This window comes from Acomys russatus, chromosome 20 (assembly GCF_903995435.1).
Source record: "Acomys russatus chromosome 20, mAcoRus1.1, whole genome shotgun sequence".
Classification (NCBI taxonomy): domain Eukaryota; kingdom Metazoa; phylum Chordata; class Mammalia; order Rodentia; family Muridae; genus Acomys; species Acomys russatus.
Window position 1 is genome coordinate 23,502,560 of NC_067156.1, and position 104,863 is coordinate 23,607,422.

The 104,863-nt window shown below is 44.4% G+C and overlaps 2 protein-coding genes and 1 non-coding gene across 3 annotated transcripts; all 3 read right to left on the reverse strand.

Annotated features, from left to right (window-relative positions):
- Positions 1–9,803: 9,803 nt before the first annotated feature.
- Positions 9,804–37,754, reverse strand: Etf1 (eukaryotic translation termination factor 1). The gene is made up of 11 exons (XM_051163952.1): positions 37,586–37,754; positions 37,321–37,424; positions 19,154–19,329; positions 18,742–18,881; positions 14,885–15,023; positions 14,490–14,680; positions 14,013–14,142; positions 13,281–13,436; positions 12,852–12,916; positions 11,717–11,864; positions 9,804–10,870 (listed from the first exon to the last, which is right to left on the reverse strand). The coding sequence occupies exons 2-11, from the start codon at positions 37,404–37,406 to the stop codon at positions 10,788–10,790; spliced, it is 1,314 nt and encodes a 437-aa protein (XP_051019909.1). The 5' UTR covers positions 37,407–37,424; positions 37,586–37,754; the 3' UTR covers positions 9,804–10,787.
- Positions 37,755–42,185: 4,431 nt separating this feature from the next.
- On the reverse strand, positions 42,186–59,152 carry Hspa9 (heat shock protein family A (Hsp70) member 9). Its single transcript, XM_051163064.1, has 17 exons — positions 58,965–59,152; positions 57,179–57,237; positions 56,884–56,971; positions 55,307–55,488; positions 53,800–53,924; positions 52,299–52,372; positions 52,101–52,207; positions 51,057–51,219; positions 50,513–50,605; positions 48,466–48,675; positions 47,260–47,487; positions 46,202–46,306; positions 45,550–45,667; positions 44,135–44,229; positions 43,437–43,529; positions 43,117–43,257; positions 42,186–42,908 (listed from the first exon to the last, which is right to left on the reverse strand). Exons 1-17 carry the CDS (start codon positions 59,043–59,045, stop codon positions 42,831–42,833), a joined length of 2,040 nt encoding a protein of 679 aa, XP_051019021.1. The 5' UTR covers positions 59,046–59,152; the 3' UTR covers positions 42,186–42,830.
- On the reverse strand, positions 48,050–48,122 carry LOC127204878 (small nucleolar RNA SNORD63). The gene has a single exon (XR_007832563.1). It is a non-coding gene; the product is annotated as a small nucleolar RNA SNORD63 (small nucleolar RNA).
- Positions 59,153–104,863: the final 45,711 nt, after the last annotated feature.

The window sequence follows — 104,863 nt, forward strand, 5'->3', positions numbered from 1 at the left end:
CAGGCCTTGAACTCATAAAAGCTCTGTTGCCCACATTGCCTTGTTTGGTTTGGTTGAGACCAGGCTGACCTCAAACTAAGAGAAACGCCTGCTTGGGATTGAAGGCATGCGCTACCATGCCCAGCTGCCTTTTTGTTTTCGATATAGTTGTGAGGTAGAGCTGTCATGTGGATTTTAAAGATGGAACCGGTGTCTTTGGGAGGAGCAGCCTTAAGTGCTGAGCCATCTCTCCAGTCCCCCCTTTGGTTTTTTTTTGTTTTTTTGAAACAAAATCTCTCCTTGGCCTGGAGCCTATCAAGTATGCTAGACTGGCTGATCACTGAGCCCTATGGGTCTGCTCTGCTTCCCCAGCACCCATGTGTAAGATGCCCTGCCATGCTCAGCATTCTATGCTGATTCTGGGGTTCCAACTCAGATCCTCATACTTGCAAGGCAAACACGTTATTGAACCATAGCCACCTCCCCAGTCCCTCAAAAGTTAGCCAAAGACATATATGGATGTTAATGGCACATTACTCACCATAGCTGAAAACATGCAGCAACCCAGATCCCCTGGGGGAACCAATGATTGTGATACCCACAACACTTTAATACCAGTATTTAGAGTCTTTTCCCATACCAAGCAATTCTCTGCCTCTCCAGACATGAACTGGGTGTCCCACAGTTTAATTCAGTGTTGACAGCTGAAGTTAGTACAGAGCCCATAGCTTAAGGGCTCAGTCCTAACAGATGTGGTGGCACAGGTGCCTGCAATCTCTTGAAGAATGAGACAGGAAGGTCCCAGGCAGGCCAGCCTTGACTATGCTGTGAGTTCCAGGCTACTCTGGGATATAGCATAAGACCATGTCTTTTTGTTTTGAGACAGGATTGTAGGCTCAATTTTCTTAGCAAATATATTTTATTACGAACTTGTTAACCGAGAGTACCTCACTTATAACCCGACTAAGCTAAACAACAGGAAAAGATTAAAGGATACAATAATGAAATCATAAGGATATCAGTTCCAAGGAACAGTTCTCCTGGTGTAATCAGCAGGATTTCTTCTGCTGGCACCTGGAGCAACCAGAACCTGGAACCTCAGCAGGAGCCCGGGGCCCCGAAAGCCTTCCCTTGGGCGGCTCGTCTCTCGAAGTGGAGCGATGAACAGCCAGAACTATCCCCAGTCTCCAAAGGCCCTGGCTCTTGTTTTTGGCTCACATTTATACCTCCTCTCAACATTTGTTCAAGGATGTTTTTCAGCTGCTTAATAACCAATCTCCCCCACATGATGTTTCGACTTCTAAGAGGATAAACACCACCCACTCTCTCACAAGTCTTTTTCTCATCCCCCACTTGTGATCTAAACAAAAAACATGTTTATCTCTCCTTCACAGGATCTCACTATGTACCCTTGGCCATCCTGGAACTATGCAGACCAGGCTGGTCTCAAATTCATAAAGATTTGCCTGCCTCTGCCTCTTGAATGCTGGGACTAAAGGCATGCACCACCACCTGCCTGGATAAGACCAAGTTTTTTTTTTTTTTTTTTTTTTTGTTTTTTTCAAGACAGGGTTTTTTTGTGTAGCTTTGACTGTCCTGGACTCATTTTGTAGTCCAGGCTGGCCTCAAACTCACAGTGATCCACCTGCCTCTGCCTCCCGAGTGCTGGGATTAAAGGCGTGCGCCACCACGCCCGGCTAGACCAAGTTTTTTTTTTTTTTAAATGAAAAAGTAGGCATAATGGTCTACACTATGGGATCCTGGCAGAGGCAGACAGGTCTCTGAGTTCAAAGCCAGCCTGGTGCATATAGCAAGTTCTAGGCCAGGTGGGGCTACATAATGAGACTGGCTCAAAAAATGAATTTCACAGTCACATATTCAAGGAGTGGCTGAAGACTGGATCCCACTCTGTAAACTGAAGTTTGAGGAAGTTCCCTGTTTTGAATCAAGACAGGGCTGACTGCCCTATCCTTGGACTCTGCGGCTGACCCATGCTCATGTGGAGGTCTCAAACGTCAAACGAGGGGTCACTCCACATTCTTAATCCTAGCTCCCAACTCTTCATCTTTAATGCCTCATTAACTGTTTTTGCTGCTGGACAGTGACCACTAAGGGTAAGGCCCAGGCCTTCTGCCCGGCATGACTCACCGATGCGCCTGAGCATTTTGCAAAGGCTCAGTGTGTAGGAAATGCCGGTGAGTGCTTGCTGGGAGGACGGACAAGAATGAGGTCACTCCTGTCTAAGCACAGGGGTGGCAGTGAGGAGTCTGAGTTTCTGAGGCCCTGAGGCTAGAAGTAACACGCTGCTTGTCCTCCAGATCAGAGTTGCAGGAGTGGGGAGGAAACTTGAGGCTACCTGAGCTACAGAGTTGAAATGGGGCAAGGTTAGGGTCCATAGGCCTATGGGGAGGATAGCCCCAGTCCTGGGATCAACCCCAGGGCCTCACAAGCAAGGCAATACTCTACTGTTCCTATCCCAGCCAGTACAACTGCCTGAGGCAGCTGAAGGAAGCAGCTTTCTCTTCCCCAGCTGTCATCCTAGCTCCTTACAGGCTCTGCTCTGTAGGCCCTCCAAGTGGTCTTGTCATTCACATCACCCCCTCCCCAAAGTGCAGACTAAGAACTTGTTCAGTTTGGACAGTCACGTAACAGGCAGATGACCAGGCATCATGTCCTGCTTTCTTTCCTCTTTAAAGGCCTCCTCTGCTCCCAGAGAACAGACTGTCTCCTTTGCCTCTGCCTCCTTCTTGCTTGGAGCCTGTCTCTGAAGCTACTGCTATTCCTGGCCTCACAAGGAATGCTCACTTCCCCCCACCCCCCACAGGGTTTCTCGGTGTAGCCTTGGTTGTTCTGGAACTCACTCTGTAGACCAGGCTGGCCTGGAACTCAGAGCTCTGCCTGCCTCTGGCTCCTGAATGCTTAAAGGTGTACTGTCACCATGCCCAGCTTAGCTTTTCTTTCGACGGGTTGGGGAGGCAAGCAGAATGGGCTATATATCGCCCTGTAGGGTATCTCAGCAGAATGGCAGAGGGTGCTGGAAGCCTGGGGCAGGAGAAGCAACCGAGTCATCCAGCTCAAGCCAAGCTTGACTCACGGGGAAGTGACTTGAGAACACTTTAATAGCTACCTAGTGCTGGCCACCTTTCCCCTCCCAGCTTCCTTTGGTTTCTGGCCACTGACTTGCCCCCTCCTCTCATAATCTGTTTTCTCATCCACAGCAGGACTTGCTAAGGAAAAACACAGTCATCTATTTGCCCAGGCCACAGATACTGGAGTTGTAATGTTGGACACTCATGTTAATTAATTTGCTGTAAAGAGCTCAGCAAGTGATTTATAATGCTGCTCGCCTGTCTTCAGCCATCTTTTCTCTTCAGAAGGGAATAGGAGAAGATCCAAGCCTTGAGTACTAAATGGGATGGTAACATGTGACTCATACACATTAAAAAAAAATAATGTAAAAAAAAATGTTTATGGGTATCTTCCCTGCCCGCATCTGTGCACCCATGTGCAACTCCTGCAAACACACAACAGATCTTCTGGGTACGAACGAGGTCCTTCTGAGGAGCAGCCTGTATTCCTATGGAGCTGTCACTCCTGCCCCAAAACAAACCATCAAAACCAATCTAAGTACTAGGTTACTGTAGTGAAGAGCAAGACTGCCGAGAAAGGGCAGAAGCCTGTTCTGAGGTTGGGCTCCAAACTCTCAGGTAGCTATGCTTTCCCCATCAACTGTTGCTTGTCTAGCTAGCATCAAAGGTACCCAATCAGTTCAAAGCCCAAGACTGACTATCTCCAGGGCACAGGGGTGCAGCTCCTTTCCTGGCCCTGCCCCTTCTCTCTTCCAGGCAAGTCCCCAGATCTCAGACCTAAGCTGACTTAGTGGGATTGACTCGAGATAAACTCAAATTATGAGTCAAAGCTAACTTGCAAAGAATCAAGCCAGTTTAAGAACCTTCTGAGCTGGGTGTGGTGGCACACGCCTGTAATCCCAGCTCTTGGGAGGCAGAGGCAGGTGGATCATTGTGAGTGTGAAGCCAGCCTGGTCTCCAAATAGAGTCCAGGACAGCCAAGGCTACACAGAGAAACCCTGTCTTGAAAAAAACAACAAAAAAAAAAACCCCCTCTGAAGCAGTCAGGACCCAAACATCCTGCTGTGTCATGGCTGCTCACACAGCCCCTACATAGTTTGTTACACGATGCTGCTTTAGTTTGGTTTGAGACTCCTGGGATGGCAGTTCTGTGCCACCATGCCCAGTGTTGCTCCCCCCACCCCATTTCTGAAATTTCAGAATGTCTTTAGTAAGCCTCACTTCTCCCGACAGGGTCTCACTATGTAGGCCTGGCTGTCCTGAAATTCAGACTGGCTTTGAGCTTACAGAGATGCACCTGCTTCTGCCTCCTGGATGCTGGGATCAAAGGCATGCACCACTACTCCTGGATGTTGGGATCAAAGGCATGCACCACTACTCCTGGCTAGAACCTCACCTACTTTAGACCTCTTGATACATCAACATGTACTCCCTAAGAACATTCTCTTACAAAACCATGATTACAAAGCTAGGATTTAACTATGGTAGGCCTTTTATCTATAGTACACCTGAGTGTTAATTGTCCTATAATATAGTTTGAAGAACAGGGACAGGGGTCAGGCAAGAGGACTCAGTGGGAGGGAAACGGAGAGAACCAACTCCCACCGCTTGTCTTCTGATGTCCACATATGCTGTGACATACACCTCTAAAAATGTAAATACAAATGAGATATAAATGGGGGGGGGGGGAACTAGTGGAGGCAAATATGGCATAGTGCATGCACCTGTTGCCCCAGCTGCTTGTGAGGCTGAGCAAGTCACTTGGAGCAGCTGTGGAGGCAGAGGCAGCAGATCTGAGTCTGAGGCCAGCCTGGTCTACAGAGTGAGCTCCAGGATAACCAGGTTATGCAGAGATCCTGTCTCAAAAAGCAAACCAAACCAGCAACAACACTTACTTGAGACCATGAGTTCGTGGACAACTAGGTAGGGCAGGTTAGCAAGATCTTCTTTCCCAAAGGGATGGGGTGGGTAGGAGGTAGCAACATAGCTGAGTAGTAGTGAACACTTAGCACAGAGGGGGTCCTGCATTAACCCCCAAATTAACTAAATAAAGGACGAATGACAAACACTACCATCATTTGAGAACTTCTATTCTCTCGAGACAGGGCCTCTCGTAACGCAGGCTGGCATTACGCACGCTGTGTGGCAGCTGAGAATGGCCTTCAACTCCTTCATCTTCCTGCCTCCATTCCCCAAGTGTGCTCCCCCAAGGTCTGGCTTGAGATGCTGGAGAGACTCAGGGAGTCCTCCCCAAGGTCGTGGGGTCTCTTTTTGTTTATCCTCAACTGTACTGGGGTATAAACTGTGCATTGTGGGAAAGAAGAAATGCTAATGGGTGACTTCCAGACACAGCTCAAGTGGGTGGTCACTTCGAAAAGCTAGCAGCCAGTAAGGCATGCTCACTTAGCCTTACCTGCACCTTTCCCCCTTCTTAACACATGAATGGCCTGCTTTCACAACTTTAGGACCAAACACACTATGTCCTAGATTGCCATGTAATAGCTTAGGAACCTCAACGGAAATACTTCTGAGTTTTTCTAAGGATTATGTAACTTAGTGACTACAGTTATTTTATACATGGTAGTTTGAACTTAGATTTTAGAGGGCAAAAGTATATATAACGAGATCAAACGAGCCTCCTGGGTTCTTCTATGCACACTCAACCCTCCTTCCTTTGGCTGACCGCCCTCCCTATTTCTATAGATTCTGAGGACAAAGCTAGCTGTCACAGACATCTGCTGACACTGGGTTAGAAATCCTGCCTTTTCCAATGAAGCAGGCTTCCTCAACTAGCATCCCTGTAGTTTAGCACCACCTTGTGGCCACCACCATAAAGTCACTCCAGACACTTTATGGGATGAAGGTTGGTGGCCAAGGAATCGCCATAGGCCCAGGCAAGTGCCAGATAATGGATGCATCTCACATACCTTTCTCTATGAAATCCTTAAGCCAGTCATTAAGACAGCGTCTTTCCAGGTAAAGGGCTTGTCTGGAAAACTCGGCATCTTCCTGCCAAGGCTCTGGGACACTGCCACTCAACTACATTTCAGCCCTTTGCTTTGAGGTCGGAGTTCACTAACTTGTCCTGGCTGACTGATTTGCCCAAGCCTCCCAAGCAGCAGGGCTATAGGCAACTACTATACAAGGCTGGTTTCCAGTCAAACACGGGTAGGGATCAGCCTGTCAAATTCTGAGGACACACACTTACAGAAAACCTTGCAAGGGCTGGAGAGATGGTTCAGAGGTTAAGAGCACTGGCTGCTTACTCTTCCAGAGGTAGAGTTCAGTTCCCAGCAATCATGGTGGCTCACAACCACCTATGAGATCTGGTGCCCTCTTCTGGCCTGCAGGCACACATGCAGGGAGAATACTGTACACACAATAAATCTTTAAAAAAAAAAAAGGGGGGGGGGGGGGGGAGACCTTGGAAAGGAACATCTCCGGTGCACCTCTAGTTTTCATTTGGCCACATTACAGCATCCAAACCCTCTGGCCAGTCAGCTCCCACATCACTTGAGGTACACGCCTATCAGGGTGGGACTTTGGCAGATGCGAATCCCAACTGGCACTCACTTAAGTTGGCTACAAGGTAGAAGCTGGCGTGGATCTTAAATTCCACGTTGGCGCTCAGCCTGGGAGTGTCATGGTATGGGAATGGGAGCTGAACAAAACATGGCAAGCACTGCAGGCCCGGACAGGCAGGCACTGTAGCCCACGCATCCTGCACTCTCAACAGCTTGATTACCACCTAGGCATGTTGTAGGAGAAAAACTACCTTTACTGTGCACTATGACTGTCCTTTTCCAGAGGAAGATGGGTTTAATTAATCCAAGAACCTTCTGGGTTGGATGAGAAAAGCACAAGTATGCCGAAAAGGCAGTGATGGGTAAGACCACAGCTGTTGCTGGCCAATTTTCTTTCAAACCTTCAATTAGCAAGCCACATATAACCTGTTTCTTAACTAGACTTCTTAAGCTCTCAAAGAACCTCTATGTCCCAAAACCTTTAAGGAGAAAACCAAAATATTAATGCCAGGCTAATTTCTGCCCTGACATTTTATATGGCTATTTTCCTGCCTTCATATATGTGTGTCTTGTGGGTGCCTGGTACCAGTGGTGGTTAAGAGGGCACCAGATCCCCTAGTACCGTGGTTACAGCCACTGTGAACCTCTACATGGCTGCTGCCAACTACTGTGGGCACTTTGCAACTGCAGCTGGTGCCTTCTTTTGTGACAGGGTGTCTCTGTGTAGTCTTGACTGTCCTGGACTCTCTTTGTAGACCAAGCTGGACTCGAACTCACAGAGATCTGCCTGCCTCTGCCTCCCAGGTGCTGGGATTAAAGGTCTTCTTCCATTTTTTTAATGCAGGGTTTCTCTATGTAGCCCTGGCTGTCCTGGAACTCAAGAGACACACCTGTCTTTTTATCTTCCAAGTGCTGGGATTCAAGGCATGCACCACTATGCCTGGCGTGCAGTCAGTGCCTTTTTTTTTTTTTGGTTGTTGTTTTCTAAACAGTTTACTTTCTTTATTCCTTTCTTTTGTATATAGTGCTCGGCCTGCATGTACACCTGCAAACCAGAAGAAGGCATCAGATCACATTATAGACAGTTGTGAGCCACCATGTGGTTTCTGGGAATTAAACTCAGGACATCTGGAAGAACAGACAGTGCTCTTAACCACTGAACTCTCTCTCCAGGCCCCGCAGTCAGTGCTTTTAACTGCTGAGCCAACTACTTGGCCCCTGGACTGGCTATTCTATTGTTCATTTCTGAGACAGGACCTTGCAATGTAGGCAAAACTTGCCTCAAACTTGCAATGTTCCAACCTTTGCCTCCATGTACCACCACCAACCACATTGGATTCCTTTGATATAGCACTCAAAGGCACGTAGACGGAGGAGTTAACTTAAGAATTGGGACTGAGCCAGGCGTGGTGGTGCACTCGGGCAGGCAGATGTAGGTGGATCACTGTGAGTTCGAGGCCAGCCTGGTCTACAAAGCGAGTCCAGGACAGCCAAGGCTACACAGAGAAACCCTGTCTTGGAAAAACAAAAACAAACAAACAAACAAAAAACCCAAAACAAAACAAAACAAAAACAAAAAAAAAGAAAGAAAGAAAAAAAGAATTGGGACTGATAAAATTTTGGTTGCATTTCAAAAGAGCTGCTAATCAAACTTTCAAACTTTTTAAATGTTTTCTTACCTGTTTAGATGGTGACACCACCTTTCTCTATGGAATATAGGTAGTTTTAAAAATACCTTTAAAAAAAATCCAAAGACAAATGCAAATTTCCTTCTGACATACATGTAAAAAAGCAGCAGCTCCCTGCAGCCCTCCCTGGGATTGCAACCTCAGCTATCTTTCACATAGACACACAGCGAGAATAACTCTAAGGCTGAACATTTATTAGGCACGACTAATCTGACAAACGGAAGAATTTAGTCTCTGTAGTCCAGACTTTTCTAGGAACATTCCTAAAAAATCTCAAGCACACAGCATATATTCTTAAATATGGTTTAATACTCTTCTCCATTTCTGTACATCACAACACCGAGATTCTGCTCTTAGGGTCTCTCTGCAGAGGCTAGGGAGTGCAGGCTACGGCTTCACCCTCTCACTTATGTGTTTGTATGCGCAAGTGTAACACATATCAGTATATATTGATACACACATCAATATATAATGCAATATAGATCACCAAGGAGAACACATTGATTAAAGAAATACAAAAATTTGGCATCATTTCCAAACTTAAATAGTAAAAATAAAAACTACAAAAGGAGCTGCATACCCTAAATGTATCATGTGAAACAACAAGCATATTCAAAAATGTAAATTTACATCCAATTTCTCTGGTCTTGTCATATCACATTAGACCCATTTACAATGGCAAACAAAACCCTAAGGTACTGCAGGGAAGAGTGTGTTCGATTGCTCTTGGTGTCTGCAAACAAACAGCAGAGCCCAAAGCAAAAGCCTGTTCTGGCGGAGCCTCCCTTGTTGGTGAACACCAAAGAATGGACTCTTCTCACTGGGGGTTGAGGCATCAGGTTACGCGACAGACAGTCATTGGACCTCGGAGTACACTGTGAGAACCAGAAGGTTTACATTTAAGACACACTCCCTTCATTCAAGTGAAACAGGATTATTGGAACGATAGGCAGGTCTGCAACCTGGGAACAAGGAGCTGGTTCAGACCAATAAAGCTACAAGTGACTGAGTCAAGTCAGTGAAGAACAGCAGTCAGGCACTAAAGTGTTAAAAGTACCCAATTTGAAACCCAATGCACCCCGCCACCCTGGTATAAGTGTGGGGGTGATACCAGTTGACTTTAAAACCCTTTGGTCCTTCAAAGTCCACTCGGTATACTTTCCCCATTGCTACTACTGGGCACATCCTACACACTTTGTCATTGTCACCACCTTGAGCACACCATGACTTTGCACTTCAACTGGGTTCAAATCCAACTTACAGCCCAGCTGTGAAGCATACGCTTCAAGGTTTCAGGCCACCTTTTGGATCTAACATGGTTTATAGTCCATGGTGCCATAAGCTGTGTCCCACCCCTCCCCACCCCTCCCCCTCCCACTCCCTCCCATACTTTCTCCTCTGAGAGGTGCTTGTAAGTCCCACTTTTGAAACAGATGCTCCAGCCCCACCAGGGGTTTAAGATACATGCACGGTCATACATGTCTTGTCTGTCGTTCCTGTGAAAAATCTTGCAGTTCATTTGAAAAAAAAAAAAAAAATCAAAAATCAAAACATTCACATAATCTCATGCCATCCAACACAAGGAAACACGACCACCTCCCTTTACCAAAAATAGATCCAAGCAAAATCACCTTTGAAAAAAAATTTTTTTGGTTCCACTTAAATTGCTTGTTTTATTTCTCCCAATCCCAATAATAGCACAGAAGCCCCATCGCATCCATCCCAGACTGGTTTCAAGTGCGCTGCAATTACAGGGAGCCTCCGTAATGCTAGTGACACAAAGGGCTCCCAAATGACGGCACAAACGTGCCTCCAAATTGATGGAAGTCAAGAGCACACTGGCCCAATGTTCAGCACTCAGTTTGACTTTGCAATGCAACCTGCACCTTTGAAACCATCTGGGAGTAGGGGCACTGTGAGGGAGTGAAGCTGAAAATGCCTCCTATTAGCTCACCCTTTCCACATTAAACAGAGACCAAGAGAGAAACAGTTCCAATATTTCACCACATATATTTCTTCTTGTGCAGTCTAAGCTGAGAATGCCATGTAAATGGGTCACTGCGAAATGCAGCAATTTAGTTATTCTCCGATCAAAATAAGAAACAAACCAGTGTCATCTCACTTCTACTAACTTTTGAAGGTTGACAGCAGTTAAAGTATTTTGCTTCTATGTATGAAGGTTAAAAAAATCATTTTTTTTTTTCATAAAATACAAGAGCAACCAATTTTACCATCAAGTAAAAGTAAAAACTGGGATTCTTTTAAATTAGTCCAAAGTGGCATTTAGGAACTTAGTTGTAGGCTGCTGCGCTGACACCATGACAAACCAAAGTGTGGGGTTGGGTCTGGTTTTGTTTCACTTTCTTTTCAGTATCCAATGCTCACGGATTAAGTTCTGGAAATGTTCCAATTGTAAGGCAGGGATCTGTTTGGATTCCACCACGGGTATGCTCCTTGGGTTGAATGCTGGAGGGTGAGGCACATTTTGCCGGACCCATGTCGACTACCTAGTAGTCATCAAGGTCAAAAAATTCATCGTCTCCTCCTTGGTATTCCATTCCCTGGAAATCTACTCGGTACCGCAAGATACCTGGAGAAAAAAAGCAGCATAAGCAATGTGGGTTTCTGAAGTAGGAAGGGGTTGCTCCTATAGGAGACACCCATCTTATTACCTCAAGCATGGTAGTTCACAAATATAAATCTGTAGCCAGAAGGCCAAGGCACAAGAACTGCCCAGAGTTGGTGGCCAGTTTGGATGGCACAGCTGAGTCCCAGGCCAGCTTCCCTATACCCCATAAAACCATAAAAGGGAGGGGAGACATGGGAATGATGACCCACATTCCATTCCTGGAACATATATGAAGCAAAGAGAGTGGACTCCTAGCTATCTTTTGACACCTGAATATTTGCTTGAAACCACATTCCCCAAATCAGTACACAGGCCCAGAACCTGTGGGCATTCTTGTGCCCACATAAATACACACAAAATAGTAACAAAACCCCAGAGATTATATATGACTGAAATACCTTATGTACATGCATTGAAAAAAAAAAATCATGTGTAGTGGCACATGCTTTCAGTCCCCGAACTTGGGAGCAGAGGTTAAGAGGATCTGTGTGAGTTCAAGGCCAGCCTGGTCTAGAGGGCAGCCAGGGCCACACAGAACAATCTTGTCTCAACAAAAGCAAAAAAATAAAAATAAAAACCAACCAACCAAAAATACACAGGTGATCTATTATCACACAGACACACAAATACATGCTAATTAGAAAGATTGAAAATAACCAAAAATTGGTACAAACTAAGGGATATGCTACCACCTGTTGTCCCAACCACCTCTTCCAAGGAGACAGCACATTTCACCCAAAGTAAATTATTTCAGGCTAACCAAGAAGAGACCCTGGCAGGAGAGCCTGGTTTGGCTTTGCTACTCACCTCCAATTCCACCAAATCCTTTCACAAACTGTGATCCTTCTTGTGACTTATCTGTGACAATTTCTAGTGTAGCTCCAAATTTTTTGTAGTTGTTAGCAAACCATTCCAAGAGGGGCATGCTCTCAATCAGTTCGTGCTCCTGTCCAGTCTACAGGGCAGTCACGACACAGAAACAACACATTAGGGCACAAGGGGCAGCACATCCTCTCAGGGCCACGTCTGTCATCCTCCTCCTCCTAGCCAGGGACAGTACCATGGACACACAAAACTACGTATATTCAGTGCTTGGTAACATGCCTGAAAACCTAGCTAAGTGCAAAGGAAAAACCGATTAAAAAAAAAGCAAGCAAGCCAGGTGGATCTCTGATTTAAAGGCCAGCCTAATTTACAGAGTGAGTTCCAGGACTCTAGAACTATAGAGAATCTTGCCTCAAATACCCCCATCCCCTGCAAAAAACCCAATAAAGCAAAGAGGTTTCACAGGGCAAGGGCAGTGCTACTCAAATTAAGCCTGTTCTTTCTTTGTTTTCTTAAAGAAACATGTCATTAATAAGTATTCTTTTAAAAAAATCATTTACTTATCTTATCAATCAATCAATCATGTATATATACAATGCTCTGTCTGCATGTACACTTGCAGGCCAGAAGAGGGCACCAGATCTCATAAATGGTTGTGAGCCACCATGTGGTTGCTGGGAATTGAACTCAGGACCTTTGGAAGAGCAGCCAGTGCTCTTAATCTCTGAGCCATCTCTGCAGGCCCTAAATCTGTTATTTCAAGGATAATAATGCTTTCCTGATTTAACTTGTTTTGGAGATAGGGTCTTATGTAGTCCTTGCCGGCCTTGAACCCAGAGTTGCCTCTCCTTCTGAGTGCTAGGATTAAAGGTGTGTAGCAGCACATTCAACCTACTTGACTACTTAAAAAACAAAACAAAAACCAAAAAAACACTCTGTAATAACCGTGACTTTCTCCTCTTTGGAATCAGAGCAGTGTGGCAGTGAGACACTGCTCCCCTTCCATGGATTCTGACTAGAATAGGGCTTTGTTTTCCAAGGCTGATACTGTGTGTTACCAAGGCTTTAACACACATACTTTTTTGTATATTCTCACTGAACAAAAAAGATTACATACCTCTTTGTCTGTGAAGTGAGATTTATCCTTCTCTTGTTCTGGAGTTAAATAGAGAATTTTCTCCTCTGTAGTATTTAAAAAAAAAAAAAAGTGTTAACCAGGTTCTCAAAATGCTGATAGATATTAACTCACTAGGAGAAGATCCAATAAGGACTCCTGGACTAACGCTACTAAACCTTCCCACAAACATCTTAGCACATGAGTATTTGGTACCCCGTTCCTATGAGGAAACGTCAAAGACATTCAAGATACGGCTCCACTTTTGGCAACTTTAACTGCAAACAGTCATTAAATAGCTAGTGTGATGGGGATGGAGATATGACACACGACCATATGCAGGCATAACGCCCTTATAACTGTGCCTGAAACCCAGGCTTTCTAAACAGAGAAATGTAACAGACAGCAACAGTATTTTCTTTTTTTTTTTACCTTCTGTGCCTTGGCAATGAAGAACGTATCTCATTATATCCAGATTTTCATAGACTATAAGAATCTCTACAGCTCCCATCTCCAAAGCCTTTAGTGTATCTTCAACTCCAAAACAGTACTTGCCTGTGTCCTGGCTAATTTCATCAAAATATCGCCCTATGGATTAGAGATATAACAATAAAATATACGATGGCTCTTGATATCCATGAACGTAACCAATTGTGGATCAAACATTTAGAAAAGTAAGCACAGTATGCCCAAGTGCACTATGCCTGTGATGGTAGCATCTGTACTAAACATATACGCTGTGACCTAAATGATAGCATGCAATTATTTATATAATATTTAAAGTGTGCTAGACATTACAAATAATTAAGAGACAATCCAAAGTACACAAAAGGGCGTACATAAGTTATATATGCAAACATTACACCATTTCTTTTTTGTTGTTTTGTTTTTTCCCTGGCTGTCCTAGACTCTCTTTATAGACCAGGCTGGCCTCGAACTCAGAGATCCGCACTCCTCTGCCTCCAAATGCTGGGATTAAAGGCGTGCGCCACCACCTCCCGGCTTACACCATGATTTCTTGATCTAACCCCAGTCAACCTAGTGTGGGGATTACAGGCATGAATATCCAGCCCTTTCTTTTATATCTTTTCAGTGTCTTTATTTCACACACATACCCCAACAAACATTTACAGAATAAGCAAAATCGGAGCATTTCACTGATACCTATTAATTTCTTCTCTTGAATGAACTTCACGTTGGAGAGAACTTCAGTAGACAACTCAATAGCTTGGTTGAATCCGTTTTCACCACCATAGGATATATCAACTAATTTTAAAACTTTTGATTGCAACCTCTGACACAAATAGAAACAGAAACATTAGGACCTCAAATATTTACCCTCTCTCTCTTATAATAATTATTTTGTTATTGGACTCCCCTAGGAGCTGGAGTTATATAGTATTTGTGAGCATCTGATGTGGGTGCTAGGGCCTGTGCATGAGCTGCCTCTTCAGCCAGAGAGACTTTCCCCCTTAAGACAAGGTCTCTCTGTGTGGCCTTGGCAGAGACCCACCGTGCCTGGCACATAGACCTTTTCTTTTAACTTAGGGAATTTATGACTAGGAAGGCAAACACATGCGCACTGTGCCGGGATGGATGTGTCCCACAAGACTCCTGTGATGACACTTCCTTAGCTCTTACCTGATCAAACATGTCAGACTGACTTAGTTCGGTTTTAAAGTCAGCCGATCCAGCTAAAACCAGACCAGCCACATTCACTTTGTCTCCAGAAATAAACAGCTGCACAGCAGTCTCTGCCACTTTCCGAACATAGTTATGTCGCTTTTCCATTCGTAAGCGGGCAAAACGCAAGGCTGACTGACCTCCTCTGCCTTTGACATAAGAGTGGTGGGGAAAAGGCAACTATTAAAAAAGTACAGCATGCCTTAGAAGTAACAGCAAAATAGCCAGTCTAATCAGCACCGTGGTAACTGTTCAGCACAAATTGATGCTTATTTACACAGTGACTACCCTAAGAACAAGTAAAAGGACAACAGCCCTCCTATATATATATATATACATATATATATATGTACCGTGTTTCTTTGGGAGATCCACAGTGAATTTGTGCAGGACTTCTCTGGTGTTTCCTTGGAGTGTGCCAAAAAGAGCACCACTGCCGTCTATTACAATAAAACCAAACTTGCTGTCATCTGAAAGTAATGCTGTGAGAGCCTAAAAAACAAACACAAGCACTACACAGTGAACTCCAACGCTTTGCCAAGGTTGAGACAAAATTCAAAGTGACACACAAACCTTTAACCCACTCTACTTGGTATGAACACCATGTGGGGATGGAGTCATGTTGGAGCAGCTATCATACCTAATGCTTATGGAGAATGGTGGCTTCCATTCTACAAAGGAGGAAGGGGAAATATTTATTGTTTACTGTTACAGACTTAGTTCTGGAGATGAGATGGTGGTGATGGCACACACTGGTCTACACAACGAAAAGCAGCTAGCGATTACCTGGATTTTACCACAATAAAAACAGTAAGAAATTACACAACTCAAAACCTAAACTTGGGCAGGCAGGACGGCTCGACAAGTAAGCTACACCTGGCTCCAGAATCCACGTGGAAGGACAGAATCAACTCCAGAAAGTTGTCCTGACCTCCCCAAGCAAACCAGGGCCTATCTCCTCACTCCACCCCTCTCACATGCAGACACCACAAAACTTGAGGTGGAATCAGTGGCATTTTATATAACTAGCACCTAGGAGGCAGAAACAGGAAGATTTCAAGTTCAAAGCCAACCTGAGCTGCAAACCCGTTCAGCCATTGACCAAACAACTACTGACCAATCAAAATGTCGACAGAAAAATCAGTCTCTATTTTTTCATTTTCATAATTTTATTTAGATATAGTATCTATCTACCTATCTATCTACCTATCTATCTATCTATAGATATAGTATATAGACTGTAACATCCAAATTAAAGATCAGATTTCAAATTTTAGTTCCTGATTTCTCTTCTTCCTCTTCTTTTTTTGTTTTTTAGACAGGGTTTCTCTGTGTAGCCTTGGCTGTCCTGGACTCACTTTGTAGACCAGGCTGGCCTTGAACACAAAGATATCTTCCTGCCTCTGGTTCCCTGAATGTTGGGATTACAGGCCTGGCTGTTCCTGTTTTTTAAAGCGCTCTGAAGCCTACCCTGGGGGGCCTCTTGTACTCTGATCCAGTATTCTGCCAGAGCCAACTCAACTTTGTGTTACTATCGATGACCTCAGCATTACCAGATAGCACTATCAAGGCCAAAATAATTTCATAAGTCAACTCTATAGTAAAGGAAAACCAAAAATATCTAAAAAGATTTTCTAGTTTTGGAATGTTTCATCTGATCCCTACTCTCTTGCACAACAATGATGACACACAGGGACCTGAAACACAAGTATAATTATTATTTTTTTAAAAGGTTTTTTGAGACAGGGTTTCTCTGTGTAACAGCCCTATCTTTCCTAGATTCACTTTGTAGACCAGGCTGGCCTGGAACTCAGAGATTCACCTGCCTCTGCAACCCAAGTGCTGGGATTAAAGGTGTGCACCACCATTAAAGAGTTATTTTTTTTAAAGATCTTTTTATTTATTTTATGTATACAACCACTGTTTTCATGCATGCTAGAAGAAGGAATCAGATCACATTGTAGATGGTTGTGAGCCACCATGTGGTTGCTGGGAATTGAACTCAGGACCTATGGAAGAGCAGCCAGTGTTCTTAAGCTCTGAGCCACCTCTCCAGCCCCCATTAGAATTTTATGGAAGAACGTCTGAGTTGGATCCTATTTCTGTACCCCTGCTTCTCCTGAGAGGTATGTAAACAGCTCTGGGACTCACAGAGACACATTTTCTGTGATGAGGCTTATAGCCTGGAACATCCTTAATTGCCAAATTTTGACCTCTTTAGAACTAAGAAATCATTCATCCCATTTTAACTAAAAAATAAAAAAATTCTTTTTATAAAAATGTCTAGAACACAGGCTACTCCATTAGCATCTATCTTAGACAAATGAGCCTTAGCAGTAAGACAGCTCTATTGTAGATCTGGTGTGCTAACATGCCTCTGTAGTTCTAGCACTTGGGAAGCAGAGGCATCAAGAATGAGCCCAAATGCTGGCCTAAGCCGGCCACCAAGACTCTGTCTTAAGAAAATCAGGCGTGGTGGGATTTACTTTTAACACTCAGGTGAAGCCAGAAGGAACACAAGTTCAAGGCCATCCTTGGCTGTACAACAAGCTTGAGAACATCCTGTCTCAAAATAACCTGAGGCTGTGGAGTAGCTCAGCAGATAGGGTGCTTGCTATGCATAAGGAGCTTCGTTTGTTTGGTTTTTTCCAGACAGGGTTTCTCTGTGTAGCCTTGGCTGTCCTGGACTTGCTTTATAGACCAGGCTGGCCTCGAACTCACAGTGATCCGCCTGCCTCTGCCTCCTGAGTGCTGAAGGACCTTAGTTTGGGTCCCCAGTAACCATGTAAAAAAACTAGGTATGAGAAAATGCTGAGTGCTGGGGATAGTAGAGCCTATACCCTTAGCTCTACTAGTCGTTTTAATGATAACAGGAAGAAAAATAAAAATCAGTTATGCTAATAAGCAAGACAATACAGCGATCAGGTACTTCTTAAATCAGAAAAATCCAAAATCTACTTTCATCAAAGTTGATATAAGCAAACGCGTGGGACAGGATGGCTAGCAGCTCAAAAGGCCAGGACACTAAAGGCGAAGGGAAAAACAAGCTAGATCACCATACAGCTGACCAAGATTCAACTGGAATTGGACTTCCTGTCAAGTTAGCAGAAATCACCCACTGTAAACTGTGGACAAATGTCAGTTCTAATTCCACTGCAGAGGTTTTTCTCTAGGTTGATGAAAGGCAAGAGACTAAAGCAGGAGCCAGCTGTGAATCCCTGAGCGCCTACTGCTGACTGGGTTAGGTCAATCTAATGAGCTCTCTTTTCCACTATCAATGTTCGTCACAGTCACCTCTGTCACTCAGGTTTCCTAAGAACAGGAAAAGAGAACAATCTTCACTAAATGCATTTTATTTGCTTATTTTTCAACAATCTGTGAGCTTAGCACTAAAGGTGCAAAGAATGTGGGCAAGGTCACTGGGGCAGAGAGGTAGTTAATCAATCACCTGCCTCTAATTAGTTACCTAAACCCAACTTACCACTTTCCTCAAACATGAGCAGTAAAATAAATGTACACTATTTTGAAAATAGTCATGATGGCTGGGCGGTGGTGGTGCACACCTTTAATTTCAGCACTTGGTTTCTTTTCTTTTTCTTTCTTTTTTGAGACAGGGTTTCTCTGTGTAATAGCCATGGCTGTCCTAGACTCACTTTGTAGACCATGCTAGCCTTGAACTCCCAGAGATCCACCTGCCTCTGCTTCCCAAGTGCTGGGATTAAAGGTGTGCCCCACCACACCTAGCTAATCCCAGCACTTGGGAGATAGAAGCTGGTCGATCTCTTGAGTTTGCCGTCAGCCTGGTCTATAGAGTGAGTTCCAGGACAGCCAGGACTACATAGAGAAACCCTGTCTCCAAAACCAAATCAATCAAACAAAAAATAGTGATGGAGGATGCCCACAACCCTAACACTTCAAGAGGATCAGGAATACAAAGCAACATGGACCCTGTGGTGTCCAAGCCGCCCTTAACACACTAACACACACACACACACACACACACACACACGAGAAATACTGCAAAAGGTTACAATTGCCTACAGTTTAGAAAACTGACTTCTTAAAAGATTAAATGTGGTTACTATGAGCTACCAATTCTATTTGTACATATATAATCTACAAATGGACACAAGCATGAGTGTTTATAATGGCATTATTCATGAAAGGCAACAGCGGGGCTTCTTTAGCTGAGAATGCTCTGTGCTCTTACCTCTGTATGAAACTTGTTGTCACACAAATACAATGACGTATTAATTGGTTTGAAAGGCTCAAAGTCAATGTTGACTTTCTTTTCCTTTCCTTCTTCTGTTACAATTGTTCCACAGTAAACAACCAGACCATTTGGAGGTACTGCAAAGAACATAAACAATTTCTCTACTTTAATTTTTCCCCACAGCCACAATTTAAATAAACAGAAAACCCTTAAGACTCATTGGCAAAACTCTCACCCTAATTCTAAAACTTCTCTGGGATGCTTCAGTAAGGTGTACTCCTAAGTATAGCAAGCAGCACTTGGTGCCCAGTGGATGACAGTAAAAGCTGAAGGACAGCAATGAGAGCTGGCCACTCCGCAGTAAAGCCTTGGCTGGGGCAGAGTGGACAAAGCAGGGGGGAACGGTTACCTTTGTTATAAAGTTTGAGTCTCTGTTGTACAGATGTGATGGCTCCCAGGACTGAAAGGCGGTTTACTCGTGACTTAATGTTAGATGCAGTTCCAAACTCATCTGCTAACATTTTTGCCACTCGTGAAATCTGGTCTTTGGGAGGAATGATCAGCGATATCATGCTCGTGCCATTGCTGGAAAGAGAGACACACACAAGTTTAAATTCATGTCTACATTGGTGGAATAAGCTAAGGCGAGACAGTCCAGAGATCATAAAAACACATCATCTGAACAATACCAGGAAGGCAGCAGCTGCTCCTGTGCCTCAATGCTGAGATTAGTGTGTGATGAAGGCACTGAGAGAGACAGCCGGGAAATGTCTCATGCCCAAGGATGAACAGAGAAGGTTGTCAGAGGACCAACGAGCTGGAAGGGACAGGAAAGAAGCCTGCTAACAGTGGAGGCTTAAGATTCTGGTGGCTTTTCGTTGGGAGAGGCTATGCCAGGACAATTGCCATAAAGTCCAGACGAAAATCCTCAAATACCAATTCAGTATGCCCAGTTAAAATCAATCTGTATCTTGAGAATATATTTTTTGCTTCTTTTTTTTCCTGAGGTAACGTTTTTCCATGTAGGTCTGGAGCTATATAGAAGACGGCGATCATCCTGTCTCGTGTGTACGTGTGCACGCTCGCACGCACGCGCGCACACACACTTTAAAACAGTAATACATTGAAAGCCTCCAAACAAATTCAAATATCTAGAACCAAAGATGAGACCAAAGTATGATCACGGAAAATACCACCCCTTTAACCTGTACGTCCAAGACACATCAGCAGCAGTTAAGAAACACCTGGTTAAAAATAAAGAGTATTATATTGCCAGGCATGGTACTGCACTTGGGAGTCAGAGGCAGGAGATCTTTGTGAGTTCAAGGCCAGCCTGGTCTACAAAGAGAGTCCAGGACAACCAGGGCTGTTACAGAGAACTGTCTTGAAAAGCCAAAACCAAAACCTGGTGTCAGTATTTCCAGTTGTGTTTTTGGCTAGTGAGCATGAGGCCACAGCTTTAAAGGCTAACACTAAGGAGCAGGGCAGGGCGTGTGTCAGCAGTATAAACCAGTTTTGTAAGCTGAGTTCTGAAGGCTGGTTTACAGTGTGAACACACTCATCTTTAATGACCTGCACGTACAATGCTGCTTAAGATGAAGGTAAAGGCACCTGCCCCGTGTCTGTAATCTTAGCACTAGGGAGATACAAACAGGAGGAGTGCCAGAGCTCATATGTTCAAGTGGAGACCATCTCAAAACACAATGTGTTGAGTGACAAAGGAAAATACCCGATATCAGCCTTGGTTTCCACACACGTGCATACATACAGGAACATACATGTGTGTACTATATACAAAGATAACATATACAATAGTAGAAAAATGTCAGAAAACCATGTGGTAAGATTTCTGTAGATTATGTAGACCGTGAAAACAGCTCAACAACAACAAAGTCAACCCAGACTGGGCAGTGGTAGCTCACAACTTTAGTCCCAGCACTCGGGAGGCAGAGGCAGGCAGTTGGAGGACAGCCTGGTCTATGTATTAAGTTCCACGACAGCCAGGGCTACATGGAGCAAATCCATCTTGAAAAGTCAGAACGAACAACGGACCAAAGCAAAACAAAAGCCAAAAAGCCAACTCAAATTAAAAACCAGCAGACATGTTCAAACAGATGACCTGAGTATGAGGCTACAGAGTCTACATTGTGAATCTCAGGCCCACCTGGGCTACATAGTAAGGCCTTGTCTCAATATAAGTCTTATACAAATAAACAACACCAACAAAAGCTGCAAAGGACACTGGTTAGTAGTAGATGTTTTGCCAAGCAAGTACAAAGTTCTTGGTTCAATCACCAATACAAAAAACCCATAAACAATAAAATTGGGCAAAAGACTTGAATAGACAATTTTGTAAAGACTACAGAAAGCATGCCTAGTGCCTATGGAAGCCAGAAGAAGGCATTAGATCTCCTGACTTGGAGTTACAAACAGTTCTAGGTTGTTATGTGGGTGCTGGGAATTGAACCTGGGTCTTTCAGAAGAACAACCACAGTTTGTTTAAATAAATAATAAATAAATGGTTTCTCTGTGTAGCCTTGGCTGTCCCGGACTTGCTTTGCAAACCAGGCTGGCCTCAGAGAACTCACAGAGATCCGCCTGCCTCATTGTCACAAGTGCTGGGACTAAAGGCGCACACCACTATCACCAGGCCTAAACTATGTTTTAATAATCCAAGCTTCGATTCTTTCTAGTCAAGCCTCTTACAAAGGTGAGTTCAGAAATTTAAGGTTTCCTTAAAAGGCAGGGAAAATTAATCATGGAAACTAGTGAAAGGGAGTTTGTTCCTAAAATATGGTGTGCTGAAGAGAATGGACACATGTTTAACCTGGAGCTAGGCTGGCCCACAGTAGCTGTGTTTTTAATGTAGGTTCTGAGATCTGAACCTGTCCTCACGCAACCACTTTTATGCATAGTGCCATCTCTTCAGTCCAGTCTTAAAACTTTCAAGCAGTACGTTTCAAATTTAGCAACTTGGTAGAAATGTACCAACTAAAAAAATTTCTGGGGCTAGAAAGATGTCTCAGCGGTTAAGAGCACCATCTGCTCTTCCAGAGGTCCTGAGTTCAACTCTTGGCAGCCACATGATGGCTCACAACTATCTACAATAAGATCTGATGCATACAAGTGTACATGAAGATAGAACACTGATATACATTCAACAAATAAATCTTAAAAAATTTTTTTGGCAAGCCATACTTTTGAGCCGGTTTGCTTTTTTGTTTAAAGATTTATTTATTTATTTTATGTATGAGTGCTGTCTCCATGCACACCAGAAAGAGATTCAGATTCCATTAGTGTTCTTAACCACTGAGCTATCTCTCCAGCCCTGTTTGTTAGTTTTTTCAGATAAGAGACAGTGGCTGTGAACTCAGAGACAATTCTCTGCCTCCCATGTTCTGGGATTAGTGAGTGGTTCACCAAGCCATGCCCTACTTCTGAACCTTTTAACAGTGGGTTCCAGGAACAAGATCACATCCTATCACTAAACGTGTTCACTGCTTTATCTTCTTGGAAATGTTAAATGGGTATGAATGTAACGTTGCCTACCGTACTAACAAAATTGCTTAGTGAGTATTTATCATCTTAACTTATTGGTGGAAAGTAAATAGCAGCTTATCTCAAGGTCATTACCCTGCCTGAATACTTCATGCTTAAGCACAGCAAATTCCTATTAAAAAGAGAATGAGAAATAAACCCCTTGCAGCAGGTGGGTGTAGCTCAGTGATAAAGTACTTGTTTGATGTGTGCAAGGCCCTGAGTTAGATTGCCAGACTTGATAAGCTGCTAGCTGCAAAGGCCAAGAAGCCATGAAAGAAGCTACGGCATATTCTCATTCTCACTACCCCCCAATCTCTGAGACAGATCTTACTCTGTATCCTTGGCTGGCCTAGAGCTTACATGTAGACCAAGCTGCACCCAAACTCCTCCCCAGTGTACTATGTTCTGTTTGTCCTTTCCCCGCCTTCTCTGCTGTCACTATATTCCCTTTCCAAAATCAAAAGACCCTAATTGAGAAGACCCGGTGAGAGGACTGGAGAGAAGACTCAGCAGTTAAAGAGTAATGGATGCTCTTCCTGTAGATCCAGAGCTTGATTCCAACTATTCACACAGGGGCCAGTTCCAAGGACTATGAAGCCCTTTCTGGACTCTGAGGGCATCAGGCACTCCAGTGGTGCTCAGACAGACATTTATACACATAAAAGTCAATCAATTAATCAATCAATCAAAAACCACCAATGAATACACAGCACTTGGGAGGGTGGTACATATAAAGAAAGCATTCAAGCGAGGTGTGGTGGCACATGCCTTTAATCCCAGCATTCGGGAGGCAGAGGCAGGTGGATCACTGTGAGTTGGAGGCCAGCTTGGTCTACAAAGCCAGTCCAGGACAGCCAAGGTTACACAGAGAAACCATGTCTCAAAGAAACAAAAACAAAAAACAAAAACAAAAAAAGAAAACACTTACCCTACAAGCTGGAGGACCTGAGTTTCCAATTCCCAGAACCCATGTAAAAAGAAAAACAACACTCCTTTAGCGAGATGGAAAGCAGAGACGAGACTGGAGCATTCCCACAATCTCTATGGCCAGCTACCTGTACAGGAAGCCAAACAACAAAGAAACCCTGTCCAACAAGGTGGAACTATCACACCTGATGACGTCCTCGGACCTACACATGACACATGTACCACACACACAGGAGGAAGGGGACGAGGAAGAAAAAAAAAAATGTCCACAAATTTGAGACCAGCTAATCTACATTCAGAGTTCCAGGCCATCTGGGAACAATGCTAAGACCCTGTCTCAACACAAGAACCAGTGAGATGTCTCAACCCCTGGAAACCACATGACAGAAGGAGAGAACAGTCTGCTCTGACCCCCCCACCCTTCTCCACAAAAATACTGTAGTTTTATAAAAGGACCAGTGAATCATGGCAATGACTCATATACAGGCTTAAAAGCTTACACAGAAAACAAGATACGACAGCACAGTGACTAACAAGGCCCTTCGCCCTCCTCATGCTCACCAGGATACTTTCCATTATCAAAGGGTTTTCTTCAATGATTTACCCAGAGGCTTAGCTTCTGGGAGAGGCAGGGGAAGAAAAACTTGTAAACAGAGTAAATAGACAGAGCAAACACAACTAGGCCAAATTAAAGCAGCAAACAAACTCCAGGAAGGAAAGATTTAGACAGCCAGTAGCTTTCCCTTTCCTCACTCAAGAACTGTTGGCAGGAAAGTTTCTCTACCAAGTCAAAAGGATAGAGCAGGATAGGAGTAACAGTTACTCACCCAAGGGCAGGAAACTGAGCACCATAGGAAAGAGATCTCTAACAAGAAAACTGAAGGCAATCAGCAACTCTTGGGTCGCACTGGATGCAATTTTGATCAACTTTAGGCAGACTTAATACTAACCATCCTTTGACTAGTAATGCTTGTTTTACATAACAAGTTCCAGATCTCATTTCAAAAGCTCACTGTGTACCTTGCTTCATATTGTTTTGGAGCTGGAACCATCTGTTGGTCAGCTGAAGGCAAAGTAGCTCCACAGTGCAAGCCTGAATTCAAGGACAGGAATCCAAGAAGCCTGCATGCTGCATTTACCCTATGCTTGCCCAGTGTGTGTTGGAAATGTAACCTTATCTACACAGGGAGTTTGAGGACAGTCTGGGCCATATGATACTGTTTCAAAAACAAAACAATTTCAGCCTGCTGTATCCTATATTTGTGGCATAGGTTCGATGAAGGTACAAGTCACCGTTTTTTTTTTAAATTTAGTTTTTTGAGACAGGATTTCTCTGTGTTATCTTGGCTGTCTTGATTTTAGACCACGCTGGCCTCGAACTCAGTGATGGAACTCAGTGATGCGCCTGCCTCTGCCTCCTGAATAATGGGATTAAAGGTGTGGGCCACCATGCCCAGCAAAGCACAAGTCACTTAAAGGACCCTGGTAACTTCCCTTAGGTTGGTGTCTATACAGCTAGTTCCAGGCTGGCCTTGAACTAGATTCACCAGCCTTTGCCACCCACTTCAAGGGTTGGGATTAAAGGAGGGCTGAGGGGGCTAGAGAGATGGATCAGTGGCTAAGAGCACGGGGTTCTCTAACAGAGGACCTAGGTTCAATTCCCAGCCCCAGGTGGCAGCTCACAACTGTCTCTAACTCCAGCGCTAGAAGAGCCAACATCCTATACAGACATACATGCAGGAAAAATAGCAATTCACATAAAAATGAAAAAAAAAAAATCATTAAAAAGAAAAACAAACCAAGTTAGGATATTATTTTACCATAATAAAAAATGCCACAATTTCACTTCTCATTTTATTTTAATGATCCTTACCTCACGCCACCATCTATGGGGCAGGTCAAAAGGTAGACAGAACTTTGGTTAGGATACAAAAATCAGAAGGAATTGGTTACTGTTCAAAGGGACTAGAAAATTAGCCAAAGGGCTGGAAATGTAACTTAGTTGGCAGTATGCTGGACCTGCCAGTATACATGATGCACTTGGTTTGGCTAGCACCATATAAACAAGGTATGGCGGCAGAATGATCACTTGTTTAGGGTCAACTCGGAGATACCTAAGTCCTTGTCTACAAAAGAGATGGGAGGAAAAGAATGCAAGGTGGCATGGGTAAAGGCACTTGCTGCCACATCTAATGACCCAAGATCAGATCCTGGAGCTCCCTGGTGGAAGAACAGACCTGACTTCTACAAGCTGTCCTGTAACATACACGTACAGTATACCTAAAGCACTCCCTATGTTGGGTATAGAATAATTCAAGTGCCATAATTTTCCAGTAGTTTGCAAAGATCATCTTAGCATTTTATTACCAAAAGCACTGACTTATGGCGGGCGTGGTAGTGCATGCCTTTAATCCCACACTCTTGAGGCATAGGCAGGTGAATCAGGTAGATCTCTGTAAGTTCAGGACAGCCAAGACTGTTACACAGAGAAACACTGTCTCAAAAAACCTTAAAAAGTACTGAGTATTCAAAGCCCTAAAACAAAAACACACATGGCAATAGCCACACTTACTAGAATAATCCAACAGTACCTACTGGAATATTCCACCAGGAAGAAGCAGAACCTGGAAATTTTTTCTAGTTTTCTCAGAACACTGTAATACAAAGAGATAGCAATCACAACCAGTGTTAGGAACTTACCAGGGAGAGATAAACAAAAAAAATTTCCCTTTTGTGACCGTGCGGAAATATTTTGAAGTAAAGCAAAAGTCACAACTCTCCTCATTGACTGTCTTTTTATTTAATTTATTTATTTAATTTATTTATTTTGGTTTTTCGAGACAGGGTTTCTCTGTGTAGCCTTGGCCATCCTGGACTCACTTTGTAGACCAGGCTGGCCTCGAACTCACAGCGATCCGCCTGCCTCTGCCTCCCACCAAGTGCTGGGATTAAAGGCGTGCGCCACCACGCCTGGCTAACTGTCTTTTTAATACACACTTTTGCTATTGCCTTAACCGTCAATGTTCCAAGGACAAAGAGGGCAGCATAAGAAGAGAACGGGATGCTTTTCCAGAGGACCATGGCCCAGTGTTCCACAGCCTCATGGTGGCTCACAGTAGTTTAACTCCAGTTGCTGGGGGTCTGACATCTGCTTCTGGTCTCTGTAAGTGTACATGTGTACACAGATGTAACACCCATACACTTACAAGAGCAAACATGTTGGCTGGGCTTGCCTTTAATCCCAACATTCAGGAGGCAGAGGCAAACTCTCAGTTTGAGGCTAGCCTGATCTACACAGCGAGCTCCTGGAGAGCCAGGGCTACAGTGAAACTGAGGCTGAAAATAAAAACACAAGGTAGTGTGCACCAGGATTTGGAATTAGAAGAGTGGCAACAGAAGCTGGCAGTCCCTCTAAACTTGGCCGGGATTAGGCAACTACGTATTCTCTGAACTTCATCCATGGAATGACATTAACAGGTTTGTTAAAAAGAGTTAAAAGGGCATGCTAATTACTTATCTTTGCAAAAGCAGTTTTGATAACTCTGATTCCTGGGAATCCAACACTTTCTTTTGACTTTTGAGGGCTCCTGAAGACATGTGCCACACATAAAATAAACTTTTAAAACTCAGGGCCAGGATATAACTTTGTAGTCTGTGCCTGGCATTAACTCCATGTCCAAGCAACAAGAAATGCATCTCACCTACAGCAACCAGTGATTTTGTTGTTGTTGTTGAGACAGGGTTTCTCTGTGTAGCTCTGGCTGTCCTGGACTCACTTTGTGGACCAGGCTGGCCTCGAACTCACAGGGATCTTAACCTCCGCATCACTTCTCTAACCCACTCTTAGTTCTTAAATTCTATTGTGCTAACTTTACTATGTAGGTATATATACAACTGCTCTGCTACTATTTCAGTATTTTGAGGTCAGCATAAACTATTAACATTAAGCTTTTGCACTCAATTTGAGGCTACTTTGCTTTTAATCAAGAATGACTTTTATGGCCTGGAGAGATGGCTCAGTGATTGAGATCAAGCACTACTTTTCCAGAAGACCTGAGTTCAAGTCCCAATGTCCAAATCAGGCAGCTTACAACTCCCTTAACTCCAGGGTCACCTGACTCCTCTTGCTTCTCCAGGCACCTGCGCATACATATGCAACACAATTAAAATAAGTTAATAAATCAAATAACAACAATAAAAACAAAAGAATTTTGGAACCCAAGAATTAGCTCAGTGGAAGAGCACTTGCTTAGCATTCAAGAGCTAGTGGGTTGCCAGGAGTGGTGGCACACGCTTTTAATCCCAGCACTCCGGAGGCAGAGGCAGGCAGATTGCTGTGAGTTCGAGGCCACCCTGGTCTACAAAGTATGTTCAGGTCAGCTAAGGCTACACAGAGAAACCTTATCTTGGGGGGGGTGGGGGGGAAGAGGCAGTAAGTTCAATGTCTGATACTTCAAAAACATTTTACAGTATTTTTCAGACTAGAAGAGGCACCTGCCCATAAGACGCACCCAGTTTTTAGAGCAGTAAAATAAGAAAAACAGTAAAAACAGCAATTGACCATAAGGTGCACCCTAATTCTGGCCCCCCCATTTGGGGGTTGGAGGTTGGAGTGTGTCTTATGGTCTGGAAAAAAATAAGGTAACTAGTTCAGTCCCCAGGACAAAAGAAGAGTGAATCACACAGGCTATGAATGCGATACAATGGGAATAGAGACAGGAGAGCCAGCTGCAAAGCTCTTAAAGCAACACAACATCACAATGACATTTGTAAAACTGCAGTCTCAGCTTTATGCTACCATGCCAAAGATTCCCCACCAGCGACTTCATACAACACTAAAGCCTGGACCAACTTTTCTGCAGAGCCTTGCACATGCTAAACAAACACAGTCATTTTTTTTTTTTTTAATCTCTTTTGAGAAAGGGTCTCATGCGCTCAGGTGGCCTTGAACTTGTGATCCTCCTACCTCAGCTTCCCCACTACTGGGATTACAAGTGTAGCCTTGGCTTCCTTATCACTTGGCTTGCAAAGTAACAAATCTTGGGGAGGAAAAAGGAATGGGCTCTTAACTGCTAAGCCATCTCTCCAACCCCTCAAATTAACTTTTTTTTTTTCAGTGTAGCTTTGGCTGTCTTAGAACTCACAGAGATCTGCCTTCCTCTGCCCCGCCCCCAAAGTTTGTGTCACCAGCCAGGCAGTAACATTTAAAAACAAAACAAAATACCTGCTTTGCTAAGATACTTTGTAACTTTTGTCTAAGTAGTTACATAATTCTTTTTGGATAGTTTCAAATATCTCATCCAAGACTGTAACTTGGACTTGGGTCACTAATGCCTGAAACCACAGAACTTCAGAGGAGGAAGCACAAGGATTTCTAGGGGCTCTGGGCTAGCCTGGGAATGAGACCCTGTTTCATAAAAACAAAACAAAGATTCTAGTCACTTGCCCACACTAACCCCTCAAACATACCGTTAGACCGTACTGAATATGGGGCTGAAAATGGTTTGTGTTATTATTGCAGGGATAGCTGGGCAGGTGAGCCTGAACACAGTAAGGCAGCTCGGAGCATGGCGTGGTGGGCACACTTTTAATCCCAGCAGTCGGGAGGCAGAGGCGAGCTGATCTCTTTAGTTTGAGGCCAGCCTGGTCTACAGAATGAGCTCCAGGACAGCTAAAGCTACAGAGAGAAACCCTGTCTCTAAACAACAAACCTAGGGGGAAAACTGTAACATCAAAAAAAGCAAGACTAGTCTGGACAACAAATAAAACCCCCATCTCAAAACACCAAATATAGGCCAATAGCCCAGGTTATCTGCATGGCATTAATGAATTTCCAGGAACCCAAAAAAGCCAAGTCTACTGAACCTAATAAGAGGGGTTCCAACAAGCATAAAGACAGTAGCCAAGGGTCCAAAGCATGTCAAGCGGCAACGATAAAGCCTGTTATTAGAGGCAGTTTCCCCAAGCTCTTGGTACCTGTGTGGGCAGTCACAATCTCTAACCTGATAGAAAAGAGTGTCAAACTTTCCTACCCCCTTACTCCCTAAGATAGCAGCTGCTAAAGAATGAAGACACCTACAGAATGTATCCTAGGAGAAGATTCTATTCTGAGGTTCCTGGAGGATAGGCTGGACTCAGAAATCGCTGCTGGAAATGATCAACTGGACAGACCTGGTAACAGGCAGCCAAAAATTTCCTTTCCATTCTCCAAGCAGAATCTAACACCATTAAAAACTCCGCTACAGTGGGGTGTGGTGGCAGGTGGATCTCTGTGAGTTTGAGGGCAGCCTGGTCTACAGAGTGAGTTCAGGGCAGCCAGAACTACAAGAGAAACCCTGTCTTGAAAAACAAAAAACCAAAACACTGCTACAAAGCTAATCATTTTAAGTTTTTTCACAAGCAAGTATCTTGCCATAACTGGCATACAAGTACACATTCAACCCTAAGTTCAAAGAAGAAGAATCCTCCTGTGTAAGTATCCAATTGGTCTATGTGCCACGGTAGGGAGAGGACCGCACAAACCCTACTAACACGTGCCTTCCACATACTCTAGCCCTGTACTCTTGCTTACTGAGAAGCGTCTACACTTCTCTGAAAGGATAAGCGTATCTCCTACCACAGTGACATGCGTGTCAAGACTTGAAAGTCTAAAGAGAGACTGTTTGTTAGATCCACAGAACATAGGACACTTGTGCAGAACACTACAGCTGTTGGGACTGCTTCTCAATGAAGACAAGTGGCAGGGTATCTGAGGAAGAGCACCACACCCTATTATGCCGACTGCTCTCATCAACCCGGCTCCTCTTGGCCCACTTTTTTCTGAGTGCAGGTGCATGTGGGGGCCAGAAGCTAAAATGGTTTTACTCAATTGCTCTCTACCGTATTTTTTTGAGGTAGTCTCTGGCTGAACCTGGAGCACAATCAGCAAGACTGGCTGATCAGCAAGGCCCATAGACTATTCTACACTCCTAGTTCTAGGATGACAGGGACAGGCCAGCATACCCAGCATTTATGTGGGTGCTAGGGTCCCTAAGCTTTACTAACTGCACTAGTATTTTACTGAGCTATTTCACTAGTCCCCAAACATTTTTTTTCTTTCAGTGCTCAGAACTGAACTTTGGGCCTGTGTGTGTGCTAGGCTCTACCATTAAATCGTATTCTGAACCCCATCTCCCTTTTCTCATCATTCAGATCTGCTGGTGGCACCTCTTAATAGAATTCTCTCTTAGGTTATTCTTGGTAGGACTGGGTAGGGACTGAACCCAGGATGTTGTACATGCTAGGCAAGTACTCAATCACTGAGTCATAGCACAAGACTGCTTTTTATATTTTATTTTGAGTCAGGGTGTCATTTAGTTGCCCAGGTAGACTTTGAACATGCAACTTCTTGCCTCAGCTTCACAGGCAGCTAAAATTAGACCTAGCTCCTTTAAAATATCTCTAAAGGATCAATGTTTGTGTATATAACAGGAAAACATTAACGTTTGCAGCCAGGAATGGTGGCACATGCTTATAATCCCAGTATTCCAAAAGCTGAGACAGGAGAATAGCCAGTTAGAGGTAAACTTAGGCTACCCAGGGAGACTCTATTAAATACACAGTGCAAAACATTTTAACACTCATTATGTTAAACATATCACCAACAATCCAAGATTTCTATGCAGTTAAATATATAGAGATCAAACCTTAAAGGAATGGCCCTCATAGGTCAAACAGGCCACTTCACATTGCTTTATATTCCTCTCTTCCCCCATTATAAATATTCTACTCCTTGACTCTTGTATTTCTAAGTGAGATGGAATATGACACACAAGACAAAGGGAAGAATAAAAGCCCTCTTTCAGAGCCTGACTCTTCAATGGTTTAGGTAGCTATATGAAAGCCTCCGGGGATAGCTGCCAAGTCTGTGACAAGCAAGAGGTACAAAGTGAGTGCAAGCCTTTCTTACGACCCCCTTAAAACAAACAAACAAACAAACAAAAAAACCACGGAGGGAGGGCTGATTTTGTGGCTTAGTAACAGGGTGACTGCCTAGAACGGACAGGCCTTGGGTTCAATCCTTAGTGGGAAAACCAGTATTTTAAAAAATGACCTGGAATGTCTTAGTGGTAAGAGTGCATGTTTGCAACCCTGAGTTCAATCTCCTTTATTCTTCCTCTCATACGTATTTGTAAATGCAGAGTAGGCAAAACAGAGAGGAAGGGAGGGAGAGCCGGAGAGAGAATGACTGTGAGGCATCAACTTTTAGGATTTTCTTCTTGGAGGGAAATGCTGGAAATAATATACACTAGCGCTGTAACTATATCAAGCTAGATCCCTAACCCAAGGTACCAAGAGTCACAACCAACCCTTGAAGAATATGGAAATTATGCTTTTTTACACTCTTTTTTTGGTAAGTCCATACCACTTTCTGAGTGTGTCTTACTTTCTTCTGAGTAACAGGTTCTCTTAATCTTTATGCTTACACCTTATTAAAATGTCTTTAGGACCCAAATCTAGCTTTATTTTTAAAATACTGAGAAATAAAAGTAGTAACAAAACTTCCTGAAATTCACTAGTTTGAAAATGTTCCTTTTTTGAGGGGAGTAGGAGGAAAATGTGTACAGAACAATCTCTGTAGCTAACTGACCTTGAACTAGAGACCATTCCTCTCTCATTAGCTAGAGTAGTCATAGTGACTCATGCCTATAATCCCTTGGGAGACAGAGGCAGAAAGAGGAAGAGTTCCAGGCCAGCCTAGAAGACAGGACCAGGTGTGGTGGTGCATGCCTTTAATCCCAGCACTTAGGAATCCCAGCCTGGTCTACAAAGGGAGTCCAGGACAGCCAAGGCTACACAAAGAAACCCTGTCTCAGAGGAGGGGGGGAAAAAAAAAAAAAAGGAAAAGGGCTGGAGAGATGGCTCAGCAGTTAACAACACTGGCTGCTCTTTCAGAGGGCCTGGGTTCAATTCCCAGCAATGACAGGGCAGTTGGTAACTGTGTGCAACTCCACTTCTCTCAAATAGACATACATGCAGGCAAAACACCAACATATATAAAATAAATTTTAAAAAAGAAAGAACAAAAAGGTCTAGAAATGATCATGTGCTATAGGTTCCTGATTTGAAACCATCTGCACTTCAACTGACATGGCCCTAAGTCCAGTCTGGGCTACGCACGTGCTTTTCCTCAGAAGCCAAACCTGGGGAATATACCAGGAGTAACCAAAAGCATAAATCATAGTCTGAGTATTAAAGAGGCTTATATATAGGAAAGCACCTAGCTAGTTATCCTCCTAGTACATATAAACTTAATACTCAACTGTTGGCTCCAATTCCTTAATGATTCTACTTTAATAGGGATTTATTAAAGGCATGTACCTCCCTTACAACCTAACTGCCTTAAACAGGAGGGAAATGAGATTAAAGAGAACAAGAATGAAACCTTCTGGGTATCAGCTCCCCGGGGCTAATTCTCAGGAGTCTAGCAGATCATCTATCTGACTGAAGAAGCCACACCATCCGTGGACTGAACCTGGAGGTTGCCACTGAGCTCGCTGCCGCTGCCAAATCCTCCAACTCCACTGGCCATGTGCTTCTCCTCCATCTAAGCCATGATGGCGCGACCTTCTCTTCTCTTGAGGTCTCTCTTCCTAAGAGTCTGTCTTCCCCACCCTGGGAGCCTTAGCCACGCCTATCCTATTTGCCCTGCCCAGTTGTGATAGGCTTTTTATTGGTCAAATAGGTTAGGCTCTTAGGCAAGCAGTAACAATAATTAGCATCAAAACACATCAGACCAACCAACAATTCCCCCTTTCTCTCTAAATAAAAAGGCCATTCTTTTTATATAGTTACAATTATAGAAAATTACAAAAACCAATAGGTAAGACTCAAATGCATAATGTCTAATCAAAAGGTATTTGGCAATCTTGAAGAGATATTATCCTATCTTGGTGAGTCTATAATGTTTTGAACCTAAATCAATTATATCAACCTAAAAGTATCTATCTAGACCTAAAAGTATCTTAACTTCTAAACAACTAAGTTTAAATTTAAAACTAACTATCTGGGCTGGGGGAGACAGAGAATCTTAGGAAGAGAGACCAGAGGGGAGGAGAGGAGGTTGCACCATCATGGGTTAGGTGGAGAAGCACATGGGCAGCATGGATGGATAATTTAGCTCCGACGAACATCAGCACGTATTTGGGATTATGGATGGGAGGTAGCTTGACAGAAATTATTAGCAGCAGATGGCATGGGACTGGGACAGGTATTCACACCTGCCTCACTATGGGAGGTAGTTTAGAGGATTAATATCTGCCCTGCCCCAGGTTAACTAAGGCTATTTTAAAATATAACAGGTGTTTGTGTCTTGATTGATTGAGTTAGAAAATGCCGCCTTAATAATAATAATTATAGGCCTGATAATAAACATTTTTAGGCCATACTGGTATTTTAACCTAAACAAAACAGTTACACTCAAACCAGCTTCAAAACCGGATGTTACAAAACAGGGTTACCAAGCTCTCCCTTTAGTACTTTGGCCTCTGCAGATGCCATTCCACAAACAGTACAGCCTGCTGGGCTCAGAGTAAGTTTTAAGAATGGTCTTGCAGTCTTTAATCCCAGGGGCAGGTGAGACCAGCATGATCTACAGCTGAGTTCCAGGGCTACACAGAGAAACACAGTCTCAAAACAAAACAAAATCAATCAAGCACAAAACCCAAAAAAAGCCTAGTCTTGCAGATTTTGGAAAACACTGGTTCACAGATTAGAATTCACACGTATCTAGATTACTATGCAATTACATGTGTGGAAACCAAAGCGTAGAAGAACCTATCATAGGTCAAATAGGCCTCTGCAGTTTGTTTTATGCTCATTTGCCTCTTATTTTTATACCATGACACTCAAGACAGCAGGTTATCTAAATTCCCAGCCTGAGTTGCTTTGTGTATCAAATGGTGAAATTTATTGTTGTGAATATTAAACATATTAATTTCTCCAAAGCACCTAAGACAAAATGCTCAATAAATTATTTTGTAGTTACCTCATCCTGTCAATGTGTTTTAACGATTGAGTCCATTTTGTGGGTAGTTCTTTTTAAACGACACCACATTTGATTATACTCCAAAAGATAACTACATATTGAGCGAGTGAACTTCAAATTCAAAATTACCTATTCTGGCAAACTTAAAAAAGTAGTGTTTAGATTGGATGTGGTGACAGCATATAGAAGCAGAAACACGCAGATCGCCCTGAGCTGGAAAGGCCACCCTGGGCTATCTGTTGAAATCCAGGCCAGCCAAGGCTACGTAGAGAGAATCTGACTCAAAAAAACAAAACAAAACAAAAAAACACCTAGCCCCAGAACTTGACTTAAGGTAGGAGAAAACCAACTCCACAAAGTCGTCCCTTGACCTCTACACAGAACAGTGCATACATACAAAGATAAAAGAAAGAAAGCTAATGGGATAGAGGGAAGTAGACCCACATCCTGATCCTGCCCACAAGTTCCTCCTCATTTCTGAGACAACTCTAGGTACCCGTCATTACCTTCTGTCCTGTCAGCAGCATCTGACTTCAACACTGGCATACACGGATCCATTTGCTACCCAAGTGTGTCTTGAAAGTTCACAATTATCCTAAGAAAATTCTTGTATTACCCAGGCATAGTAGCTCATGCCTGTGACCCCAGCACCTGGGGGATGGAAGCAGATCAGGAGGCCAAGCCAGCTTCAGCCAGCCACATAATGAGCTGAAGGCCAGCTGGCTTTAAATAAATAATAAAATAAAATCATTAGGAAAACAAAATATTTGGTATAAAACACTATGAAAGTCTAAAGTCTAATACAACTCGGCAATGAAAATTAAATCTTGTTATTTCCCAAGATAAACTGATACATACCGAGAAAGTTCTGAGCCACATACAATAAACTTTCGATTCCCTGACTAACACCAGACAGGATTTAACATTTTCATGGGCTCAAGGTGCAACCAAATCCTGGCAAAGTTAAGCAGAAAGTAGGACAGAATTATAAGCCACACTGTTTAGAGTCCTTGGAGAAGAGTTCGTACCTGTTCCAGACACTGTAATCCTGTCTAAAATATTGTTTAGCATGCTTCAAACTTCAATGAACTTTTTTAAACTGGAAAATAAAGCTTCTAAAGGCTTTTAAGAGAGCCTTAAAACCCTAGCACTTTGGAGGCAGAGACAGGTGGATCAATGTGAGTTGGAGGCCAGCCTGGTCTACAAAGCAAGTTCAGGACAGCCAAGGCTACACAGAGAAAACCCTGTCTCAAAGAGAGAGAGAGAGAGAGAGAGAAAGAGAGAGAGAGAGAGAGAGAGAGAGAGAGAGAGAGAGAGAGAGAGAGAGAGAAAGAGACTTAAAACTTTCACATAGGAACTCTGGAGACACACACACACACACACAGACACTGACTTAAAACTTTCAGGTAGTTAGGAACTCTAGCTAGACTGAGTTTGTTCATCAACCAGGAAAAAGAAATGTACAGAAAGCTTCAAGTAACAACAGAGAACAGCTTACCGAGGAGCCTAATTCTTGGCATCATAATGAACCAGTCACCTCTATAAACATTCCTATATGGTTTTTTACATTGGGATTTCCCCCCACTCTACCACATGATACAAGTTTCCATAAGGAAGCCTTTATATCCTATTAAAAACTTAAAAGACCCTAATCATCATCATCACCACCACCATCATCATCTACTCTCATCTCAAGTTTTCACAATAACTCAAAGGAATGAGCAAACCACCATATAGATTTGATGTCTAATCACAAACAGAAATTAGTGTTCCTCAGTTAAGAATGAAACACCACAGCAAAACCAAACTGCCGTGAAGCCATGGACTGAAGTAGAATTAAGCTTAATCCACCTCAAAAAGTTGAGGCGCTCCGTGTTAAGGTGGTCACTGTATCTCTGTCAATCTATTCCCATCAGTGACAAACGGGCTGAAAAACCGAACATCTCATTTGTGTACAGAAACCGACTTTCCCTGTCCCGTCCAGCTGGAAGAAAGCAACTCTGTTCTAAGAATGCTCTTGACTGCAGGAATATACAATGTTCCACTTTTAGGGTGGGGAGGCTCCAAAGTAGCAAAAAGTTTCTGTAACTTAACTGGGAAAGTAACAAAACTCAGCAATACATGGAAGAAACACCAATACTTCTGGCACACTCTCACACAAAACAAACATATGGCTACTTTCAACCTAGCTTATTCACCCCGGAATGGACACACCTACAACTTCTTATAAAAACTTAACAGGAGACTGAAAGCTCACTTTAAGTCAGCTTTGAATCCCCGCAAGCATTGTTAGTCCATCAGGCAACTTGGAAGGGACAGTCCTGAGAAGTTCCACAGAATAGCCAACACGGACTCTATTACCTGGATTTCTCCTAAACATGCACATAACAGATTTGCTAACAAAATTACCACCACCCCAACCGGCACACGCTGGCATTTTCGGTTTATAGGCGGGTCTTGGAACAGCTAAAACCAGGAAGCCCCAGGATAAATTAGAAAACTTAAGGGAAGTCACCTTCGGAGAGGTCTTAAGACCCAGAGAAATAAAGAGGTGCCAAGAAGACCTCTCTTGGCTAACTCTCTTTTTACACTCCATCAAAACTTCACCCACACCGGACTTTGTAAGTCCAAGTGGGGGAGGCCATTTTAATGAGGCCTGGCTGAGGAACGTGAAGGGAGAGGAAGAGACGAAATCAGGGTAGGGCGTTCGGAAAGGAACGCCAAATACTTTGCCCAACAGCACCCAAGTCGGGTGGCAGCACCGGGGGCCCTCAAAGTGAGAAGCTAGACCTATTGACCCGAGAGGGGTAAAAAAAAAAAGTAGCAGTGACTTTATCCGGAGAGGAGGGTCTAGTGATCTGAGCCGTGGGAGCCAGGCTCCTTACCCCCAAGAGGGGGAAGGACTTCTTTCCTGGCCAGCAGCGCCGACCGTCGCCCTCCAGTCAGAGGCTACTACCCAGAGGTCCAGAAGGCGGGAGTTGGCTAGTGCCAGGTTCTCCTCATCCGGCCATGCGGCGCGGGGGCGGCCATCCTGAGGGGTCCGGGATCCAAGAGGGCACGGGGGGGCCGGACTCGGCGCTCACCCGCGGGCCGCCTCCAAGCTCTTAATGAGCTTCTTGATCTTCCAGATCTCCACGTTCCTATCGGCAGCACTGGGGTCGTCCGCCATCTTCTCGCCTCCTCCTCCCTAGAGCGGCCCGACGGGGCCGGGAGACACCAAGACCACAGAGTTAGCGCCGCCACTGGGGCAGAGCGGCCCCCTTCTTCGCCACCCCCCGAGCTGCCCTCCTCTCCCCGCCCCGCCCGACCGCCGCAATAGGGAGCCGGCCTTTTCTATGCCCGCTTTACCTAAGGGCCCAGTCCTGGGCGGTAGCGGCTGCTCCTCCCCGGCGGCGGCTCCGCGGCGGCGGCGGCGGCTCTGACGTAGGACACCGGCTCCCTCTCTCCAGGCAGCTGCATGTGTTGCAATCCGCTCACATGGGGCCTCTGATCTCACTTCCTCCGCCAGGGGCGGAGTAGAAGGTGGCAGGCGGAAGAGAGGGGGCCAGTGAGACGAGGAGAGGCTGTGCGCGCGCCGCGACTTCCCATTGGCTCTCCGCGCCTCTGCTTACAAGAAGCGATCTGATTGGCTGCCTCTGCGTCCGCGCTGCCTTGTGAGGTATAGGCCGGAGTGGGAGGTACCGTCTTCCTTCCGGCCCGGCTATTCTAGAGGAGGAAGCGAGTGGAATTCGGAGGCTCTCGCGAGCATTTTCTCGGCTTCTACGGGTGAAATGGGGGGTTGCTCTTAAAGGGAGACAGAGTGGTCGTTGTCTTTCGTTCTTCCCCCCCCTTAGTCTGGAGCTCTGCAACGCAAAGTATAGCTTCTTGGACACGTACGTACGTACGTGCGTGCGTGCGGTCAATAGTGTTTGAGAAGCTTGGAGGAAAGGTCTCAACGCGGTTCAGCTTTATCTCTGACGGAGTTTGGTGGCCTGTGTGCATCACGGCTTCGCAAACAAAAGTTCAGAATCCTGACCGCTAGGTAGAGATCAGGGAACTTCGCTGAGGCTGGAGCTGCTCCGAGCGGCGCAGGGGACAAAGGAGGATTCAGTGCTAGCTAGTATGGGTTCATTTGGGACTTGGGACTTCGGGGGTTGAGGGATGCTGGAGTTGCCTGAGGTTGGAGACCCAAGGTACTTTAGAGCATGCGTGTTTTGTTTTTAACTGTTGAGTGTGGAGGTGGGAGAATGTTGAAAGCGTTAGAACTTTTGAGTTAAGCTTTCCATCTGTCCTTCGCTTCACTTGTGTGGGACCTCGGAGCAAGTACTAGATCTTGTTTTAAGTGAACCGAATACATAATGTAACACTGATGGAGTTCACAGTCTAGCTTATAGTCGTTCGTAATTTTTATAGTTTAGTTTGTTTGAGACAGGATCTTTAGGCTGGCCTCAAACTCCAGGCAATAACTCATGGCTCAACCTTCCGATCGATGGGATTACAGGTGTGAACCATTCAACCCAGCTGATTTTTTTGTTTCGTTTCGTTTTACAAGACAGGGTCTCTCTCTGTTAGTCTTGGCTGTCCTGGACTCACTCTGTAGATCAGGCTGGTCTCGAACTCACAGCGATCCACCTGCCTCTACTGGGATTAAAGGCGTGCGCCACCACACCCGCCTGATTTTTATTTTTATATTTTGTATGGTAAAGTAATTGCACGAAGCTGGGCATGGTGGTGCAAATCTTTAATCCCAGCACTCGGGAGGCAGAGGCAGGTGGATCTACAAAGTGAGTTCAGGATAGCCAGGGGCACTGCTACACAGAGAAGCCCTGTCTCGAAAAACCAAAAAACAAACACGGATATTTAAGATGCTCTGAGAGTGTATGACAAGAAATCTAATTCTGTAGTGAGGTGTGGAGAATGAGTACATTTGTCAGAGGGGGCCGGACATCCTTGACGAGCTACAGAAAAGGCAGTGTGCTGCAGTAGTAGCAGAAGAGGTCACTGAGATCTTTTAAGCCGAGCCTAGCATTTGAAAGGTGGATTCTTCTGCAGTATCTGGAAGGACAAGAAGAGACCCAAGTCGAGGGCGGCCCAGGACTAGAGCCAGATGCAGTGGTGCATGCCTATAATCCCGGCACTCGGGGAGCCAGAGTCAGGGAGCTCTCTTTTGATTTCTGAACCAGCCGGGTCTACAAAAGCTAGTTCATGACAGCCACAGCTACACAGAGAAACCCTGTCATGAAAAGCCAAAACAAAGAATCCTCCTAGCCCTTATTCCATGTTTCATCGGGTGTTATTCTGTATCTTTTGTAATATCCTTTAAAGTGGATAAGGTGTTTCCTTGAATTTTGTGAGCCACTCCATTAAGCAAACCCAGTGAGAAGATTCCCCAGTTTGTCAGATGGCCAGGTCTCAACCTGGAACTTTGGATGTTAATGGGCATCCAAAGTTGGGGTAGCCTAGAGACTGCACTGCACTTGTGGGATCTAGTGCTAACTCCAGCTAGTGTCTAGAATGGAAGAAAGCTTAGGCATTTGGCTGCATACGTTGAATGTAAACAGTATGAAATGAAAGCCTCTTTCCTGGGTCTTTTTTTTTTTTTTTTTTTTTTAATTTATGTGCATTTGTGTGAGGGTGTCAGATCTTGGAGTTACAGATAGTTGTGAGCTGCCACGTGGGTGCTGGGAATTGAACCTGGTTCCTTTGGAAGAGCAGGCAGTGCTCTTAACCACTGAGCCATCTCTCCAGCCCCCATCTTTCCTCTATGTGCATTGCCAAAAGCTTTGAACAGTGTGTGCCACCTGATTGCTGTGGGAAAGGGCTGAGTCACATATCAGTAGTGTAAAACTAAAACCTAGACTAATCCAGCAAGATGGTTGTCAGTGAGGTCAGGTTCTTGCTACCAGCACTGAATTCCTTCCCTGGAAATCCACATCATGGAGAGAACTAACTCCCATGCGCTCTTGGGATGGGCCTGTCTCAGCTTTCCCACGTGGCTGAAGTTCACATGAAGGAACAGATTTACAAACTGGCCAAGAAAGGCCTGACCCCCTCCCTGAAAGGTGTGACCCTGCGGGACTCACATGTTGTGGCACAGGCCCACTTTGTGACTAGTAACAAAACCCTGAGAATCAAGTCTAGAGGCCTTGCCCCAGATCTGGTAGGTCTCTACCATTTGATTAAGAAAGCTGTTGCTGTCCACAAGCATCTTGAGAGGAACAAAAGAATAAGGATGCTAAATTCTGCCTGATTCTGATAGAATTCATCTGTTGGCTTGATGCGATAAGACTCCCACAAACTGTAAATACAAGTGGCATCAATTCTGTGTACACAGCAATAGTCACTTTGAAAAAATCAAAAAACAGAAAACAACAAAGGTTTGCTTTCAAAGCCAGGTTTGGGGGCACGCACCTTTAACCTCAGCACTTGGGAGGCAGAGGCAAGTGGGTCACTGACTTTGAGGTCATCCTGGTCTACAAAGAGTCCAGGCCAACCAATGCTACGCATAGAAACCCTGTTTCTAAAAACAAGTGTGGGGGCTGGAGAGATGGCTCAGAGATTAAGAGCACTGTCTGCTCTTCCAAAGGCCCTGAGTTGAATTCCCAGCAACCACATGGTGGCTCACAAGCATCGGTAATGAGACCTGGTGGTGCCCTCTTCTGGTGTGCATGCAGGGAAAGCACTGTGTGTGTCTATATATATATATGAATGAATCTTTAAAAAACAAAAAGTTTGCTTTCCAATGAGCGTCATTCAAAACCTAAAGGCTCAAGCAGAACATAGAAATTGCAGTATTTGTTGGACTGAAACACTTAAGCTGTCTGCAACTAACAGTGATTTGTGAGAAATGAGCTAATTTCTTGCAGCAAGTAGCTGTGTGTCCTGTTATTTCTCTAACTTGGAAACCCTAATATATTATCCCAGTCTCAAAATGTTTTTGAGTTCACATGGGCTTGGTTGTGGCACGCCCCTTTAAGCCCAGCACTCTATATAGTTGAGAGCCTGTCTCAAAAAATAAAGAGGTTTGTATAAAGCTCAACTTGCACCAGTGTAGGTGCTCACAACAGCCTCCCACAGTTCCAGAGCATCAGCAGTCACAATAAGAGGGCTGTGCAAAGTGGTCCTCCTGATACACCAAGGATGGAAAAATGGCAACAGTTTTGGGCACCTGTCACTGAAACCCAACATTACATAACTGTTTTATTATTCCTCCCCCCCACATACCCCCAGACAGGGTCTCTGTTAACCTTGACTGTCCTGGACTCGCTTTGTAGACCAGGCTGGCCTCTTAACTCACAGCAATCTGCCTGCCTCTGCCTCCAAGTGCTGGGATTAAAGGTGTGTGCCACAACAGCTAGCTTCATAACTATTTTCTTTAAACAAATCCTGCTTGTGATTTTGCTCAAGCAAAAACCTTTTTAGATTTTACACCTGTACCTTATTGAGACAGTCTATTTGGCCCTACCTGGCTTCTAACTGCTTCCTGAGTATGCTTCCACATCCAGCACACATGCCAACATTTTTTTTTTCTTTTTCACATGCCAACATTTTATATTAGTCCCTCCACATCTTCAGTTTGTGTATGTAGCCTTGGCTGTCCTAGACTAGCTCTGTAGACCAGGCTGGCTTTGAACTCACATCTGCCTGCCTCTGCCTCCAGACTGCTGGGATTAACAGTGTCCGCCACCACAACTGACTCATATTAAATTTGTTCAACCTTTTAGCCAATGTTAGAAAATCCTGCAAAAAGTCAGAGTCCTGAAGATATCACCATCCACAAAGGAGAACAAGATGCTTTCAGAATTTTATTTTATTTTTGAGACAGGGTTTCTGTGTAGTCCTGGCTATACTAGAACTCCCTCTAGACCAGGCTGGTCTTGAACTTCAGATCTACCTGCCTCTGCCTCCCGAGTGCTGGAATTAAAGGTGTGTGCCACCACCACCCGGCTTAGAATTTTATTTCTTTAAAAAAAAAAAAAAAAAATCCAGACTGGATGGAAAAAACAATCATCAAGGATATAAATGCCAGAGAATGGCTAAGAGGGTAGCCTTAGGCCCATGACAGGCTTCATTACTCTTCTGTATCTCTTTAAGCTATGGATAACAGTTTCCATTGGCCTAGCTTCTGTACCTATATACCATGGCACAGGTAGCTATCTTGAAAGGCCTCAGTTGAAGGAACAAATATACATACACATAAGTCATTCTTTATAGCAGTGCCCTTGGCCAACAAGGATCTACTTAAGAGTCTCAATTAAAGGTCCATGATAGACCGCCTCCATTGCATGTGAAATGGGCTTCCCACCTTGAAAACATGGCCACTTCAGTATAAACCAGATATACCTTAATAACAATTGGTATAGAGCCCTGCCCCAACCCTTTACATGCAGCTGAAAATAACAGGCTAGTGACAGAATAATATGAACCTGCTACTGCTGAATTTATTGCCCACTTAATGAGTTAGCTAATTGTCACTATATTTATTAAGGAAATTATATATATGGAATACTGCAAAAACACAGTAAGAAGACTGCCCCTTTTCTGCTCAGGAAGTTCCTTTACTCCCAAGCTTCATAGTATGTTGTCCTTGTGGCTCCATAATGCACTGCCACTGTTACTGTTTCTCCTCCTTCTGATCTTCTTTCTGTTCCCCAGTGCCAGAACTTCCAGAACCTTCCCGTTCAGATGCCATCTGTTGAGAAAATATTTGAGAATCACTCAAATGTCACATTAGCCACACCATTTTGCTGTGTTCAACATGCCTCCGTCTATCATGCATACCTTGTTCCCTCCCCTACCTTACATACCACTAGTATTCCCTATGCCTTTCCCTGTGACAGTTTATTCCCAATATTCTCACTTCTATACTTAAGCCCAACATACCCCTCCAGCCCTTGTACCTTTTTATATGCCATTTCGAAGAGTTTCAATGATGCCTGCTGAAGGGAAGATGCTGCTTGCCTAATGTTTTCTCCTGTTTCACTGTCCTTTCGAGCAAGGAGTTCTCTCATTTTGGAAATCTCTTCCTTTAGCTTGTTGCACTGGAAAAGGCAAAACCAAAAAAAATTCAAGTTCTTTTTTAGGTTTTCTATCTCAATACATGTTGTGTACTATTCAGATTTCTAAATATTTTTTTGCCTCCCCACTTCCACCTCTTATTCATATTTCTAAGAAACCCAATCACTATCAAACCCAAGGAAAAATTCTCTTGAATTGTTACCTCATCAGCAGGCAACTGATCCTTGAATTCTTCCATCTTGGTTTCTGTGTCATGAATAATTCCTTCAGCCATATTAACTGCTTCAACACGTTCCTTAGAGAAATTATTACTTTAACATAAGTAACTTTGCAATCACCCAGTTTCATTAATTTCTATAACAAGTGAGATAAGAAGTTGCTAGCCAGCGGGTGTGGCGGTGCACACCTTTAATCCCCGCACTCGGGAGGCGGAGGCAGAGGCAGGCGGACCTCTGTGAGTTTGCGACCAGCCTGGTTTATAATATGAGGCCAGGACAGCCAAGGCTACACACAGAAATCCTGTCTTGGAAAAACAAAAACAAAAAAGTTACTAGCCACTCGGCTAACATTAAAGCTAAATGGACCTAAGAATAATGACTGTACAGTCATCAATGAGGAAGTTGAGCTGACTTTTGTGACTTGGGAATTTTGATAGTGGACACTAGAAGAATATTCCAAGGGGCAAGAATATGCCCTTTATCTAGGGTACTAAGGAGGTTGAGAAGTGGGAGGGCTGTCTCAAGTCATCTTGACTACATGGCTTAATCTCACACTAGACAAAAGACATTCTAAACAAATTGTAATTAAGGGAAGGATGGACAGATTAGGAGATGAGAAATCAGAAACTTAAGACTGCCCAACTCTACTCTCAGCTTTAAGGTGTTGAGCAAAAGTAATCACCTTCTTTCTCCGGTCTTCCTCAGCATACTTCTCTGCATTCTTAACCATATTTTCAATATCATCTTTGCTTAATCCACCAGAAGACTGGATTACAACTGTAGTTTAAAAAAGAAGCAGCATCTCTTTAGTTCTCTTTACCACATTGAGAAATAACAGTACATTAGGCACGGTGGTGCACACCTTTAATCTCAGCACTCTGGAAGCAGGCAGATCAGAGTTCAAGGCCAGCATGGCTACAGACTAACACTATTTATGGTAATCTGAATGATTCAAATTATTAACATTAATCAAGTAAATTGCATACAAATATCAAGTGGTCTGTCTCCCAACAACTGAAACTTCAGCAATACACAAGGTCGGGATTGCCTGTTTGCCCCTTCATAATGATATTATTTTAAAAATCAGAGATATGAGGCCAGAGAGATGGCTCAGAGATTAAGAGCACTGACTGCTCTTCCAAAGGTCCTGAGTTCAATTCCCAGCAACCACATGGTGGCTCACAACCATCTAAAATGCGATCTGATGCCCTCTTCTGGTGTACAGGTATACATGAAAGCGAAACACTGTATACTTAAATAAAAAATCTTTAAAAAAACAAAACCCCAAATGCCTGGATATTTTGGCATCTGGGATTTAAAAAAATAAAATAAAATCAGAGATATGTCCCCCATCATTTGGAAGGAAGAGGCAGACAGATCTTAGGGTTTGAGGCCAGCAAGTTCCAGGCCAACCAGGGATACAAAGTGAGAACCTGCCTCAAAACAAAACAAAACAAAAGCCTAGAAATGCATCTCTGCAAGTGTAAGATTTAAAATAAAATAAAGTTATGGCCGACACCCTGGCTCCATGGTTTAAAAGCTCTTGTTCTACTGGGTGTGGTGGCACATGCCTTTAGTCCTAACACTCGGGAGGCAGACTGCTTTCATTTCGAGGCGAGCCTGGACTACAAAGCGAGTCCAGGACAGCCAATCTAACATAGAGAAACCCTGTCTCATAAAACAAAACAAAAAAAGCAGTAGCACTAGTTCCAAATGAGAACCTAGGTTTAAGATTCCCAGCACCCACATGGCAGCTCACAACTGCAGTTCCAGGGAATCTGGTGTCTTCCTGCTCTAACCTCCAAAGGGACCAGACGAGCATGAGGTACAAAAAATGCAAGCAAGGAAACACCCATACACAGAAATTAAAATGTTTAGAGGCAGCTATCACTGATACCTGGAAAAGGGCAGTGTGGTTAACAACCTGCCCTAGGGGAGAAGCAGCATACAAAGGGAGAGGGGATGTATTTCCTAATAATGGCCACCTTACTTTTTTGTTGATGGTAACCAAACCCAGGGCATCACATATGTGAGGAAGGCACTCTCTGCTGGACTAAGGTCCTCAGCCTCAGGAGTCATTATACATTCTATACTTACTCTGCTGCTCTCGCCCTGTTCCTTTATCTTTGGCGGAAACATGCACGATCCCATTGGCATCAATGTCAAATGTAACTTCAATCTGAGGGACTCCACGAGGGGCTGGGGGAATTCCAATCTGGAATAAATATCAAGAGTGAGCTCCTTTCAGTGGAATGTGAGCTCCCATTTCCAAACACTGCTTCCTAAAACAAATGGTATCTTTACTCAATATTGAGTGAAGCTTGAGATTTTAACTGATGATTGTTATAATGCTTCCTAAAATCAACTAGGCTTCAAGGAGTCAATAACCTTGTTGGCAATATGTGTCCAGAGTTTACATAGTAACTGAGGAAACCCCTCTACTGTAGCAATCTTGACCCAAAACAGTAGCTATCAAGTGTTTTTGAGATGAGAACTCATGATACAACTAATTTGAGTTAGCATTACTTCTTAGTTTGAACATTTCCCAGGCTTTTATAAATTTAAAGTTCTAAAAACAAAGCACTTTCAGATAAAAACTGAAACCATGGGGTCAAAATTAACCTATAAAAATTTAATCTCAAAAATAACACAGTATACCTGTATGTCAGCAGTTTAGTGAGGTTAAAATACTGTCATCTTTGCAAGCTGTAAGACCAAAAACCATGATATTCAGACCCAAAATACCCACCAAAGTAAACTGTCCTAACAGTTTGTTGTCCCCAGCCATCTCTCGTTCTCCCTGGCACACTTTAATCTCCACTTGAGTTTGTCCATCAGCAGCGGTAGAAAACACCTGGGGAAGAAAACTTACTTGGTAATATGGCTTTTGGTTTGCAGTGTACGGAAATAGGATAAGACAGGCAATGTGCTCAGTAATTAGACGTCACCACACACTTTCCTTCATATTGCTGCACAAATAGCAAAGCTAGAGTTTCCTAGAAAAACTGGAGACTGAATGAGCTTAGAATAAAACAACTGTGGAGACATTGTCACACTCCATGGCCCAGGCAGTTTTCAAATTCAATTTTCATGCCTCAACTTTAAGTGCTAAGATGGTCCACCAGCCTCAAGAAGTAACTCTTTATGTAAGGCCATGCCCACACATCTCTGCTTGGTAGTTCTCACTGCAGCCTATCATTCACCCTGAAATCAAACTGAGCCCCTTGTCCCTAGCCAGGCCTTCATTTCCTTTTGATAACAGACTACAAGGTCTTTGGTCGCAAATGACAACAGCCTTCTTAGGAAACTGCATTATCTTTACTGTAAGACTTTTCTGGACAGAGGTCTTGAGTCCACTCCTTTCCAGAAGCCAGTTTACCTGCCCTCAGGAAGAGGAACTCTCTCCTGTCTTAACAAAGGGACCAAAAACACCCATTTGGTGAAAAAGTATGACTAAGCCACTCCAAAGCAGCCTCTGAATTCACAAGAAGCCCCGTTCCAGAGACAGACTCCCAGGAGATATCCTGGGGCCATCCTTCTTACAACCTGGGGTCCCCAATGGGGAGTGCTTTTTATACTTTGTCCATTTTCCAGGCCTTTTCTTTATCTCACTTTTTGTCCACTTAGCTCTGATTCCATCTTCTAGACTGAATGCATGAAATGTGAATTAAAACCTAGTTGTCTCTTGGCTGTCTTATGGATTTAGAAACAATGATTTAAACATTAAGTTCATAAAGTGGCTAGAAGCACATCACTCATAGAACTTAAAGCTCCTGTTAAGAGGCAGAGGGAAAGGATAGCTCTTACCTGGCTCTTTTTGGTTGGAATGGTGGTGTTCCTATTAATAAGTTTGGTAAAGACACCTCCCAGAGTCTCAATACCCAGAGAGAGAGGAGTGACATCCAGGAGTAGCACATCTGTGACATCACCAGCCAACACACCTCCCTGAATGGCAGCTCCAATGGCTACAGCCTCATCAGGATTAACAGCTTTACTTGGGGCTCTGCCAAAAAGATCTTGCACAGTCTGCTGAACCTAAGCATCCGGGAGAAAGAACCTGTTAGCCAACACCCAGAGCAAATGCCAGCAAGTATATTCCAATGGATTCTGTTCCAAGAATGCTTCCATGTGTTCATGTTTGACAACTTCAGGTCATTTCATTCACTGTCCACCTAACAATGTATTTCAATTATCTGGCTTCCCAGAGGACATTAATCATTTAAAAGACAAGGCACAAAACAAAAGGCTATAAATATAAAGTACAGTCTACATATTTTACACAATTATTTGAAGACCTTTTTGAAGGAAATAGTAATATGATTCTGTGGCTGAAATAAGGGATAGTTTTCCATCCTATATATTAGAACAAAAGTGCACAGCATCTTGGAGAATTTGTTAACATTAATGTGTCCTCTTAAAGCAGAATCCTAGGTCTACATTTATTCTGAACTCATTTTCGAATATTCAGGTGTTTCAACAGAGAAACAAAACCACACACCTCACACAAAACACTACCAAAAGTAATAAATGCATTATTGACTTGGGCCCAAGACAATTCTATCCAACTACCAAAAAGCAACTGTACCTTCAACAAGTCTGTGCTCAGTTATTACTTCTCTACACATCTGTTTTCAGAATGATGTGTTGATTAATAAAATGCATCACTGCACAAATTTTTGTTGAAGAAACAGAACCCCAAGTACTATACTAGGAAGAAATGGGACTGGCTACCATCAAGGCGTGGCATTGTCTTTATGAGACTGGGTTTAGGATTCTCCCTGCTACTTTCTCTTGTATCTTTTAATTCAAACTAAAAAAACTTTTCAAGGGGGGCAGGTGTCACTCTGTACTCAAAGCCACCACAGCCAACTAAAAGCACGCTTTAGTGAAGCTGGTCTCATCCCCCTTTAATGTAACACTAGTACACAACATAACTAATTTATCCCAAGCATCGATTATGTATTGAGTCATGTGCCCCACCCACCTCCATGAGGAATACCACTGAGTCCATACCTTGGGCATCCTTGTCATGCCACCAACTAGAATCACTTCTCCTATGTCACTCTTGCTGACTTCTGCATCTTGCATGGCTTTCTGGCATGGAGCAATAGTTCTCTTTATTAGATCTGTAACAATGCCTTCAAACTGAGCTCGAGTCAGCTTCATATTCAAATGCTTGGGTCCAGAAGCATCCATTGTAAGATATGGCAAGTTGATATCAGTCTACACAGAAACTACATGTCAGCAGGGAGCCAAATTGGTACTTTGATACTTCAACTGAAATTAAGACCATATCCTAGGACAGAACTTGGAAAGCAAGTGTTCAGCATTATGAACCCTTATTTCCTAAGTAGTAATATATACCACAGAATCTATTTTAATAGGATCTATACATACTATCAATCAAGACTGGGGCAGACACACTGAAAAGCACAGTGGTAGAAAAGATCTTTAAGAACCATATAGTGAGCGAGCCAAGGCTACACAGAGAAAGCCAGTTTCAAAAATCCAAAAGAATGTTTGTTCTTGCAGAGGATCAGAGACTGGTTTCTAGCACCGACACTGGGTAGCCCTAAGGACTGCCTATAGTTCTAGCACCGACACTGGGTAGCCCTAAGGACTGCCTATAGTTCCAGTTCTGGGGAGTCTGGTGCTCTCTTCTAGCTTCTACTGGTATCCTCTCTCCCATCCTCTCTGCGTACATAAAAATAATTTTACATAAAAATCCATGTACATAAAACAAAAACGTTCTCAATCTCGTAATATATCCATGCTAAATTCCTCTGTCTTCTCCCACCCTAAAATCCTCAACTTGCTGTTTGTGGTGATATATGGCTTTAATCTCAGCACTGGGAGGTAAAAAAGAAGGGGGGAGGGGGGCAGGAGAGGAGGAAGGAAGAAGAAAACCAGTATGTTTAGCTTAAAAAAACAAGTGTATCCAGTGTCATTCAAATAGAAACATGATTGTTCTTTGGCTCTAGTATAATAATCTATTAAAAATATTTAGCTGGGGCTGGACAGATGGCTCAGAGGTTAAAAGCACTGACTGTTCTTCCAGAGGTCCTGAGTTCAATTCTCAGCAACCACATGGTGGCTCACAACCATCTATAATGTGATCTAATGTCCTCTTCTGGCATGCAAGTCTACATGCAGGCAGAACATTGTATACATAATAAATAAATCTTAAAAAAAAAAAAAGTTGGGCGGGGAGGTCACGCTTTTAATCCCCAGCACTTGGGAGGCAGAGGCAGGCGGATCACTTTGAGTTCATGGTCAGCCTGGTCTACAATGTGAATCCAGGACAGCCATGGCTACACAGAGAAACCCTGTCTCAAAAAAAAAAAAAAAAAAAAAAAAAAAAAAAAAAAAAAAGGAAGGGGGGGGGGGGGAGGCTTAGCCAGGCATAGTGACACACTTTTAATCTCAGCACTCATGGAGGAAGAGGCAGATGGATCACCAAGTTCGAGGCCAGCCTGGTCTACAGAGGGAAGTCCAGGACTACACAGAGAAACCCTATCTTGGGGGGGAAAAGTTTAGCTCAGGGATGGAGATGGCTCAGTGGTTCAGAGAACTAAGGATTCAGGTTCAATGTCCAACACAGACACGGCAGTTCCAGAGGTTCTGACACCCTGTTCATATCTCCACAGGAACCAAGCACACATGTAGTACAGACACATTCAGGCAAAAGACATTCATCATAAAAATTTACTTCATTCAGGCCGGGCGTGGTGGCGCACGCCTTTAATCCCAGCACTCGGGAGGCAGAGGCAGGTGGATCGCTGTGAGTTTGAGGCCAGCCTGGTCTACAAAGTGAGTCCAGGACAGCCAAGGCTACCCAGAGAAACCCTGTCTCAAAAAAACAAAAAAACAAAACAAACAAACAAAAAAAATTTACTTCATTCGTTAAAAAGAACAGAGCAACATATTGTTCCTTTGCTCCAGGCCAAGTAAATGGAAAACTAAAGAGGCTATACTGACATTATTAAATTAGAATACGCTATTCAAATAAGCTCAGGGTAAACATATCCACCAGAACCACTGGCATTTGTCCACGCCTCACCTGCACAGATGAGGAGAGTTCACATTTAGCCTTCTCAGCAGCTTCCCGAACCCTCTGAAGTGCCATGTTGTCTTTGGTCAAATCAACCCCCGTCTACACAATAGGACGAGAGAGACAATTAATACAGGAATTGCAGTAGCAGCACACAATATATTTTGTTTCCTTATGAAGGGGACATCCCTTTATAAAGAAACACAAGATGATCACCTTTAGAGATAGAAAATAACCAAGTATGAATAAGTTATGTATGTCAGTAAACTGAACAAACTCCCATCAGCTCTTCCAAGCTCAAGGTCTCCCTTTTCAGAGTTCCTAAAAGTATTGTTCTCCAGTATTGTAACCAAGGTCACTTGGTCTTTTGTTCCCAATCTAAGGCTATACATATATATATATATAACTAAAATGGTTTAGTTTACCCATAAACCTGAAATGCAATTAATTTCCTTAGTACAGGAAAACTATTAACAACAAAGAGCAACCTCAACAACAACAAAAACATTCTCAATAACTTAATGCCTATACATTAACCACAATGGTAACTAACCTCCCTCTTGAACTCCTTGACAATGTGCCTTAACAAAGCTTGGTCAAAGTCTTCACCTCCTAAGAAAGTGTCCCCATTGGTGGATTTCACCTCAAACACTCCTTTCTGAATTTCCAGGATAGAAATATCAAAGGTTCCACCACCTAAATCATACACAGCAATGCTAGAAAGAAAGAAAAAAAAAATTAAGCCTCAAGAAACAAAACCTATGAAAAAGGACTGAACTCAACATTCAAAGATTACTTATCTATTTTCCTAAGATATTTAACAAATTTGAAATCTAATAACCACCTAAGTGACATGTCTGTTACATATATAGCCCACCAGGAACATATAACACAGAGACAAGTAACAAACCTTGTTTTCCAAAGTATCAACATATAACAAAAAATTTTACCAAGGGTCTAAGGTAAACAGTAAAATGATCTTGAATAATGACATAGAACACTCATACAGATTTGGAGAGAATAAAGGAATCACATTTTTAGTCTAAGCACAATGCTTTAACTCTTCAAAATGGAAATGCTATACTGGATAAATCTCATAGCTGTTATAACTTAGTGTACAGTTCAGGGAGGTGGTGGTATGCACCTTTAATCCCAGTGAAGAAAGTTCTAGGACAGCCAGAGCAACCTAAGAAACCCTATCTTAGAGCCTGGCTTAAGTGGCCCACGCCTTTAAACCCAGCACCAAGTAGGCAGAGGCAGGTGGATCTCTGTGAGTTGGAAGGCCAGCCTGGTCTACAAAGTAAGTCCAGGACAGCCAAGGCTACAGAAAAACCTTATCTTGAAAAACAAAACACCACGAAAAGAATGAAAGCAGGACCTTAGAGGGTGAGGGCACCTGCTGCCAAGCCTGACAACTGGCCCTGAGACCTATCTTGGGGAAAGGAAAAACAGCCAGCACGTACATTTTATCTTCTGACCTCCACGTGCACGCCATGGCAGAAATGTACCAATACATGGACCCACATAAAATACAAAAATGTAATAAAACTACTTGAAAGCCTGTAATTCAGTAGGAATATTTACTATATCAACTTACACCTTATCTTCAGATTTGTCCAGACCGTAGGCCAGAGCAGCAGCTGTGGGCTCGTTAATCACTCGAAGCACATTTAGCCCAGATATCTGGCCAGCATCCTTAGTGGCCTGTAGAAGTAGAAATAGATGTATCTTCCCAGCCTTTTACCCAGGCAACCCCTACCCCCTGCCCCAGGGAAACGAGATCTAATCAACTTACCTGTCGCTGTGAGTCATTGAAATAAGCAGGGACTGTGATCACAGCATTTTTTGCTGTGTGACCTAAGTAATTTTCTGGAAAAGAATTAAGGAGTAAAATTCAATCATGGTACTATGTCAGAAAAACAAAATTATTATATTAATAAAGCCCAACACTCCACACCTCATCTTCTGTGGAGCAACAGACAACACCTAATTCCTTTGTGGCTCAGCATGCAGAGATGTAGAAAAATACTCCAAGAAAAGACACTAGACTGAGTAATGTATCGGGCACCCCTGTGTGTGCGCGCGCGCACACACACACACACACACACACACACACACACACACACACACACACACACACAGCAGGGCACAGCAAGAACTGCAGGCATTAGGTAGCTCATGCCCATTATCTCGGCTCTCAGAAAACTGAGCTAAGATGACCACAAGTTTGAGGCCAGTCTTAGCTACAAAGTGAGTGCAAAGACAGCCTAGACTTACAGTATGAAATTTGGTCTCAAAAAACAAATCACCCAGCCAGGCAGTGGTGGCGCACACCTTTAATCCCAGCACTTGGGAGGCAGAGGCAGGTAGATCGCTGTGAGTTCTAGGCCAGCCAGGTCTACAAAGGGAGTCTAGGACAGCCAAGGCTACACAGAGAAACCCTGTCTCGAAAAACAAACAAACAAAAACCACACACACAAAAACCCAATCACCCTAACTACTGTTAGTACTTAAGAGGTTGTAACAGTAGGCTCAGAAGCTCAAGGCAGCCCAGGATGCATGCCACCCTGTGCTACTGTCCCCCAATCCCCAAATATTTGGAAGTCTGGAAAGTACTTTTGTGCAGCTCAGCAGCAGAGATGGTGTTGGTTAGAAATTCCCAGTCACAAGCCAGATGTGGTGGCACACCCCTTTAATCCCAGCAACTGGGAGGCAGAGGCAGGTGAATAACTGTGATTTCAAGGCCAGCCTGGTCTACACAAAGTGAGTCTAGGACAGCCAAGGCTACACAGAGAAACCCTGTCTCTAAAAACAAAAACAAAAAAATCCCAGTCACCTTTAGCATTTCAGTTGAGACTAACAACATCCAATGACCTTTAGACTTAAGTTTAAAGTGTAGCTTTCTGGCTTTTAACACAAACACTACATTGCACCCTACTGAAAAAAGCAGCGCAAGCATCATTAGGAAAGTTAAACTGGGGGGGTGGTGGGGTGGTGGGGTGGTAGGAGGGGTGGGGAGTGGCGAGGGAAGCGCATGCCTTTAATTCCAACACTTGCGAGGCAGAGGCAGGCAGATCGCTGTGAGTTCCAGGACAGCCTGATCTACAAAGCGAATCCAGGACAGCCAAGGCTACACAGAGAGACCTTGTCTCGAAAAAAAAAAAAAATTGTCATTCTTAAATTTTCTATACAAAAAGTTTCGGAATCCATAATCTAAAGAGCATGAAGTTAATCAGTATAAACTCAGAGGAAACCTCCAGCACTTCAAATTTCCCATGTGAACCAAATCCACTCACCTGCAGTCTCTTTCATCTTCATCAACACAAAAGCTCCAATCTGACTTGGAGAATAGAGTTTTCCATGAGCCTCAACCCAGGCATCACCATTGGAGGCTCGGACAATTTTAAAGGGAACATTCTTACTGAAATGCAAAAAGAATTATATTAAGAAAACTTGCTGGAGAAACATACCATGGCAAAGCCATCACAGATCATATCCATTAAGAAAGTGTTCATACAATAGAATATTACTTTACCACAAAAATTACAGTAACTGGCTGAAGAGATGGCTCAGTGGTTAACAGCACGGTTTACTATTGCAGAGGTCCTGAGTTCAATTCCCAGTGACTACATGGTAATACACACCATCTCCATTGGGATCTGATGCCCTGTCTGGCATGCAGGTATACATACAAACAGAACACTCATATACATAAAATAAATCTTTAAAAACAAAAGTAGCACAGCAGGTAAAGGTGCCTGCTGCCAAGTCTAATGCCCTGAGTTCCACTCCCAGAACCCACACAGTGGAGAGAACTGACCTCCACACATGAACCATGGCACATTTGTGCCCATACATGTATGCAGATGCTCCCACACTAACAAACAAGTAAATAATTGTTAAAAAACAAAAAACTTTGCAAAATAATTACAGTAAATGGAAGAAGCCAACCAGGTCTAACACATGACTCCATTCATAAATTCCATACTCTATCCAGAGCTCAATAAAGAAGTTCCCTAAGAAGATGCACATAACAGAAAATCCAAGGTAAGTTTTTAAAAATCTTATGTTAGTGTTTAGTCTGCATGTATCTGTACATACAGGCCAGAAGGTGTCAGATCCCCTGGAACTGGAGTTAGATGGTTTGTGAGCCACCATATGGGTACTAGGAACCTAACTCAGATCTTACAGAAGTCAGTGCTCTTAACTGTTGCACCATCTTGTCACTATTTTCTTTCTTTTAGTTTTTGAGACAAGGTTTCTCTTGTAGTCCTGGACTCACTTTGTAGACCAGGCTCGCCTCAAACTCAGCCATTTGCCTGCCTCTGTCTCTGGAGTGCTAGGATTAAAGGCGTGCACAACAACAAACAAAAAACCTGAACCATTAAAGGTTCTTACTGCCAAACCCAATAACCTGACCTTCAATGACCCAGATCTACATAGGCTCCTGCAAAGTGTATGCTGACCTCTACTCATGTGAAAATGAACATACCCCACCCCAAACACACATTAAAAAAAAAAAAAAAAAAAAAAGTAGTAATAAAACCTTAAAAGTAAGCTTGGCAATGGTGGCACACACCTTTAATCCCAGGCAGAAGCAGGCAGACTCTGAGTTCCAGGACAGCCTGGTCTACAGAGTGAGTCCAGGACAGCCAGGGCTACACAGAGAAACCCTGTCTCAAAAAACCAAAAAGTTCTCCTTTTGTGTAGATGTGAATTTCTCCAAGGAACAACCATAAAAAAGTGATTAAGGTGTCCACAGAACCTTGATCGAAGCATATCAAAGCATGTGATATTACTCACGTGTCTTTCTGTACTTCAGGGTCATCATACCGACGTCCAATAAGACGCTTTGTGGCATAGAATGTGTTGTTTGGGTTGGTGACAGCCTGTCGCTTTGCTGGCATGCCAACAAGTCTTTCTCCATCTGCTGTAAAGGCAACTACAGAAGGGGTAGTTCTGGCCCCTTCAGCGTTCTCCAGGACCTGCGTTCCCAAAGACAACATTTAGTTACCACTGGGTCTTTGTAGCCATTATTTAATGGACAACCACAGCTCAAATTAAAAAGAAAGAAAGAAAGAAAAGCTGGGCAGTGGTGGCACAAGCCTTTAATCCCAGTACTTGGGTGGCAGGCAGATCTCTGAGTTCCAGGATAGCCTAGTCTACAGAGAGATTTCCAGGACAGCTGCAGCTGTTACACAGAGAAACCCTGTCTTGAAGAACCAAGAAGAAAAAGATAAGGATAATACACTAAACTGGCATGTTTTACTGTTATGAATGCTGCACAATATCATTTCAAATGTATACAGACGTCTATGGCCGTACCGCTGCGAATATGCTGAATCTCGTTAAAGTATGTGGAAGCTAAAAATTTTAGACCAATAGGAAACAAAAAAAAAGCTAAACAGCATAAATTAAGAGTATGGAGTTGATCAGGTGGTGCACACCTTTAATCCCAGCACTCTGGGAAGCAGAGGCAGGCGGATCTCTGAGTTCAAGACCAGCCTAATAATCTACAGAGCAAGTTCCAGGACAGCCAGGGCTGCAGAGAAATCCTGCCTCAAAAACAAACCAAAAAACCAAAAACAAAGCAACAACAAGAAATACCCCCACCCCCCAAAAAAGGAAAGAGTAAGGAAGGACTTGTCTTCTTTTAGAGTCATACAAGTTGGGTATGGCTCCTCTGCAAAAGCCCAGTTGTGCCATGGGGAAAGAAGCATGAAGGCGCAAGAGCGAACAGACACAACTGTAGAATCTCAGCCGTTCTATGTCTTGACAACTCAAAAGAAAAGGCTGTGTATTCTGAGACTGAAAAAACCTCAAGAAACACAAACCCTTAATGTGAGCGCTCCTGCTTCTAGACAGCAGAAGCTTCCAAACACCATGGGTCTCACTGGACTCCCAACAGAGCAGCCATTTCAAGTCCTCTAATGGCACTGTCACCTCTGTCCCAGAGAACATGTTTACGTCCTTCCTTGGGAAGCTATATCCACTCATCATCAACACCCAATTAACCTTAGGTTAATTCCTAAGTCTCACAAAAACAAAAGCAGCTTTTAAATGCAAATTAGAAGTTTGGAGTGGTAGATACTGCCTTTAGTCCTAGCACTGAATGCTGCACACTTGAGGCTAGCCTAGGATACATAGTCTCAAAAGAAAAACCAGCACCAAACTAGACTCAGCATTCTTTTTTGTGTCTGAAGAGGCTCTCTGTGTGGCTCTGGCTGTCCTGGAACTCACTTTGTAGACCAGGCTGGACCTAAACTCAGAGATCCCATGATCCCAGTGAACTCAAGAGACACTGCTGGGATTACAGTTGTTCCTAAGCACCTATGCCAGACTGGATACCTAAGTGACCCCAGGCTTTCCATTATGCTCACCTTTGCTTGTTTACCCTCCATGACTGCCACACACGAGTTGGTAGTACCCAAATCAATACCAACAACTGCACCCTTGATTGCTTCTGATCTGTAAGAGATTAAACCGTTGTCTTAACAGTGGTCTCCAACATAAAGAAATGTTTCCCATTGGTGTTAACAGTGGCACACTGCATAAACCACTAATACAAATGAATAATTACAGATAGGAATAGTTAGTTACTTGTTAACAAAAATGTGCCCACCACAGCTATGTTCAAATGATATGTGCTCTAAAAGAAACTGAAGTTATACTCACGCATAATCCCTTCTTGAAACAAATCTAAAAGCTTCATGACTAAGACCATTCCAGCCATCCTGGGGGAAACAAAATTGCATCAGCCATCAACTACACAAGGATCCTTGGGCCTTTTCCAATTAGTATTTTGAGATACACGTGTAAGCTTTAGTCCTTAGTAATATGTATAGATACATTTACACATCTGTTACATAAGTTTTCCAGACTGTCAGGTAAAATTAAGCCAACATCAAACTGTCTTGAATTACAAAAAGAATTACACTGCAACGGATATGCTCAACCTCGACATTACTGATCTTGTACCAGCATTTGCTGTGACAAACTGAGTGTGGGATGCTTAAAAGCAACTCTGGCCTTTACCAACAAGCCTAAAAATTAGGTGTCCTGGTCAGATGTAGTGGTGCACACCTTTAATCCCAGCACTCGGGAGGCAGAGCCAGGTGGATCGCTGTGAGTTTGAGGCCATACACAGAGAAACCCTACATAGAGAAACCCGGTCACGAAAAACAAAAGAAAAAACAAAATAAATTAATTTTTAAAAATTTAACTGTTCCCTCAAAGTCAGCCTGGAAGTTGACAAATGCCTCCTCTGTCCCCTGAGGGTAGGGCATTGAGGAGACACTTCTGCTTAAGACCTGACTAAAAAAACAGCACTCAAAAATTCATAATTAATTCACAGTTGTTGGGGCTGATGACAAACTCCTTTAATCCTAACACTTGGAAGCTAGAGTCTGGCCTGGTCTGCTTAGGTTCCAGAACAGCCAAGGCTACATAGTTGAGACCCTGTCTCAAAATAAACTCACACCAATTATGTGCGCACTCCAAGGAGAAACTTAAGGCATTCAGGAGACATTTTCACTGGCCTTATGAAACAATTATTTTTGGAAAACTACAAGTCTCATTCTCCAAAGACATACTTTTTCTTTTTTGTTGGTTTTCCAAGACAGGGTTTCTCTGTGTAGCTTTGGCTGTCCTGGACTTGCTTTGTAGGCCAGGCTGGCCTTGAACTCACAGCGATCCGCCTGTCTCTGCCTCCGGAGTGCTGGGATTAAAGGCGTGCGCCACCACGCCCGGGGTGACATACTTTTTATTTCAGATCAAGATCCACAATCTTTTTACTGTTCTGATTATTATAAACCACAGTAGATCTTAGACGTTTAAAAAAAAAGTCTCTAAGGTTGGAGCCAGGAGTGGTGGTGCTCACTTTCGATCTCAGCCCTCAGGAGGCAGAGACACATTGGTCTCTGTGAGGCGTACTAAAGCCAGTTTACCTATCAGCCTCGTCTACAAAGAGGCTCTGGCCCAAAAAAGTAAAGGAAAAAAAGAAAAAAATCAAGTTGGAACGTTGGAATTTAATTTTCCGTTTCTAATGCAGATGCTCCCCCATCCTTGCTTCTTCATAGCAGCGAGATTCTCGCATACTTGATTTACAGCAGAGCTGTCCTTCAACTCTTAACAGAACCTAGCGTATGTACACATAGACACATAGATAGCTCTGCCTTCCAATAAACTACATCCATCACCTAACCCCGGAACATCCAACGCGCCACACGTTGGAGTAAGGACCGCTACGTCGAGAATTGGTGGGGTGAGACTCCAGAACGCTAGGGATTGTGACTCAGCAGAGCTCAGGGCTACAGCCCACACCAAGGCCAGCACGGACCACCGAATACCCGTTACCTTTCGCGGTTCCAAGTTTCTCCTAGAGTCTGACCCCGAAGGACAAGGCCTGCCTCACTCATGTCGGGGCCTCGAGCCCCTACCGGAAGGCATGGCAGTTCCTCACCTGGTGACGGGCGGCTGCGGGGCTCCGGGTGGCTGCGGTGCCCACGAGACGCGCGGCCGCGGCTCTGCTGGCGCTTATCATGGCGGCTGGACAGAGGGGGTTCGAGGCAGAGAACAAACACCCCAACAGGCCCCGGAGCTGCGCGCACGGCGGTGGCTACGCTTCTGGAAACCTCCAACCACGTGGGGTGGGGGCGGGGCTTGATCTCCGCTACTCGGAAGCGCGCTCTTCCGCTGAGGCGCCGAGAGTGTTGCCGGACCAGAGACGACCTGACCGCTGCTCGGAGCATCGGAGCCCGCCGCGAGCACGCGCCTCATCATTATTGTTGAAGATTTCTGTCCTCTGATTACAGATCCCGCGGTTGTAGGAGCAGTTAGAAGGGAAAGGGACAGGAAGGACATACAGGCATTGGTTTGGTCAGCCCCGGTCCTCTACGGCAGGAAAGACTCAAGGTCACACGGGATGAATTACGGAAAGATTTCAGTTTCCTTGCGTCAGTTGCGGAGAAGGAGGAGCCTCCTGCGCCTGCGTCATCGGCACCGGAATGAGGCCCTGGAGCGCATGTGTGAGGGGCGTGGAGGAAGCGGGTTAGGGACTTTAACCGGGGCGTTTATTGGATGTTCCACTGCACGCGGATTTGCCTGAGAGCACGCGGGAGCGCAAGCTCGCGCGCAGGCACGGGGAGCATGTGGAAGTTTTTCCTGAAGGCGCTACTTGCCGCGGACGCCATCTTGTCCTTAAGCATTGTTAAGGGTACCTTTGTTGTTCACCGTTTGTCCACAGCTTGAAGTATACACACCTGGGTCCATATAGGCACCCTTATACGAGTTTGTGTAGCGTATTGCCGCAGCGGGGTTAGGTTTCCGACCTCTAGGACAGGCTCTGGCTCACGAAGCCGTGAATCACTTTTAAGGCTGTCCATGGAATAATGAGGGGAAAACTACGTAAGCTGCTGTTTTCGACCCGTTTGCTGGGTCAGAGGCGACTCTGTACCTTTTCAGACCTTGCTTGCTGGCTAGGAGTCAGTTCTTACTGTGTGTTTTGTTTAAAGATAGGGTCTCTGGTGGAGTATCAACGGCGGGGTGTGACCCGCGGGGCAGAGAGGGATGAGGGAAGGGGGGGGGGGCGATCTTTTCGTGGCCCTGGCTGTCCGTGATTGCACCAGTCTCTACTCCCCGGTGTGCTGGAATTAAAGGCTTGTCCCAGCCCACCCAATCCCAGTGTCTTACTAACCTAAACTATTTGATGACTCAGTAACCTTAGCTGTACTGCCTGACATGTGAGGTATGTCTGTCCAGATAGAGACTTTTAGGGGGGGAGTTAATTGAACAAATCTTTTTTGTTTGTTTGTTTGTTTTGTTTTGTTTTGTTTTTCGAGACAGGGTTTCTCTGTGTTAGCCTTGACTGTCCTAGATTCGCTTTGTAGACCAGGCTGGCCTCGAACTCACAGTGATCCGCCTGCCTCTGCCTCCCGAGTGCTGGTATTAAAGGCGTGCGCCACCCATGCTCGGCTGAACAAATCTTTTGTCAGGTTTTCTCAGTGGTGGTAAAACTGTTCAATGATTCATAGTGAAGTTGAAGTTGGTTTTGGAGGTAAACTTTGGATGTCAATAGAAGATAGTTGGGTGGGAAGTAGTTGCCCAGGCCTGAAATTCCAGTATTTGGGAGATGAAATTGGACTAAATCACAAGTTTCAGGCCAACAAGAGCTACATGAGAAAAGAAAGTAAATGTGGTCAATGTAACAAGTTAGGAAGAAAGTGGGGAAATTAGGAGGTAAAGAAAACAGTTTACAATATGAGAAGAGTGCAAGTGAAGGTAAGGAAATAGCTGGGGATGGTGGTGTAAGCCTCCAGCTCTTGGGAGGAGGTAGAAACAGGAGAGTCAGAAATTCACGGTCAGCTTTGGCTATTTAGTGAATTCGAAGCCGGCTTGATGACACTCTGAGACCATGACACTGTTATTAAGATAAACAAGGCAGGCATTGCAATTAACCATAGATAATGCAGTTTTTCTTTTTGTTTTTAAAGGCCTGGTGTGGTGATAATATGCTTGTAACATGCAGCGTGGAGGCTCCAGTAAGGAGATCTGGCTTTAACACAGCTACATAGTAAGGTCCTGTCTAAAGATGTGTAGTGGGCTTGCTTAGAATGTACTAGGGCATCAGCTGAGTCCTCATCACCCCATAAATCAGAGTTGGTGGCATACACTTCATTCCAGCATTCAGGATGCTGAGGCAGGAGGAGCATTATAGAGTCAAGACCAGCCTGGGCTATATTGCCAGTACCAGGTCTCAAATCAAAAGGAACCTCTCACCTCTCTTCATTAAATTATACTTGTCATCATAACCTTACTAGTAGATCTAGTACTTTAAAGTTTCCTCAAGGGCTAGAGAAATGGCTCAGTGGTTAAGAGCATTGTCTGCTCTTCCTGAGGTCCTGAGTTCAATTCCCAGCAACCACGTGGTAGATCACAACCATCTATAATGAGATCTGGTGCCCTCTTCTGGCCTACCGGCACACACAGGAGCAGAATATTGTATAAATAATAAATAAATCTTTAAAAAAAAAGTTCCCTCAGAAACTACTTTGCCAAAGCCATCAAAGGTGCTGGTTGTAAACTCCTGTGAAAACAGAGACACTGCCATAAGTTCCTGATGGAAGGACATGGAGAGGAATGGCAGGTAACAAACACTTGTCATGCATCCGTCACACAAGAAGTGAGGAAGGAGGCCTCATCGAAAGACCCTGTTTTTAAAAACTTAAAGTTGGTGGCTCATGCCTTTAATCCCAGCACTCCAGAGGCAGGGCTGGTGGATCTATGAGAGTTCAAAGCCAGCCTGGGCTAGTGGGCAGCCAATGTGTTAGACAGAGAAACCCTGTCTTGAAAAACCATTAAGTAAACCAGCGTTTTCCTGGCATGGCCAAAAGTTTGAGGCCAGCCAGATCTATATAGAGAGTTCCAGAGTGAACAGGTTTATATAGCAAGATCTTATCTCAAAAAACCCTGAAGCAGGCTGGGTGTGGTGGCGCAAGCCTCTAGCCCCAGCATTCAGAGGAAGGTGGATCTCTGTGAGTTCAAGGCCAGTCTGGCCTACAAATCTAGTCCGGGACAGTCAGAAATACAAAGAGAACACCTCCCCCCACCCCACCCCAGCCCTGAAGCAACAACAACAAAGTCAAGCATTTGCTTTTCTTCTTGCTCCACATACTTAAAAGCCAGAGTGAGAATCCCAGAATCCAATGTTACATATTTCATTTAGTGTGTACCTCACACTGGCCTCAAATTCAGCAAATTTATTTGCAGCACGGAACCAAGATTCTGTGCATGCTAAGCAAAAGCTCTACCAACTGAGCTATAACTTGGCCCAAATGGCATTACCTGAAAGGTGACCACAGTTGTAGGGGCATATATATGTGGTTGACTTCCCTTAGGGTTTTTATCAGGCACCTCAAAAATATCCCTTACGACCACAAGGGGGACGTGGTAGCTAAACAGTCAAAGCATGGACCTAAGAATGGGCGCTGTTGATATTTCCCAGTGTGCAGGACAGCCTTCTGAACTGAGCCGCACAGGAGCACCTACAACCCGAAGGCTGCAGGAAACAAAATGAGTCTAGGAAGACAGGGTTCAAGTGACTAAAAGTGGACAGTGAGAGCCACAGCCCCATGGTATTTAACTTCTCTGTTGGCATTTGAGTATCAGCTAAGATGGAAAGAACCAGTGGTGATATGCCTGAGGGTAATGTTTACTAAACAGAATGAGTGCTAGTGCAGTTCTTGTGCATTATATTTGATAGTCTCATATGTACTGCTGGCTGGCGCTAATTTGCTATGAGATCAGGCTGGCCTCAAAGGAACAGATCTGCCTGGCTCTGCCTCCTTAGTGTTGGTACTAAAGTTGTACACCACCACACCTAGTACTTTTTATTTTTTAGACAGGGTATAATTTGCATAGTCTGGCTTGAATTCACCCATTTTGGCGTATGTGTGAATGACAGAGCCAGAATTTGAAGCCAGGCTGTCTGACTCCAGAACCTGCATTTCACACCAAAACTGAATCTGATTTTTTTTTTACATTTATTTATGATGTATACAGTATTCTGCCTGCATGTACACCTGCATACTAGAAGAGGACATCAGATCACATTATAGATGGCTGTGAGCCACCATGTGGTTGCTGGGAATTGAACTCAGGACCTTTGGAAGAGCAGCCAGTGCTCTTAACTGCTGAGCCATCGCTCCAGCCACTGAATCTGGTCTTTTGTGTTCACAAACACAGAGATGAGTGGTGTGATACTGGCATATTCCACTGTTTATAGCTGTAACTTTAGGTGGTAGAATTTAAAAAAATAGTAAAAAATGTCTATTATAGGATAACCGCAGGGAAATTCAGGGTTTAATAGGTAGGTAACTCAGTGGTAGAGTGCCTGCCAAGCAAGCACAAGGTGTGTGGGCTTAATTCCCAGCCCTGCAGAACCTATGAAAAAAGGTTGGGAGAAGATTTTATCTGTGATATAATCCATAGAATTTATACTGTAACTTGTGGACTGTAGGAACTGTAAATTATTTTGAATTTTGAAACAGGGTCATGCTATGTGGCCCAAGCTGGCCTTAAATTTGAAATTCTCCTGTTCCAGCCTTCCAGGTGCTTGGATTACAGATGTTCACTATCATAGTTTTGTTCTTTTTTCCACGACAAGATTTCTCTGTGTATCCTTGGCTGTCCTGGACTCGCTTTATAGACCAGGCTGGCCTTGAACTCACAGTAATCCACCTGCCTCTGCGTCACAAGTGCCGGGATTACAGGCGTGAGCCACATCTCCTAGCTCCTTTGGTTACTTTTATGTTTTTAAAGCAATGTCTCTTTAGTAACTCAAAAGACTTTTTATTCAATCTACTCAGAGATAAATGTCATGTGGTGGCACCTTCCATCTTCAGGAAATAAAACTGTGGTGTGCTGTAGGAATTTGTCACTTCGGTTCTCCTTGCAATTTTTCATGTTCCTGTAACAGATTTCAGCAGGCAGTTCCCACGCTTGTCTTCTGGTATTAGCTACCCTGCACTGCAGAGCGCTGTGTGTTGCTCCTCTCAAGCTTTCTGCTGAGCTTCCCTCATGAGAAAGTATTAAATCTGCTGATGTCTCTGTCTCTGGGATGGTGATACTTAGATTTTTGTTCAATGCCACTAACCCACCAGCTTGGCTGCCTTCTGATAAGAGAGAAAATACAACAATACATCAAAATAAGATGTATTTTGCTAAGTGATGGTGCTGCACACCTTTAATCCCAGAACTGGCAGCTAACCTGGTCTATGGAGTGAGTTTTAGGGCAGCAAGGATTACACAAATTTGTCTTCAAACACCACCCCCACCGCTGCAAAAAAATTAAGATGTCCCTTTGATTAGCTGTGACATCTAGATTTCAGGAATAACGATGTTACACTGCACAGGAAGAAGTCAGTCTGCTCTGGATTCTCCTTCACATGTGGAACACAGTTGCATATAAGGCAGGTGACAGACTCACAGTAAGACTACTTGTGGGAGAGGTAGGGATGCAGAAGCAGAGACTTGTTCCTAAGATCCATATAGGAAATGAGGTGTGCTGATTCATACTTGTAATTTCAGCATTTTACAGGTAGAGGCCATCCCTGGCCTACATAATGAATTTGATGTCTTTCTAGGCTTCATGAGATGTAGCATTTGTCACTGAGCCCAGCTAATGAACTGTTTCTAAGCTTGCTAAAGTGCACAGTAAGCTGTCCTCAGAGGCTATGGGTATAGCTACCCTACCTGTGCACTCCAACTTGGCATAGATGCCGAAAGAAAAGTCTGATTTGCCCTGGTTATGGCTGTGTAAATATGTATTTAACTTAATATTTTGATTTCAAGGGAACAGCAGGGTGAGGTGCTCTGGGAGGCAGAGGCAGGTGGATCTCTGTGAGTTCAAGGCCAGCCTGGTCTATGTAGTGAGCCCAGGACAGCCAAGGGTACACAGAGAAACCCTGTCTCACCCTCCCCCACCACCCCCAGACACAAACAAAAACCAAAACCCCAAGGGAGCAATCTTCTTAAAGGGTAGATTTCATGGGCTGGAGAGATGGCTCAGTGGATAAGAGCACCACCTGCTCTTCCAAAGGTCCTGAGTTCAATTCCCAGCAACCACATGGTGGTTCACAACTATCTGTAATGTGATCTGATGCCCTCTTCTGACATACAGGTGTACATGCAGGCAGAACATTGTATACATAATAATAAATAAATAAACCTTTTAAAAAAGAGTAGATTTCATTATTAAATTTGGAGGTAGATTGCATGTGTGTTTATGTATGTACTAGGAATTGAAACTAATACCTCATACATGCTGAGTGGAAAAAAAAAAATCTACCATTGAGTCATACCCCCAGGCACCAAGTTCCTCTTGTTCAGGTAATTAATTTTCCTACCCCTAATTGAAGACAGTTTAATTTTCAGAATTTTTTTTCTCTATCCTTTGAGTACCAGTGGATCTACTTTTTTTAGATTTTTTTTTTTTTATGTGTATGAGTGTTTTGCCTGCTTGTTATGTGTACCACATAGGTGCCTGGTGCCCCAGGAGGTCAAAAGAGGGTGCCAGATCCCCAGGAGTTAGAGAGGACTGTGAGTTACCATGAGGGTGCTAAGAATCAAACCCAGGTCCTCTGCAAGAGCAACAAGAGCTTTTTTTTTTTTTTTTTTTTTTTGGTTTTTCGAGACAGGGTTTCTCTGTGTAGCCTTGGCTATCCTGGACTCACTTTGTAGACCAGGCTGGCCTCGAATTCACAGCGATCCTCCTGCCTCTGCCTCCCGAGTGCTGGGATTAAAGGCGTGTGCCACCACACCCAGCTGCCCATACTTTCTTGAAAACTAGAGAAGATAACTATTTACAGACCTTTACAGTGCAAGGGGGACTTCTTGCATTCAGGAGCATTAACAGTCATTTCCATGTCTCTATTTCCTGATTGATGGGGACCTTTGAAAATGAAAAAGAAATTACTTGAGTTTCATTTCTTTGTCACTTGTTTTTTTCTCTTCCATATTTTTTTAACTGTTAAATTCCTAAGCCAGAAACATCATTTTTTTCTCTGTCACTTTGTGTTCTCATTTTTCCCTGCTTGATATTATCTAAAGCTTTCTGTATGTCAACCTGGTCCTATACACTTGTCATGTTTAATGGTTATCTGTATAGCTATATTATTTCTCAATGTACCTCTTATTCCACTGAGCCCCCTGTATTACCACTTTCTTTTTCTTTTGCATGGGTACAGGGAAAGATATGCTGTATCCTAAAATGTTTCTGAAAACAAGCTATATTTCAGAACCTAAATCTCAGCACTTGAGTTTCCTCATTTTGAGGGTGTACACAGGAAGCCGCTGCATACAAGGCACTGAACTGTCTTCTCTGAAGGTGATGTCTGTGGATCAGCCTGGGCCACTTGAGGAATCCCAGCAAGCCTCATACTGCACTGAGGAAAAATTAAACTGGTGGAGAGTTTGATATTTCCAAGGAGTGACTTAGGTTTGTCTGTTACTGCATTGTTCAGAGCATATAGTTCAGGGCTGTGGTGAAAGTGACTTTTTTTTTGAAAGTGACTTTTGCTGTTGGCCTCTTTGTTTGTAAGATATACTGGTGGACTAAAGTCGCTTCATCATTTGAAGGTAATGGTTGGTTAAAGCTATTTTTCTCCAAAAGTCCAGTTATTTCTTTAGTTTTTCTCTCTCAAACTTCAGCTTCAGAAGGAAAGAGCTATAAATTCTGTGATATGACTGTCTTATCTGTCTTGGGAGTTATAGACTATACATAGAAGATAATTCGTGTACCCTTGCATAATGAGATGAGTTTTATAAGTCATAAATCCTCCATTACCCTGCAGGTAGTGTTAGGTGCCAGGTTTAGAAAAGCTGATGTGGTTGCCAGGTTCATGAATATCATAAATCATTCATACTGAGGTCACCCAGACTCATGCTGTCATCGGAGGCTGGCCAATATTAAGGTGGTTGTTAAACACAAACAAAATGTGAGTCCCTATGATTGGTTTTCAAACTCCAAAGTCCTTTTTGTTTTGTTGAAAATTAGGATCAAATGATCTTTTTCAAGCCAAATTTAGTTTCCTGACCTCTCAAAGCATCTGTCAATAACATCTTTTATTCCCTGATCCCCGAATTCCACCAAAAATATATCACAAAAGATATCACCTGTGCATTTGTGACCCAGATCTTTAATGCACTGAAAATGAGCTTTAGATATTTCAATAAATCTTGCTCGTTTTTTGGAGAAAAAAAAAAAAAAACCTCTCTGGAATTCAGGGGGCGCTACTTCTATATTTTACATGAAGTTGCCATGAATTAAAGATATGCTGTACTTAGGAGGCAACTATAGCCCTCTTCCATACTGTAAGGGAAGGAAGGAGACAGGCTGAAATAGAGGTGGGCTCCAGGACAGCATAGCTGAGAAAGCGTGCGGCACTGGCATGCCCCTCTAAGTTCCAGATGTTTTGTCATCTTCTGAAAGTTCCTTACTTGGTAGATGAAGAAAGCTACATTAGACTATAGCTAAGGTAGACAAACGGGTAATGCTTTTGGTGAAAAGTACTTAGTTGTAGTGAGAATTGTAGAGAAAGCCAGGTGTGGCACACACCTTTAATCCCAGAACAGGAGGCAGAGGCAGGCAGATTGCTGTGCGTTTGAGGCCATCCTGGTCTACTAAGCAAGTCCAGGACAGCCAAAGCTACACAGAGACACCCTGTCTCAAAAACAAAAATAAATAAACAAAACCCAAACAAACAAAAAAAGATTATGTGCTGCAAGCCTGGTCCTCAATGTGGTAGTATTGTTGAGGGGTAAGCCTCAAGGGAGATAATTGGGCCAAAGGAGCCCTGACCTCAGAAGGGATCTGATGACCTCATAGGCACCAGCACACACAGCATATACTCACCTATACACAAGTAAAAATACATTAAATATACAAATATAATTTCTTTATGCCTCTGTCCTTTATGCATTTTTCCCACTCTCTAGAATGTTCTCTTTCTTATCCAAATGTCAACCTTTAAAACTTAAATCTCACCTTCTCTGGAAAGCCTTATCTGGCTTCCTAACACAAAGTTTGTCACTTGAATCTTTTCGTTTTTAGAGCATTTGTGCAGTTTTGTCATGATAGACACACCACAGAGGATTTAACTATCAGCATACTATCCCTCTCCTTGGTTGGTATCTCAAGGGTGGGGACAGCCTTAGTAATCCCAATGTTACTAGTACCCTATATATGTGACATAAGTAAAAACTAGGTCACTTAATCTCCTTTACTAATAGAGCCTGCCCACCTGAGCATTAGTGTATAACCTTGGAAAGGACCAAACTTTTTATAAGTTGTAGTTCATCAAAATTTACAGATTCTAAGACTGGCTTGTGGTATTTGCTGAGTCTTCTGTAGGCATGCCTGTGGGTGGAGAGCAAGAAGAAACTTCCTCCATCCTTGGGTGTCCTGTGACCTTTCTTAGACTCTGATAAGATGGACTCCCAGTCTTTATTTCCGCATGACATCACGAGAATTTTATGTCCTTATTTCTCATTGCATTTCATTCAAACTTGGATTCTTTCACACTTGAACTATAGTAATTATAGTAAGTCTGACTCAGTTCATAAATTCATGTGTGCAGGAGTACCATATTTACTTATGTTCCTTTTGTTTTATTTTGTCTGTTTTTGGTTCTTTGAGACAAGGTTTTTCTGTGAAGCCCTGGCTATCCTGGAACTCACTCTGTAAACCAGGTTGGCCTCAAACTCACAGAGAACTACTTGCTTCTGCCTCCTGAGTGCTGGGATTAAAGGCTATGCACACCCAGCCAGTGCCATGTATCTAATTTTTAAAAGATGTATTTATTCTTGTTGTTGTTGTTGTTGTTGTTGTTGTGTGTGTGTGTGTGTGTGTGTGTGTGTGTGTGTGTGTTTTCTTTTTTGAGACAGAGTTTCTCTATGTAACAGCCTTGGCTGTCCTGGACTCACTTTGTAGACCAGGCTGGCCTTGAACTCACAATGATCCACCTGCCTCTGCCTCCCAAGTGCTGGGATTAAAGGCATACGCCACCACACCGGGCTAAAAGATTTATTTATTATGTATACAGTGTTCTGCCTGCATGTGTGCCTGCATGCCAGAAGAGGGCATCAGGTCACATTATAGATGCCTGGGAGGCGCCATGTGGTTGCTGGGAATTGAACTCAGGGCTTTTAGAAGAACAGCCAATGCTCTTAACCTCTGATCCATCTTTCCAACTCCAGTGTTTTATATATATATAAACCACATGGTGGCTCACAACCATCTATAATGTGATCTGGTGCCCTCTTCTGGCATGCAGGCACACATGCAGGCAGAAAACTATAAATAATAAAACAATACATCTTTAAAACAAAACAGAAAAATTATCTTGCTGGGTGTGGTGACACATGCCTGTGATCCCAGCACTTGGGGGAGGCAGAGGCAGGTGGATCTTTGTGAGTTTGAGGCCAGTCTGATCTACAGAGTGATTCCAGGACAGCCAAACACTGTCTCAAAAAACTAATAAATAAAAAATAAATTTCTTTTAGAAGATTCTGTGTAAATGGGTTGCATATTCTTGTAGACGCCAACAGAAAGTATTGGGCTATTCTCAGGAATTACAGGGTCATTCAAGGCCATTCTTTTTGTTTGTTTTTGCTTTTGTTTTTTCGAGACAGGGTTTCTCTCTGTAGCCTTGACTGTCCTGGACTCGCTTTGTAGACCAGGCTGGCCTCAAACTCATAGCAATCTTCCTGCCTCTGCCTCCCAAGTGCTAGGATTAAAGGCATGCACACCACCGTCCAGCTTCAAGGCCATTCTTGGCTTCATAGCATACATATAAAGATTAAGAGCTGGGCATAGTGGTGCACGCCTTTAATCCCAGCAGGCAGATCACTGTGAGTTCAAGGCCAGCCTGGTCTACAGAGTGAGTTCCAGGGCAGCCAGGGCTACACAGAGAAACTCTGTCTCAAAAACAACAACAAAAAAGATTAAGGCTGGTTGACTACATGAGACCCTGTCTAAACAATAACAATTTTTCTTTTCACTGGTGCTTTACTTTGGTAGACATATATGCTGTAACTTGGAATCTCCACCGAAACTATGTAGTACAGGGTAGTTCCTGTGTGCAGGGATGGCAAGACACACATAATTTCTGAGTAAGAGGGATGGGCAATAGCATTGTTCTCCTTTTGGTTGAGGAAGTATAGTTGTCTTTACCTGTAACATCACCTCTGTCTTCTCCTTACCTCAGTCAAAGCAGATAATCAGCAACTTGTGAGGTCTGTGATGAAACTGGGTGGACCACAGGCCTTAGGCAATAATTAAATAACCTGCAGAGGAGGTCTCTTTCAGAAAGGTGACAGGTACAGATGAAAGGCTTGATGGAAGGAAGAGAGGCCGATTTTGTCAGCATTGTAAATATCACTCTTAACTGTTCCCATCCCTATCGCAGTTGGAATCTATGTCTGTGGAATTTAGGCAAGTCCTTGCCTATGTGGCTCACTCCCCAGATACTGTTAGAGATAGTTGCATATGGGTCTGTGGTTTTAGGTTTGAGGTGGAGGAGTAGTTGTTACCACCTTTCATGAAAATGGCTGGATATCTTATCATTCAAAGGGCATCTTGGTCTCTAGGTTCAGAGCCAGAGGCAGCCTTGCAAGGAATTAAGGCTCTCAAGCCAGCAGATGGAGTAGCAGCTCTTTGTATGCCTTTGGGCCCACCTGGGCTGGTACTGTTGGTGACGTAAGGTCCAGCTCTCACCAGACGAGAACAAAAAAAGAATGAATAAAAATAATTTGCATCACATTGCCATAACTGTTGTCCTGTCTGTAGAGGGCTTTGCTAACGCACGATCCCGGGGAGGCTGTTTTCAGGTGCCCCTCTGCAATTACTACAGAAGCAAATTAAGGAGCAAGTGTACACCTGAATTGACTGAGGCCATAAGAGAGAGAAAGAATAGAAATGACCAAGCTGAGGCCTGGCCAGCAGAGGACTTCTTGGCCTGAGTCTCTCATACCTGAGAAACCTTAGGAATACTCAGGTGTAAATCTAGTGGTCTTTGGTAGGAAAGGGCATTGTGTGACACTATCCCTGGAGAAATGTGAACAAGTATCTACCCACACTAGATAGGGAACTAATTATAGCCACCAAAGTCCAACGTGGTTGGTTAGCCACTGAGGTTTTTGTTTTATTTTATTTTATGTCTATTTTGCTCTGTTCATAGGAATAAAACTGCCTGCATGGGGCCAGGTGTGGTGGCCCATGCTTTTAATTCCAGCACTGGGGAGGCAGAGGCAGGTGGCTATCTGTGAGTTCGAGGCCAGCCTGGGTTACAAAGCGAGTCTAGGACAGGCAAGGCTACAAGAGAAACCCTGTCTCAAAAAAACAAAACCCAAAACAAACCAACAACAAAAAGTTGTCTGAGTTGATGTATGTGTACCACATGCATGCATGTTGAGTCCCCTGAAATTGGGGCTTATGGACCCCTATGAGCCACCATATGGGTGCTGGAAATCAAACCCAGATCCTCTACAAGAGCAACAAGTGTTCTTAACCTCCAAGCGGTCTCTCTACCCTGAACTAAAGAATAAGCTCTGCTGCCCTCTTCTGGCGTGCAGGCACACATTGGGGCAGAATACACATCAGGGCTCCAGTATTAAACTGTGAGATCTGGGTCGGCCTCAGGGGTAAGAGTGAATTCTTTCCCCCCTTTTATTAAAGATTGATTTTTTTTCTTACATAATATAATCTACATACAGTTTCCCCTCCCTCTACTTCCAGTCACTCCCCACCTCCTCTCCCCTCGGGACCCATGCCCTCTCCCATCTCATTAGAAAAGAACAGGCTTCTAAGAAATAATAAAACATAACAAAATAAAATATAATATAAAAACTATTATATCGAAGTTGGACAAGCCAAACCAACAGAAAAATAAAAGAAGCTCAAAGCACAAGAATCAAAGACCCACTTGTTCACACACTTAGGTGTCCCATAAAAGCACTGAAGTGAAAGCCGCAGTATATATGCAGAGGGCCTGGGACAGACTTTGTAGGCCCTGTGCTTGCTGCTTCAGTGTCTGTGAGCTCACGTGTGAACTTTGTTTAGCTCATTTAGAGGATCTTGTTCTCCTCGTGTCCTCTGTCCCCTCTGTCCCCTCCCCCTTCTCCCTCCTCTTCTAAGGGTTCCTTGAGCTCTAAGGAGAGGGTTTGATGGAGATCACGTGTTTAGAGCTGTGTGTTCCAAAGTCTGTCTCTTCATATTGTCCAGCTGTGGGTCTCTGTGTTTGTTCCCACCTGCTATAGGAGGATGCTTCTTTGATGATGGCTGAATAAAGCAGCCATCTAAGAGCAGAATGTCATTGGGAGTCATTTTATTGTCACTTTCTTTTTACACCAGTAGTATTTGGTTTTACCCAAGGTTTCTGGGCTATCTAGTTCCTGATTCTTGGTCACCCAAGCAGTGTCAGGTATGGGTTCCATCTTGTGCAGTGGGCCTCAAGTCAAATCAAACATTGGTTGGCTACTCCCACAAAGTTTGCACCACCATTGCCCTAGCATATTTTGCAGGCAGATCAGCTTGTAGATCAGAGTTTTTGTGGCTAGGTTAAGAATGAATGCTTATTCTATAAAATCCACTACACTTTAATCCTTATTGATTCTGGTATTTCTTTTTTTTTTTTTTTTTTTTTGTCCTGAGACAGGGTTTCTCTGTGTAGCCTTGGCCATCTTGAACTCCCTTTGTAGACCAGGCTGGCCTCGAACTCACAGAGATCTGCCTTCCAACATACTTCTTAAAGGGTTAGGGCAGGTCTCGAATATCTCTACCCTGTCTAGCATATACTTCAGTTTACTCACATTTCTTTCAATGACACTGACTCCTGATTCTTGTTCTTTTCTCCACCCCCCCCCCAAGGGTTTCTCTGTGTACCAGCCCTGCCCTGGCTGTCCTGGAACTCCCTTTGTAGACCAGGCTGGCCTCGAACTCACAGAGATCTGCCTGCCTCTGCCCAGCCAACTGCTGGGATAAAGGCCCTAATTCTTGGGGTTTTTTTTGTTTGTTTGTTTGTTTTGTTTTGTTTTTGAGACAGGGTTTCTCTGTGTAGCCTTAACTTAATTTTTGTTCTTTTTTTTTTTGGGTTTTTCGAGACAGGGTTTGTCTGTGTAGCCTTGGCCATCCTGTACTCACTTTGTAGACCAGGCTGGCCTCGAACTCACAGCGATCCACCTGCCTCTGCCTCCTGAGTGCTGGGATTAAAGGCATGCGCCACCACGCCCGGCTTAATTTTTGTTCTTAAGAGATCTGGAATCTTGTGTTTAGACCTAAAGGTAAAGAGAAAATTTGAGACTTCTCTTAACCATTTCCATACCATTTCTCCCAACACATTTTATGGAGAGAATAAAATAGCAGTAGTTCAGCATAAATTATGAGTAGCACTTTCTGGACTCAGATCAAGACTGTAAATCAGTACAAGAAGCATTAATCAGACCAGCTGTTTTGAGAACTCTGACAGTCGTAGTATCCAGAGAACTACCTGTGAGTGTTGGAACCACGCCCCTGAGGAGGCAGGTTTTCTATAGGCTGTGCCAGGAAGAACAGCCTGGCACACAGGGGCTCCCGGCGGCGTTTGTGGCTGTCTTCTCAGAGAATTGTAAACAAAAGAACCTGGGAGACACAGGAAGAACAAGAAATTGAAGGCAGACTGCAGTGCTAACTTAGAATGTATTCTTTAACCAAATTCCTACAGTTTGCTAGATTGTACAGAGCTGACTTATGATAGCATTTTTCTATACTACAATATAAAGTTGTTCTGTTGTCTTTATTCTAAACAAGTACAGGTATTAAAGTTAATAACTTTCTAACAAACCCCAGTGAAAGACAGGCTCAGGAAATGATTGGTCTCAGGGTGCTGAGTTTTGGGGCCAGTCCTCAGGAACAGATTATAAGTGGTTGTGCAAGCCTGAATCACAACAGTCAGGATGCTGAGACAGGATGCAAGGCCAGCCTGGTCTACACAAAGAGGCCATGACTTAGAAACTAAAACAACATAAAACAAAACAGCAATCTGCCTGAGAGTAACCTTTAGATTTTGTGACAGTACTGTACATAATTACAATTATAAACAATTGTTATCCAGAAAGATTTTACAACCAGGCTTTTGTTCTCATCGTCCACTGCTGGGCATTAAACTGGAGCGCCACACATGCTGGGCGGAAAATACCCTCTTCTTGAGATACATCCCCAATTCATTCAGGGCTATTTCTTTTATTCAAGTGTTATTTGTCTTAGAACACAGACAGACGGACACACACACACACACACACACACACACACACACACACACACCGTTGTGTTGTTATGTAGCAACAGAAATGGCCTTAAACTTCTGATTCATGTCCCTTCTCTTACCAAACACAACATGACAGGTCTGCTACACAGCGTCTGGTATGCCAACCTGCAGCTCCTCCTGCTTCAGCCTCCTGAGTGCTGGGATTACAGGAAGTGTTTTTGAGTGTGTGTGAGTCTATATATGTGTATCGTGTGTGCAGAAGTTTGCAAAAGCCGGAAGAGGGCGTTGGATCCTTTGTAACTGGAGTTACAGATGGCTGTAGACCAACATGCAGGTGCTGGGAACTGAACCTGGGCCTTCTGCAGAGCAGCAAGTACTCTTCAGTGCTGGGGCAACTCTCCGGAGCCCCCATCACAGCTTTTTAGAGTAAGATTTTCTTGTGCTTGGATGGTTTTGCCATTCCCACTGCCCTGTCTCTCACCTTCCCACGCCTTTGTGGATGATGCATACACTGTCGTCAGTGTAAACTGGAGGGACTCTCAGAGTTGCCCTTCAGTAATCTGGATGTAACACAATGTGCAAACGAAAATAAAGACCTGAAATATATGATGGGGCTGCACTTTGTAATAAATGGGTTCAGGCCCTCTGCCCAGTCAGCCTAAAGCTCTGGCAGCTGTTGCTTTAATGGACAACCCCATTAGCTTCTCCCTGGACAACCCCATTAACTTCTCCCTTGAGAGGGCTGTAGTGGGTGAGTGGGGCGGGGGGGGGGGGCACTGAAATGGGTCATTGTACCACCTGTGGTGGTGCATGCCTGCAATCCCAGCACTGTGGAGGCGAAGGCAGGAAGACCACAATTTCAGTCATCTCTGGCTAAATTGAAAGTTTGTTATTTTGTCTTTTTTTTTTTTTTTTTCCAGAGCTGAGGACCGAACCCAGGGCCTTGCGCTTGCTAGGCAAGCCGTCTACCACTGAGCTAAATCCCCAACCCCCAAATTGAAAGTTTAAAGCCAGCTGAGTTACATGGGACTGTGTCTCCCCCCTCTCTTCTTCTTTTTCTTTTCTTCTTCTTCTTTTTTTTTTTTTTCTTCAAGACAAGGTCTCTCTGTGTAGCCTTGGGCTGTAGACCAGGCTGGCCTCGAACTCACAGCAATCCACCTGCCTCTGCCTCCCAAGTGCTGGGATTAAAGGTGTGTGCCACCATGCCCAGCCTTTGTTTTTTCAAGACAGGGTTTCTCTGTGTAGTCCTGGTTGTCCTGGAACTCACTCTGTAGACCAGGCCAGCCTCAAACTCAGAGATCCACTTGCCTCTGCCTCTTCTGGGATTAAAGGAATGCACTACCATTGCCTGTCTTGTTTTACAACTCTAAATCTGTAAAGTTAGTTTTTTTCTTTCCCCTGAGGGGATATTATGGCTTCTTTATGCTGTATCATCATTGGCTTTGGCAACTGGGTAAAACTGGGTTGTGTAGCAATTTGAAGATGGGATTAAGCCACCTGCTTCTTAGCTCCACAAACCAGAGAGGAATAAGAAAGAATTTAGCATTTCCCCTTGTAATGAAGAAATTATTGGTCCTATAATGTGAACATGGGGGAGTAGATAGGGGCCATGTAAAATGGGAAACAGATTCACTGTCCGCCAGAGAGTACTTAGGTTCAGCCGCCCTCTGCAGGCAAGAAAAGGAAGAGATACCTCTTAAATCGTGGGGCCTGAGGCCTGGCCGGTCCCTGGCACATAAAGGACATAGTGGCGGTAGGAAGTAACCACACCCCCACTGGGGGACATTCAGCTTTAGTATCTTCCCCTTCCAGCCTTTTAGCTGCTGTCGAAGCACATTAGGACAGACAATGAACCCTACCATATCACAGCTGCTGGGGATTCCCCAGAGACCATTGTGTGACAAAGCAGGCCCAAAAGCTCTGATCCCAGCCTGGTCTACAAGTGAGTCCAGGACAGCCGAGGCTACACAGAGAAACCCTGTCTTGAAAAACAAAAAGAATAGTATTTTTTAAATCATATGAGGTAATACACATGAAAATATTTGTTAAGATACTAAATAAATGGGAAGAATTCTTTCTTTCATTTCTTCATCCTGTCTCCTAAAATCAAAGGCCTATCTCTTTTTCTTTTGGTTTTTTGAGACAGGGTTTCTCTGTGTGTAGATCTGGCTGTCCTGGAATTCGCTTTGTAGACCAGCCTGGCCTCCAACTCACAGAGATCTGCCTGCCTCTGCCTCCTGAGTGCTGGGATTAAAGGCGTGCGCCACCACACTGCGCTGCACTTGTGCACTTGCTGCACTTGCAGAGGCCCTAGGTTCAGTTCTCAGCACCCCACATGGTGTCTCTGTGTCTGTATCTCCTGTTCCCAGGTCTAATGCCTCTTCTGGCTCCCTTGGATATTTATATTCAGTCATATGCACATACACATAAAATAAACATTAAAAAATAGTGGAAGGAAGAGGAGGAGGCTGGCGTTCAATTGCGTGTATGCTTGCCTAGCATGCTTGAAGCTCTGGATTCAATCCCCAGCTCCCCATAATTCAGGCATGGTAGTGCATATCTATAATCCCTGATCATGGTTGGTAAAGGCAGGAGGATCAAGAGTTCAAGGCCAGCCTGGTCTACAGTGAGTTCCAGGACAGCCAGATTTACACAGAGAAACCCTCTCTTGAAAAACCAAAATAATAAATAAAGGAAAAAGAACCCGTTCAAACAAACAAACAAACAAACATATAGAGGGGAGGCTTTCATACGATGTCAGATCCATAATCTTGGACTATTTCAGACTTGTAAAATAAAATCTCTGGATATTCTTATTTTGTTTTTGTTTTTGTTGTTGTTGTTGATTTTGGTTTTCTGAGACCAGGTTTCGATTGTAGTCCTGGCTGTCTTGGACTCACTTTGTAGACCAGGATGGCCTCAAACTCACAGAGATCCCTGCCTCTGCCTCCCAAGTGCTAGGATTATAGGCGTGCACCACCATGCCTGGCCCAATCTCTGTATTTTTTTTAAAATATATTTTATTAATTTATTGATATTACATTTCAATTGTTATCCCATCTTTTTAAAAATATATTTTATTAATTTATTCATATTACATCTCAATTGCAATCTGTGTATTTTTAAAATATAAATTATTCTCAAGCATACTTTAGAAAATGATTATTTTTAAGCCGGGCATGGTGGCGCATGCCTTTAATCCCAGCACTTGGAAGGCAGAGGCAGGCGGATCTCTGTGAGTTCGAGGCCAGCCTGGTCTACAAAGCAAGCCCAGGACAGCCAAGACTACACAGAGAAACCCTGTCTTGAAAAAAACAAAACAAAAACAAAAGAAAATTATTTATTTTTATTTATTTATTTATTTTGGTTTTTCAAGACAGAGTCTCTCTGTGTTAGCCTTGGCTGTCCTGAGCTTGCTTTGTAGACCAGGCTGGCCTCGAACTCCCAGTGATCTGCCTACCTCTGCCTCCCAAGTGCTGGGATTAAAGGCATGTGCCACCATGTCCAGCTTGAAAATGATTTATTTTTTAATTATGTGTTTATCTCTGTGCAGGTATGTACAAATGAGTGCAGGGGCCTGTGGAAGCCAGAGATATCTGACCCCAGATTCCCCTGGAGCTGGAATTATAGGCACTTGTGGGCCACCTAATATGGGTACTGGGAACTGAATTCAGACTGCATATTCTTATAGCAATTAAAAAAAAAATGGGGGGCTGGAGAGATGGCTCAGAGGTTAAGAGCACTAGCTGCTCTCCCAAAGGTCCTGAGTTCAATTTCCAGCAACCACATGGTGGCTCACAACCTTCTACAATGAAATCTGGTGTCTTCTTCTGGCATACATGCAGGCAAAATGGTGTATACATAATAAATAAATAAATCTTTTTAAAAAATGAACTAAGGCACAGGGGTAGCCAAGACTCTGGGCATGAAGAGTGAGGAGATGCTTTTGGACAAACCTGTTTGCTGTGATTTGCCATGCCTTCAGCTTTCCCTCCACCACTATCCCTGCCCCGAATTCTGAGAATCCAGATCCTTCTCCCCTCTTCACACCTTACCAGATTGCTCTGGCTCCAAGCTAAGGTTGCAGGGCTTAGGCTCTTATCATATGATTGTCACACGATTATATGAAACAAAGCAACCAACAACAAACACAGAAACGTGGCTCACAATTGAGGGATGCCTATGTACAAAGTATTTTGCATGGCTTGACTCCCTAGGGTGACCGTCCAACCCCACTGAGGCAGGCTCTGTATGCCCCGTATTGTGTACATAAGTGAACTGAAAGTGCAGAGGGGTCAGGCAGCTATGGACTGGTAGAAGCAGGACTCCATGGCAGAAGATGCTTCAGAGACAGAGTCTCAGGCTGCTGAATTAGCGCTAAGGAGAAGCCACTGCTCTAAGGATCGATGGAGGGTGTGCTGGCATGTGCTCACCATATGCAGTCCAGATGCATCCTGCAGGAAGGAAGACAAACAGACCTTACGCCAGAATCCTCCAGCTGTTTGTGAGTGCTCTTTTAGGGCGTGGCAAGAAAAAGACTCGAATTTCCATTTAAAGTTGACAAACACATGCCCTCCTCAGCATATTCTAGTAAAGAAGCTATTTTTTCTTAGGTTTCTGTTTTTGTTTTCATTATTTTTTGAGACAAGGTTCCTCTGTGTAGCCTTGGCTGTCCAGGACTTGCTTTGTAGACCAGGCTGGCCTTGAACTTACAGCAATCCACCTGCCTCTGCCTCTGCCTCCCAAGCGCTGGGATTATAGGCATGCTCACTGCACCCAGCTTTTCTTAGCTTTAATCTGTAATGTCCCAAAATTATCTGCAGAGGAAGTCCTGTCTCCTTTTTTGTGTGACACATCTACTAATAAACAGTGAACCTTAGAACTGTTAGGGATGCTTTCCTTGGCTCTCCGGACACCCCACCGGTCCCACCCAGTCCCTATAAGTAGTAAAGCACCGTAGCTGACAGTGAGGGTTTCTGTAGAGCACAGAACTCCAGTGACCAATCAGCTCAGATGACAACCAGAGGGTCCTAATTAACCAAGGCTAGGCAGCAGCTGCTGTTTCTAGGCTGCAGGAAGAAGTGATCCAACAGAACTGGGTGGTTTATTTCTTCCCTGCGTCTCTCCCATCACCGCTCTTGTCTAGAACCTTACACATCAAATCCGGGCTGTCAAAACAGTCTCCTGACTAATTTCCCTGCCTGCTGCTTTTCCCTAGTCCATCCTCCACACCTGGTCAGATCTGTCTTCTTAAAGCGCTGCCTCAAGTCGGCTGCTGTGCTGGCCCAGATGTATTAATTCAGCATTGGAGTCTGTCCTGGTTCGCCCTGGCCTGCCTTCCTCTCCGCATCCCACACTGTAGAGGGAGCTGAATCATTTCACAAGCCTCTGTGCTGGCTGCTGCTTCCAGCCAGTGCTTGAAAAGCTCCCCACTGCTCCCCCTGCTGCTTCTGTCAGATTCCGGTGTTCTCACTCAGCCTCCTACCCATTCGACTGCAGCTATTTTGTGCCCGTGAGCCAAGGACTATGCTGGGTTATGACCCAGTCCTTTGCCTCAGGGAGCTGATAACAAAAGCTTCACCTGCATGTATGTGTTTGCACCACTTGTGTGCCTGGTCCCACAAAGGTCAGAACTGGGAACCACGTCCCTTGAAATGAGTTTTAGGTGGTTTTGAGCTCCTATGTGGATGCTAGGAATCAAACTGTGTCCTCTGCAAAAAGGAATGGCTGTTCTTAACTACTAAGCCATCTATCTCTCCAGCCCTGATCTGTTTGAGACAGTGTCTCATGCAGCACAGACTAGCCTCAAAAATCACTATGTAGCTTAGGATGACACTGAACTCAATGATCTTTTTACCTCTACCATCTAAGTGCTGGGATTACAGGCATGGAGCACTGTGCCTGGCTAACTCCTGGATTTCACAGCAGGGGTGCCTATTCTTTCTTGGGGGCACGTAAGGCAGGTGGGGATAGGCTGCTTGGAAGAAAGATGCTGAAGCCCACAGGATGAAATAGTATCATATGAAAGGCAGATAGTATGAACTGGCTAGGGATGGGCTAGGTAGGTATATGGGGTTTTTGTTGTGGTGGTGGGTTTTTGTTTTTTTGAAACAGGGTTTCTCTGTGTAGTCTTGGCTGTCCTGGACTCACTTTGTAGACCAGGCTGGCTTCGAACTCACAAAGATCCGCCTGCCTCTGCCTCCTGAGTGCTAGGATTAAAGGTGTACACCACAACACCTGGCTTGGTATGTGGGTTTAACTGTAAGCTAAACAGGACAGGACCTCAGACCAAACCCCACTGTCTTCAAGGAAAGGCTCTGGCTGATCCTGTTGACCTGGAGAAGACAGGTAAGAGAATCTATCAGGACAGTGAAGACTGGGAGAAGGAAGGGCAGACCATGACTGGCCTATTCCCTACATCCTCTTGTTCAGGGACTGCCTCCCTCCCTATCTCCCAGGCTTTTCTAAGAAACACATTCAGGCAGTTGGTTGCCAGGGCAACCCCAGAAGGCAGTCACAGTCCAAAAACAGATGCTGAAGGCCCCAACCCGGAGCCTCAAGTGCCTGGCTCTGACAGACAATAGGGAGGTGGCCAGTTTCCACTGGAAAGCAACAGTGTGGAGGGTGTGGAAGATCGCCTTTGCAAACACTCAGCAGTGTCCCGAGAAAAGAGCTGACCGACAGAATAGTACAAGGCATTTCCATCTGCACAAATACTTAAATCCTTGTTTTTCTGAGACACAAACTAATTTATTTCAGGCCTCAGGCTTAGTGACACCCAAGTGACAACCTACAGGTCTGATGCATGTGTGTGGCTTGGCAGTGCTAATGAGATTGTAAATGTGGTGGATTTCTCTTGCTTGCAGTTTTTCTGCTCTGTTGAGGTTGTCTGCCAGTAGCTCGCTCCTCTTCCTGAGCTGGGACCCGAGATCTGGGCAAGCGGGTACTAATTAGAGGACAAGGCAGAAAGCTCCAGCTCCTTAAAGAGATGCTCAGAGTTACTGAGATGTAACGCAATGGTGCCTACCTGGGCTCACCACTTCCTCTGTTCTGCCTGCTCGAATTACCTACTCCTCTCCCCACAGCAAGGAAAGCTGTGCTGTGTGCAGGCAGACAGAGCGCTGGCTTCCGGTTTTCCTCCTATAGCTCAGGCAATTTATTTGAGTACCCTGACCCTATTTCTTGGAATCAGTACCATCTGGCCTCAAGTAATCACAGGGTTATTGTTAAATGCCATGTAAGATGATTTATTCTGTTTTACATTTTCTATTAATTTATACGGGCTCTCATGTAACCCAGCTGGCCTTAACTCTCCATATAGCCAAAGACGACCCTGAACTTCCGACACTCCTGCCTCCACCTCCCAAATCTGAGAATACAGGCTGTGCCCCGTTTTTATGTGTTGCTGAGGACAGAGCCCAGGCTTTGTGCATGCTAAACAAGAGCTCCAGCAAATAAGCTATGTCTCTGGTCCTACTTTATCTTGCTTTATTTTGAGGTGGTGTCACACCACTGATCAAACTCTGGTTTCAACTCATGACTGTTCTTTTTACCTCAGCCTCTCGACTCCCTGGGATAACTGGTGTAACACCACGCCTGCATAGGACAGTCTGAGAGAGAGTGCCTTTTAAATGTGAATAGCAAACGAGAGAGAACGAGGAGGAGGAAGATGAGGGAGAAGAAGCCACTGCCACTACGCTATCAGCTATTGAGTGGTGATGCTGCAGCTGCTATCTTCTTTATTCATGGGATCTCTTGTTAATGAAGATGCCGTTGGTTTTACTCAGGTCCTCCCTGTCCACTGAGGCAGTGCCTGTGCATCTTCTGGTAAAATCTTTCGCAGCTGTCAATCACACGGTTCTTCACTTTCCTGGACCAGTTTATACTACTTAGTAACCACCATTGCACAACTTTAAGCTCTCTGTTCCTGAATAGTCTATACACCTTAGAAAAGGGACTAGTGTTAGTTACTATCCATCCCCAAGATACTGAATAGAGGGCCTGGAGAGATGGCTAAGTGGCTAACAGTATTGGCTGCTCTTCCAGAGGACCTGGGTTTGATTCCCAGTACCTGCATGGCCACGGACCACCAGCTGTAATTCAGTTCCAGGGCATCTGATGCCACCTTCTGGCCATGCAGCACACACACACACAAAGATACAGAACCCCATTAGTTGCTAATTGAAAACCTGAGGTTGGTTGACAAGACAACTTAGTGATAGATAGGAGGGAGGAAAAAAAATTGACTACAAAGTTGTCCTTTGACTTCTGTACCTGCATTGTGGCACGTGCACACACAGTAATAAATAAAAATATAATTAAAAAAAAATTTTTTTCGAGACAAGATTTCTCTGTGTAGCCTTGGCTGCCCTGGACTGGACTCACTTTGTAGACCAGGCTGGCCTCGACTTCACAGGGGTCTGCCTGCCTCTGCACCACCTGTGCCCAGCGTGTTCTATGCTTAACCCTAACCCTAACTAACTCCTTGCTAAAAAAAAATAATTTTTAAAGAAAACAAAAACGTAAGGTTGTAAATGTCTAGCCACTAGTTATTGTGCAAGTTGGAAATGTCCTATGCTTTTTCTTTTTTCTTTTTCTTTTTTTTTTTTTACTTTTTCTTTTTTTGAGACAGGGTTTCTTTGTGTATCCTTGGCTGTTCTGGACTAGCTTTGTAGACCAGGCTGGCTTCAAACTCACAGAGATCCACCAGCTACTGCCTCCCTGAGTGCTGGGATTACCGGGACGTGCCACCCGTGCCCAGTGTGTCCTATGCTTTTCTTTGACTCTCTGTCGCATACACCTCAGGCTGGCCTCACACTGTCTAGATAGCCGAGGATGACCTTGAGCTAATAAACAATTTATAAATTATTTTATATGTATGTGTAAGAGAACACACAGTTGCAAACTTCAGAGAATAACTTGAGGGGTTCAAACTCAGTCATCAGGCCTGCAGGGAAAGTGCTTTTCCCTAGGGAGCCATTTTGCTAGGCCAACCTTGAACTTCTAGCCTTCCTGCATCCAGTCTCCTGCTGTCCAAGTGCTGGGACTACAACCATGTGCCACCATGCCTGGCTCATGTGGTGCTGGGGCAAGAATGACCTACATTGTTCAAAGCAAAGCCTTGCAATGGAAACGGAATTCTTCTTCTTTGTCTTTGTCAGAAGCCAGATCCAATCAGTTCAATCAGGGTGCTGATCAGCCAGCAGGAAAGAACACTGGCTGTTCTTTCAGAGGACCCAGGCTAGGTTCCCCCCAACACCCACATGGTAGGTTACAACAGTCTGTAACTTCAGGTTCAGGGGATTTCCTACCGTCCTCACCATGCCATCTTTTAAATCTTCTACCTGCTGTATAACTTTTCCTGTACTTCTACAAATACATATAGTCAAATATAAACAAATGCTATCATGAGCTGGGCCCAATGGCATACATCTATAATCCTAGCCCCTCGGAGGCTGAGCAGCGACACTGCTATGAACTCGGGCCACAGAGTGAGACCCTGTTTCCAAACAACAAACTACTGACCCCAAAACAACAACGAACCCCTAGATTTTTGTCATTAAAAAAAATAGTGTCCTCTGGGACTGGAGAGATGGCTCAGTGGCTAAGGGCGCCGCCTGCTCTTCCAAAGGTCCTGAGTTCAATGCCCAGCAGCCACATGGTGGTTCACAACCATCTGTAATGTGATCTGATGCCCTCTTCTGGCCTACAGGTGTACATGCAGGCAGAACATTGTATACATAATTAATAAATTAATTAATTTTAAAAAGTAGGGTCCTCTCTAGAAGATTAAAGAGAATAGCAAGGAAGACCCGAGTTACATTTCAAGAATGACATCGTCCAGACACTAGATCCTTTAAGGGGAGGCTCGTCTTTCCTAATTTCTTTTCTGTTATCTCAGATCATTGTAAAAATAACTTTTATTCCTCTGGCTCAATTGTTGTCTCAGAGGCTTACTGGCTCCTTCTGCTAACCTAGGCCCAGTCCTGGAAGCTTCTAGCCTCTATACAATCTAACCTAGGTCTAGAACGTTTTCAGCCTCTGAGACTTACTGCTTAATGAGCTCACCCTTTCTTGTTTTTTCTGAGCTCTGGGCTGGCTGGTTCAACTCAGCTGTTCTGGCTCAAACTCTTTTCCCAGCTGAATTATTTAATCTGGTTTTTCTTTCTGCCCAGAACTGCTCTGTTTGGCCTCAAACTAACTCAGCTATCTGCTCTAATCTTCTGGCTTCTCATTTTCTGGTTCGTTTTATCTTCACCCGAGTTCTCTCTCTGCAACCCATCTTTTTATACTGTTCTGGCAAAACGGCCTTCTGTCTCTGTAAAACTGCCCTTTAAGTAGAGAGTTGGTGTATCCTATTTTATCAAATCTTCTCTGATTCGTCACCTTTTGTGCCACTCAATTAGACATCACTTTCAAACATGGGTGCTTCCTTCTACAAAGGAACTTTATCTTTCTTTGGGATTAAAGGCATGTTCCACCATTCCTGGATCTAAGCTTTCCTTAACTGATACCTGCTCTGTTCTGAATTCACATTCCTCTACAGATCACACCGCTTTTGGGATTAGGTCCTTGCTTCGGCTTCCCTTCAGCTCCTCAGTCATGTGGTTTCTTCCACTGAAAGAATTCAAGCAAGGCAATGCAGAGGAGGAAAACACTGTCCAGGGTGAGAGCAGCAGTGGCCAGGAAGACTGTTGAGTCAACCTACATGTTCAGGTAGGATTTATATTATTTATACTATTCATTTTGTTATTGCTGCTTTTGTTTTGTTTTGGCTTTTTTGAGGTATCACAGTGCATCACTGTGTAGCCTTGGCTTGCCTGAAACTCACTGTGTAGGCCAGACCAACCTCGATCCACTTGCTTTTGCCATGCCTTATTTTATACTGCTTCTTAACATCTGGGACAGACAGCTTCTTGAGGGCTGTGTTCCTATCTAAGTGATTGGCAGCCCATTTGGATTGTTTCTCAGGGGAGTGGTAATTCCTTCTTCTCTACACGAAAGCTTCTGGCTAGATAGTAAGCTTATGATTTGATCAGTGATGTTTTTGATGGTTTAAAGACAAGTCTGATTCCTCCCTGTTTTGTTGTTTCGCTTTGAGTCTTGTGTATGTGTGTTATATTTACGTGTATTTGTTCATGAGTACACATGTATGCAGGCACAAATAGAGGCCAGAGGTTGACAGCAGGTAGTTTTTTGTTTTTCTTTTTGGCTTTTTGAGACAGGGTTTTTGTTTGTTTGTTTTGTTTTTGTTTTGTTTTGTTTTTTCCCCTGTGTAGCCCTGGCTGTCTTGGACTCATTTTATAGACCAGGCTGTCCTTAAACTCAGAAAGATCCAGCTGCCTCTGCCTCCTGAGTGCTGGGATTAAAGTGTGCACACCCACTGCCTGGAGACACCAGGTGGGTTTTGTTTTGTTTTGTTTTTCAGTGGCACTCTACCGTATTTTGGGGGGTAGGAACCATCCTAAAACCAGACCTCACCAGTTTGGCTAGACTAGGAGGCCAGCCAGCCTCAAGTGTCCTGTCTCTGCTTCCCCAGTGCTAGGATTACAGACAGGCACCGGCCCACACTGCCTTTTTCTGTGTGCTGAGTATAGAGCTTAGGGCCTTATGGCAGGTGCTTTACTGACTGAGCCACCTTCTAAGTATCCCTCTCCTTTTGGGCTCTTTTGAGACAAGGTCTGGTGTAGTCCAGATTGACTGCAACAGTCTGTGTAGCTGGAGATGACTTTGATCCTCCGGCCTCTGAGTGCTGCGGTTACAGGTAGACACTACCATGCCAGCTTCAGTTCTGGTTTTCGCTGCAGATTACAAGAGAGTAGTTCCTCCCGGTGACTTAAGTCCCACTCGCACCTGGCCTAGCACCCTCGCCAGGTGTGCGCAGGGGCCTGAGCTCCTTTCTCACCATTCAGCTCTCACCCAGGGCGTTGCTCTAGGTGTCTTCACAGTTTAGAGGCTGCTGCTCTCTGTGGTTGACGCCTTCTTAGCATTCAAGTTTTAGACAGAATTACAAGTGTTTCCCAATCCCCTAATTTAAATACTTTCCTTAGGGCAAAACCACAAACTACACACACACACACACACAAACACACACACACACACACCTGCCTGCATACACACACAAATAAATACATTAAAAACACAGCTTATGATATGGCTCTCTGGGTAAAGACGTTTGCTTCCAAGTATGATAATCTGAGGCCTGCTCAGTGTGGAAGGGGAGAACCCACTCCTGAAAATTGTCTCCTGGCTGCCATGTGTGTGCATGCTCCCTTTCACCCCCACAAACATATACATTAAATAAATACATCTGGCCTCCTAGGGTGCCAGGCACATGTGTGGTGCACATACACATATGTAACACTCATATACATAAAATAAATGTTTCAAAAATAATTTAACATACAAATAAAAAGAAAAAGACTGCACACCTTTAATCCCAGCACTTGGGAGGCACAAGCAGGCAGATCTCTATGCGTTCAAGGCCAACCTCACTTAACAGTGAGTTCTAGGACAGTTAGGGATATGTAGAGAGATCTACATATCTCTCAAAAAAACAGAGAGAAAAAGATGGCAAAATGGCTCAGTGGATAAAACACTTGGTATACAAGTGTGACTGCCCGAGCTTATCCCTGGATGCGCATACAGGTGAAAGGAGAGAACCAAATCACAAAGCTGTCCTCCAGCTGTAGTGCCCATGCAAGCACTCACCTTCCCTCCCTCTCTCTCTTTCTCTCTCTCTCTCTCTCTCTCTCTCTCTCTCTCTCTCTCTCTCTCTCTCACACACACACACACACTCAGAGACAGAGAGACACAGACACACCAGACATACACACACACACACACACACACAGACAAACAGACAGAGGGAGGGAGGAAGAGAGGCAGAGACAGAGACAGAATATTTTTTACAGAGGGAGTAAAAACCTAGTGCACATGCTAAGCATTTTTTATTTACAATGCAGGTGCAGGTGGTAGAATCAGGCATGGCTGGCCCAAGCTTGTAATCACAATGCTCAGGAGGCAGAGACAGGAAGATTACCTTAAATTTGAGGCTAGCCTGGACTATTTAGTGAATCCCAAGCTATCCAGGGCTATGTAAGACAAAAAGGAAAAAATAAATAAGTAACAGGGCTGTTAGCAGGCTTGGAGTATTGCTCATAGCTTGCATGCGTACTCTGTCGGATCACTTCATCTGAGACTCACCCCGTACTGATCGTTGCTTTGTTTCCTATCTGCCTCCCCACTCAAAAATGCAAGCTCTAGGGGCAGAGGGTATTTTTCTGCCTTGTTGCAACCCCATCTCTACACCTGGAATGGCTTCTGGCCCAGAAAGAGCCAGTCAGTATGTTCTTGTGGAATAAATATTTGAATGAATTGTCTCTGGGCTAACAAAAAGAGCAGCTCCCTGTGGAGGAGACTAAAGTCCGAGGAGCTGTTGGAGGCAGCCCCTCTGGGGAGAATAATCTCCAGCTGGACTTCCTTAAGAAACTCCAGCCAGGGCTGGAGAGATGGCTCAGAGGTTAAGAGCACTATCTGCTCTTCCAGAGGTCCTGAGTTCAATTCCCAGCAACCACATATAGTGCAAGCTGGTGCCCTCTTCTGGCCTGCCACTACCAGCTCATAGGCAGGCAGAATACTGCATAAATAATAAACAAATCTTTAAAAAATAAATAAATAAAAAGGAGAAGAAGAAAGGAAGGAAGGAAGGAAAAAAGAAAGCCAGTCCAGCCCTTAGTTCTTTCTATGAGGAACTGCTTATACCTGCTTCCCAAAAACAGATAGGAGAGTGACTATTGCTCCTCCTGGGACATGTTCCAGAAAGCAGACAAACCAATGGGGTTGCCATATTTTAGTTTTTTTTTTTTTTTTTTTTTCCTTTCCCTCAAGTACTCTAACACTAAGCTACATCCCAAACTCCATTTTTAGCTTAAGATGAAGAAAATTCTGTCTGTCTGTCTGTCTGTCTGTCTCTCAGCCTGGCCTAGGTGAGCTGTCCTGCCAGAACACATAGGTAACAGCCAAGACCCAGGAACGGGAAGGAGCTGGGGGAAAGGGGGAGGAGGGTGTTTGGTGCTGTCCAGTTTAGGCAGCACATAGCCCCAACAAGCAGCCTGCATCACCATGTGCTTACTAGTTTAAAAATGTCTCTGACAACCAACACACTCTTTGGATGTCCAGAGCAGAGGGACTTGGGTCATGTGTTGTTTTTATTTACACTTATTTATTTGTGTGTGTGTGTGCACTCCATGGCATGAGTGTGGTCAAGGGACATCTTGAAGGAACCAGATCTTTCCTTCCACCATGCACACCGTGAGGATCGAACTCAGGTTGTTAGTCTTGGCAGCAAGTGCTCTTATCCACAGAGCTTTTGCAGACCTCGGCAGTGTGATAGAGGATTTTTCTCCCTGAGCATTCCTGCTCAGCTCTCTCTCTCTCTCTCTCTCTCTCTCTCTCTGTGTGTGTGTGTGTGTGTGTGTGTCTGTGTGTGTGTGACCCTATATGGATATCAGGGAAGTATACACCCCTGTGTACTGTGGGAATGTAGGATGATCAGCAAATCCAGGCCTTGTCTGTAGCCTGATCTCCCCCAGCACTGTTCCTGGAGGGGGAGCTGTAACTCAGTCTGCAGCCTACCTAGCTGCATTCCCCACCCCCCAACACCAGCATCTCACTCTGTCACAACAAGGAGGGAGTGTGGGTGCTGCAGAGAGAAAAACACCCTCAAGTTTCAGGAAAATGGCAGGAGAGATGCCAGCACACAGGGAGCAGGCGCCTTCTGCTTCTCACAGCCTGCTCTGGCTGGGCCAGGATATATACCATGCTTTCCTCTCTTCCTTCCCCTCTCCCTTCCTGCCACACCCTCGCTGTGTGATTCAGGAAAGGGAAGCCTACAGTGAGGAGAGAGAGGGAATAAGATTTGCTATTTTTGAGCTCTGCCTGCTTTGGGTAAATGTGTGTGTGTGTGTGTGTGTGTGTGTGTGTGTGTGAGAGAGAGAGAGAGAGAGAGAGAGAGAGAGGCAGACAGACAGACAGACAGAGACAGAGAGAATGAGTATGTGGGTGTGTTGTTGTAATGAATGCCTGTGAATGTGTGAACATGGTATATCTGTGGGAATATAAATGTGAGTGTGCTAGGGAGGTGGCTGAGTGTGTTCTGGGGACAGTGAAAACAGAGGATGAGTAAAATAGAAAGAAGCAAATTCACTGTTGGTTAGACACCTGCCCTGGATAATCCACACATATGGTTGAAATTTGAGTATATTTGTGCAATAGGTTTGCCATTACTCTTTGTTTGTTTGTTTGTTTGTTTGTTTTTTGAGACAGTGTTTTTCTGTGTAGTCCTGACTGTCCTGGAATCTGCTCTGTGGACCAGGCTGGCCTTACAGAGCCTCCAGCCTCTGCCTCCTGAGTGCTGGGATTAAAGGCATGTGCCACCACTTTCTGCCTAGACCATTACTATATTTTATGCAGTCTCGGAATAAAGATGTGTGAAACAAAAAACTTCAAGATAAACATTTTTCACCTGGTACTTCTGTGGTTCCTTGTGTGCAAGGCAGAAGCTTAAAGCTCAGAACAGCTTGATGATCACTTCACTTAAATGAAGGCTGGGGTTGATCCTAGTTCTATTCGCTCATAAACTACCTGAGTTTGTAAACAGAACCCCAAGGGCAATATTTATCCCACTCAAGAAACGGAGCTCTTTTTCACCTTTTTGAAGTATCTGTTTGAATTCCAACAATATGGTAATTATAAATCACTTCTTTCTAGCAATTCATTAAAGCAAGTCCTAGAGGCAATCCGTGCAGAAAACAGGAAGACTGTTTCCTTTTACTTAAATGCCTATAATGAAATTTAAGTTTATCTGGCTTATTAAATTCACACGTGGTTATGATAACTTCTAGGACTTATTGAATGCTAATCACAAACCAGCCACTGATTTAAAGACTTCATAAATGGACTGGCTGGCTGGTGCACATCTTTGATCCCAGCACTTAGGAGGCAGAGGCAGACAGATCTCTATGAGTTCAAGGCCAGCCTGGTCTATGTGGAGTTCAAGAGCAGCTGAGGCAACATAGTGATACCCTGTCTGGAAAAGAAGAGGATGGGGAGGAGGAGGGAGAACACTGACCATCTCAGATGTCGAAGAGCACAGAAGGTTCTAGGCATGCTAGTGCTCAGCTCTATTGTTTATTGTCTGGCAAGTGTCCTGGATTCTGGGTCTTGAGGGTTGGCCCAGGCACAGCTTACATACGGTTGTACCTTGAGATCAAAGTTCCCAAGGTCCCATTTCTTGCTCAGGGTCGGCTTAGAGCACTAAACCAGGTTCCAGTCTCACCAGGGGATGGAAAATGAGCTTTCCATGGAGTGTTACAGTTTAGCTTTTTGTTGTTGTTGTTGTTGTTTGTTTTTGTTTTTGTTTTGCTTTTAGAGACAGGGTTTCTCTGTGTAATAGCCCTGGCTGTCCCGGACTCTCTTTGTAGACCAGGCTGGCCTCAAATTCACAGCGATCCGCCTATCTCTGCCTCCCCAGTGCTGGGATTAAAGGCGTGCGCCACCACGCCCGGCTCAGTTTAGCTCTTTTAGAATGAGATTGCTGGTATCAGAAGGCAGTGGAAACTCACACATAAGCACCTGCTGGCAGGCAGATCTGGTGGAGCAGCTGCCAAGGCAGCTCTTCCATGGCTGCCTTCAAGCCCCTGACGTTCAGTGGGGAGTCTTCCCCCAGAATAAACGGAGTTTCAGATGGTCATGGTGAAGGAATGGCAAGCAAGAGAGTCAGCAAGCATGCCAGCCTGCCTTGGGCAGTGGGGAGGGGCTTTGAGGGTAAATGTGTCTGATTCACTAGGGCTAAGGGTGCCAGGATACTTAATGTACATATAGCGGCAGGTACAGTACCTCAGTTACACACAGTGTCCCAAGAAGGAGAAAGCAGTACTTAATTATCCTGTGGTTAAGGGAATGACTTCTAGGTATCATCAAAGGTCATTTTCTGGAGGCTAGGATCTCTTCAGCATAGGGTGGGGCACTTCCAGAGATTCCTGGTGCTTGTAGAATAAGTTCCTTATTAGGAAAGGGTCAGACCTGTAATTTTCCTTGAGGGTTACCCAGGTAGGGAGAGAACCTCACTGAGAAAAGGGAGTCCACCTTCATAGACTAAGGGCAAAATGGCTATCTGGAGATGTCAGTCTTCAGCCTTATCCAGCTGAGTCCCACGTAGCTCACTCTTTCTTTTTAGTCTGTCTAGAACCTGAGCTACTGGGGGCAGGGGTTGAGGGGGGTATTTAGTGTCACCCACTTTCAGGGTGGATTTTACCTGCTCAATAATCCTAATCTAGAAAATTCCTCATAAATACATGTATTATTATTATCATTACTTTTATTATTATTATTATATTTTTTTATTATTATTATTATTATTTTGGTTTTTCGAGACAGGGTTTCTCTGTGTAGTCTTGGCTGTCCTGGACTCACTTTGTAGACCATCCTGGCCTTGAACTCACAGCAATCCACCTGCCTCTGCCTCCTGAGTGCTGGGATTAAAGGCGTGTGTGTAGTAAATACATGTCTTAGTTAGGGTTTCCATTATTGTTGTGAAGAGACATCATGACCTCAGCAACTCCCCCGCTGCCCCCCCCCACCAACCCCAGACATGGTTTCTCTGTGTAGCCCTGGCTATCCTGGAATTGCTCTGTAGACCAAGATGGCCTTGAACACACAGAGATCCACCTGCCTCTGCTTCCCAAGTGCTTCAGCAACTTTTTTTCCCCCGAGACAGGGTTTCTAAGTGTGTAGCCTTGGCTGTCCTGGACTCACTTTGTAGACCAGGCTGACCTTGAACTCACAGAGATCCATCTGCCTCTGCCTTCCAAGTGCTGGGATTAAAGGTGTGTCACCACAGGGGCTTTTTTTTTTTTTAAAGATTTATTCATATATTTATTATATATACAGTGTTCTGCCTGCATGTGTGCCTGTCAGAACAGGGCACCAGATCTCATTATAGATGGCTATGAGCCACCATGTGGTTGCTGGGAATTGAACTCAGGACCTCTGAGCCATCTCTCCAGCCCCTCAGCAATTCTTAATAAGGAAAACATTTAATTGGGGGGGGGGGGCTTACAGGTTCAGGGGTTTAGTCCATTATCATCATGGCGGGAAGCATGGCAGCGTACAGGCAGATATGGTGCTGGAGAAGGAGCTGAGAGTTCTACATCCTGATCTGCAGGCAGCAGAAGGGGACTGTGTCCCTCACTGGGTGTAGTTTGAGCATATATATATACACACACACATGTCCTCAAAGCCAACCTCTAGTGACATAATGTTAGTGTACAGGCAAGTTAGCTGGCCTGCCCTCGGGGTCCTAGCAACATCTTATGTTATCACCTGCTGCCATCCCCAGGTGCACCAGGTGTAGGTGTACCAGTGTGTGCGAGGGTGAAAGGACCTGTCCACTACCCCAGCTCTTTTGATCTCTCTGTTCTCCCTCTGTCCCATACTCTCTTTCTCTCTGTCTCTTTGTCTCTCTGTTATGGGCACCCCTTTCTCACCCTCTCTGCCCTCTCTCTTGTCTGCCCTCATAGCCCATTCGCTCTATGACTTCCCCAGGCCCCTCCCCCTTACACACACACACACACACACACACATACTTGTTTATATCAGTTCTGTTGCATGGTGTGTAATTCCTCAGGGAGGGTTACACCTTGGTATAACCTGCCATGGTTCCCCTACCACCCCATTTATACAACATGTACTCCCACCAACAAGGCCACGCTCCCTAATAGTGCCATTCCCAATACCCAAGCATTCAAACGTATGAGTCTATGGGGGCCATTTCTATCCAAACGACCACAACATACTTAGTATATTCCTTCATGTTGAGTCTAAATTTCATCAAGTTGACAATGAAGATTAACAAATGACAGGATCATCATGAGAAACTGGTAGTTGACTGAGAAGACTCATGTATGTGAGTATTTGGTCTCCAGTTGGCAGGACTGTTTGGGAAGGATTAGGAGGTGTGGCCTTGTTGAAGGAAATATGTCACTGGGGGCGGGCCTTGAGATTTCAAAAAGACTCATTTGATTTCTTTTTTCTCTTCTTTCTTTCTTTTTTTTTTCTTTTTTTTTTTTCAGTTTTTAGAGACAGGGTTTCTCTATGTTATCTTGGCTATCCTATCCTGGACTCACTTTGTAGACCAGGCTGGCCTTGAACTCACAGCGATCTGCCTGCCTCTGCCTCCCCAGTGCTGGGATTAAAAGTGTGTGCCACTATGCCCAGCTGACTCATTTGATTTCTATATCTCTTTCTCTCTGTCTTGTGGTTGTGGACCAAGTCCTAAGCTCTCAGGCCAGGCATGGTGGCACACTTGGGAGGCAGAGGCAGGTGGATCACTGTGAGCTCAAGGCCAGTCTAGTCTACAAAGTGAGTCCAGGACAGCCAAACCAAGAATACACAGAGAAACCCTGTCTGAAAGTATTAAAAAAAAAAAAAAAAGACCTGAGCTCTCAACTGTTCTCTTACTCTGACATCGTGGACTTCAGCTCTCTGAAACAACTCAAACACTTCCTTTTATAAGTTGCTTTGGTCATGGTGTTTTATCACAGCAATAGAAAGTAACTAACCAGGGAGCCTGGGACTTTTCTCATTATGATGTGGCAACTTGCTCAAGAGGCAGAATATAAATGAAACCTGGAGGCTGAAAAAGCAGTGGTCCCAGGAGAGAGTGAAACATGAAAGCAATTGCAGTCCAGTGTTAACAGTGCAAGTACAAAGCTACAACAAACGGAGACAAAGAATGGCTTCAGTATGCGCCGAGATAAGAAGAATCTAGTGAAGGTGTCTGAGGAAAGGACCCGAGAGGCTGATGGGTAAAGACACTTGCCAAACCTCCAGGACGTGCGCGCGCACGCGCGCGCACACACACACACACACACACACATACACATACGCACACACATACACACACACACACAAACACAAACACACACGCACGTGCACATGCACGTGCAAAAGAAAAACAGAAAGAAAGGAGAAAGGACCAGAAACAGAGAGTAGAGCCTGACTGGAAGGCTAAGGCAGGAGGAGACTCTCAGGAAGGCGAGGTGAGGGGCAGTGGTTGAGCAATGACACTTTCCCAGGGACCTGTGGCTGGGAGGGCCCACTCCCTGGCCTCCGCTCTGCGTCTCTCTCCTCTCGTTCTCCCGCCCCACATTTTCTTTGCGTGCCAGGCCAGGACATCCTCACAGGCTGCTGCTCTAATTACTTTACCCCATTTTAATTCTGCTGAGTTAGGCGCCTGTGAACTCAAGAGGAAATTCATGCAAAATACGGGACAAATTGAATGTTCTGGCATTTTGGAGTTGAGTCTGACCCTATCTACCCCCTTCATCCTTCCTTCATCCAGCCTGGAAACTCTGGGGGTGAATGTGCTGCTGGGAAGAAGGAATCAATGAGTACCACGTTGGCTTTGATTGACTAATGTGAGCATTTCTGAAGAGAACAGAGGGCGGAGTAGAACTTTTCAGTCGGTGTGGGGTAGGGGACGGAGGCCCCATAGGACCCTTTTTTGGAGCTGATGGAATCCATTTCTGCAACTCTGAAGTACTGTTTGTGGGTCATAATATTTCCTCATCTGTCTGAAAATTTTCAAAACGAGCACCTGGGAGGCTAAAGCAGGAAGAGTGTGAGTTCAAGGTCAGCCAGAGCTACAGTGAGGCCTCATCTCAAAACACATCAAAACACCCAGAGGACAAACTTCCTTATTGCAGCCTGTTTGTGGGGTGGCTGAGCGAGAGGCCGAGGCAGGAGGGCCCGGAATTCAAGGCCTACTTTAGTAACAGTGAGTACAGAGTCAGCCTCCGAGACCTAGGGAGACCCTGGCGCAAACACAAAACAGCAGATGTAGTGGTGGAGTCCTAAGGATGTAGCTCCGCGTGCCAGGTATAACCAGGGCTCTGGGTTCAACCCCAGTCAACAAAAACAAAACAAACTGACAATTTTATGAATCCATGAAAATACAATAATCAACCATTATATGGTAATGTAAAGAAAAAAAAAACCAAGCTGGGTCCCAGCACTTGGGAGGCAGAGGCAGGCTGATTTGTGAATTCAAGTTCAGGCTAGTCGGCATAGTGAGTTTCAGGACAGCCAGGATTAAAGAGACAGACAAGGGCTGGAGAGATGGCTCAGAGGTTAAGAACACTAGCTGTTCTTCCAAAGATCCTGAGTTCAATTCCCAGCAACCATATCGCGGCTCACAACCATCTAGGATGAGATCTGGCGCCCTCCTCTGGTGTAAGGGATATATGCAGGCAGAGTACTGTATAAATAGTAAATAAATAAATCTTTAAAAACAAAACAAACAAACTACAAAACCTGAAAGTAAACTCCACAAAACTCAACATAGTATTTTATTTCTTTTTAAAAACATTTAGCCAGGCATGGTGGCGCACGCCTTTAATCCCAGCACTCGGGAGGCAGAGGCAGGTAGATTGCTGTGAGTTCGAGGCCAGCCTGGCGTACAAAGCGAGTCCAGGACAGCCAAGGCTAACATAGAGAAACCCTGTCTTGAAAAACAAAAACAAACAAGCAAAATTTAAAGATTTGTTCTGTTTTGTGTATGGATGCTTTTCTTCCATGCATGTCTCTGCACCACCTGTGTGCCTGAGGCCTGTAGAAGCCAGAAGAGGCCATTTGAGCCCTTGGAACCTGTGAGCCACCATGTGGGTTCTGGAAACTAAACCTGGCTTTTCTCTGAGCCAACTGCTAATGCTACACACACACCCTCAGCATAGACAGCAGGGTCTTATAGTCCCTGCCTGGCCTGGAGCTTGCTATATAGACCAAGAGTTCCTAGATTTTATTTACTTCTTGTAAGTTTGCATTTGTGTCTAGTCTGTGTGTGGCTCTGAGTACATGCCATGGTACACATTAAGAAATCAGGTCATCTCCTAGGAATTGAACGCAGGACATCAGGTGTGAGTGGTGTATTTCTTAATCTTCATCAGCTTGGCACAAACTAGACTCCTGGGAAGGGAGATGAGGGACTTCCTCCATCAGACTGGCCTATGGGTATGTCTGCGGATACTTCCTTCTTTCTTTCTTTCTTTTCTTTCCTTGATTTTTCAAGATAGGGTTTCTCTTGTAGCCCTGGACTTGCTTTGTAGACCAGGCTGGCCTTGAACTCACAGAGACCTACCTGTCTCTGCCTCCGGAGTGCTGGGATTAAAGGCCTGCGCCACCAGGCCCAGCTCCACTTCTTTTTTTTGGTTTTGGTTTTTTCAAGACAGGGTTTCTCTGTGTAGCCTTGGCCATCCTGGACTCACTTTGTAGACCAGGCTGGCCTCAAACTCACAGCGATCCGCCTGCCTCTGCCTCCCGAGTGCTGGGATTAAAGGCGTGCGCCACCATGCCCGGCCCGGCTCCACTTCTTGATTTCTAACTAATGGACAAGGGTCCAGGCCACTGTGGGAGTACTGCCCTGAGCAGGTAGTCCTGGATTGTATAAAAAAGGTAGCCGAGGACTGGAACAATGGCTGAGCGCTTAAGAAGACTTTTTGCTTTTGCAGAGGACCTAGGTTTAGCTCCCATCACCCACACGGTAGCTAACAACTGCTTGTAACTCTGGCCCTAGGGGATCTGATGCTTTCTTCCGCTACCCATGTGGTTACTGTACAGATACACAAGCAAACAAAGCATACATACATAAAATATACATAAGACACACAAAAATAAAAATAAGTCCAAATATTACATACAGAAAAATAAAAATAAAAAAATCTTAAAAAGAAAAAGAAATAAAGAAAGGAAGAGAGGTAGCTGACCATGTCCCTGGAAGAGAGCCTGTAGGCAGTCGGGCGTGGTGGCGCACGCCTTTAATCCCAGCACTCGGGAGGCAGAGACAGGCGGATCGCTGTGAGTACGAGGCCAGCCTGGTCTACAAAGTGAGTCCAGGACGGCCAAGGCTACACAGAGAAACCCTGTCTTGAAAAACCAAAACCAAAAAAAAAAAAAAAAAAAGAGAGAGAGAGAGAGAGAGAGCCCGTAGGCAGCGTTCCCCCACGGCTCTGCTTCCATGTCTATACTGGCTTTCCTCAGTGATGGACTGCCACCTGTACGTCAAGTGAAGCCTTTTCTTCCCCAAGTTTGTTTTAGTCAGTGTTTTATCACAGCAACAGAAAGCAAACTAGGACAAGTGGCAAGCAAGTGGCAAGATGGCCTCCTGGGCCATCTCACAGGCTTAACACACAGGACTTCCCCCCTCCCCCAGTTTAATTTGTTACTGTTTTTAATTGAAATAGGGTTACATCACTTCCCCCTCTTTCCCTCCTCCTGCCCCTTCCAGTTACCGTCCCCACCACTCTAAGCGGATAGCCTCTTTCATGTGATTCTATTTGTTACATATGCATGTGTCTCAAGAAGAATTTCCTCCTTCTGTGTTAACCCGTCCATTAATAAAGCCATTGTTCTGATTTTGTTTACTCAAGCCATTTCTAGAAGAAACTGTTTCACAGCAGACTTTTTGTTATTCTAGCTCTTCCAGTCTTCCCACCCCCTCTTCCAGCATGTTCTTTGAGCAAGGAGCTATGGTGTAGATGTGTCAACTGGGGCTGGGCTCCCCAGGATCCACTGATCTCCGCAGTGTGTCCAGTTGTCATTTCTACACAGTAGTTTATTTTGTTGTTAATGTTGTTGGGGTTTTTTGGTTTGTTTGTTTGTTTTTTTGGGGGGACAGGGTTTCTCTGTGTAACAATCCCTGACTGTCCTGGATGGCTTTTGTTTTGTTTTTAAGGAAGAGTCTTTCTATATATCTCTGGCTATCATGGAACTCACTGAGATCCGATTGCCTCTGCCTCCCTAGAGCTGGGGTTAAAGGTGTGTGCCACCACGCCAGAATCCCACATGCTAGTTTTTCAAAGATCATCTGTAATGTGGAATCTACAACCATGTCACGTAATTCCCATCAGTTACATTAAAATGTATTGGTTTGTCTTGCACTTTGAAGAGGCTTTGTGACATTGTACATTGGGTAGAAAACGCAGGTCTACTAAATATGCGGATCCTTGAGATGTTGGTGCATTTCATTATAGTCACTTTATAGATCACACTCATTAAATCACCATCAGCCTCATAAGAGAAGTCTTTAGTATTGGGAAGCACTCAAGTTCATGGTGGCAGGCGCGAGTGTTCCAAAATTCTAATTTATCATATGAAAGCTTGAATTTTATTATTGGCAACAAATACTGTCAGTTGTTTTCCTTGAAGTGACAGGCTTACTTTGTTCATTTTGGGGAAACTATCTGCCAAATCCTCAAATCTGAATAATTGAAGTTTGTGTCTCAGTCATTTTTTTTTTTTTTTTCAAGTAAAATGGCACTCCATGAAAACAGTGAGGCTGGTTCAGCTTGAGACGGTAACAAATGAAGAGGAATCTCTTCTGGAAAGGGTGCCTACAGTCAGGATATAGCCAGGCTTCGTTCATGAGTGCTTCCAATTCGGTCAGGGGACTCAAAGGATACACTCAGGCAGGGGACTCAGTAGAAATTAGTGATTTTTTTTTTAAACTGTTTTATCATGGGAATTTCTAAGTGAGCACAAATAGTGGAGACTCTGCCAGGGATTACTAGGGCAGTTCATTACTGCTGAGACCTGTTTCCAAATGCAGTCCATTTTTACCCACAGTTACTTTTGCACCCCCATCGCAAGTGTAAGAAGAAACATTGATTAGTGTGAAGAAAATGCTTGTCTCAGTCAGGGTTTCTATTTCTGTGATGAAACACCATGACCAAAAAGCAGGCTGAAGTGGCACTGTTCATCATAGAAGGAGCCAGAACAGGAACTCACACAAAGCAGGAACCCTGAAGCAGGAGCTGACACAGAGGCTGTGGAGGGGTGCTGTTTACTGGCTTGTTCCCCCTGGCTCGCTCAGCCTGCTTTCTTGTGGAACCCAGGACCACTAGGCCAGGGATGGCCCCACCTACAATGGGCTGAGCCCTCCCCCATCGATCACTAAGTAAGAGAATGCCTTACAGTCGGATCTTTTGTTTTTTGTGGGTGGGAGAGAGGTTCGAGACAGGGTTTCTCTGTGTTATCTTGGCTATCCTGGGCTCCCTTTGTAGTTCAGGCTGGCCTCTAACTCACAGCGATCCACCTGCCTCTGCCTCCCAAGTGCTGAGATTAAAGATGTGGGCCACCATGCCCGGTTTACAGTCGGATCTTTTTTTTTTTTTTTTTTTTTTTTTAGTTTTTCGAGACAGGGTTTCTCTGTGTTACAGTCAGATCTTATAGAGACATTTTCTCAATTGAGGTTCCCTCCTTTCAGCTAACTCTAGTTTGTGTGTCAAGTTGACCTGAGAGTAGCCAGCGCAAACCTCATGGAGTCCTGAGCGGCTCAGAGTGATCCTCTGGGCTTCTGTATTGTTTACTCTTCTCACTGCTCTGACAACAAGCCTAACAAGCAACTCAGGGTGGCAAGGCCCTGCCCTGGCTCAGTTTGAGGGTCCATATCATCCTGGCAGGAGAAGCCACGGTGACCGGGGCCCAAGGCTCTCTTCTCACTCTCCATTCTCCTCAGAGATAAACGGATCTGCTGCCTTTGATCTACTCATAAGCAGACAACGCACACAGTGAGCATCTTCCGCTCTGGCCTCTCCCTTGACTGTGTATCAAGCTGTCAACGCATTTTTGGCACTTGGATGTTTCAGAGGCACGCAAAGGCAACGTGTATAGGAGTTTACCTGAGGCCTCTCATCCAGTTCTACGTTGCTATCTGTGATTCTTCCTCACCCCATATACAGTTAAGTTGAGTCTCCAAAATACCTCTTTACTCGGTACCTTTTCCTCTCCGCGTCACCACCTCTACCACCATCCTCCATCGCTCCATTACCACAATGGCCTCTTCAAAGTTCCCATTGTAGCAAGAGTAATCCTTCAAAAGTACAAGTCAAAATCTTGTTCAAGCTCTTCAACAATTTCCTAATACTCTCAGGATGGATATCAATAGTTGACCAATCTGGCTCTCCAACATGGGTCAAGTTCTGGGGTCGAGGACTAGAGAGATGGCTTAGCAGCTAAGAGCTCTAGCTGCTCTTTCAGAGGACCTGAGTTTGATTCCTATACCCACAGGGTGTCTCAGAACCATCTGTAATTCCAGTTCTTGGAGATCCAAAGCCCTCCTCTGCCTCTGTGAGCAATAGGCATGCACATAGTGTAGAAACATACATACAGGCAAACACCTATCCACATAAAATAATCATGATGAAAAGTTCTGCACCTGCCGGGTGTGGTGGTGCACGCCTTTAATCCCAGCACTCGGGAGGCAGAGGCAGGCAGATCGCTGTGAGTTCCAGGCCAGGCTGGTCTACAAAGCCAGTCCAGGACAGCCAAGGCTACACAGAGAACCTTGTCTGGAAAAACAAAACAAACAAAAGGTTAAGTAAGGGCTATTGTGAACATGGTACAGTTGAGAAACTGTACAGTTCTGAAGGGAAAGACTTCCCTAACGGAGATGTTGCAGCTCTGAAGGAGAAGTCTTCGCCAACAGGAGGAAAGTATCCCGGCATCTGGGAGCCAAGAAATACCAAAAGTCACACCACACAAGTAATCTCACCGGAAAGACTTATTGGGAAAAGCACAAGAGATTGGCTGCATCTGCTCAGGTGGGAAGCAGCAGAAAACAGAGCAGAAGGCAGGCTTTATTTAGGGTTTTGTTGAGGGAAGGGGGTGGGAGGTGGAGCTTTCTATGGTGGCCTGGGATTGGTTGAATTTTTCTGGGGCAAGGCAGAGATTGGTGAATTTTCATGCTCAGAGATGAGTGGCATTCTTCTTCTTGGCCCTGGTCCTGGGCTTGGGGTCAAGTCAAGATCAGAGTATTCTTTCCTTGGACCAATGTGTATACCCTACACATTGAGATGGCATAGTGGGTTAAGGGCATTGCCACCATGCCTGATAATTTGAGTTCTGAGTTCAATTCCCAGAATTCACATAGTAGAAGACGAATCAACTCCAGCAACTAGTTAGTCCTTTTACCACCATACACATATCATGGCGTGTGTGCTCCCCAGACCCAATAAATACTTGTAAACAAAATTTTTTTTGAGACAGGATCTCTTTGTGTAGTTCTGACTATCCTGGAACTTTCTATGTAGACCAGGTTAGACTTCAACTCAGAGATCTGCCTGCCTCTGCCTCCCAAGTGTTGGATTAAAGGCGTGCACCACCATGCTGGGCCCTAACAAAAAAATTTAAGATTAAATAAAAATGCCTTAAAAACAGTAGGGTTTGATTAATGTTTAATAGAGTTTATAAATTCCATGACGAAATAGCCATATAGTGTGTGTGTGTTAAAGATAGAGTATTGCTATATAACTTTGACTGACCTGATATTCACTTGTATATCCCAGGCAGGCCTTAAATCTGGAGTGATCCTACTGCCTCAACCTCCCAAGATCTGGAATTAAAGACATGAACCACTGTTTGTGACAAAATTTCCTGGGGAGACATTACATACCTCTACATGACCTAGATAGGAAAGCATAACAGACCAAAGTATGGCCGGGCATTCGTGGTGGTGCACGCCTTTAATCCCAGCACTTGGAAGGCAGAGGCAGGCGAATTGCTGTGAGTTCCAGGCCAGCTTGGTCTACAAAGCAAGTCTAGGACAGCCAAGGCTACACAGAGAAACCCTGTCTCGAAAAACTAAAAAACAAAACAAAACAACAACAACAAAAATCCAAAAAACCCAGAGTATGGACACCACCAAAGTCCAACTTGTTGAATCAATCAGTTTTATTGGTTACTTACAGGAATATGGGTATAGGGTAACTTATAAAAGCAGAAATGACTCAAAGGCAGCTGCATCTCCAAAGCCCACCCCAGCACAGGTGACAGCCCACAAAAGCTGGGGACCTGAAGCGCACTGCACAGCCTGCAGGCAGCTCATCAGGTTGGGGAGTGTCCTTTCCAAGTGACTCAGTTGGTCTCAACCTCTTCCGCGAAGTTCTGCTCTTTCCAGGCACCCGGCCTGGTCTCAGTGCCCTCTTGGCAGCTTTCACTGTTCACTCTGGGAGGGAGGGGCCTAGTGAGTCTGGTCAGTTTCAGGGACTTCCTGAAGTTATCTTGAGTTTTTTTTAAACCTTCCTGCTTAAGGAGCTTCCTGTAGGATGAAATATTCCAATTGCAAAGGACACTAACAGAATAGTCACCGTGCCATCATAATAAGTACTGTTGGGTCAGTGGTTGAAGGAGGCCTAGCATGGCTCCTGTGAGCGTGGATTAATGGCTGGAAACAAGTCTTCTGCCGCAGGCTCCCAAACTAAGGAAAGACCTATTTTTATTTTTCACTGTGTCATAGCATTTCAAAGAAAAATTCTGCCTTGTCTCGGGCATTTCATCAAAGCGTCCTCCTAAGCAGGGAACACATTTGTCTCCTTTTTGACACAGGACATCTTTTGTACCCTGTCACTCATTCTGCCAACTGCTCTTGAAGAAGCTTAGTTAGAAATACTGGCCTTTCAGGGCTATAAGAGAGATTAGAGCCTTCTCTCCCATAGGTGTCTGGCTTGAAGACCCATTTTATCAAGAGAACAAAATATGTCTTAAGAAATCAGAAACTGAGCCGGGCATGGTGGCGCATGCCTTTAATCCCAGCACTCGGGAGGCAGTGGCAGGCGGATCTCTGTGAGTTCGAGGCCAGCCTGGTCAACAAAGCAAGTCCAGGACAGCCAAGGCTACACGGAGAAACCCTGTCTCCAGAAACCAAAAACCAAAAAGAAAGAAAGAAATCAGAAAATAAGCCAGTAACAAAGTATGGCACTCCTGCAGAGGGCAGGGAGGGAAAACCGACACTTATTAGGCATGTACTGAATGCCAGGTACCTTAGCTTTTGTTCTTTCATTTAGACCTTTTGGTTTTTGCTCTTTTGAGACAGGGTTTCACTACCTAGTCCTAGGTGGCCTGGGATTTGTGTCAGTCCTGCTACCTCTACCTCTTGAGTGCCAGGATTGTGGGCGTGGTCACTATACCGAGTTTATTTGTTTGGAGACAAGAACTTGCTGTACAGCCAGTTTGGCCCAAACTTGCCATTCTCCTGTCCCAGATTCCTAAATGCTGGGATTATAGGTATGTGTCATCCTGTCCCTATCCCGTCCCCTCCCATCCCTAAATGACTCTTGTCATTTAGTCTTTATAGCAACCCTGGAAGGTAGAAATCATTGTAACATTTGTAAATATGAGGGAACAGCAAAAGTCCAGAGAAGTTAAATTCTAAAGCCAGGCTTACAGAGTATTAGAATCATTTATGCACCTGCCCTGCTGCCCCATCTAAGGGACTTAGTATTGGTCAAACCCTTGCAACAGGCCATTTTATTTACCACAGGACACAACCCTCCCTCAGGTTCCTAGCCACCACTATCTGCGCTTACTCTTTTGGCCTTAGTTAATTAAACCAGAGAGAAGCTCTGACCTAAAATCTACTGTCCGCCTGGCATTCATGGCCTGGTGCAAAAAGATGAGCTGTCATCTTAGCAAGCCCGAGTTCTCTGGAGGGGAACAGCGGCTTTTCTCTCAGGTCAGACAGTCTGAGGAGAAGGAGACATTACTTCAGGCTATAAATGAAAATGAGTCTTGGATTTAGATTTAGCATCTGCTACTGGGGTTTTCTGAGGAGCCCCATGTGTCTCCTTGGGCATTTGGTGGTGACCTGTGCTTCAGCTAACTTGGGGTGGGGGGGAGTCTTTCCCCTCCATAAGAATGAGACGTAAATGACAGTGGAGTTAGAGAATTCAACCCAGACCTGTCTGCTTGCATAGGCCTGAGCTCGTCAGTGTCCTTACCACAGAGGGTGAATTCCTGAGGCACTATGAAAGCCCAGGTAGTGAGAGGTGCCAACCCAGAGCAGGGCGTGTAAGCAGCCCTCTTCTCTCGGCTGCTGTAGAGTGCTCTGCATTGTAGGAGACGGCTGCTTTCCCAAGGCAAGCCAAAGTTCGGTGTGTCGCTTCTTGTGCAAAATCATTGGTCGTCGGTGATCTCTTTGGTACTCCTCTCCAGATAACGGCCCTACTTGCATAGCTCAGCATAGAAGTCTTTGGCATCAGATGGAAGAGTTCAAATCTGAGAGGCTCCTTACCTTATTTGAGACAGGGCCTCTAACTGTTCACTGATTCTTCTGGGGCGTCTCCTGTCTGCCCCGCCTCACTGTATGAGCACTGGGATGACAGATGTGTACCAGCACGTCTGGCTTTATGTGGATTCTTGGGATCCAACAACCAAAGGCTTTACCTATGTAGCAAATGCCTTGTAAATGTTTATCTCCACATTGGAAGGCAGAGTGAAGTCAGTCTTGGTGCTCTTAACTAAAGGTATCCTTCAGCCTTTCTTTGAAAACCCTGAGGCATAGTCCTCTGCTCCAGAAAGCTTGAGACCACTGGAGTAATGAAATAAGGTGACCAAACCAGAGTGATCAAGGTGCCTCTCCACTGAGGCTATAGTGTGTGTATATATATATATATACATAAAACCACAGAGGTGGCACAATGGTTAAGAGCACTGGTTGCTCTGCCAGAGC

Excerpts from the sequence above, each read along its gene's own strand:
- Etf1 (XM_051163952.1), bottom strand. The coding sequence starts at position 37,406 with ATGGCGGACGACCCCAGTGCTGCCGATAGGAACGTGGAGATCTGGAAG. Across the intron at positions 18,882-19,153 it reads ACTCAAACTTTATAACAAAG|TACCTCCAAATGGTCTGGTT; the intron begins GTAACCGTTCCC and ends TGTTCTTTGCAG. Across the intron at positions 14,143-14,489 it reads AGTCTGACATGTTTGATCAG|AGGTTGCAATCAAAAGTTTT; the intron begins GTAAGAGCTAAG and ends TATTTGTGTCAG.
- Hspa9 (XM_051163064.1), bottom strand. The coding sequence starts at position 59,045 with ATGATAAGCGCCAGCAGAGCCGCGGCCGCGCGTCTCGTGGGCACCGCA. Across the intron at positions 52,373-53,799 it reads GAAGATGAAAGAGACTGCAG|AAAATTACTTAGGTCACACA; the intron begins GTGAGTGGATTT and ends ATTCTTTTCCAG. Across the intron at positions 52,208-52,298 it reads TCAATGACTCACAGCGACAG|GCCACTAAGGATGCTGGCCA; the intron begins GTAAGTTGATTA and ends CTACTTCTACAG.